This window comes from Coccinella septempunctata, chromosome 3 (assembly GCF_907165205.1).
Source record: "Coccinella septempunctata chromosome 3, icCocSept1.1, whole genome shotgun sequence".
In the NCBI taxonomy this organism is placed as follows: Eukaryota; Metazoa; Arthropoda; class Insecta; order Coleoptera; family Coccinellidae; genus Coccinella; species Coccinella septempunctata.
The window spans coordinates 24,076,650-24,192,240 of NC_058191.1; the positions used below are offsets into that span (position 1 = coordinate 24,076,650).

Genomic DNA, 115,591 nt, shown 5'->3' on the forward strand with positions numbered 1-115,591 from the left:
CTATAAGTCAGGGTATAGGTGTATTCCCTTCATCGTTGAAGAAGTTGAAAAAGGCTACTGTAGGCCAATTTCTCTACAGCACTCAGATAGTCCTTAGCAGAATAATGTAATATATCGAGAAATATTCATTCATTGCTATAATTCGTTGCCGGGAATGAATCTACAAAAAGACGAAAAAGAGAAAAAACAAAAAGAAAAAGGAAAAAAGAGAAAGAAAAAAAAAGGAGGTGCGAACAGACTTATAATTTTTCAGGGCTAATTGCGACTGTGTGCTCTCCTGTGACTGTAGAGACCCAACCGTGATCTACATACCTACATATCCTACCACACTCCGGGCATGGATAGTCACCAAGCAGATCTGGCCGCCGCTGTATCCTTCTCAAGTCTCCATTTTAACTGTGTACCAAAGACCTCCACTGTGACCTGTCTAACGCTAGTTATTCCCAGTTATGATTGGCATTAACTGATTCTAGGGATTGATGTAGTGTATCCTTAAACCGCTTATACTGGCCTCCTGGTTTCCGGGCTCCCTCAGTGAATTCGTCATATAGAGCTATTTTGTGGAGTCTTGTGTCTTGCATCCTCAGATATGGCCGCTCCATCTGAGTCGGCCCCTCGTTACTTGAGTCTCAATTGTTGTACAACTCGCGCGCTACAATACTTCTGCATTCGAAACTTTGTGGAACCATCTTATATGCATTATATGTCTTAGATGACGTTGTTGCGTTTGTTCAAGATGTTTAATATGTCGCCTGTAGGGCGTCCAGCTTTCGCTTCCGTAAAGAAGCGTTGGGAGGACCACTACCTTGTAAACAGCTGTCTTGGTCTTCAGAATGAGGTCGTGATTTTGGAACACTCTATCCTTTAGCCTCCAGAATGCCCGTGATGCCGAATTGATACGGTTTTGTATTTCCGTGTCAAGGTTAGCCTTAGTATTTATGAAGCTTCCCAATTATTTGAACTGCTCGACCTGTTCTAGAGTTTCATTCTCCAGGCTGATATCTGTTTGAAGGCTTTCTGGCGGACTTACTAGGATTTTGGTTTTGTCGATATTGAGTCTAAGGCCTAAAGCTTCGTATATAGTTTATATGTGTCCAACATTATCTGTAGATCCTCCGAGCTGCTAGCGATAAGTGAACAGTCGTCTGCATATTGAAGTTCAGTGATAAACTTGGTACTGGTTTTTGCTCTGAGGCGCTTCAGGTTAAACAGGCCTCCATCAAATCTGAATCTTATCCAAACACCTCTTACGGGCATACTCATGTCAGCAATTATCGATACAGCTATGGCGAAAATATTGAACAGTAAAGGCGCTAATACGCAGCCTTGTTTTATTCCAGAGTTGGTTGAAAAATGGTCGGTTGTATAACCATTATGCTGTATTCTAGCGGTGTCGTTGGTATGAAGGCTTTTACACACTGCTAAGAATTTTTCGGGTACACCAAGATGTGCCATGATTTTCCATAGCGCTCTCTGCCTTACTTAAATCGATGTAGGCTGTATAGATCCTTGGTTGTTGTTCACGGGTCTTCTCTTGCAGCTGTCATAGTGTGAAAATTAGGTCCACCGTACCTGGATTTGGTCGAAAGCCGCACTGGGATTCAGGTAACAGCTTTTCAAAGAGTGGAACCAGAAGATTAGCCATAATCTTCGAGATAATTTTACCGGACACACAAAGCAAAGATATGCCCCTGTAGTTGTTGCAATTCGACGTATCGCCTTTGTTCTTATAGAGGTTGATAACTAAAGCGTCTCTGAAGTCTTGTGGCACATCTCTCTGTTCCCAGATCTTGCGGAATAGTGTTAGGAGACTATTGACAATGTCTTCATCAAAGGCTTTGAATATCTCCGCTGGAATGCCGTCTAGACCAGGTGACTTATCATTTTTCAAATTTTTAATCACACTTATGATTTCCGACATTGAGATTTCGTCATCAAGCGATGTCATCGGACTATACGCGGGGAGCAGGTCTAAAATGGATAAATCCGAGTCGTTATTTTGATTCAAGACCTGTGAGTAATGCTCCTTCCACCTTTCGAGAATTTTTCTATCATCAGTTAGAATAGCTCCATTGGCATCTCTTATAGGAAAGTTAGCTTTTCTGCTTGGACCATAACCAGTTTTAATAGCTTCGTTTTATGTCAATAAAACATTTTTGGGCTGCAACATCGCCAGGCTTGTTAATTGCTCTTTTCATCGCTTTGTGTTTTGCCTCCAGAAGGGGTGCGATATGAGTTTCTTTGTCGGCGAACCAGTCTGGGGATTTTCGGGAGCGTTCTGTGTCCAGTATTTCTTTCGCTAAATTTGTGAGAGATGATTTGAAGCGAAGCCAATGACTCTCAATGTCGTCGTTATAATCCGGTGGTGCTAGGCTATCTTTGACGGCAGCTGTGAAGCTTTCCTTTGTAGAAGGGTTTTGTAGTTTGGAGATTGGAAGGCGCTCTCTTAGTAACTTTGGCTTGCGTTGGTATTTTGGGAGCATTGAGATCTTCATTCTCGAGATTACCAGCCTATGATCAGTCCAGCACTCCAGATCTGCTCTGGGTTTAGTGACCAACACCTCTTTGAGATCTTTTCTTCTCACGATCACATAGTCGAGAGTGTGCCAATGCCCTGAGCGCGGGTGGCGCCAGGTCCCCCTTGAATTGGGTCTCGTAATAAAGAAGGTGTTCGTTATACAAAGATCGTGTTCTGCACAAAGAGCCAGCAGACGTTCTCTGTTCGAATTAATGCTATCTGTGCCGTGTTTCCCTATTATTCCCGGCCATAGTTCTGAGTCTTGACATCTGCCCACTCTGGCGTTGTTGTCGCCAAGGAGGATTATTCGTTCCCGTTTTGGGATTTTACTTAATGTAGCAAGGAGTGTTTCGTAGAAAGTGTCCTTTGAGTTGTCAGAGGAGTTCAAAGTGGGTGCGTATACTGCAATGATGTTCACAAACGTGTTGTTTGCTGCAGGAAAGCGTAGGGTCATTAAACGTTCTGAGATGCCAACTGGATTTTCGGATAGTTTTGGCGAGAAATATAACAGATTGAACAATTCCCAGAACAGCATGGCATCAGATCTGGCCGTTATGAGTGTCTTAATAACGGGTTTTATGTTGCTTGATTGTTTTTTGACCTTTCAAGGGCCTTTGACAGTCGCTCTCTAAACTTAATCAATGAAAAAATATTATAACTTAGTTTTCAGGGTTATATTTCTGGATTGGTTGAGAGTTTTATCTCGAGAAAACATCAGCCAATGACAAAGTCGGGGATATTCTATCATCTGAGTTCACTTTGAAATTAGGAGTACCATGGGGATCCGTGATCCGTCCTAGGACCTCTGTTGTTCCTTCTTTTTATCAATGACCTCCCTGCAAGTCTGAAAGATGAAAGATTTTGTTCACATGTTTTCGATAATTTTGTACTGAAAGTATTCTTGTTTCAGTGGGTAAATGTAGTTGAAAATTGAATGATGAATTCAAAATCAACTTATCAGATGATGAGAAATGGGAGAAATAGACTGCATTTGGGAAATTTTAAATTAAACTTCCCGGGTTTCGGCACTAAAAATTGGTTCGCAAAGCGTTCGCGACAAATTTCTGATGGTTATTGTTGTGGTTATTGAGCAACTGAACAAGTTTCACTTTGCAATTACTTACCTCTGAAGAAGAAACCTAGGTGAATCTCCAATGGTCTGCTAACAGAAGGGGTTCCAGAGGTAAGGAAAACAGTGAATTAACCTTCCTTCTCTACAAATTCGTAGTTTACTTTCATAGTAATATATATGAAAGATGACAGCAGAAGGGTTTGTTTTCTGCCCGCACGGTGTCGACGGCAATCGGGAAAAAGAACGCCTGAAAAACTCGAGTTAGGACCAGTTAGCATTAGAACTTGTTCAATTTAATTATGACCCATGATATTATTGATCTCTAATACAGAAATCAAAGGGATTTATTTTAGGGTAGTCGGTTGTTTCTGCAACAATTCTTGATAAAAATTCCTGGTATCGTATGTGACCCTCCTTGTGGATATTGCTATTTTCTCATGGCTCACTATGATTGTTTTTTTTTGGACCTGATGTGTGCAGGTTGATTATGAAAGGAGGTGTGCCACAGGGTACAGTTTTGAGACCGCTACTGCTTTTGGTTCATGTTAAACGTCTTTCTCTGGACATGGAAACGGACATCTCATCTTTCGCTGATGATACCGAGGTTCTATTCACTAAGGCTACTTGGGAAGAGGTTGTGGAAAAAGCGGAACATACTTTGGACATGATAAATCTCTGGATTGTCTCAAACAATCGAAGGCGTCGAGTCTGTTACTTACCTGGAAAAGAAATTGATAGAAATCTAAACTGAAATATCCATTAAAAAAAAATTAAGGAAAATTAAGGTCTATGCTGTTCATCTTCAGCCTACTGAAGAAAGTTTTCCATATAAAAGAGCTGATAATGCTTCATCATTTATACTTGTAGAATCCTATATACAATACAGTATCGCCGGATGAGCAGGAGCATACAGATGTCACTTGAAACACCTAAATGTGATACAGAAGCATTTTCTGAAGATCATTAATGGTGAAGACCGCACCTACCCAACGGAACAACTGTTTCAGGAAAAACAGGCGATAACATGAACGCCATCTGCCAACGGAATATTCCTTTCTTAGGTCCTCGTTCTTACAAAATTCTGTGTAAACCTACCATAAAAATGAACGTGACGTTTTAAAAACGATATCATACTCCACCCTAAAAAAAAATCTTCTTTCGAAGGCTTTCTATTCGAAAATGTTTTGGTCCTACTAACAAAAGATACAACACTAATACTTTCTTTGATCAGAGATTGAGGATATAATCGAAATTTTTCTATCAGAACACTTTCTGTCTGAGTGAATTTAGATAAAACGTTATCCTCAAGTAGGCATATGATCTGGGATTACCAATCTATCTCATATAATCAAATAAATGGTTTTTACCATCTACTCATGTAGGTCTGATAGGCTTTAAGTAGGTAACTAATTGGCAGAGTTTTGACAATTGAAAAATCGGGTTTTCATGAAAAATGAGGTCAGTAACAGGAAATAAATACTTGAATATATTCATATCGAGAACAGGTATAGATTTCGGGTTCCAATTCAAAGAACAAATTAAATACTTGAGTATATCACACTCAAGTACCTATTCCTGTTACTGAAATCGAAACTTGAAATCTATACCTAAGTACCTACCCATTTCCTTTTCGAAACAATACTTTATTGCATACATAAAAATGAGGAACTGATTAAACATTTCTGCAACTTTCATCATTGATTTTCTCTTATAAAAATACGATTTCGAGATAAAACAACAAAATATCTAAATAAACGATATACCTACCCAGTTTGTTGACCATGGTCAATTATGATCAGGGCCGCACTGGAGTGTTAAAATTTTTTATAAATATTTGTTGTTATTTTCTGCAGAGGTGATAACTGATACTAATTGAGAACATTGTCGTTTGTGTGTTTGTGCTATTTTTGGTGAATAATCATTATGCTAATATTGAAAAAATTATTCTAGAAGTTTGTAATTCGAATTTTTCACTGTGTTGGTATTTCTATAACCACCCTCGTCAGTTTTGGGTGGCTGAAGGACATCAATGGTTCATAGCTTTTAAAATATGTATTCCCAATATTCAAATCCTTCACTGGAATAAAACGTAGGCCGCTGAAAATCGAGAAGGGGTGGAAAAATCGCTTCATTGGTATTTGTTGTAAGAGCGTATTTTCTTCAACACTATAATAGCTTCAATTGTGTAAGAGACGTTCAACTCAGTACACTGGGCAAATTTCTTACTTAAACAGCATGTGATGGAATGCACAAAGTTGCATCATTTCTGGTGGAATGTTCATATATCTAATGATCCAACTGTTGAAAGCCATATTCCTTCAACTTGAAATTAGTCCAGTTTCGTTAACAACATATAGGGGTCAACCTCAGAATGAGAACAGGAAACTCGTATACACCTTTATTTTGGCATTCTGAAAGTTGTCTCATGAGTCTCATAAAATCTCGTGCCTACGTTGGCGTCGTAAGTTATTCAAGGTCAAAGGTTAAAATAAATCGGTTTTTTCGATTATCTCGGTTTCTATGGCTCCAACTATGTTGACATTCATTATCAAAGTTGCAGAGCATGAAATTTGCGACAAAGTTTGTCTGAGACCTTTTCCAATACGGTCAACCGTTCAAGAGATAAAGGGCGGAGAGCGCTCAACCCTTAACAACACCCACTGTAATGCAAGGCAACCCTGGGTTTCTGTGACTATACCTTGGTCCTTGTATCAAGTATTATTGAGAATAAAAAATTTGTATCGTTTATAAGTTAATACGTTGCATTCAACAACATGTGACCCATAAAGGGTGGGCCATCCATAACGTTCCATCCCGAATTTTGAGCTTTCGGATGGAATAACGAAAAAACGCTCAGACAGGTCAAATTTTGTTGGAAGGGGGACAAATAAGCGTGTTCAAATAAGTTTAATATCACTACCCCTCTAGCCGCAACCCCTAACAACTCTCATTTTTGAATTGGGAAAAGTGGTCGAGCAGCACCTTGTTGGAAAGGCAATTCAATTACCTGCATGAGCGTATTATTTTTTTTTCCTCGATCGCTTAACTATTAAACAGGATGAAACAGTAGTGATATCGAATTCATTTTTTGACCCATCTGAGCGTTTTTTCCATCTCAAAGATCCAATTTCGGCGTGTGAAAGTTATTGATGGAATACTGAGTCAGTCAACAAAATTCGACCTGTCTGAGCGTTTTTTCGTTATTCCATCCGAAAGCTCAAAATTCGGGGTGGAAAGTTATGTATGGCCCACCTTGTATATAATAATATATGAATATACAGTGCGCTTCAAAATTATATGGAACAAATTCATTTTCTCAGAAGATTTGGCAACAAAATCCTGAAACAGGTCAAATTTTGTTTCACTTTTACCAAATTTTTATGCATATTTGAAGGATTTTTGTTGCACCCTTTGCCATCCCCAACAACCCTCTAAATTTTTTGAATAGGGAAAGTGGGTCATGTGGTACCTTTTTGGCAAGGTCTTTTATATCTTCTTTACAGGCGTGCAGAAATTTTTTTTTAAATTAGTTAGTTCAAAGAGGTTTTCAGTATGTACACTTTGTCATGGCTCATTTACTTTGAGACGATGGTACCCAATGAAATTTGTCACAGAATGAAAGTCGGCCATTACAGTTTTGTTCACGCACAACATTCAACCCCTACGAATCCTTCAATGGAGAAAAAAAATGGAGTGACATTGGAAATTTATTTCGGCATGGAAGTACCACCCACATTGTGCATTACAAGATAAGTTAAATTAAATGTTCAAAGTGACCACCATCGTTCTGGATGCAATAATCAAAGCGCTTGACACATTCTTCCTGTACCTTCTGGAGAAGGGGTTGAAAGTTGTGTCTTTAAGCTGTTTTTGCTTCATTCCACTTCGTAAGCTGTGATTTGTTGTTCATTTTGCAGTGGGAAGACATACAGCTATCAAACAAAATAGTTTCTGGTTCGGTATAATATTCCAATGCATCCAAAAGTTAATCTTAAAAAAGTTAGTTACATTTCACAAGTATTTAAGTTCCCAACTGTCTTCTACTGTTGTGTGTTGAATAATGAGTTATATGTATTATATATGTATACAACACGCTGAAATTGATATTTATCGTCTCCTATCAAATCTTCCTGCTGTAGACTTGGAATACAAAATACCAGTATCCAAAATAAACTAATACCTTTTTCTCCACTTTTTTCTGTTTCCTAGATTTATTCTGAGCCCTGAATGAAGAGCCCTGTGGATTCAGGCAATCTGGAGAAATTGGGTAACATCATCCCATGCAAGGATTTGGTCCATTTATTTCAAAGGAGATGATATCGGATATCGATAGGGTAATAATAGAGATAATTAGCTTTCAAAGCTTTTGTCAATGGCTGGTCAATAACCTCCCTTACCTGTCATTGATTAATTATTATTAACTAATTAGGTGATTCTAAATTTCAGCTTCTCAGAGCTACCCTTCATAAAATAGAAGCTTCACCTGTCGAAACACGGACATTCGAGAATTCCATGGTGATTAAGATGGTTCCATCAACCCTGAAAGACTCTATTGATGAAGTTACACTCATTGAAGTAGATGAAACGATTGAAACGACCGTTCACAATATACTATCCCAGGGATTGTGAATTTGGTCAGAATATTGTATATGAATAAATTGTATAGGTATATTCATATCTTGTTAATTATAATAAATATTAATTATTTCATTATTTGTGTTTTCATTTTATGATTATGATATTTTCATGCTTATAGAATTTGAAAAAGTTGATTAACTGTAAGAGAAACAAATTTGATGTTGTTGTTTCATTGTGAAGTCGCTTATGCTTTCACATTAATATAAGAAAGAAGGAACAAATTTTTCAATCTCAATTGGTGCTTTATTAAAATCCTTTCATTGTATTGCGAAAAGAGAAGACAAATTTCTTACCGCACATAAAACATATATCGGGTAGTGCATTATTGAACTCAATTTCAATTGTCACAAAGAAATTGATAACGAAGTGTAATCTTTAACAACAAAATGAATGGTCTGATTTTATTGAAAACATAAATCTAATAAGTCATCATTTTCTCAGGAAAAATGTATTTTTTCATAAAGAGAAAAGGCACAACAATTATGGGAACAAATCTTTCAATCTATTGGGAATTCAGCCCACCAATTCATTCAACGAGTTGTATTTCATGCTATTTCGACACTATAGACTGGTAGTTTTATTATTTCCCGCATTATTTCTGAATTCGATTATCATTAAAACGGAACCGAAGAAACTTCGAATTGAAGAAATTCAAATTCCGCCACAATTTCTCCATACCAACATGGCGGAAACTATGTGATACTTTTGTTACAAGGGAAATATAGAATATGCTCCCTCCCCCTTCTTTACCTCCATGGTCACATGGAAACATTTCATCTCACAAACAATTAGGAAGAATGCTTTCTATGGGCAAATTTCTTTTATTTCAGAGTTCAGGCAACACAAAACATTAGGAATTGAATTCCCGATGGCAGCATCAGCTGATGAAGTTGTTATTATTCGAAAAATTACCATATTGAATGTTTCATCTCCTGTCTCGAGGTTGTGCGTTGTGCCTCGAATGAATATTAGGCGGGACTGCTTGCAGGACGGACACCCCTGCATCCCCTGCTCTCAGACACTCTCAGGCACTCAGGCTGAGGACTGAAGAGTAGTCGAAAGCCAAGAGGCAGCTGACTAGGGAGGAGGCTCTTTTTGTCTAGCGTTGGAACCATGTACACCTCAGTTCTCAATTTTCTTCGAACTTCATCTGTTCATCTGAATTATTTCCATTCTTGTCATGATGATGGTTTGGCGAATCTGAAATTGATTCATTAAGAAATTATTGATATCCCAGTAGGTCTTGAAAGTCCAGACGCAGCTCAATATATGGACACAAAATATCTCCAATAATTTCTATAGTTTTAATCACAGAACTGATATATATAACTAAATATAACTCAAGAGTCTTTGCAGAGAAGAAATATTCAGATTCAGAGCAAATTGATCAGCATTCAGAATAGATACAATTTTGTTCCCAATTTATTCGATTAAATTAAGACATAAACAGCAGTACAAAATTCAAATTATGTTCGGTCAGTGCATAGATTCTCATATAATAGGCCTATAGATTACTGTTTATTCTCAATAACAACCTGAATTTCTCAACACACAATCTTAATATATGGACTATTACAAACTTGTAACGTTTTCTATTGGTAAAACTAGTGCTGTAGTGGATCACTGAACATCAAATATGGATCAGGATATCTTGAAATTATTGTTTTTAAAATATGCACTCAATGAGCACCCATTTTACTAATCTGAATATACTCATTTCGAGTGAGAGAGGCAAGAGGGGAAAATCAGCTTATTTGGAGGTTTGGGAAACCTCTGTTTCTTCGAAAACCGTCGCACATGTCCGCGAAAAATCCCAACGAAAGAAGAATAACCGGAGCATAAGCCATAAGCACCTACTACTGTTTACTCGGGAAATAAGAAAGAAAAGCTTCAGAAATTAGACATTTCGCATCACGGATGTAAATACATCCAGCTTCACGTAGAGCTTGTTGTCTTTTCTTATAGTTTGGAGAGGAGTTTTATAATTTCTTAGAACCTACCATTTCTCTATACGAAAACAACCTAGAAACGCCTAATGATAGCAAGGAAATCATTCTCCATATCCCGTAGCTCGATCCTTAACCCACATTTGGGAGCAAAATATCGAGATGAATTGTGAATTTTCAAAAATTCGAGATCACTTCGTAACCTTCCATCGAGTAGATACGGTCCATTTTCGCAAAACAATGACGTTACCTAAATTCACTTAGCAGCTGACTTGGATTCGTACTTTTATATTTCAGTTAGACCTAAAACTACAATAATATCATCTTTCTTATTTTCACTGCCCAAAGAGAAACTTATTTATCAATTTTTTCTAGGCTGGACCTGAAAACTGAAAAAAATTCGCTTACTCTGTCAGTATATGAACTAGTTGTTGCGGAGAATAAACGCACCAAATATCATATCATATCAAAATATATAGGGTGGTTCGAATATTATGACTATAATTGAAGATATCGACAAAATCAATAAAACACTCTGTATCTCGATTGTAAAGAGAGATAGACCCCTCAAATTTTTTTTCTGACTCACCTCCGTGTCATCTATATACCCTTAGCGTCCGTCCATTTAGCAATGAATCACCTTGTATATGTTTTCATAAATTTCCCGTCTGTTCCGATATTCCTGAACAGTACTGTCAGTATTTCAGAGACGATGCCTATTAGCCCAGTCGTACGAATTCTATTGTTATTCGATTGCGGGCCAGTAAAACCAGCAATATCGGAACAGGCCCTTCAGGTGACAAAATTGAGGTCGAAAGAATAGTGCACAAAATAATATAGCACGCCGAAATGCTGGGTTTAGAACTGTCAAGAAAAAATAGAACAGATCTTTGGACTTTCACTCCTTTCTATATATTATGTTGCTCATAACGTATATCAAAGAAAGAAGATTCGTCCCACCTCATATTGCAAATAATGTAGCCCTCATTTGTGCAAAATTTCGCTTTCTTACTATTGTGACAAAAATGACAGAATATATATACACTGCGCAAAAAAATTAACGAACATTCTGAAAATCTCAATTTTAATGAAAGTTAACTCTACATTGACTTTATAACTTTATGTTCTCTCGGGAAGGTTTTGAACGAAACAAGACACATTAAATGGAAGAAAAATTCAGGATTTCACCGAATCTTATGTGAAAGAAGAGAAATGAACAATTTTCAAAATAGTAAAATGCTGATAAGTGATTTAATACTTGGTATTTCCACCCCTTGCGTCAATTACAGCTCGGCAACGACGGTTCATACTCAAAATGAGTGATCTTAAAATGTTCTGATCTAATCCTTCCCAGATTTCTCCGAGTTGCATTCCTAAGTCATTAAGAGTAGCTGGATGATTTTCTGAACTTCTCAGCCTTCTACTGAGGTTGTCCCAAACCTGCTCAATCGAATTGAGATCTGGACTTCTTGCTGGCCATTCCATTCGAGAGACTTCAACCTCTTCAAGGTACTCCTGAACGATGCGCGCACGATGGGGTCTGGCATTATCGTCCATAAAAATTAAATTTTCACCAATATATGGAGCAAATGGCACTACATGCTCTTCAAGAATGTTCCTTATATACTTATCAGCATTCATAGCTCCATTATCAACGACCACTAGGTCTGTGCGAGCAGTCAAAGATATTCCACCCCATACCATAATCGATCCTCCCCCGAAACCAGAAGTATTCAGGAAATTGCACTGAGCATATCTTTCATGTGGACGTCTGTATACAAGGGAACCTCACAATGGTAGAGGCAGAATCTAGACTCATCTGTGAGGGAACTCTTTCCCAATCGGCCTCTTCCCAATGGATATGCTCTCTCGCAAAATCCGAACGCGCCCTTCGATGGGCTGGGGTAAGAGCTGGGCCTCTTGCCGCGACACGAGGCCTTAAATCATATTCTCTGAGGCGAATTCTTATTGTCTGAGTGCTAATTTGCACCTCATGAGTTTGCTCAAGCTGAATTTGAAGGAGCCGAGTGGTTGCAAACCGTTGTCTCAACGAAGAAACTCTCAAGTAACGTTCTTGAATGGCAGTTGTTACCCGTGGTCTACCCTGTCCTGTTCTTCGGACATTCATACCTGTCTCCCTGAATCGCTGCAACATTCTGGACACACTTGTATGGGAAACTCCAAACCTTTCTGCAAATCTTGTGTATGTCCACCCTTCTTCTCGCAAAACTACCGCTTGGGCACATTCCTCTTGGGTCAAATTGCGTGTTTCGCGTTGCATAGCGATCGAGTGTAGAAAATCAAACGGAAGAAAAACTATTGATCACTAGAATTGATCGAGTACAACTGATTTTTGAATGGAGCCAATACATTCAAAATCTGATAATATCTTCTTTTTTTATTCCTGCTGGGAAAAAACATCTGTATTGAAGAAAACCGTTGAAAGTGGATAACATATGCATGCATAACTCTGATAAAAATAATTATCATTGAAAACACCTTCAGTTGTAGAATAAATTCCATAATGTGCGTTAATATTTTTGCGCAGTGTAATTTCATCCAAATATTCGTTGAATTTTCCATAGCACTTGATATTATTTTAAAACTATATTGTAGCAATTTGAAAACTTAGAAATGTTGATTTCTTGGCTTCTTTTTGGATGACATACATATAAGGGTTTATCACATGGCAGTCGATAGATAATAATTATTTAACACGTTCCATGAGAATTTCTCAGAAATTTCTTCTCAGCCAACACATTTCGTAATGAATTCATGCATGAATTGCATAATTTATGTTATTGCAATAAGATATGGCAGTTTGAAATACGTATTAGGCCAATATTGAATTATTTTGGACGACGCTTCTAGTTTTCTTTGGGAGGACAAGGTTTTCACTATGAAAATAATGAAACTTGGTTGTCAGCAAGTTTTGTTTGTAACCGTACTTAATTATTTTCACCATCATTCTACGGTAAATATGACTTTTCAACTTCCCTTATTGGTGTAAAACTATCAAACTATCGCACAAATAGAATGCATTAAAATAATTTATAGGAAAGAATCTGTTCTGTACAGAGTGGTTGATGATTATTTCCTTGTGGTTTACTCGAGGGGTAACTGCGTTCACGCCGAGTACCAGAACAGCCGGTGCAGAGCCGGTGGTACTGACGTCAAAGAAGGCCCATGTAGGATGTAGCGAGATCAGGCACCACCACAGATTACAGAGTAGGGCACCACTTCGTACTGTTAACTCAGCTTCAGGTGGGATTTTCAACAATGATTTGATGCCAGTACACAGAGACAGGTTGTCTCTGCCAGTACATGTTATAAATGATCGTTTAAATGCAGATTTCTATAAAAATTTTTGAAGCACAACCTGTTTGACTTCATCGATGACTCAGAGCTTAACATTGTTGGAAATATGTGGTTGATACCACATATATCCATCGTGCTGATGCACGATGGTGCACCTCCACATAGAGGGAGACAAGTAGTCAGTTGGCTGAATGAACAATATACCATGAACCAGTACAATGGCCATATCGTTCGCCTGATCTAAATCCCTTAGATTTTTATTTTTGGGGACATATGAAGCAGCTTGTTTATCCTGTTAAAATCAAATCTCATCAACAAATACTTGATAGAATTCAAGATGCAGCAAAGCAAATACGACCCAAATCTGATCCGCCTAGTAACGGCATCTTTAGTTCGTCGATGTGAAGCTTGCATTCAAGCCGAAGGTGGACACCACAGAACACCTACTTCTACTCTGTAATCTGTGCAGAACACTAATATAAGAGTGCACGAAGTGAACGTGGTTCAAAACCAGTGCAACTATGGAGGGTAGAGAGACCTCTCTACCCTCCATAAGTGCAACACGATGACATTTCATTGGCCGCCATTTCGGTAGGTTCGAAGAAACATATTGGCGGGAAATTTGAATTCGCAGGTATATTTTACTAGGTTATATTGTTTTCGATTTAAATGTTTTTGTTATGGGGATAAGTAAAACTGCAAGATTTACCGAAAGTACTTAATTTATTGAATTTCATTCACATCATGAATAGAAAAGAATTATAACAATGATAATGACTGAAATATATACAGGAAAATGATTCAGGTTCCAAGGAATTTTCAGAATGGAATTTTTTAGGGTAGATATCAAATAATTGTTTAAGTACATGATAAATATTCCGAGAAGACAAGTATAAGTCTACTACGAGACTTTCACATTTTGGGCAGAGTTACGAAAAAACCTACCAACCCCAATGAAACTAATTCAGATAAACAAAAAGAATAATCTTCACAATTTCAAACCGAGTCATAAAGAAACTTAAGTTGAATTATTACAAGTATAATAAAATAAAAAATTTATTAGGTGGATTTCTTCTGATTGAATTGAATGTTTTTTCAAAATGGGACGTGGCTTGTCGATGGTTGTTTTGATTAGCAGTTGAGTATTGCTTATTTCCACGTATTCTGAAACCACCTCTAGTTTATTCCTACAATGTACTTCTCATATTGATGGCTGCTAAGTTTTTGTATAAGCTCGACTTTCATTTGCTTCGAAGAAGAACAACTCCACATAAAATATAATAAATAGGAGTGACTATTGCGACACTTGATTCTTGACTCTACTAAGATTAAATTAATTAGTGAAAGCCAATGATCACAACAAATACAAACAGAATAGAGTCAAATTTCAAAAGTTATATCGGCACAATTTTTATATACTCTATATACATAAGATATACATATTTACATTGAAAAATAATAGGTTTCGAATGGAACATACTGAACCATATCACTTTTTTTATCACAAAATCGTTACTTCAGTGGACACTTTGAACAATTTTTATAGTCTCAAAATTTTAATTTATTATTATGATTTGAGCATGAAAATATGATTTTCAAATGCTTACATCTTCTGAACAAAAACGAATCGTATATATGTTCATAGGGAAAAAATGTTCAGAATAAGCACAGCTACCATCTGTCAAGGTTTGTCATAGAGCTTGTAAAACACCCTGTATAAGCGCTGAACTGGAAAAATATTACAATTTGACGGATTTTTGTAAAATCGGAGGTGAGCACTGAGTATTGATTGGTTCATATCTCAACTTCGGGGGACTAGTTTAGGAGAGGATTTTTTAGTTCTTATGAAAATTATGAATATTCGACAAAAATACGCCGAATTGTAATATTCTTCCAGTTCACCGGTAGAAAAACTAAACCCAATCGCTTATTCGATATTCGGTTTAATCGAATCATATGAATATTTTCTCGTGTAATGTGCTGTTTTCGAGTAATTTATTGATGCTCAAAATTAAAAAACTATCTCTGATATTTGTAAAATTTGGTACTTTGGCTGAATGAGTGAATGCAACTTTGTACAAAAGATCCACAAATGTGGTGTGTCACAGATTCAGTTAGTTATTCCGAAGGTAATTTTGTTTTTTCAGTGGTCACACAGCTCATTATGAAAACTTGAAATAGCTATATCTTTTTATCAGGGCCGAATCGGTAAAAATGGTGTGGGAAGAAAGTGTTTCTTTTGATCCCAAGAATATATTGTTAAAATATTTTTACGAGACTCACCCTGTATATAAGTCTGTGATCTACACGTTGACGTCTGTCATTACTGACAGTAGGTTTTGTAACCTCACTCTTTATATACCAAAATTCCAAAATTTTAAATTAAATTCAAATATATTTGTGTTCAATACTAAGTATTTCAGCTCTGCCCCAGCTAAAGACAGAAAAATGGATTCAGAATCAGCAATCAATACGGCTGATTTACTCCTTCGTCAAGTTGCAGAAGTTAAAATATCGTAACAGCACACATTTCTTTGAATTTCCGAAATAGAATTTTATTGCAAATTTTTTTCAGATCTGGTGCACCCGTAAAAAAATTCCCTGTTGTCAAGGAAGAGTTGCAGTTCTTACATTTAGATGAAATATCTCAAGAAAAGGTGTTGGATACATTGAAATATGTTTATGGCCAAGTGAGTACTAGTATGGTGAACATATTGTGCAACAATGAAATTAAAACTTTCATTCTCAGGATTTCAAGTTGAAAGATATATCAGCATATCAAGATGTAAACTCTAATCTAGGAAAAAAGTTTTGGGTTGGTCAAGGGACTCTTGTGGTAAAGGGTGGCTGCGATTTTTCCAAAACTGTTGATACTGCTGTTCATGAGACAGACCGACTCAAACAGTTTGCCCTTTTCAGACTAGAAAGGTAAAATTTATAATTGTTTTTGGGTAAGATTCAATAATTGCTGTTTTCAGTTATGGGTTTCATAAAAATCATTGTATAGAAGCATTAGACTACTGCTCAGGAAATATAGAAGACTGTTTATACCTATTATACTGCAAGTATTTAAACTTACCATACCCTTTTTCCCATCATAGTTCAGATTGTACTGATGAGGAACTGCAAGAGCAGAGAACAGATGAAAAGAGTTCTTTAGAATCAATATATGAAAACTCCTTCAGAGAAAAAGTGAAAAATAGTGTATGGATCCTAGAATTAAAATTAGATTATTTGGTAAACCTCTTTCAAAAAAATAAGGAAAAATTGCCAAAGAAAATTTTGCAACAGAAAGTAAAAAAAAAAGAAAAGTGCAAATTTCTCATCAGGGGCCAATGCAAATTTGGAGATAAGTGCAGATTTTCACATGAAGTGGAAGAAGATAAAAAAGATGTGGAAGTAAATAATATTTTTGAATTAGAAGTGAGATTTCCTCCCAATAGTAAATATCCATTTGAGCCCCCTTTAATTTTTATTAGGAAAAATGATATTCTTCCCCCTTTAGTGAACCTTAAAATATGTAGCAGATTATTTGAAGAAGCTAATTCTTATGCAAAAGATGGCATTCCTTCTGTGTATTCCATCACGGAACTCCTGCAAAACTCAGAAGAAATTACAGAACATCTTAAGAAAGATTGCAGTTTCTTGAATCCAAAAGTTAAACTGTTTGAGGAGATAAAAGCAGTGAAAACATTCAATCAAAAAAGCTCACATTATCGGAAAGGTCTGACAAATAAAGATAACAAAAGAAACTACAGTAAAGATGAAACATTGCTTGAAAATAAGAATATAGTGGAGAGGTTCCAAACAAAGGTAGATACAGAAGAATATAAAGTAATGTTGTCTTCCAGAAGAAAATTACCTGTTTGGAATTATATGAATGACATTTTGAATACCTTAGAAAGTTCTCAGGTAAGTGAGTATTCCAGTGACTTAAATGGTAATTTATATATAATCACTTGATGGTTTATCTCTCCGTTTATCTGTCTGGGTTTTTCAGCAAAGAGTTTAAATCCACCATTTTTTATATTTTTTCAAATTAAAAAATTGCTAGAACTTTGCTGAGTGAATAAATTGCAAATATATATATATATATATATATATATATATATATATTGTTACGAGACCGTTTCCCACAAGAAGTACGGAATTGCATCGAAACCCGAAACCCAGGATTCCTGGAAGACGACACAAGGCGTGACCACCGATTGTGACTCTTTTCCGTTTTCATAATTCGAATAATAAATAGTCAGTTGATGTCTAGCGTTAGATAGATTCACTTGCTTGTTCCTTGTACAAATAAAAACGATATCCTTTCTATCGAGTTGTCCTTTAATTATAATTGGCAACCCTAAAAAGAAATAAGTTCTTTTTAAAAATAGACATTTGGATACGTTATTCATAACTGGCGCTGCGAACAGGATATCGCAACGGGGTTTTAGTGAAAAGAAAAAAACTAAAATCAGTTTCCATAAGTGAATACGGACTCGTCCGGCCAGGCTGTTCGAAGAGTGTTCGAGGAACTCCCGGTGACTATCAAGTCTTTGTGCGGTATCACCAAGAAACTACATCGAACCAGCAGAGAATCAATTCTACCCACTTCATCCAGAAGGAAGACCATCAACTCGATCCACTTCGATTAAGAAGAAGGAACTACACACTCTAGGATGCATATCTTGGTGATGTAAGTCCATCAATCTCTTTCCTTAAACCCAGAATCCCAAAGTTCAAATGACAGATACCGATTCTTCAAGCGTACTAGAAGTTATCGCTGAAGATTCAGAATTATTAGAATTAGGAACAAACTTTTTGAATAACCAATCAGAATTAGAAACAAATTTTTCCAACAATCAATCAATTAGAAATAGAAGATTCCAACCATATCCTTCAAGAAGAAATTTTGAAAACCTCGAAATGAATAACCAAACTTCTTCTAACCCACCTGTAGTTGACGCAATGTCAAGACAAGATATACAATTGCTTTTGAACTCAATACCTGAATTTTCTCCAAGTCAAAATTTATCAATATTTATCAATGAAATAGACAACCTTTTTATACATCTCCAAGGAAGGTTAACTCCAGACCTTACTTACGCCTTGAATTTCACAATAAGATCAAAAATTAAAGGAGAAGCGAGAGATTTCATTTCTTTTCAAAATGCTACGGATTGGATCACTATCAGACGATCATTATTGCAAAGATACGGAGATCAACGAAATGAAGACCTATTGATTTCTGCATTAACACAATCCGTTCAGAAAAAGAACGAAAATTATTTCGACTTTTACAGTAGAATTTCAAAGAACTTGAATGACCTTTTACAATACCTAACACTCAATACACAAGATCCAAATTATTTGCTTTACAAAAAACAAGATGTAGAAAAATTAGCCCTCAAAACTTTCCAAATTGGACTCTTAGAACCATATCGGTCATATTTAAGCAATTTCGAATCTAAAACTCTTGAAGAATGTATAAACAGATGCAAATTTTACGATAATAGAAAGCAAGAGTGGGAATATTGTGAATTCTTAAGAAAAACTCAGGATAATGATAAAAAACCAATTTATCGACAACAAAACAGTAGTTCAAATAGAGAGAATTTATTTGTTACTCAAAAACCTACTTTCAGTCAGCAAAATTATAATAATACCCCTACTTTCAGTCAGCAAAATTATAATAATACTCCTGCACGAATTCCTAATGAAAAAGGTTTTCCATACCCCATTAATCAACCGATCACTAATAATCCAAAATTTCCAACAAATCGACAAGTTTTCGGGACAAAACCAGGATCAAGTTTTCATAAGATTCAACCAAAGTCTACGCCCATGTCTATTAGCACAAGAAATACTTTCAAACAACCGGTAACACCCATGTCTATCTCCACCAGAAGAACGGGAATTCAACAGAAACCCAATTTCATCTCAGAAGAACTATTTAATGTTCAATCGGAGAATTGTAATTCAGACGAAAATATGACAGAATATTTCCCGGAAAATGCGGAAAATGAATTCGTTAACCCTCAAGAAGAGTTTGAAGAAAATTACGAAGATGAAAATTTTCAGTCATGTGCCCTAGAAACAAACAATACTTAGACTTGAATTGTGTTAAGATTAAGTCAAAATTGCCCTATATTTACCTTCCAGAAGTAAATTTAAGAATTCTTATTGATTCAGGTGCAACAAATTCAGTAATTAATAAAAAACCAGCTTATGAAAAATTTTTCAATTTCCTCTTCAAAGAACCATTCAGTGTTTCTGGCTTAGGAAATACTATTGAATCAGATGACAATTTACATATCCCCATTTTATACGAATTAGGGATCTATGAAAACATTCACTTACATGTAGTTGATTGGCATAAAAAATTCGACGCATTATTAGGAACTTCCGATTTACAAAGACTAGGAGCGAAAATCGATTATCAAACACACACTTTAGAAATTAACGGCTTAAAAATCCCTTTCAATCTCGAATATTCCAATTCCAAAATTAAACCTAGAAAATTCACTGCGAAAAATCATGTCAAAATACCAGTTACTATCGAAAATGGCGATGTTATTATACCAGAACTGAACTTCAAGGAATTTTCAACCCCAGAATGTATTGCCCACGCGAAAGACGGATTATGTTGTATACCAATCCCTCAACCAATAAAAAGTACCGAAATAAATTTCTCAGAAAGAATACCTGTTCAATCTTTATTCGAAGCGGAAATATCAGAACCACCCGCGGAAAATCGAAATTTTAAATTTTCCAAACATATTAGAACTGAACACATGAATTCGGAAGAAAAGAGAGAAATTCTAAAACTTTGCAGTAAATTCAGAAATATTTTTTATAATGAAAATTGTGATCTTTCATTCAGTAACACAGTCAAACACAAAATCAGAACAAAAGATGAAGAACCAGTTTACGTGAAGTCCTTCAGACACCCTCATAGTATGAAGGGAATTATCCAAGAACAGATACAAAAATTGCTCGATGATAAAATTATACGACCATCAATTTCACCCTATAGTGCCCCCGTATGGATCGTCAATAAGAAAACAGACGCATCCGGCAAAAAAAAAAGTATCGAATGGTAATCGACTATCGTCGTTTGAATGAAAAAACGGTAGAAGACAAGTATCCCCTACCCCGAATTGAAGAGATCTTAGACAATTTAGGAAAAAGTTGTTATTTTTCAACATTGGACATGGCCAAAGCATTCCACCAAATCGAAATGGACCCAGATTCCATAGAAAAAACGGCCTTCACAGTAAACAACGGACACTATGAATACGTTCGTATGCCCTACGGCTTGAAAAACGGACCAAGTACTTTTCAAAGAGTCATGGATGATGTATTCAAAAAGTATCTCCACATATTTTGTTTTGTGTACATGGACGATATTGTAATATTTTCCAAATCTTTACAAGAACACATCTATCATTTGAAATTAATTTTCCAAAAACTAAAAGAATTCAATCTCAAAATCGAACTAAATAAATGCGAATTTTTAAGTAAAAATGTTGAATTTTTGGGACATGTAATAACTCCCGACGGAATAGCACCCAATCCTTCCAAATTGAAAGCGATCGAAAACTACCCAATACCTCGGAATACGAAAGAAATAAAATCATTCTTAGGATTGATAGGTTACTATCGCCGATTCATCAAAAATTTTGCTCATATCGTTTCACCAATGACAAAGTGCTTGAAAAAAGGCGCAAAGGTAAAACCTGAAGATCCAGATTATGTATCATCATTTCAGTTGTGTAAAGAACTATTAACAAATGCCCCAATTCTAACTTATCCAGATTTCGAAAAACCTTTCAAATTGACAACAGACGCATCAAACGTTGCTTTAGGAAGTGTTTTATCCCAGTCTAATCGCCCAGTAGCATATTACTCTAGAACATTGAATTCAGCCGAAAGAAATTATTCGACAATCGAGAAAGAATTATTAGCAATATTGGATTCCACAAAACATTTCCGGCCCTATCTTTTCGGTCAACATTTTACTGTAGAAACGGATCATAACCCACTTGTCTGGCTCTATAAAATAAAAGAACCAAATTCAAGACTAATTAGATGGAAACTAAAATTAGAAGAATTCGATTTCGATATCGTGCATACGAAAGGCAAAGAAAACAAAGTAGCAGACGCACTTTCAAGAGTTGAAATCAATAATCGGGAAAACGATAATCTTTCTTTACTTTCCGATGACGATTTGAACGTCGAAATCTCTTCAGTATTAGCGAATGTAAACGAAATACCTGTTCTAGCAGATGAAGAAGTAGAAAACATTTTAAATTCAGAAAATAATCAAAATATCCTCAACAATTCCGAAAATCGAAACGAAGATAACGATTCCGGTAATACTATTCATTCAACCCAAGACGACAACGGGAAAGCAATACCCATTACAGATTCCCCAGTCAATATTTACCCAAATAGAATAATTCTTAATATCGGAGAACAGTACAATTTAAAATACACGAAACCTTTTGGAAAAAATACGTATAATGTTACTATCAAACTGAATTGTATAGAAAATGATTTGACTACACTTTTCAAAGAAGTTTTCAGACCCACTGAAACCTACGGAATTTTTTTCAGAGATAAAAATTTAAGACTTCCTTTTATTCGATTTTGTAAAGAATCTTTCAACTACTCAGTTAAACTCTACATAAGTAATCTTTATTTATTAGATGTAGAACGAGAAGAAAATCAAAACGAAATAATCTCAGAATATCATGACAAAAATCATAACGGAATATCAGAAACTTTTAATCAACTATCTAAGAAGTATTATTGGCCTAAAATGAAAAATAAAATTACTTCGCTCATAAATAAATGTGAGCTCTGCCTTCGTTCAAAATACGAGAGACAACCTTATAAACTAAAATTTTCAGGACCACTTCTGGCAAAACGACCTTTTGAAGTTATACACATAGACACATTCTCATTCCAAAACTCAAAATTTCTAACGATTATTGACTTATTTTCCAAATATGCCCAGTCTTACGTAGTAAAGGATGGCACTGCCCTTACTATTCTGAATAAACTACGTCACTACTTTTCACATCATAACATACCTCAGAAAATCGTATGTGATGAAGGAAAAGAATTCCATAATAAAACCTTCATAGAATTTTGCAAATTGAATAAAATTGATTTACATTTCACAACAGTAAATAATCCAAGTTCTAATTCCCCAATTGAGAGATTTCACTCTACGATCTTGGAAAAATTAAGAATTTTAAAATTGAAGAACCCTAACGAAAACCCTTCAAATTTAATGATCTCAGCTACACTTATTTATAATCAATCAATTCATTCAGCCACCGGCTACTCACCATTCTATTTACTTTATGGTCCTTATGACAAACTGCCTGAATTCGACCTCAATACGACGGTTTACGAACAATACAACGAAAAAAGAAAACAAGAAATTCTACCATTTTTCGATCAAGTTTACGAGAAAAATAAGGAAAAATCTCAAAAGAAATTAGATAAATTGAATGAAAACCGAAATGACCCTCCAAACTTGAAACAAAAAGAAGTTTTTGTAGAAAGAGGAAGACCTAGAAAAACTGATCCTCCTTTCGAAAAAATCATTGTTGAACAACAGGAACAAAATAAAATCAGCGGTTTAACCGAAAAATCTCGAGAAACTACCGCAAATATCAATAAAGTCAAGAAATTAAGGAAAAACGTTTTCTCTTTTCAGAATTCCAATAATGCTGATGCAGACCCAAACCAACCAGGCCCTTCAGGTCACCAAAATAATCAATAACGGATACTTCGAAGAAAACTTGCGGAATGCAAAAATTTTAGATCACTATCACAAATTTCTTTTCTTGATTGACATCTCTTATTTAAGAAACAGTTACAAACAGCTAAGAAACAGTTTTTACAAATTACATGAGCATGATACCTTAAGTACATCCACTCATGAAATATGTCTTGAATTTCAAACAAATCTCAATCAAGTTGAACAAATTTTGAATAAATTTAGTGGCAACTACAAAGTTAAGAGAGGTTTGGTGAATTTCATTGGAAAAGGTATAAAATTTATCACTGGAAATTTAGACGATGATGACTTGAATACCATAAATGAAAATTTAGAACGACTTCATCAAAATACAAATAATGAAATTGAAAGAATTGATAAATTAACATCATTTGCCAATCACTTGTCTAAAAGATATTCAGAAGATGTGGCTTTGTTAAATGAAAATATTTTGAAGACTCAGTCATTATTTGACAAAATAAAATCTAATGAAGAATTCACGATTAGGACACAAAATCTTATATTTCAATCGAAAATATTACTCAACTATCTACTTATGATAGAAAGAACAATAAGTTTTGCAATATTTGAAATACCGAACCTTGAACTCTTCAAAGTTGAAGAACTCCATTCTATTGAACAATATCTTGAGAAAATTTATAAACCACAAGAGCTTTCATCAATTAATAATGCTCATCTTTACAAATTATTAGAATTTTCAAAAATATCTGTCATAGGAACAGACAAATCCTTAACATTCCTATTAAAAATCCCTATTCTTAAACAATTCATTGCAAATTACTCCCAAGTGTACCCAGTACCCAATCATCAAGATATTGCGATAATACCACCAAAGAAGTATTTGATTAAGATCAAAAATGAGGAATATTGGACCGACGAAGCCTGCCGATCAATAAGCAACTCCTTAGTACTCTGTCTTCAAGCACCAACAAAAGAAGCCTGTACCCTGACAAAGCCTCAACTGTGCCAAACTTCTTTGTCAATAAACAACTTCAAGATTACCCACGTACTGAAAAACAAACAATTGTTGACCATCTTCAAGAAAACCCAAGAAGTAATAGAAGATTGTCATGGAATCATAATGAAGAAATCCATTCAAGGAGCCAATTTGCTCAGTTCCGACTGCAAAATCATAATTGAAAATTCTATATTCGACAACACAGTACCAATTTACAATATCACATTCAGAAACATTTCAAAAATTACATTGAAATTCAACCACAAAATCGAATTCCATTTGAAACATTTGAGAGAGCCAACCTCCATTATTCAAGAAGCTGAGAAACTCCGAGATGAACCCATGTATCTACATCCGGTCATTCACATGACACATTATGCCCTAAGTGGAATATTACTTTGTCTCATGGTTCTAGGAATAATTGCTATCTTGTTAAACAAAACGAGAATTCAAGAGCTCCTGTTCAGTCCCAGGAAAATCATCCACCTAGAGATGAGCAACGTTCAAGGCCTTGGTACTGATAACGAGGACGTTCCAGTCTAAGGGGGGAAGTGTTACGAGACCGTTTCCCACAAGAAGTACGGAATTGCATCGAAACCCGAAACCCAGGATTCCTGGAAGACGACACAAGGCGTGACCACCGATTGTGACTCTTTTCCGTTTTCATAATTCGAATAATAAATAGTCAGTTGATGTCTAGCGTTAGATAGATTCACTTGCTTGTTCCTTGTACAAATAAAAACGATATCCTTTCTATCGAGTTGTCCTTTAATTATAATTGGCAACCCTAAAAAGAAATAAGTTCTTTTTAAAAATAGACATTTGGATACGTTATTCATAACTATATATATATATATATATATATATAAAGTAAATAAAACTGAAACAAATATAATTGAAATTTTATGTTCATATTTCTAAGTTCAGATTGACTAGGAATTCTTTAATTTTTTGCCACTGTAGAAAAAAGTTTAGTACAAACATTTCATAAATCTTTGGAACCCTATTTTTATATACACATGGTATTTCAGAAAACCTGTGTGTGATTAAACTTCCTTATTTCAGATAGTTACCTTATTTTTTGTTCTGAAATTCTTTCTGTTTTATTTGACATACCTTTAAACTAGGTTCGATTTTTATAAGAACATGAGAAATAGAAAAATGCATTTTTTATAGAACAAATAAGTACCTACTATGATGCTAAATAAATCTGAGGACTACCAAAGGCTTAAAAATACAATAAAATTACAACCAAAAATATAAAAATACAACACCTATTATATCTGAACTCAATACCTATTTGAAAGAATAATTGAGTATCAATATGTCGGTAACCATTTTATAAACTTGACGTAATTGTAAGTGGTCTAAATATCCTTCATTTTGCTTGGTACATTTTCTATGAATTAACTTTTGTCTTTCTATTGCTGCCAAAAGTAAGACTCACTTTGTTCAGTAATGCTTTTATTTTTTTCTTCACACTCTGCAGTGAATAAATTTGGTTTCAATTATTTTGATGATGTCTTTTTGAGCATCAAACGAAGTATATCATATTTCTGAAACACCCTGTATATATGGAAAAAGTTGAATGGGTGCATCAATCACCCTGTACATTGATGAATGATTGTCAGTTTTCATTTCATGGGAGAATAAGCAAAATTGTTGAGTAACAAAATAGTTAAACCTTGTTTTCACATTTTGAAAAACAATTTTGTTAATTGCAAGCACGAATTTGGATTAACTACATTAAACATACTTTGAAATGAGATTGCATGGAACATTACATTGAGGAAGATCTAGTATTAACTATTTACAACATTCTGTCCTAAACAATGATGAGGCGTCCTTGTCCCTATCTGAGTAACTTTTTCATGCTTATCTGGGGTTGTCTTGTATATTCCCCTCAGTTTTATTTTGCTACCTTTTTCGTTCTTTGTTATTGTTATTATTATTTCCTTTGCACCTTTGCACTGAATGAAGTCAATGAAATTGGCATAAATCTTCCCCTCTCCTTCAATGTCAACTGTAGTCATTATTTCAATATGGCCTTCTATCTTTCGATTGTAGAGTTGCTTCCTTTGGTAACTATTTCTTTTTCTTCTTCTGCTTATATTTTTCGAACTCATTCTTGGTTTTTTTAATATTCCGCTGGTTTCTTCATATCTTCGTTTGCTGCACATTCATTGTCAGGGTTACTTATGCTTACACATTCATAACATCCTTTTAGTAAGGAAATGACTCAATATTGCATTTTATGTTTTCCGGTTTAAGAAGATACATATTCCATGTCAATGTTATGAAGAATTGTAATTGAGTTGTTTCATATAGATTTCAATTAATTCAAGGTAACCATCATAAGTGGGGAAACAGGTTGTGGAAAAAGCACCCAAATACCGCAGTATATTCTTGATGATTGGATCATCAAATTTAGTTCAGAATCTAAAAGGAATATAAATATAATTTGTACACAACCTAGGCGGATATCCGCAATAGGAGTAGCAGAGAGAGTGGCACAAGAGAGGTTGGAAAAAGTAGGTAATACTGTTGGTTATCAGATTAGATTGGAGAGCAAAACATCAGCAAGTACTAGGCTGATGTTTTGTACTACAGGTATTTTACTTAGGAGGCTGGAGAGTGATCCTCTAATGCCAGAAGTTACCCATATAGTTGTAGATGAAGTACATGAAAGGAGTGAGGAAAGGTAAGACTTCTTAAAACAACAAAAACAATATCAAATGTTTCGTCATTTATTGCGAAAGTTTAAAATTATTTTTTGTTGCAGTGATTTTCTTTTGATGATTCTTAGAGACATGCTTTCTCTGAGGCCAGATTTGAAAATCATCTTGATGAGTGCTACACTCAATGCAGATTTATTTGCTTCTTATTTTGGAAGTGTTCCTATAATCAAAGTGCCTGGTAGAACTTTTCCTGTTGAACAGTTCTTCTTAGAAGATATTTTTGAAAGCATCCATTATGTTCTTGAAGAAGGATCAGAATATTCCAGGAAAATATCGAAAGACGATGACTATTTGGAGAGTCAATTGGAATCCGCAGAGGTTATGTTTACATCAGAAAAACCACGAAATGCCTTGAAAGATGAAAATTTGACTTTCAGACAGATCTGTACAAGATATCAGGGTGAGTTTCTACAAAATTTTGCTTGGTCTGTAAGTATCAATCTGTTCATGAGTCGAATTGTATGTGTATGACATTGGTAAGTCAGATTCGGGTTCCCCTTGTTCCCCAAACACCCAGTATGTATTGAATTATTCCTACCTTTCACTGAATAGGTTTCAAAATATTCCACCTTTTTATCTGAATAATAGTGAATTTTTATCATATGATACAGTCAACGAATCAAAAATGATACTATCATTGTCACCACTGAGTCACTGTAGTATCACCCAATTTCAAGCAATCTGCCACCCACATGTGACTGCAATATCTAGTTCTTTTTGAAATTATGGAAAGAGAATTAGACTTTTTCAATATATTAATTGTTCATTCTTTGCAGGATATTCCAAACTGGCATGTAAAAATCTTTTTTTGATGGACCCTGAAAAAATTAACAATGACCTCATTGAATATTTACTCAGTTGGATTGTATCAGGAGATCATGACTTCCCAAAAACAGGAACTATACTTGTTTTTCTACCAGGAATAGCAGAAATAACAAGCCTTCATGACCAGCTGAAAGATAATCCAGATTTTGGTTCAAGAACCAAGAAGTTCTTGCTGTTGCCACTACATTCATCCCTGACTAGCGAAGAGCAGGCAGCTATATTCATGTAAGTTATTTATTCTTCTTCTTTCAATACTCTAAATAGGCACACACCTGTACAATCAGGACCAAGGTGGGTTGACGAATATCCATAACTGAAACACTACAAATGAACTGAAGTATCGGAAATATAGAGTGAAGTTGAAAAAACATTTATTTTTGTGATCTTGATTTTCATTTCAGAGAATTTATCAATTTCTTTTTCACGGTCTGATTATTCAACTTTCGTTTGGTTTCTTTCACGGCTGTTGAAAGCGGTTTGAACAAATAGAGCATTTTCCGAATCCTCTAGATCAGCTGATTCTCCCCTCCCCCCCTGACCACATCGACTTAATGTGTACAAAATTTGTATACGAGTGAATCAACAATGCTAGATCAGTCGATGACTCTCAGAAATTTTGGGCTAGGAGAATAATTCAAACTTTGGCGGAATCCACTCTGCTTAGCGTATGAGCTAAAATTATTTTTGACTGTATAGGATGATCAGAATATGGTGAAACACAATACCAACAGGCCTTTCCCAATGAGAATACCCAATTAAACTGCTCCACATGAGTTAGGGATATTGACTTAAATTGCAAAAAAATATAGTTAAAATAAAATTTTTGTGATGAAAATTCTTATTAATATGATTTGCAAATTAATTTTAGCCTGTAGGTCTGCAGCGTATACAGGGTGGTTAAGAAAAATCGAGTAAAATAACGAAATTTTATTCCCAGAAAATTCAAGCATTTTAGGACTATCAATACAATGTATGGCCTCCACGGGCATCAATAACAGCTTGACATTTTCTTTGCATACTACACACGAGGTTGTTGAACATTTCTTGAGGAATTTGGTTCCATAAACGGGGCAGAAGCTCTCTCAGATCATTTAAGGATTCTGCGGTAGGTTGATGATTATCTAATCTTCTTTGGAGCATATCCCATGCATGTTCTATGCAATTCAAATCTGGTGAGTGCGGAGGTATTGGTAAATGTGGAATACCAAGCTCCTCACTTGCATTCTCAACTATGGCTGCACGGTGCGGTCTAGCGTTATCGTCTGGAAATTGAAAATAGCAGCGTGAAAATTTGGCTCCCCACAGTGTAAGGCGGTCATATTCCCAGGACAAATGTGTAGATCTGTGCGCCCGTTGAAACATATCCGGCCCATACCATAACACTACCCTCTCGGAATGGATGGACTTCTTGGACATAGCGACGATTACGGGGTATGCGTGGGATTGTCCATACCCTTATTCCTCGAGAATCTGAAAATCGTCCATATCTGGATTCATCAGTGAAAAGGACACTACGCCATTGATCGTTTCAATTGATATGTTGCCTTGCCCATTCCAGCCTTTGACGCTTATGGTCACGTGTTAACTCCTCTTAATGGACGTCTAGAACCTAGATTCACCTCTCTCAAACGTCGTCTGATGGTTTCGATGGAAACTTGGACCCCATCTGCATTTGGAAGAGTTTTCCGTAGCATTCTACACGTAGATGTAGGGTTTCTTCTCGCCGAAACGGTGATGAAACGATCATGAGCAGGTGTTGCTTTTCGTCTCCCTGAACGTATTCCAAAGTAGAGATGTCACACATTGGCTGACTTGGAGCCTTTCCGCTACAACAACCTGAGTTAGACCATCCTGTAGCATTCCGATAGCCCTATTAGCCTGAGCGTTTGTTAATTTACGTCTTGGCATTTTCAGAAAACTCGTTTCAAATCGAAACCGTTGATAAACTGACTTCATCTTAAGATAAAAACATTCATGAAGCATATGCTAAGAACCAAACTTCAGAAAAAAGGCGACCAGATTAACGAAATGTCTCATACTGATTTTTATTGGATCGATTCAAGTTGTTATTGTGTTTTAAATGGTTTTATAGCGATTTTCTCGAAAATTACATACTTTTAAAAACGATTGAATACGATATCCCTTACTCTTGTGGAGCAGTTTATTATATAATATTGTACATGAATTTCTGATTTCAAAATATACCACTTCTCATAATTTATTTGTTAGCCTATTCAAGTAGGCCACTTTTGGCCTACTTTTGTGATGTGGTTAACACTTTTACTACACAATATCTGAACACCAAATAATAACATGCCGTTTCTACAGTTTCTCATCTTTCACTTCATTTCGAGAATCGTTTAGTCTGTCTGAAAAGTCATTTCTTCAAATGATCAATAGTCCACATTTCTTGGTGCACTCTATACAATCCAACTATACTTTATTTCGCACTCACTCAAATGTTACAAATTTCAGAAAACCAAAATATGGCGTAAGGAAGATCGTACTTTCCACAAACCTCGCAGAGACGTCAATTACCATAGACGACTGTGTTTTTGTTATTGATTCGGGCAAGATGAAAGAGAAACATTTCGATCCCAACAGGAACATGGAAAGTTTAGAGACTACTTGGGTTACTAGGGCAAACGCCCTTCAAAGGAAAGGTAGGGCCGGGAGAGTTATGCCAGGAGTTTGTTTTCACCTATACACTGGCCATAGATACAGCCATCATTTCCTTGGACAGCCAATACCGGAGATACACAGGGTTCCACTGGAACAGCTCATTTTGAATATCAAACTATTACAGGTGTTCGAGGAGAAGGATGTTAAACAAGTCCTGGGTATGTTTAGATTTTTCATTCCATATTCTACATCTACATCATCAAACATTACTTATGTTATCTCTTTTAACTTCGATGTAAGTAGAAACGACAGTGGTTTTCTTGGCATTGTTTTATATTATCATTTATTCTTCAACAATATAAATACAGAACCATTCACCAAGCTACTTTTGTTCAGATTAACAAGCTTACTCTCTAATTTTTTGTATGTTTAGCTGATTTTCCAAATTGGATTTGTTGTTTCACTGTAATGTTTTTGGCGATGACTTATTAACTTCCAAATTTTATAAAATATTCTTTTTTTGGTTTTTAGCGTCGAAATGTGATATTTTAAAATCTTTGTTAAAGTTGTTCTAGGCATTCCACAAATGATTTAATTGAAAATGTGAATACTTCATACCCTCACCCCATTCATTCAGATTATTCTTGTACCTGTCGAGAGTTTCGGAAATGCGTAATGTAAAAAAAAACGCTAGTTTACATAGGCCCGTAAACGGCGTAAACCTCACGCTGAGGTTAACGTTTAAAACTGACGAATGCGCATGCGTATATATACATTATGGTGTATGCTGTAGCACAATATAAAATTTGACACAATATATGGTTAACCTAAAGTTATGTAGTGACCAGTGGTTAAATCAAAAATTCTGTTTCACAAAGTGTGGTTTATCGTTTGACCTAAAGTTAACTTGTGGTTGACTTAACCCCGAAAATTTCATGAGTTAACTATGAGTTGCCTGGACATAGAAGTTTCGTGGCGTAGCTTTTCTGCATGGATAACATATGAGTTCTGTCAGAGACAAGTCAGCATTTCTTCGGGAATACTGGTTAGGAAGCGTTTCACATTTATTGGGTGTTTATTAGTTATTATTTACGATTATCGTGGTCGATTATGATGAATACTCAAAGTAGTGATGAGGAAACAGTGAGGCCCAGAAGATTTGGAGCTAGGAGGAATTATTTTGAGTAATATGTCGACCTGGATTTCTTCTGTAGATTCAGAAACACAGTGGAAAGGAAGGCAGTTGGAAGCGAAGAATCTCAGCTCCTTCAATGAGAATATTAAAAGTATAGATGCAGTGATGATGATTAAGTCCACAGTTTTCTTAAATAACATATCTTGTAGGACAACCTCCTTCATGAGGAGAAGAAGAAGCAATGAATTCATATCAAAATGTTGCTGTGCCCCCTATAGGGGATGAAGAATTATTGTTAAATAATAGAACTAGAAGAACTAGACTGAATCTTATGAATAGTTATTATGCAAATATGTTGAATTAGAGTGGTGAAATTTGAATTTTTGAAATAGATCGAAGCATTTCAATTCAAACTCAAATAATCAATAAAAATAGGCTTTTGAAGAATTGTTGAGGAAAACACCTAGATAGATATAAATTATTTAAGGAACTTTAAGTTATAAATGCAATTTTGTTTGAATTTTTCAATAAAGTAATAATTTCTATTGGTCCAGCACAGTTGCACTGTTTTTTCTTATTTCGCACAAGAAAAAACGAACGCTTCAGCTTCACTTAAATCAAAATCCAAACGAAAAATAACCTTTAGGCAATTATGAAACTCATAGCAGCACAGAACATCAAACATTCGTACGGTGCTCATACGTTTTATTCGTTTTCTGTCATACTCATAACAATTTCTATATTTTTAAGTTCTTGTTTCACAGAAATACGAAATGTCAGTAATAAATAACCCAAAAGTAGATCTATCGTACACGAAAAACATTACCAACCTTCAGAAAAAAATATTAACCGATGGTCAAAAAACCATCACACGCTTTTTTGTTGTGAAACAAGCATTTTTTTAAACCTTGGGTTAACTCAAAGGTAGTGGTTAATAAACCACCACTGGTTACCAATGATTGTGAAACTGGGCCTTAATATTGTTGATTCCTTTATTTTTTAGGTTCCTTCATTGAGCCGCCATCTGAAGAAAGTATAGATTCCTCGATTTCGAGATTACAGAGTGTTGGAGCTCTAGATAAAAAAATCGAATTGACCGCTCTAGGGCAGCATCTGGCAAGTTTGCCGGTTGATGTCAGAATTGGTAAACTTTTGCTATTCGGAGCGATCTTCTCCTGCATAGACGCTGCACTTACCATGGCGGCCTGTTTGAGCTTCAAGAGTCCGTTTTTGAATCCTTTTGGAAAACGGGACCAAGCGAATGCGAAAAAAATGAATTTTGCTAGTGGCTTCAGCGACCAGATCACGGTGTACACGGCATATAAGGTAGGTCTTTAACTTTCCTCTTATTCGTGATATTCACCAATGAAACCTTGATATAACGATAAAAGTAATGATAGAATCTATTCAACGGAAAACTTTAATTTGGAATATGCAATTTCAAAAAAAGACTCCAAATCCGTTCATTCACGGTTCCACTATCTCTGGCATATAAATTTTTGGAGAATACTAAAATTTTAATAAAATACAATAGTGCCCGCAAAGTTTTATTCTTGTTTCAGAAGTAGTGCTTTCATCACGTCATGTGGTACTCTGCAAAAAAAATACAAGCAAAATGAGTGTACTATTTTCGGGATATTCAATTCTGAAGTTATTATTTTATTTTTCAGAAGTGGCTGCAAGTGTACAAGAAAAGCACAGCAGGAGGGAGAAACTATGCAAATGAGAATTTTCTATCTTTCAGAACATTAATATCGATAGCGGATATAAAGTACCAGTTCCTAGAATTGCTAGTAGATATCGGATTTATCAGCGTTGATTTGAATAAGAGAAGGAAAATGGGCGAAGATATAATTGCTCAAGTTACAGGACAAGAAGTGAGTTTCTTTGTTTTTTGCTTCATATGGCAAATAAATGAACTTGCATATAACCGTAAGTTTTGTGAGTGCCCTAATAATTCCTCCTTACTTATTATTTCAGTTCAATAGGCATTGCGAGAATTACAGACTACTTTCATCAGTTATCTGCGCTGCGCTTTATCCAAACGTTGTGAAAGTGTTAACTCCTCCAAAATCTTACATAATGAGTGCTGCTGGAGCAATACCAAAAGAAGTACAGGCCAAAGATCTCCAATTTGCAACTGTCCAAGAAAAGGTCAGTACATTTCATTTTTTTAGTAACTTTTATAATTTGTGTTGGATTTTTATTTACGTTAATGAAAACAAGAATTTATTTGAGTTTTCCAGTAAATTCACCGATAAACTGATTTCGATCACGCGAACTGGTTCTGCAGCTTACTATGAATTATTTATTTATTCATTGTATGGCATAATAACACATGTATATACGGATTACAGAAATTCAAGTCCAAAAGTTCGGTTTTCTAAACCTTATTTGGTCAGTTCTGATCAGGCTGCAGGGTCGAAACGAAAGTATTAGCTGAGTAGAACCGTATTCCGGTCCTACGAATTTTGTTTGGATTCTATCGCGACCGGCAAAACGCAGCAGTTAAGTGAAATAGAAGGCTTGTTCGTAGAGTGGTTCACATCGGTACAGAGCAAGAGCAAATGGATTTTCGCTACCCCAAAATTGAATTGCGCTTGCTCTGTACAGTTCACAACCGTTGCAAACCACTCTACGAACAAACCTATAGTCATTTGAGAAACTCCTAAATCAGCTGATTTTTCCCTCTTCCATTCGGCGTTTACAAAAGCGTGAGTGCAGGTAAACTGTTAACCTTCATCCACTTGAAGATGCTATTGTGATAGCGAAACACGTGTCCAGGTTTAACAACTCGTGTTAGTGAAAATCATATAGTTCTCTTTTGAATTCACATATCATTTGACGTTGAATTAATCATTCTTCAGGTTTTCATGCATCCTAGTTCTATCAACTATAAGCTTGGCAATTTCCCAAGCCCTTATCTGGTGTACCAAGAAAAGGTGCGGACAAGCAAGGTGTTCTTTAGAGATTGTTCCGTTATCCCACTAATGTCATTGGTTTTGTTCACTGGATTCGATTTGGACATCAGAATTCATAACGGTTCGACATTCATTTCCTTGGAAAATGGCTGGATACTCTTACAAGTTGAGGAACATCAGGTAATTGTTTCAGAGAGTTATCTTCTGTACTGAAAGTTTCATATGTTTTCATTCACAGGTTGCGGAGATGGTGAAGCTGATAAGATTAGAGCTCTTTGATATCCTTGAAGAGAAAATAAGGGATCCCCTGCTTAATTTGCAGCATAATGAAAGAAGCAACAGAATAATTTCAACTATTCTCCATTTGATTTCAGCATGACTTGTTGACTTAATTTATTTTAACAGAGTTTTTTTGTGTACAATATGAATCGGTTTTATGCAAAATATATTCATATGTTTCTACATAGAACTTATTTTTTCACCCAAGTATACTATATTTTTATATTCAAAAAGATCAGTTTGTGTGGCCGCACAACGGATATACTTTTGTAACGCCGCATATGGTTCTACATATCTTGGTCATTGTGTATATCTACAGGTTCGGCAAAAATTGTCTAGAGGTAGCAAATCAATGGGTGGAACAAAGATGTATGAACCAAACCAGGCGCGAAATAAGGAGAACAAATATTTCTCCTCCTCCCCCGCCATTTTCCTACCATTTCCCTTCCCTCCATTAGACATTCGAGCGCCAGCTGCTCACTCTCATTTCAATTGGACTCGGCTTAGAAATTAAGTGGGGGAAATTGCTCTAGAATTCTTTCTTTGTTTAACTGATCCGATTTGTCTTTAAGTTTCCTCTCGCTTCCTTTACTGGGATATTTCCTATCCCTAGATTACCCTCTACCAGACCTGTATATAAGTACCCACACACCAGATACACATTTGTGTCACCAGGCAATTTGGAGCGGAACAGCGAGCGAGTCGCATAAATACAAAATCAAACAAGTGAAAAATACAATAGCCACAAAGTGAATCGGTACTGTTGTTTCAGTGTATTTTAATTCGATCTCATTTAAACTGATGCACCGCGTTTCTTACTTTCTGAAGTCTAAGAACTTTGAGGATGATATCTTGAAAGTTATATATTGGCGATTCTGGTGTAATGATTTATTATGAATACTCACTTCTTCAAATATGCTCAGTAGATTTTCATCAAAATCATTCTGACCATAAAAAACTGAAAAATATATATTTCCTATTAATTAAAGTTACTTGACCTTGAAATCTAACTCCAAGGTCAGATTGAATGTCTTCATTTGATGTCCACTGAAGACTAGAAATTTTCATTTGAATCATTTTTCAAGTTCAGAATGTATTTTGTTGTCCTTTTCATAAATAAACCGAAAAAATTTAAATGGTACTGGTACTCATTACCACCTTTACCCCCCTACCCCTCGTATGACTGGACAACCTGTGGAAGAAATAGAGATGTTCATTCATTCATTGCTGTATCCTGTTACCGAGAATAAATCTAGAAAAAAAACAAAAAAAAAAAACGGTGCAAACAGACTTTTAATTTCTTAGGGCTAATTGCGACTGTGTGCCGTCCTGTGACTGAAGAGACCCAACCGTGACTTACAGATCCTTCCACATACCGGGCATGCTCACCAACCAGATCTGGCCGCCGCTGTATCCTTCTCGAGTCTCCATTATAACTGTGTAGGTACCAAAGAGCTCCACTGTGACCTGTCTAACGCTAGTTGTTCCCAGTTATGATTGGCATTTACTGATTTCATGCATTGATGTAGTATATCCTTAAACCTCTGGCTCCTGGTTTCCGGACTCCTTCTGTGAATTCGCCATACAGAGCTATTTTGGGGAGTCTTGTGTCTTGCATCCTCAGAATGTGGCCGCTCCATCGGAGTCGGGGTCCTTTAGCTTCCAGAATGCCCTTGATGCCGAATTGATACGGTTATGTATTTCCGTGTCTACGTTAGACCTAGTATTTACGAAGCTTCCCAAGTATTTGAACTGCTCGACCTGTTCCAGAGTTTCATTCTCCAGGCTGATATGTGTTTGAAGGCTTTCTGGCGGACTTACTAGGATTTTGGTTTTGTCGATATTGAGTCTAAGGCCTAAAGCTTCGTATATATGTTTATAGGTGACAAAATTATCTGTAGATCCTCTGAGCTGCTATAGCGATAAGTACGCAGTCGTCTGCATATTGAAGTTCCGTGATGAATTTTGTGCGGGTTTTTGCTTTGAGGCACATCAGGTTAAATAGGACTCCATCAAATCTGAATCTTATTCCAACACCTCTTACAGGCATACTCATGTCAGCAATTATCGAGACAGCTATGGCGAAAATATTGAACAGTAAAGGCGCTAACACGCAGCCTTGATTTATTCCAGAGTTGGTTAAGAAATGGTCGGTTGTAGAGCCATTATTCTGTATTGTAGAGGTGTAGTTGGTATGGAGCGTTCTGTGTCCAGTATTTCTTTCGCTGTATTTGTAAGAGATGATTTGAAGCGAAGTCAATGACACTCAATGTCGTCGTTATAATTGTTTTATAAGGTGTTGAGTTATCTTTGCGACGGCAGCTGGGAATCCTTCTTTTGTAGAAGGGTTTTATAGTTTGGAGATTTGAAGGCGCTCTCTTAGTAACTTTGGCTTGCGTTGGTATTTTGGGAGCATTGAGATCTTCATTCTCGAGATTACCAGCCTATGATCAGTCCAGCATTCCAGATCAGCTCTGGGTTTAGTGACCAACAACTCTTTGAGATCTTTTCGTCTCACGATTACATAGTCGAGAGTATGCCAATGCCCTGAGCGTGGGTGGCGCCAGGTCCCTCTTGAATTGGGTCTCGTAATAAATTAATAGGTGTTCGTTATACACAGACTGTGTTCTGCACAAAGAGCCAGCAGACGTTCTCCGTTCCAATTGATGCTGTTTGTGCCGTGTTTCCCTATTATTCCTGGCCACAGTTCTGAGTCTTGACATCTACCCAAATAAAACCGAGGTTTCGTGTTTCCTTTGGATAATCTTCAAAAATATAGAAAATTGAGTGTAGTTTTTGGAACATAACTTCAATCCTAAATATCTAGGAGTTAAGCTAGTTTCCTCGCTGAATTTCAAAGCACATTTGGAAAATTTGCGTCTGAAGTTAAAAACTAGGAATAATATCCTTAATAAACTATTTGGTACTTCATGGGATGCTGCTGTAGCTACTCTTCGAACGAAACCCTAGGTTTGATTTTTTTCGGCTGCTAAATATTGTTGCTCCGTTTGGTTTAATAGTGGTCATGTGCAAAAAAATGATGCACAGCTGAATCTTTCCATGAGAACCATAACTGGAACTATTAGATCTTCACCTATTCAATGGTTTCCAGTTCTTTCAAACATTGTACCGCCTCATATCCGTAGACAGACTGCGGTTATGAATTCCTGCAATAAATTCCAATCCTATCCCGACTCGTTTCCAATTCTATCCTACATTCCAGAAAATACGTTTCCAAGTGGCGTAAACTTTAATTTTTCTTAATTCGAATGAAATGGACAAATAAGACCTGTGGCAGTCTGAATGGAATATGTGCACTATTTTCAACAAAGAATTAGTTACTGATCCCTCGAATAGAGTTCCTGATTTTGATCTTCCCAGGAAAATATGGTGTATTCTGAATCGTATAAGAACAGGTCACGGATTTGCTAGTATGCTTTTCAGGTGAAATTCGGTTGAAAGCCGATGGTTTTAGGGCTATACATGCAGTTTCCGAATCTTTTTTGAATTGGGTTGTCAATTTTATTATTTTACCTCTTTCTGCTTTTGTTTTCTCTCTATTTCAGATAAAAGATTCTGGCATCTTGGGTAAGACTTTCTGTATTTTCCTTTTCGTTGAAAAAAGGATAAATTTTTGCAGTGCGAGATGCCCTTCAATATGAAATATTTCAGCTTATTTCGTGAACTATTTCATTTCTTACAATCCACTACACTCACGGGGAGGAAGGTTTTTTTTACTGAGGTTTTTCCCTAAGCTCTTGTATGTCTAATCCAGAAAGAACTCCTCATATATTTCAATATTTCGAAAAGAGAATTTCCAGCAATTTCGTGTACAAGCTGTGTAAACACCGTTACATCAGGAAATATTTGTTCGGTTGGAATTAAGATTGCATGCAAAAGTCGGAATATTTAACGAAATTAAAATTTATTGTATTACCTAATACAAATTAACGACACATACAAACATATGACACAATAAAATACTAAAATTTCAATATACATCAACTTATACAATAAATGAATTAACCAAGTTGGAGGTTTCTTCAAATATAATCCATTTGTGGATTACGTTGTTCGTTGATTGCTTCAATCTGTATTTGACTTGTGGAATATAAAAATAATTGAACTCTATCTCCATATTGGTTGAGTCAATGTCAAATTTCTCTGGAGGGATCCCTCAATCCTCCTCGACATTTCAGCAACAAGCTGTGCATCTTACTAAGCCCACTTCGTCACAGTTCATACATTTCAGAGCCACGAATTCTGCAGTAAAATGGTTTCGATGGACGGATTTCTTGCTTCCATTACAGACCGTGCACGGTAATAGGCGGAATCCGCCGCACACTTTGCAAGGGTTGCAGGCGTCCATGCTCTGAAAAAATTCATGAAATTATTTACAGGAAAAAACAATTCTGTTATTGATGAGAATTGCATTTTATTTGCAAAATAATTCTTTTCACTATCACTAGGCATCTGTATAGTTTAAGCTGTTTATTAATTTTTCTGCATTTTTTTGCTCATTTCATGAACCGTTCTTATGTTTTTTTTTGTGTGTAAACTTTATACATGTGTAATTATGTACCCGCCGAAATGATTGTCACTCGTTCGGTTTCTACATGTTTGAAGAAAACTCAACCAAATAGACAAGAGTAACAAGGTCTGTCCTTGGTCACTCGGGAATAAAAGGAAATGAAGAGGCCAACACAAAAGCCAGAAAAGTAAAGGAGCCGTCCTTTCATTGGGCTTCCTGTAGTATAGGAAATTGTAGGTACCTACAATATAGCGTTTAAAGAGAAGGAAATTTCCATAATGTCAAGAAAGTCTTATACCATGCCAACATAGCCTTTGGGATGCTTCGAATATAAATGCAAGTGGCCAATTCATTCATCGTTAGCTAAAATATGAGGGCTCTAATCAAAAATTGAGAATTTTCGCACATCGGGTAATGTAGAAAAGTTAATTTTTGAAAGTGTAATTTTAACTATGAAAGTGTATATATTTTTTCATTTGTTAGTATTATTTAAAGACAAGTCAACCAATGGTATGACTGAAGGAAAAAAGACAGGACTTGGACTTTAAGGTAATAGTTTTTCCACTTATTTTTACATGGCGCAATTTCCCTAAATACAGTGAGAAGACGTCTCCATGAAGCCAATCTCACATAGAGACTCTTGTTCTTCTAATTTGCGAACACAAGCGTCAAGGTTAAGAGTGGACAAATGAGCGGCACACAGGCTAGATTAATATCGATACGTACTCTTTACTGACTAGTCCAGATATGACCCTTTCTCTGATTGTTGTTGGAAAAACCGTAGCTAAGTGCATAAAGGCATTACAGCTTTACATGGACAGATTGATAACCTGGTTTTACAAATGGAGGCTACATCCCAACCCTGAAAAATCTAAATTCATAATCTTCAACCACAAGATCAGACCAAGTTCTCCTCTAGTTCAGATAGACAGTAGAAATATAACTCCATCTCCGTCAATAAAGTACCTTGGCATACAAATCGACTGTAAACTAAATATGAAGCTTCAATCAAACCTCTCCAAGAAAAAAACAATTGCGAGAGCGAAACATTTCAAATGTCTCACCTACAAGAACGAAGGAATAAGCATTGAAAATGCCACAAAAATATACAAAACAGTTTGCAGACCAATTCTGGAGTACGGGCATACATTATATGCAAATGCCACAAATTCGGTATTAAAAAATCTAGAGGTAGGGGAGAGAACATCTCTGAGAACAATAACACGAATGAGACACCCCCTCAATAAATTACACAATCCATCCAATGAACTACTTTACAGAAAGACCAAAATACAGCCAATAATAGAAAGACTGAAAATTTTAAATGGCAGATTTTTCAATCGGGTCAAAGAACTGGAGGATATATATGGCATGTTCCACAGAGATACAGCGAGCAACCCACTCAGAAACTTTCCAGACCAAACAATCATGGACAGTCTCACGTCCATGGCTATGTAGATCAATAAAAAATTAACCCAATTTAATATATAATAGACTAACCTTTTTTTTTTTTTGCTACATCGATGTATCTAAATGTACAAGGCTGAAGGACTTTGGTCGATGGCCTTTGACTGTGGTCAATAAATGACAGTTATTATTATTATTATTACTTCAAATCTCTTTTCAAGTATCCATTCGAATTTTTTTTATCTCATATACCGAGTGATATTTTTCAACTAGGTGCTGTACAGTGATTGCAATACCATCGCAGCTACGCTGTACTGTGATTGTATGTCGAATGCAGTTTGTACTGTGTATATAGATCAAAGATTATAAAAATCTCTATAATCTTTGGTATAGATGTTTTATTACGGATATATTGGTTTCAGAGATATAGGGGGATTTATGAACTCTCAAATCTTCGTTAATATGGCGAATTTTTCGACGATATTTCACAGGACTGTTACTATATACCTATACCCTAAATCACTAACGGCTGTTTTCAATAAACCTATCTATCCATTGTTTCAGTTACTGCGGATAGAAAAACCATCTGATTTCGTTTCTATGATCTATCTGTAGATATATTATATTTTAGAATAATTACCAATCGTCAGTAAGTGAAACGATGGATAGATGGGTTTATTGAGAACGGCTGTGAGCCGTTGTTCCTCACGTCACCAGTCACCCTGTATAGACCGCTCTTTTTCTTCCTCTGGGTAATATTAGGATACGCATATCACCAGACCAGTTATAAATTTCAACAATCCCTCATGATTCTTCCCAATCCTTCTGTAGTTTTTGGTGATATAATATTCTCCTTCTCCGGGGGTTGAATCATAACACGTCTTCAATATTTTTATTTTAAACTTATATGAAATTTACCTTGAATGGCTTCAGAATCCTCCTGAGTTCCCCAGATTCATTCAACTTCTCTATAGTTTCGGCATCCTGAAAGGAGAGCGAAGATTAAATTACTTCAAGAACATAAATTAGTTTCACATCGTTCAATTCATGATGTAGTTGGTCTTTTGATCTGTCTTTCAACTGCTCAAAAAAAAAACGAAATCTTCATAATGTTCTACCTTTGAGTATTCAATTCAATGGTAGGTAATCAATAATTACAGAAAAAAATGATTTTATGTCGAATGAGCCAATGAACGACTGGAACGATTTTAGTGCGTGGTCACTAGTCATGACAAATAACAAGCTAGCTCTGAGATACCGCCAGAAAAAAATAATTCATTGTATGAAAAATATTATTCAACACGAGAAGAACCCAAAAATGTATTATTTCAATTCAATTTCTATCGAATATGGTGGTTTTACATAATGAAAAAACATGAATTTCATGTGATACAATTTTACTATTTCGTGAAATTCTGAAAACATTGTTATACCGTACAATCAAAACATTCAGGAAATGAACGCATCATCCCGTGGAAATGTTTAAAATATTTTCTCACATTTCAAATGAAATGATTCCATTCAAATATCAATAATTCATTACAAATATATTTTCACAGAGATCAGACAGTAAAAAAGATTCGAGAGTTATATTTTCTGAATATTTAGATTGTACGGTTAAATAATGTTGTCAGTAATTCTGAAAATAATAAAATTCTATTTTTTCAATTAAGTTCTGTGCCACAGATTGATGTGGCTGATACTTGATGAAAATCCATATAATTTAACTCAAAACAGATTATATAATTTTCACAAAAATTAGTTTTTAAAACAAACACGTGTTTCGCTATCACAATAGCATATTTACCTTCACACACCTGAAGATGCTATTGTGATAGCGAAACACGTGAAACAAGTTTCGAGGCTCAGTGTTGTATGTGTATGAAGAGCAAAAGTCGCCATGTTGAGCCCTCTGGCGCTTATTAGTATGCCTGTCTTTTCTTTATCTCTCCTGATTTTTAGAGTCCTACCCATGGGCGCCCGCAGGGGGGGCCATGGCCCCCCCCTGAGATTCTGATCGCCTTATTGTTTTTCAGCACAACACCTTCAATATTATCCTTTGTTTTGTGAAATTCATTGGTCAGCTAGATATAAATCTTTGCGAGTTTTCGCTGAACACTTTGAAACTATATTCAAAAAGAAATTTCAATGGATTCTTCAACAACAAAAAGAGCTGCTCAGTTATGGGCTGCAATAAACTATTACACTTTTGTGGTTTGTTTAACGGTAGCAAGTAAATATTCAAATATATTGGAACCAATAGCAAATACACTACAAGGTGTTTTTATCAATTTTGTAGATGTTCAACGTCACATAAATTTAATTATAGATATATATATGGAAAACATCGTTCCGATGATGAATGCTTCACAGAAATGTTTTCCAAAACATCATCTATTGCTCAGAGTCTCAATATAGAGATTGGAAAACCACGAATTCGCGGTAAACAAATATACAGATCTAATTATGAAGCATCTTCAGCTGAAGATTACTTCAAAAAATCTATATTCATCCAATATTTAGATCATCTGATTTCAGCCCTTGAAACGAGATTGTCAAAAGAACATGAAATGCTTTTTTCTTTGTTCAATATTTTGCCCAAGAATTCAAAATTATTAGATATTGAATCTTTCGCATCTAAGGTCGGCCATATGTATAACATTGAAGATTTTATGGAGCTCGATGCAGCCGTTCGGTCTTGACGATCTTTTAATTTGATTCCATCTTTTTGGAAATTTTTCGATAGTCACCGTTAGATTAATTTTTCTCTCAATAAATCCAAGCGTAGATGGAAATGCGATACATATTCTGAAAGAGCAACTCCTCTAGTTAAAAATCTGAAGATTTTATGGAGCTCCTTGCAGCCGCTCGGTCTTGACAATCATTTAATTGATTCCATCTTTTCGGAAATTTTTCGATAGTCACCGTTAGAATAATTTTTCTTTCAATGAAACCAGCCATAGATGGAAATGTGATACATATTCTGAAAGAGCCACTCCTTTAGTTGAAAATCTGAAGATTTTATGGAGCTCGATGCAGCCGTTCCATCTTTTTGGAAATTTTTCGATAGTAACCGTTAGAGAAATTTTTCTTTCAATAAAACTAACCGCGGGCGCCCATGGTTCTACCGCAGCGTTTCCTACAGAAAAATACATCTGTCGGTGGTCAATGACTAACGTCAACATAAGGAAAAACCCGTACATCCTATTAGCATCAGACAAAAAGTAGAAGTAACTATAGTACTTTTATTTATTGTGCAATGAGTCATAACAGGCAGCAAGAATCTGATCAAAGCGATCAATATCTAGGTACTGTTTTTATCTCTATAATAATTTACTTGTAAGCCAGTAGATTCGCTTTTTTAGAAAAAGCTACCTTGTTGGGCAGATCCACCAAATCAATCTGACAAAACTTTAAAAAATTGTCGATAGAATTAGGTGATTGATACGTGTGTATAAATAAAATTGACGTTGGGGAAATACATTATTTTGATAAAATTAGTTAAAATTATAATATAAAACAAAACAATATATCCGCCAAAAATCAAGGTAGGTATATCAGATTTCTACGCTCAGAGTGTTCATTTGTATATGCCAAACAATTGTTATATTACCCTCCTTGTTTCGTTTCTCGTTGACTCTTTGAAACGTCGTCTTTATCTGATGTGATCAATTGAAAAAATGGTAATAACGATGAAATCTTATTACATATTAGGTATTTATGAAAAAAAAAATTGTTTCGGTATCCAAAAAGTTGTCTTGTGAATGGCCTTTATCCAATGACGTCAACCTCCCAAGAATAAGCTGCAAAGGACGTCCTTCCTTCTTGTCAGACACGATTAATTCTACGGTCTTCAAGTAGGGTCAAAGTTCGTTTTGGGTATGATTCACCCACCATAGTTTCGGGGAAGGAAATATTGTTCTAGTTTTAATGAGTAGCTGGGTTCTCAAAAATTGTTCCGAATTACAATTGATGGTTTCTGAAATAAATGTGACGAAACTGAATTTCAAATGACCCATTTCTGAAATCAAATTGAGTAATCTGAAATATTACATATGATGTTTTCGTAATAAACTTGACTAATCTGATATAAAAATAATGTTTTCTGAATTACAACTGGAAATGGTTTAGTGTCCATAGAAAAAGCTCAATAAAAGAAAAGTGTTGCCATTTCATAAAAATCGTAGCAAACCTTGGAAATTTAACAGTTAATTCTCGTAAACATTCAGAAAATTATTCATATGCTTTTCCTGCAACTTTTAAAAATCTTGACGGAAATGGAATTCTTCAAAAAGAGTATGTTCTATCGAAATCTTCCTTATATCAAATATCCACTACTATACATTAAATATCTGAATGTATCATTGATCATGCTATATTTTGGATCTATTTCTTCAACCCGCCGGAAATACGTATAACATTCACATGAGAGTGAGGAAGCACCGAAAATGTTCATTTAATGAATTAAAGACTGAATTCGAGCATTTTCCATTCTATACAGCGACAATTTTTTATCTGAATTCACGCACAAGCTTTCACTCTGACCAATTTTGTATTCTGAATCATTTTCTAGGTTTTTCAGGTTAGTCATCCGTTTCGATGCAACAAAAGATCCTTATTGACCATTGGAGGCACCTGCTGTAATTTCTAACATACCTCTGTCTGTAGCAGACGTCGAAGAACGCGCCATTCCAGAATGTGGGTTATCGGTGTTCTACTAACCGATGATCCATGTCTCGGCGCTTTCTAAAGCATTCTATCACGGCCAAATTCTCTTTAACATACGAAATGATTATTTTTGAAAGATCGAAAGAACATCTTTTCCATTCTTTAGGTTTTCAAGTTTTTTCTAGTTTCTTAACCTGGACTATTTTGTTTATATGTTTTTCGGCTCAATAGGTGATAATCTGGAGTTTATGCATTCAGAAGTAATTGTGCAATGTTAAACTATAAAGAAGAGAAACAAGAGAAACAGAAGCATTTTCGAATTTCATTACGTGTATCATTTCACGATATATACGGTCATTGTTTGGTAACAAACGAGCAAAATTTTCTATAAAGTTTGCGATAAATTTTTTTTATGTGTAATACTTCTTTTCTTTAGAATATAACAATTATATAATCATTTCAAGTTTTCGAGAAGATTCTTTTGCCCCTTTCAGGTCAACTTATTTTCCTTCATTATTTCCGAAAATTACAAAAGACGTTTAGTTGGAATATAATGCCTTAGCACCATCAATTTATTTGGTTATACAGGATGGGTCTTCGACTCGTACAAATATTTCAACAGTATATTCTTGAGTTCAAAAGAAACACTTTTTTCCCATACCATTTTTTCTGATTCGGCCCTGATAAAAAGATATAGACATTTTAAGTTTTCATAATGAGCTGTAGGGGAGAGTTCCTTTGAATTGGACAGCCCATGAACCGGAAGCTACAGTTTTCTACTACACTCGATAGTAATTTAGCATCCTTTACGTGAATCCCATTTTCGCAACATCGATCGAGATCTCTTGGAAAATGGCTGACCCTGTGGCTCGCGCCTTGTTGCGAAAATGGGATTTACGTAAAGGATGCTAAATTACTATCGAGTGTAGTAGAAGACTGTAGCTGTCCAATTCAAAGGAACTCTCCCCCACCACCCCTGGAAAAACAAAATTACCTTCAGAATAACGAATAACTAGCTGAATCTGTGACACAACACATCTGTGGATCTTTAAACAGAAATGTATTCAACCGAAAAGTACCAATTTTCCGAATATCACAGATATTTTTTATTTTTGATCATCAAATTACTCGAAAACGGGGCATTATACGAGAAAATATGAAGAATACTTTTATTTTACAAAAGGTTCAAATATTCATCAGATAGCGTCCAACTTAGTTTCAAGAGTTGTTTTCTTTAAATTTTTGGTATTTTTATGATACGTAATGGTCATAATGAGTAACCTGGAAGACGTGAATGATATCTTGTGTTCGAAAAAGATTCCCCAAATAAATGAAAAACTATGTTCCGAAACGAATTTTTAATTAGAGAATACCGTTTGTGTGATAAAACTAAAAATAACATTTTTATAGTTTTTCACTCGGCGAGTCGTAAAAAGTAGTAAGAGAAAAAAGTGTTTCTTTGACCTCAATAATCTTCTGTTATACAGGGTGGGCCATCCATAACTTTCCACCCCGAATTTTGAGCTTTGGGATGGAATAACGAAAAAACGCTCATACAGGTCAAATTTTGTTGAAAGGGGGACAAATAAGGGTGTTCAAATGAGTTTGATATCACTACCCTTCTAGCCGCAACCCCTAACAGCTCTCATTTTTGAATAGGGAAAAGGGGTGTAGCAGCACCTTGTTGGAAAGGCAATTCAATTTCCTGCATGAGTGTATTTGTTTTTTCATCGCTGTATTATTATACAGAGTGACTCAGTATTTTGCATCTTTGAGATGGAAAAAACACTCGGATGGGTCAAAAAATGAAATCGATATCACTACCCCTCTAGCCGCTACCCTTACAGTAAATATTTCAATTTAAACGAAAGCGAACGATTTACGACCTATTATTTCTATTCCAAAATAATTGCTTCATGTGGTAGCGGCGAGAGGGGTAGAGATATCGAATTCATTTTTCGACCCGTCCGAGCGTTTTTTCCATCTCAAAGATCCAAATCCGGCGTGTTAAAGTTATTGATGGAATACTGAGTCACTCTGTATAATCATAAAACGATGAAAAAAAAAATACACCGCAGGAAATTGAATTGCCTTTCCAACAAGGTGCTGCTCGACACCTTTTCCCTATTCAAAAATGAGAGCTGTTAGGGGTTGCTGGTAGAGGGGTAATGATATGAAACTCATTTGAACGCCCTTATTTGTGTCCCCCTTTCAACAAAATTCGACCTGTCTGAGCGTTTTTTCGTTATTCCATCCCAAAGCTCAAAATTCGGGGTGGAAAATTATGGATGGCCCACCCTGTATGAGTCAAAGACTCTCACTATATAGGCAGATTTGTGACGGTACAAATAAGCTACCTAAAATATTACTTCCAACTTAATATACTGTAACGTGGTTACTCGGAGAAACCTAATCTCGAGCGCCAGCTATTCTTTTCAATAGGAAGAATAGCAAACCTACCAGAGTAGCTGCTAGCCGGAGACAGAGCTCGCTGTTATCTAGGGTGGTAGCGACAACGAAGAAGTCAAAATAGAATTATGTGAAAGTTTATTCACACCTTCGGAAACTAATTATATGTACAAGGGAGATATGTGTAGGTATGAAATATGAGTGATTCTATAAGCGAACATACATTCGGGAAATTCTATCCGGTCACGAACACTTTATGAAGTTTATACCGGGTGCAGTGAAAAATTAAAGGTTCAATAAAAATGCGCCAACCAGAACTGACGGAACGAATACTAAGGACTTGCTATACGGTATCGGGATGTAATTGTATTTCTCCGGGAATGAAACACAACCAGGGCGGATCTATTCGAGACTTCTATTCTCTACCCCAAGGGCTATAACGCGCCATGACTGACAGAAAAGAAGAGATTTCGGATTCAACACTTATGACGCGGAACGCGGACAGGGGGGTTGACGGGACTTTCCCTTCAGTACCCCAAGGGCTTGCGCACCATGACTGATAGCGAAGGGAAAAGTCAGACTCGCGAAACAGGGTAAAGAACGATAAAATACAACAGAAAGCGATACAGTACAGCAGTGTCAAAGTTAAAGAAGTAACGGTGTAGGTCTAACAAAGAAACTGAACGGTACAGACGGGGACCTACCTCCTTTGTTTCAGGCACTCGCGGAAACTCAAAGGAAAGAAAAGAAACTAAAAAATTAATTCTTAAACGCACTGATGCAACACAAAAATTCTTCTTAAACGGCGAAATTCAGAAAATACGGAAAACTAGCGGAAGTAAAAGAACAGAATCTAAAGCAGAAGTCACCACGTTAAAACTGAAATCTAAGAGCGAAAAATCGAAAGTCGAAGTACTGAAGTAACCGAGCAAAAGTTAAAAGGTAAGTGCCCGTCGCGGGGGAAAATTTGCTTTTATAGGCAAATCCCCTCTCACGGTAAAAATCTGAAAATTCCAGAATGCGACAAGAATGAAAAACGTCGTCAGCTCCGGTTTATCGCATATCAACATCAGAAAAACGTCGAAATCTTCAACGGCATGTAAGAAAAACAACGTGAAACACAGATAAACGGTTTTTTACATTTACTCTGCCTATCGGAATGAACGTACGGAATATTCGAGAATTAAAATATTTTCAAAGACGGAAATGTAAAACGAAAGAAATGCACTAAAATGAATTCCAATTTTCCTCAGAAGACTGGGATTCATTACAATACCTATTCACGAAACGTCGGCATTAGTTGGAAGTAGTTTTTTGACCATCCACATTCCTACTATCCTGTGAACAACAGGAATGTGATCTCACAAGGAAATGAAGTATCAGACACTTTCTTTGTTAAATATAATAACAAATTATTAATCATATTTTGTTTGATTATTATTGACTGCTATTTGTTCAATCAAATTATATTCATTATTAAAATTCCCACGTTGATCAATCTATGGATCATACTGTGAAAAGCAGCCATTTTTTGTTTTAAAAGGATGGTTCGATGTTGCATGAATGGTTATGTCTGAATGAGTTAGTTTGTGGTAAATACTGAAATTATGTAAATTGATGTTCTTCGAAATTATGGCATCGGGAAAATGTATGGTCCCATTATTTTCTTTTCTGATTGTTAATTTCATTGGTGGATGAATTTTGTTGCAGTTGTCTGTCTGCACCCTTAAAACAACATAATATAATCCCCGTATCGATACCAATAAATAAATAAATAATTTACTTATCATATATGTTTATATAACTTTAGTATTATTTATCATCACTGAAACGTCTATGATTTCTACAGTTTCTATTGGAGGAACATTCGAAAATACATGCAAAATTTATTTCCAGATATTCCTCCAATGGAAAATGTAGAAACCATAGACATTTTATCGATGAAAAATAATACTTATCCTATAAGGAAATGCGATATTTCAAATCACCTGGAATTTTGTATTGAACAAAACTATTTCCATTAATCATTACATGCTCCAGGCGCCGATAATAATACAATATCATCTAACCTTTGTTCCGATATTTCATCGAAGGTCTTCAGAATAGTAGAGGCCGGCTCCTTCGCCATTTGGCTACTCAAAGAATCATTTAATTGATGTGGCCGATACTTGATGAAAATCCATAATTGAACTGAATAGAATTATATGATTTTCACTGACATGACAATGTTTTCTGACAAGGAATCATCTCTCAAATTTTCCCGAAATCATTAATTTACACCCTGTATCTGTATATCACAGCCTTAATTAATTTTGCGTTGTCATACAGTAAATATTTTACTCACCCCAATGTGTTGTCCATCAACAAAAACTTGCGGGATCAAAATGTCATCACACCTCATTCGTTCCCTTATTTCCTGCTGGCATTCACTACTCATGAAAACGTCTCTCTCCTCGAACTTGATCAGTAGTGTACGCAAAATCTGCTTCACTTTCATGCAAGCTTGATAGGTGTCTCTTATTATGCCCATGGTTGTCGTATACACAACAACTTTACCCGCTTCTTTTTCCTTGTAATTCTGAAACAAATCAAGTAGATATTATAACTCTCTGTTTGTCCAATATAGACAAATTATAATGACTAGTCTTTTTATAATGGCGTAGAGATGAAACAATTAGAGTAGGTTATATGATATAGTTTTGAACTGCTAATTAAAAATAAATGTATGGGTGTAGAAGTGTAAACATTTAATGAATGCAGTTTCTATTAGTTTCGGGCCGAAACAATCACTAACCGTTATTTGAATATTTTTGAATATTCGTATGAACTAGTGAGCTTAGGCGTTCACGAACCATCGCAAGAAATCAGATATTCAATATTTAATTCTTGAACAAGGGTTACAGCCAATTATCTCGTTGTGAGCTGTTCGAAAGGATCTGATGGTACGAGATCCGTTATAAGAAATATCTTATAACCTCATCTGTTATTCAATGATCTTATCGAAAATATACTAAGTATGTAGATACTTAATACCTACATTGATAAATCGCAAATATGTTGCCTAGCAAAATCGCGTAACGGAGATGTTACATAAAAACATTTGGAATAAAATTTTTTGGATCGAAATCATGCATTAGCTCAGAGAATTAACCCTAAGAACTAAAAAATCAAGATTGCCTATAGAGTTGCCTACTACCACCTCCACCCAACACTGTAGTTGCTGGTTTAAAACTTCGAACAGGTACAAAAATGTCCTTAATTTACAACCACAACAGTTATTTGATCGAATAAAATACGAACCATTTGAAATAAGCCCGAAATTATATGGTTTGAATATATCGATTAAAATTCGATCTGGGAGGACTCTGCATCTTCTGAAACGATTAAGGGTTTTCACTCCCAGTCTCTGAAACAAAATCAATTAACAATTCGAAATAATTGATTTTCTCCTGCGTAAATTCAATAAAAAAGTTTTCAAATAATTTTGAAACGAGCGTATTCCGAAAGACATATATACAATAATAGATATTTAAATGTTTATTCCAATCACCATGTGAGTGTCAAAAGAGGAATTATTAAATCCCTTTATGATAGAACTCATTGGATTTCGTTTATAAAAGAAATTACAACTAATGGAATTGACTTCAAAAATTTCTTAGAGATAGTCAATATCCGGCAGATTTTATATAGAGAAAACAATATTAAATTTGGAAAGAAAAATGTCTAACCAAAATCATAATGGTGATCAGGAAAAACCACGAAACCGTCAAGAACAACCAAATTTATTGAACGTTATTCCATATGTTAATGGCCTTTCAGAAAAGAAGAGAAGAATCGGTTCCAAATTCAACATAAGAACTGTTTTTAAAACACAAAATGATTTAAGATTTATACTAACAAAAACTAAACCACACAAAAATAAAAAAATTGTATTTACAACATTCCCTGTATTTGTGGTAAAACTTACACAGGTGAAACGTCTATACCTCTAGAATTAAGAAAAATAATAACATAAAAAACATTTAAAATAGAGAAATTATAATAGATTACAGATTGCAGATCATGTGTGTTCTAATACAGGAGACCACATGATGGATTGGAATAACACTAAAATTTCAATGACAGAACCGAATCATTATAAAGGAAAAATCAAAGAGTCCACGTGTTTTTTTTTGTTGGATCAAAATAATAATTTAGCCAATTGTTTTGTAGGAATAGATCGTATTTGGATTGATTCACTGAGGAAAGAACTGACATCCGTTAATTTAAAAATTAAATGAATCAACGTCTCCTTGTATTGACAAAGTAATGTCAATTGAATCAATTTGCCAGGAGTCAATCAGATAGAAAAATTTTTTGCCTGACAATGAACGAAAAATGGAACTTTAAAATGTAGTTTCTCGATTGAATTGAAAAATTACAATTCAGAAGATTTTTTGAGAATTAGTCTAATAAAAGAGTCTAATATAGACTCCGCAACACTACGAAGTTATTATTTTAAAGTCCCATTTTTCGTTCATTATCAGGCAACAATTTTTTCTGATTTTCTTCTGACAGATTAGTACAAGAAGCAGGGGAAATTGATTGTTTCAATTTTTAATTCATTTTGATTCAGAATGAAGTGGGATCGGTGAAGTTCAAGCTTCAACAAACGATGCCATGAACAGTTTTGGGAAGTTTCTTGATACCTAGATTCTTCTAATTAGTAACACTTGGCCCATTTCGAAATAAAGCTTAAGAATCAACTATTCTGATGTTATGTTCCACAAGAAACCAACCTGTTCTCAATAATTAGTGTTAGATGCAAATTGGATGTTTGGTTGTTTATGCCAGCGACCTTGATGAATTAACGTTTTTATGAAATGGAAGTATACGCTTGCCATATGACCGGCACAAATGGGAGCAATAATCTGGGTCAGATGGGCCTCACAAATACAGGTTCTCTGAACATTAAATAATAGAAATGTCGTTGCAAAATATAGGTATGTAATTAATTTCATGGAATCTATAGTGTTCATACGAAGCAACTTTATTGTTTTTGAGACGAGCAATGCAAAATTCCTCCAATCATTATAAATGTAAAACTCATCGAAACTTTCGAATCAATTTCCGATAAAACACCGTAAATTTCATTAACGATACTCTGCAGATTATCTGTGTAATAAGCTACCTCATTCTGCGAGGAACATGAAGAAAGCATTCCGTTCTTATGTCAAGGAATATCTCATTGATGGCAAAATTTTTATGGTGACGAATGTCACAATGTGAACCGAAAGATGTCAGTATGAATAAATAATGAGGCTCTCGCACTCCTCTCCAATGGACCATTGACTTAGCAGAGTTAAGTCAAATTACTTTTGGGCGCTATTGACCAATACACGAGCGCTATAATCCATCACATGGGTGTTTTTATTACTAAATTGGAAATATAAGTATCTTACGAGAGTATAGCAGTTGTCATCAATGGGCGTTATTCCATTATCATAGGAGTTGGGGAACCGAAGAGGGAAATTGGGGATTTACTCGATCGTGTCAGATTAATATAAGGGGACATACCTTGGACCTTGTAGTGTACCTCTAAGAAAAATTAGACCTGTATATAGGGGGAATAGTCTAGAACAGCCTGTCAGAATAGTAAAAAAAAAACTATCATTGATCATACTCGAGCGTGTCAGATTAGGATATATGTGGTTAATCACATGTTGAAAAGTATTTATTCTCTTAATCTGACAATTTAAGCGTGTCGAAAATGTGTGGGAGGGCGCCAAAGTTGCAAAAAAAACGTCACGTGTACATTCTCGAGTGCAGTGGCGTTTTTTCTTATTTTGAAACTAATGATTCAAGAATAACGGAAAAAATATAATCTGACAGTTTTAGCAAGCCGAAACAATAAAAATTGGCCATAAAGGTCACAAAAATCAGTTTTTTTGAATTATCTCCTTCCCAGGGCTTCAAATCTTTTTCGCATTCATTATGAAAGTTGTAAAGCATAACATTTTCTACAAATTTTGTCCCAAGCAATTTTTTCTACGTTCAAACGTTTTTGAGATATATGGCGATTAATGCGAGGTGTTTAGCGATACATGCTGAAGCGAAAATTCACTCGTTGGAAAATAGTACATTCTAATAGGTTCAGTCACAGACAACATTAAAATTTTCGTGACTTATTTCGAAATTGTCATCACATAAATACCTGGTCATTTTGACAATTGGATGTATATAGATTAGACTGGGATTCTACATTAACCTTGACCTTTCGCATGTGTGGCTAAGCTTCTTGCCCTTATCGCCCTCTAACTCGAGAACGGTTAAGAGTATGTAAAATTGCTTCAGACAAGTTGTGTACAATTTTATTATCTACAACTTTCATAATGAATACAAAAACGATTATAGGTACAGGCAGGAAAATATTCAAAAGAAAATGAATTTTTATCATCTTCAAAGTGTCAGATTAAGAAAACCCCCCCTGATTAGTGTCAGATTAATGGGTCAACACGTTTACAACACCGAGATTAACCATTTGTATAAAAATCTGACACGCTCGAGTATGTACAAGTTTTTTTTACATTTTCAAAGGACCGCTGTGACCTTGCGTCACATCCAAATTGTCAGTCCCTTGAAAAGTAGCTTCCTTTGGGTTTAATTTACATATCCTCAAAAAATCTGACACGCTCTGGAAATTTTTTTTTTTACCATTTTCAACTCTTCCGTACAGTCACTCCCACCGCGCAAACTGTCAGATGAATTCATTATCAGAGACACGTAGGGCATATACAGTATCTTAATCTGACACGCTCGAGTATGTACAGGGTGGGCAAATTTCGATGTTTTAGCACTACAGCTTTTAAACCAGTGGAGATAGACATAATCTGATACCCCATTCTCGGTCTCTTTTTCTGAGCAACTAACAAGAGTAGTAGTCATTTTTGTCCACCTTCTTTTGTTTTCGAGTTATAAGCGAAAATTGGAAAAATGGCGATTTCGAAATAAATTTATATCTCCGCTAATACTGATGATAGAGCTCTGGAATTGAAACATTATACAGGCACTTTTTTGAGTAGAATCTAGTGGCGTGCTTGCCTTTTTAGCAGGATTTTTAATTACGAAGCTATGACCCAAAGTTATGTTTTTTTAAATGGGAACACCAGATTTCTGTGCGATTTTCTGAAAGCTTAATTCTTACTGATTTCAAAAATATATAACATCATATAATTTGTATCAATATAAACAATAGAAAATTGTCAAAAACCTTTTTTTCTCAATATTTCTATGGTTTTAACTTTTGACGAGAACAGAAAAATAGAGCTTCCTATAACAAGATCAGTCTCCTTCCTGCAATGTCATTCTTTCTATACTTTTTACCAATTTTCACAAAATTTGAGTCTTGGAGAAATTGAGTAAGAAGCATAGAAATGAAAGGACTAATAGAAGGAGACTGTGGTAATGATAAGATGCTACATTTTTATATTCTCATCGAAAGTTGAAATCATAGAAATATTGAGAAAAAAGGTTTTTGACCATTTTTTATTATTTATATTAATACAAACCATATGACGTTATATATTTTTGAAATCAGTAAAAATTGAGCATTCAAAAAATTGCACAAAAATCTAGTGTTCCCATTTAAAAAAACATAACTTTGGGTCATAGCTCCGTAATTAAACATCCTGCTGAAAAAGCAAGCACGCCACTGGATTCTACTGAAAAAAGTGCCTGTAAAATGTTTAAATTTCAGAGCTCTATCATCAGTATTAGCGGAGATATAAATTTATTTCGAAATCGCCATTTTTTCAATTTTCGCTTATAACTCGAAAACAAAAGAAGGTGGCCAAAAATGACTACTACACTTATTAGTTTCTCAGAAAAAGAGACCGAGAATGGGGTATCAGATTTTGTCTATCTCCACTGGTTTAAAAGCTGTAGTGCTAAAACATAGAAATTTGCCCACCCTGTACACCTGACGATTTTTTTTACATCTTTGAGACCCTGCAGACGGTTTCCCCACCGCTGAAAGTGCATACATCGTAGAACCTTTTTTTCTTTCTACCATCTAATCTTCAAAATCCACCAAGACTACACGACGCCCGAGTAAATCCCGATTTAGCATCGTCGGCTCCCCAACTACAGGGCACGATTGCCCTTAATAGTTTAATAACGCCCAATGTGAGTTTTGATTAACATCATATTTTTATGCACATAAGTTATGTTGGTTTTCCATTATAGTTATTTATGTACCAAGGACGAAAAACTGTCTATTACAGTCGAGCCTGCAAGGAGGCGAGACAATATAGACAGTTTTTTGCCGAGGTGCATATTACATTTTTTCGTCGATCTCACATACCTTTATGAAAGTAAGAAGTTACCCGTTTTATGGCCTCGTCTAGGTATCCGTAATTTCCAATTCCCTGAGCTCTGGTGAAGTGTTAATGTTATTCATATCGCTATCACTATTCATTCTTGATTATACTAAACACTAACATTCAGACGTACCTAATTCACTGGTAAAATCTAACCGATTTCGTAAAGAATTAATTTGACAACATCAAATAACAGTTATTGTCACAGGCACTTATGTTTTCATCAAATTCTGTATTAAAAAAATTGATTCAATCGCCCCGGGATCTAATATATTACTCAGTGACAAAATCCGGACGAAAAGTAAATCAGTACGAAAAGTGATCAGGACGAGAAGTGCTCGCCTTCAAAAATAGTCGACTTTTCGTTCGGAAATTAATACGTAAAATGTAATTTTTTTCGTCAGGTCGACGAAAAAGATGTTTATGTTTGGACTATAAAACTTTTGTCGATCATAGTTAGATAACGAAAGTTTCTGGTTAATTCATACTTTCTGGGAAGTTTTGAATTTTTTATGTTAATTGTTGATTTTTTACATTCCCTATAACTTCAACTGTTCAACAACGACTTACGAAAACTTAACACCTCGATTTTCCGACTTTACAATGAAAATGTGGAAAATCGCTTGGGCCCGTCAATTTCTGATTCAAGGGAGAACAACTTTTCCGCTTTTTTCATCCCCTTAACTTCAACCCCCTCACGGGGTTAAGCACAACAGTACAACACCTTAATATTGAAAGGGATGATGGGGTGTTGATATAGGGGAGACTAGGGAGCATTGATACATGGGGAGGCTTGATACAGGCTTATATCCGCGATCTGTAGCCGTTTTCAAAAGTATTATACTAGTGAACACTATTCTTTGGCAGAGGGCAATGCGTGACGTTAATATGTAAGGCTAACAGTAGTTTGTTTGTGAAATATTCAACAAAGAGTGTTTCGAGGTGAGAAATTGTAAGTTTTTACTCAAGTTACCTAAGGGTTTTATGATCATGCATTAATTCTTCGGCATAAACAAAGATTTCACTGGGAAATATGCATAAAACTACTCAATTTACAGTTCTATTCGCTTTTCAAAATATATGGGTATAAGATGAAAACATAAATCACTTTAAAAATTGCTTTCAGGGAGGTTTGAGACATTTGTCGTGGGGAGGCCTGATACATGTATAATCTTCAAAACATATTCCGTAGCTAGTTGGATAGGCCTACATGAAGGCGTCTTCACCATCCAACATATCAAAGGGATTTTTAAAAACCGTACAATCCCCATATATTTAACGAGGCCGACTTTTCTTGTGTGGAAGTGACTAACTGTCAATTTCCTGATTTTTCTACACCTATAGGACCAAAGCAAGCCAGTATCATTGCTGACCTACCTACTGAGCTGAATAATCCTCTCGATTACTCTCCCAGTACATCGTATCAATCCTCCCATATGTGGGGAGGCTTGAGACAGTTTGCATGTTTTTGTGTTCAACGTTCTGTACAGAATAAGATGTTTATGTTTTGCGTCTTCTATATTTATTTTGTTGAACGATTAATTGAAGAATTATATAATATAAGAAAAGTCCTGCTTCTTCATATAATTCAGTTTCCAGAATAAAAATTCCAAAAAACGTATCAACCCTCCCCAGTCTCCCCTAACTAATTTTGAAGATCGAGTTCTGACCCTGAAACGTCACTTCAAAATATCCATCGATAATGAAATAACCGCGGAAATAGTGAACAAAGCAATGTGGAATTTATCTCGGGAATATTATTCGTATCCGACACATTTCAAAGATTTTTAGTAGTCGCGTTGTTTTTTCCTCCAAAGAAGTATTAATTTTTTGTCCAAAAAGTATTAATTTTCTGCCCAAAAACGTAGACGGACCATGTTTTTGATTTACCTTAATCCATCGTGAATTTTCAATAACAAGTGTGCCAAAGCGATTGTAAATTTGTAGTAGAATAAAAATGGCGTATTCCATAGAAGAAAGGTTGAATATGATAAAATTATTTTTTAGAAATGACGAAGCGAGGGACGTGACTGTCGTAGATCATGTAGCAATGAATCCGACCTTTAGTACTAGGAAATTGTGCGATGTATCTGGTGTTTCACGCACGACAATCATGAGAATCCTCAAACAACATGAATTCCATCCTTATAAGATACGATTGGTTCGGGAACTGAATGAGGATGATCCCCATAGCAGACTCCAGTTGTGTGAAGTGGTCAGTGAAATGATTAACGTTAATCAGAACAACAGAACTGCATGTTCGTTATCTGTTTTTCAGACGAATTTTACATTAACAGCATTGTAAACCGGCATAACTGTCGATATTGGTCAGATAAAAATCTAAGATTATTTCGTGACATGCGTACTCAGCTTCCCCAAAAATTCAATGTTTAGGCCTTTTTTCTATACCCGGTAATCTCACTGGCCAAAATTTAGATCTATTGGAGATGAAAATTTTCCTGACGTCTTGACCGGAAGAAGGGGACATATTGAGTGGCCGCCCATATCACCTGATTTGGCTCCACAGGACTTTCTTCTATAGGGTCACCTAGAATCCAAGATTTACGCTACCCAGCCTGAGTTACAGGATGATTTGCGTACTCGGATCATTAATGAATGCCGACAAATTACACCGGAAATCTTGAGGAATGTACGTGAACGTTTTCAGCAAAACTTATATTACCGCATGGAAGTGAATGGTGCCCATTTCCAGCATTTAATATTTTTCACTTCGCTTCAAAATCCTCATCGATAACGAAAGGTGTTTATATAAACTATCACAAAGGTTAGTATTCTTCCACTATTTTACCTGTCGTTTCGTTATCGATAGAAATTTTGAAGCGAAATTTCAGGATCAGATAGAACTCGATAAGATCTTCAACATGAGGTATGGCAACACCCCTCATCCCTATTCAATAACAAGGAGTTGTGCTCACCCCCGTTAGGGGTTGCATTTACGGGGATGCTAAGAGCGGAAAAGTTCTTTCCACGTTGGACCACGCTGTATAAACTCTAATAATGTATTTTTTGTGTCTAGCACTCTATTTAGCAAACGGGCGGTAATAAACTTAGTTTTTAGTTTTATTAGTGGTTAAAAAGATCTATTTTGGGCGTTAATTGCTTGGAGTACCTACCTTATAGTTTTCATAAAATTGATACGAAGAACAGCTGATTTTTCCATGTAGAAAGCCAGACTATAAATAATCAAAATTATGTCAAGCAAAATAGTTTACGCAATATGTCATTCACTAATTATAGCTAAGTTCAGATGAGTACTATCGATCATAATAATTGATAGATTTCACTCTTACTTTCGATCAACAGTGTGGAATCTTCTTACTTGGGGCGTAGTATCACCTTGAACTTTACAAACAACGAAAATCGTGACACGCTTTTGCAATCTGGGATTTGAGAATCGATCGCTGTGGAATTAGATAAAGCTATACATACACCGCCACTTTTGAGTGTCAATAGTAATAAATAATAAGGACGCGAACCTTTTTGAATCGTTGCAGATTATCATTCATTCTCGTCACTCAAATAATTATTCGTGAAGATACAACACAAAAATGACACTATTATTGTTAAAAGAGTATCAATAAATCAGAGAGATCTTGTAAATGAGATGAAGTAATAATAAAAATCATAAAAAATATTCAATATATTTATAAAACGTAGGATAATGAGGAAACAGTTTGAAACAGATAGAAGAAATTTAACGGACAAACCCTCTGAGAAGAAATATGATGTTTCACCAAGTGTTGTTCATCTGTGCACTTTTTCGCCGTACTGATGAGGGCCAAAAGCCCGAAACACGTGTCTACGGTTAATATTCCTCAGAGGGTTATGTCCGTTAAATTTTCATTGGTCCACACTCACTTCTACGTTAACAGAAAACAGACAGATATTGGCCTGACGATCATTTCTCATTTTCTATAAAATAGTCAATTTCATGCATGCTGATGGTATCATTGAACTCAATAGAAAGATTTTTGACTTCAATGGCTGATATTGCTCAGTCCATTTCTCTATATCTATTAACGTAGCGCATATTCAATTCAAGGAGATACTTGACGGAAGAAAAAGAAAAATATTTAATTCTGTGGATCTTTTAAACAGAATAAGCAACATCCAAAGTACCCTATTTATCGAATTTCACATATATAGGAGAAAATATGAAGAAAACATATTTATTTTCCAAAATAATCAAATATTTGGTGAGCGTCCAACTTAGCATTTCAATATCGTCATGTTATATCAACGAAGTTTCATTCAACTGTTGAACTAGGAAAAAACAATAAAAGACGAAACAATTATTTTTATTCAGAACAATGGCCTAAAAGAAATCAGATGGGACCTAATATAACAATGAATGATGTAAACGCATACACGAATTTATTCTTCTGTGGATATTGATTTCTATATAAGTATAGAAAAATAAAGAAGAGTGTAAGAGATGCAAGTGTTCAAAGAAACTCAATATGTACTATAAATAAATAGCAGTGCACCGCGACCTAAAGGTATTTTATGCCTTACAATAAAAAATTTAAAAAAAAATGGATCGACCGAAATAGTCAATTTCTATGACGATCATATGAAAAATGACTGCTTATTGAATGAACAGAAAAGCCGAAGATATCATAGAACTGAATTTCTCATACAAAAGACAATAGAAATTAAAGAATAGGCAATTTGTGACAGGGATACAGGATGTGGAAATAAAATACCTATATCGAATAGGATGAATAAGAGCTCTATACCAACAGATTTTTGACGTCTTTGACGACAAATATCTTTGAGCTGAAAATCAAAAATTGATTTGTCTGATGTTTGTGAAACAAAATATTGTACTTAAAATAGTCCTACCTACTGAAGAATCCCATTTAATTTAACAATAAAATGAAAAATTTTCCAACTCGCTTGAATTTTATATCGGTCATATCAACGGTGAATAATTGTCCAATTGATTTCGATTTGTTAGCTTATATAAGGTCCTTTCGTTTGCATAAAAAGTGTAGCTATTTTCTACACTCGATTTGATTTACACCAGTGTAGAGAAAGTGTAATTTATCTACACTTAGACAAAAGGAGATGTAGATAAACTACACCTCCACTACACTGGTGTGAATTCAATCAGCAAACGAATACTAAAATCGAGTGTAGAAAAGTGCTACACTTTTTATGCAAACGAACGGACCTATTATTAGCAAAATAAAACAAAAACTTCGAAGAGGTTTGCTTTTGTGAATTTCAATCGGTTAAATTTTTTTTATCGTTCTGAAAATACAATATTAACACTTTTTTACTTTATTTGTGAATACTTTGTATGGAATTTATCCTGTATATGTTCCTTTCACTAATAAATAAATAAATAAATGTGACAGGGTCAAATACATGCGAACTTCTCATATCCTCTCGAATATTTGCCATTGCCATTCCGAAAGAGAGAGCGTTCATTATTTGTGGGAACCTCCTTATACATACAAACATTCAGTATTCATGTCTAATTCGTGTAATTAGGAAAATACATTCAAAGGCTCCAAGAATACAATATATCATATTTTATTTAGAAAGGTAGGTATTTCGAGTCAACTGAGATCCATTCTCACAGTCTCATCAATAATTAAATTGTTAATTGGGGCGAACACTGATTTCGGCACTAGCATCCTAGAAGTTTCAACCTGATTGTATTGAATTTATGGGTATGTAAAATGATTTAAATTTTCAGAGAAAACGGGGAAAAATTATCCTGTCAAGATATCTAACATGTACAAACGGATATCATTTTGGTACAAAACTAGTACACATATTTCAGCCTATTTCGAAAACCGAAACCTCATTATTTCGAAAAATGTCTCTAGCCCCCCCAATTTGAAACCCTCCTAAGACCCCTTAATCTTAATCTTAATCAAAAAAGAACATTTTTGTCGATTACCTATGCAAGAAATTATTAACTACATTATTCTCTTCTCTTCAGTTGAGAAACTTCTGAGAAAAATTCTATTCTATTCAGCTATCCCCAATGTTGGAGGAATGAAAAATTTTCGATCGTGTTTTCAAAATTGGAATCGAATGCATTGATTTCAAAATTAAAGGAATATGATGAAGCAAATTGAAAATCGGCTTTGAACATGATTTCAGGAAAAAGATACAACTGCACGAATCAAGATGGGAATCTAGATAGTATGAAAATACTTATGCAAAAGTAGCAGTTTTTTTCATAAATTATATTTCATAGCATGAATATTATGTCATAATTGGTCATTTCGTTATGTGCAATATTTCTTTTTTCACCACAACTATGAACGTGTGTAATCCATATTTTACTGATTGAATTTCCAGATATTATGTCGATATATATATTGCAAAGAACTAGTCTAGTACTTTCAATTATTGCGTTACTTTACCAGATGACTTAGTTTATAGCACGAACAGGTTGTAATAAAATTCGCCTCTGTGATGTATTCTGTTTATTTTTCGAAATAAACTTATTATTATTATTATTATTATATTGAAACCTACGTATTCGATGGAGGTCTATCAAGTTAGCCTGGAAGTTCTGGCATTTCGAAGAGAAAATTTTTTCAATGAAAATGCTAGCGAAATGCTGGCGAATGCTGAAGAAAAAACTGAAAAATCTTATATAGATTTGGAAAAATTGAAGTCTAAATTTTCCGGGCCAACTTATGTGCGGCCCGGAAAACTCAGCATTTTTCATCGATATTTCGAAAATAGTAAATGCTAGCGAATCGCTGGCGAATGCTGAAGAAAAAACTGAAAATTCTTCTATAGATTTGGAAAAATTGAAGTTCAAATTTTCCGGGCAACTTATGTGCAGCCCAGAAAACTCAGCATTTTTCATCGATATTTCGGAAATAGTAAATGCTAGCGAAATGCTGGCGAATGCCGAAGAAAAAACTGAAAAATCTCATATAGATTTGTAAGAATTGGAAATTGAATTTTCCGGTCCAACTTATGTGTAGCCCAGGAAAGCCAGCATTTTTCATCGATATTTTGAAAAAATGCAATGCTAGCGAAGTTCTGTCAAGTGCTGAAGAGAAAACTGAAAAATCTCATATAGGTTTGGAAAAATTGATAATTGAATTTTCTTGGCCCCTTATGTCAAACATGTAGAAGTCAGCAATTTTCATTGATTTCTAGCTATGTGCGGGTGAATGACCAGTACCACTAGAAAAATGGGTGATTAAATTTGCCAGGGCACTTCTTTCAAAAAAAACCATTTTGATGAACAGCTTTATTGTTTCAACGCAGTAAGACAATCCGTCCTTTAGTTATTAGTTGGCCGTGACTAAACAAAATGATACATTTTTCCGCTATTGATGTTGTTTCTGTTGACTCCAAAATAAGACATTTTAAGTCATCATATAGCATATGCTGGAGTTCTAACAGAGGTTAGTGTAACGGGGTACCATAACATTGGGCGTATGATACAGGAGCTTAGGGAACAACCACCGTGAAAAATCCTTTCTCCACATGAATAGTGTAGTGATGACAGATTTGTTCACAAAATAAGCTTTCAATAGTGAAGGGTTTCTTATCCATTGACATAATAATTTCTTTTTTCTTCGACTGTCGCAAAATACCTTCATTGTATATCCAATGATGATTTCTAAATATAGTATACTCCATTCACATTTATTTTAGCACTTGGTTGGCCATGAAATAATTTTCTCAGGTTTTTGTAACTAGAACGGAGTAAGGTTGGCACTCATGAAATGTGGTTAATGTCATAACGCCGTTGCCACAACTAATATCAATTTTTATTACGAAAATGCCGAAAGTGATTTAAAAAAGAGAGAAGACAGGGTTTCAGGAAGTGCTATATAGAATTCAGGTCCGCTCATTCAAATAGTTATCAATGCGATATTCTAAAATCCACAATACGTCAGACGGTAGCGAACATATTCAATGTGAGAAAATTTATATGATGTTTCATCTGAATCTAAACGACTTATATTTCAGCTGAATATTTCCACAATCAGAAAGATTGTGAATGAAGAAGATGACAAAGAATTTCCTTCTATTGGGAGACCCAATGAGCATTCGAGAATTTTATGTTTGAGTGAATTAAGGGGTTACATGGGTTTCGTGGGTTCAAAAAATCAATTTTTTTTTGGCTCATTACTTTGTACAACATCTCAAGAATATTGTCCTAAATAAAAAATAGTTATTTTCCTATCAAGTGCGGAAAGTGATACTTGCCCGCACGAAACTCCAGTTGCCCGAACGATGCGAAGCAGAGTTCGGGTATGCAGTAAGCAGTAATCACTTTCCGCACTTGGCAAATTTAATCACCCATTTTTCTAGTGGTACTGGTCATTCGCCCGCACATAGCTAGAAATCAATGAAAATTGCTGACTTTTACATGTTTGACATAAGGGGCCAAGAAAATTCAATTATCAATTTTTCCAAACCTATATGAGATTTTTCAGTTTTCTCTTCAGCACTTGACAGAATTTCGCTAGCATTGCATTTTTTCAAAATATCGATGAAAAATGCTGGCTTTCCTGGGCTACACATAAGTTGGACCGGAAAATTCAATTTCCAATTCTTACAAATCTATATGAGATTTTTCAGTTTTTTCTTCGGCATTCGCCAGTATTTCGCTAGCATTTACTATTTCCGAAATATCGATGAAAAATGCTGAGTTTTCTGGGCTGCACATAAGTTGCCTGGAAAATTTAAACTTCAATTTTTCCAAATCTATAGAAGAATTTTCAGTTTTTTCTTCAGCATTCGCCAGCGATTCGCTAGCATTTACTATTTTCGAAATATCGATGAAAAATGCTGAGTTTTCCGGGCCGCACATAAGTTGGCCCGGAAAATTTAGACTTCAATTTTTCCAAATCTATATAAGATTTTTCAGTTTTTTCTTCAGCATTCGCCAGCATTTCGCTAGCATTTACTATTTTCGAAATATCGATGAAAAATGCTGGGTTTTCCGGGCTGCACATAAGTTGGCCCGGAAAATTCAATTTCCAATTTTTCCAAATCTATATGAGATTTTTCAGTTTTTTCTTCAGCATTCGCCAGCACTTTGCTAGCATTTTCATTGAAAAAATTTTCTCTTCGAAATGCCAGAACTTCCGGGCTAACTTGATACACCTATTCGATGGACCTCTACTGGTTTTGCGAAGCTTCCAGTGAGCGGAACAAAATGAAAGGATATACAGGCTGTTCAAATCGAAATAAGTTGAGTTATCTTGATATCACCATATGAAAAAAATATCAGGAACGTGACTGAATTCTGTATCTGCAAATACCCGTTTTTCTACTTTTTGATATGCAAATATGCATACTCCACATAAGCTGAGATACAGGCATAGTCTAAAAAAATTCTCAGAATTACATTACGGGGCATAAATTATGGTGAATTTATTTTCGATATTTTCGGTTTCTTTAAAATTTAGGAAGGTTCTCGAAAACCGCATATTGATGCGGTTTTTCTCGAAAACCGCATATTGTTTCGGATTCGAATAAATGATAAACAAAATTGATGCATATATACATAATTTGTTGGGGTCTAATTGAACTAGCCGACGATCATCACTCAAAGTAACAACAGAATAACAGAAAGACCATTCCATTGAGAAATATCATTGCTGACCATGGTTTCGGTCTGATTTGACTTCATTAGGGAAACACAACTTCCACCTCGACGACAATGGAAAAATTGATGACACCCCTGATCTATGCAAGTAGTGATCTACATTGGCGGTAAAAGAGACAAATAATGCACATCAGATGGTTCCACAGACTTTCAAATGCAGAAGTCTTGCAGCGCGCGAGTTGTATAACAATTGAGACTCAGGTAACGAGGGCCTCTCTCAGATAAAGCGGCCACATTCTGAGGATGCAATAAACAAGCTCTGTATGACGAATTCACAGAGGGAGCTCGGAAACCAGGAGGCCAGTATAAGCGGTTTAAGGATATACTGCATCAGTCCCTAAAATCAGTTAATGCCAATCATAACTGGGAACAACTAGCGTTAGACAGATTATAGTGGAGGTTTTTGGTCCACAATTATAATAGAGACTTGAGGAGAATACAGCGGCGGCCAGATCTGGTGGGTGAGTATGCATGCCAGGAGTGTGGAAGGATCTGTAGGTCATTGTTGGGTCTCTTCAGTCACAGGAGGGCACACAATCGCAAGTAGCCCTAAGAAATTATAAGTTTTGTAGTATTCACGTCCATGTTTGACTGTCACACATCGGACTGTTTATTAATTTATTCTTGACTTCCCATGGCCAATTTTAAGATATTAGCTTTATCAGTTGTATGATGAGCCTTGAGAAAGGAACAAAATAGTTCCGAAACGTTGGCGAATTCATAAGTGATTGTTTTTCGTTTTTCAACCTGTCCAAATTCCTGCGATATTTTACTTATTATAAGTTTTGTTTTTGAGTCTTTTTGTTGATTTATTCTCGATAACAGGAGACAGCAATGAATGAATGAGATAGAAAATGAGGTTCGACTCAATTCACATTTCTAACTTTCAGAGTTAAGATTAAGGCAAATATCCATTTGCACCAAACTCAGTTTGCAAAAAACGAATACTGTGGTCATCGAACAATCCACATTGAGCAAGGAAACGTCCACCAATATACTAAAATATTACAAAAATGTTTCAAAATTGGTTGAATTTTTTACACCCCATGTTTCAGAGGGGTTGCATATATGACCCCATGTTTTGGAACAAAAAATCAACCCCTTCATTTTCTACATCTGTAATAAACACCCTGTATTCGAACTGGTAATTTCTAGCTCTTTTGAGGCATAACAAAAAAATAATATTTTTTATGAATATGTAAGCAACATATTGCTTTATGAGAAGAGCTCTTCAAAAAACAATTCAAGTTATTGTTACTATTTTCTGATCTACTTTGTAGGAACTGTTTGATGTGTATCAGGATTCATAGTTGGCACTGTCGAATTCGAAATCCAAAATCAGGTGGAATATATTTCATGTCACCCTTTGCTTCAATTGGCATGAATAAATTTTTTAATCTGCGTTTTTGCAATACCTGATATTCCTATAATGTTCATTCACAAATATGTAGGTTTCTATAAGTTTCGACAAAACTGCAATGAGGAATACCAATTAAAAAACTTTAAATAACGAAATATCTACTTCCTTGAGAGCCAATTCAGCCAATGGAGATCGGATTTCGATCAAATTGTACACTTGTACTCGTACATCAGCAAGCAGTAGGTACAAATGGAAAATATCTGTAAAACGTTTTCATGCCAACTTGCCCGTAAAAATTATGCATCATTATTGTGTCAATGAGGAATACCTGATGCTATGGATATAACGATAAGTTTTTTCAATCTACCTCTACAATTTTTGACCCAATGCTGTTTAAATATGAGTAGAAAATCATCATTTGCAACCAACCCTCGTTACTAATTATATGTGAAAAACTCTTTCCATCGTTTCGTATTATAAACCTTTGGAAATCACACTACTTCAGTGATGAATCTATAACGAAGATAAGAACTTTTGGTTTCATAGTGCATCTAATACTACTTATACTACGCTACAAAGAAATAATACCTATTGTATAGTTTTTATGTGAAATAGTCAACTTCCCTGATTGTATCCAAACCAAACGATCTCATCCGACTTTGTCATAAAATGCTGTTTTATAGATAAACTATTCGAATGATAAGATATTCTTTTCAATTATGCACATATCATTACGTTAAATCAACTTTGCTCTTCAAAACTGTATCCTTTTCCTTAATTTTATAATGAGGCATATTATGTTTATCAGAATTCTCCTGAGGCTAAAATAACAAACTTCTAGATCTCTTGCAACACCGTATCTTTTTTTATTTTCGTCATCCACAACATTCCTCTGTTTCCTGATCGTTTTGTTAAGAAAGGAACCAAAATTTCTTATTGATGGGGTCCCCTAATGTTTTAGGTCGGTCATCAAGAAATCTACCAACGAAAAATCTAACTTTTTCATCAACAACTCGATTACACTCGCCATGAATAAGAATAAGATTCAAGTAACCGTCATAAGTGAAATCAGGCATCTTGTCGGAACTTTCATGAACAGTGGACTCAAATGAGACTGAATAAAACTGAATTTCACAGATGCGAATTCCCGATGTTTTTCCCACAATTAATTATTCGATAAGATCAATAATTATAATAAGATGCTTTATTTTAGATAATTGTTATTTGTTAAATATCTCGAAAATGGTCAATTTCAGACATATGATTGATGGGAAATTTCTTATGGGTTCTTAGTAATAAGTGCAATCATAATTCGATGAAAAAATATTGATTTCTATTTGAAATAAGGCTCCAATAATATCTGTAGTTCCTGAAAAGTTAATCTTTCTAACTTTAAAGAGCAAAGTGCTATGACCACTCTCATGCTTATTTCCAACAGGGAAAATTTGTCAAACAGACAAATATCTCTGGGATGCTCCGGACATTGATCGACATGATCGAAATTACATTAAAATTCGATGGGGAATTCATAAATGTGATAATGTATCGGGTATGTTATTTCAAGATACCAAGTTAATACACTGCGCAAAAAAATTAACGCACATTATGGAAATCTCAAATTTATTCTACAACTGAAGGTGTTCTCAATGATAATTATTTTTATCAGAATTATGCATGCATATGTTATCCACTTTCAACGGTTTTCTTCAATACAGATTTTTTTTCCCAGCAGGAATAAAAAAAGATGATATTATCAGATTTTGAATGTATTGGCTCCTTTCTAAAATCAGTTGTTCTCGAGCAATTCTAGTGATCAATAGTTTTTCTTTCGTTTGATTTTCTACACTCGATCGCTATGCAACGCGAAACACGCAAGAGGAATGTGCCCAAGCGGTAGTTTTGCGAGAAGAAGGGTGGACATACACAAGAATTGCAGAAAGGTTTGGAGTTTCCCATACAAGTGTGTCCAGAATGTTGCAGCGATTCAGGGAGACAGGTATGAATGTCCGAAGACCAGGACATGGTAGACCACGAGTAACAACTGCCATTCAAGAACGTTACTTGAGAGTTTCTTCGTTGAGACAACGGTTTGCAACCGCTCGCCTCCTGCAAATTCAGCTTGAGCAACCTCATGAGGTGCAAATAGCACTCAGACAATAAGAAATCGCCTCAGAGAATATGATTTAAGGCCTCGTGTCGCGGCAAGAGGCCCAGCTCTTACCTCAGCCCATCGAAGGGCGCGTTTGGATTTTGCGAGAGAGCATATCCATTGGAAAGAGGCCGATTGGGAAAGATTTCTTCTCATAGATGAGTCTAGATTCTGTCTCTACCATTGTGATCGACGTTCCCTTGTATACAGACGTCCACATGAAAGATATGCTCAGTGCATTTTCCTGAATACTACTGGTTTCGAGGAAGGATCGATTATGGTATGGGGTGGAATATCTTTGACTGCTCGCACAGACCTAGTGGTCGTTGATAATGGAGCTATGAATGCTGATAAGTATATAAGGAACATTCTTGAAGAGCATGTAGTGCCATTTGCCCCATACATTGGTGAAAATTTCATTTTTATGGACGATAATGCCAGACCCCATCTTGCGCGCATCGTTCAGGAGTACCTTGAAGAGGTTGAAGTCTCTCGAATGGAATGGCCAGCAAGAAGTCCAGATCTCAATCCGATTGAGCAGGTTTGGGTCAACCTCAATAGAAGGCTGAGAAGTTCAGAAAATCATCCAGCTACTATTAATGACTTAGGAATCCAATTCGGAGAAATCTGGGAAGGATTAGATCAGAACATTTTAAGATAACTCATTTTGAGTATGAACCGTCGTTGCCGAGCTGTAATTAACGCAAGGGGTGGAAATACCAAGTATTAAATCACTTATCAGCATTTCAGTATTTTGAAAATTGCTCATTTTCCTTCTTTCACATAAGATTCGGTGAAATCCTGAATTTTTCTTCCATTTAATGTGTTTTGTTTCGTTCAAAACCTTCCCGGGAGAACATAAAAAATAAGTTATAAAATCAATGTAGAGTTAACTTTCATTAAAATTGAGATTTTCCGAATGTGCGTTAATTTTTTTGCGCAGTGTAGTTTCTTCCGGTATAAACAGAAGTAACAGAAACTCTTTCAGATATTCTCGTCATCCCCGATAGCACACTGAAAATGAATTTTATGAAAATATTTTTCGTAGTTCTCCGTATAACTTTGTGTGAGGTTAGGAAAGAATGACTCTGTATATATCAAAAAATCGGAAAAATAGAAGTTCAGGGGCTACATCCTGTAATTCCGACCTTTTTAGACAAATAAGTCCGACACTTTTTTGGATATCTCTTCTTAGCTCTCGCGTATTCCTTGTTTTACGTTCAGCATTTCGATTAGTTCAGTGGTCTTAATTCGTTGAAAGTACAGAACGATAACCGCATAGCCGATTATAAAAACGTTATATGGTCATAATGATCTTCTCTGGACTTCTCGCTTTTTGAACATCACAAATGTTGTACTTTCTATCCATTTGTGATCTCCTAATGAGGAGTAAGATGTGGTTTTATCTAATTTTTACTAGAAATTTTATCTCGGATGATGTTTAATGTGATAAATCTTCGATTCTTCACAATGAGAAATTGATAAAGCATGTTATTAAACCATTAATGAATTCGTATTCATACGTATACGTTCATTTTACCTCCAAAATTTTCATAGAGAAAAAAGGATAACGATTACCAATTAATTGACTATCGTAAACAAATTTATAATAATGATGTCAATGATATCTCAATACAGATAAAAATTTCTTCTTCACGGAGAAGGGAGTTAGAAAGCGATACTTACTACCCCCAAGTCTCGTTGAAAGCCGAATCAGCATAAAAATCATAAGGTCCTTTCGTTTGCAAAAAAGTGTAGCACTTTTCTACACTCGATTGGATTTACACCAGTGCAGAGGAAGTGTAATTTATCTACACATAGTCAAAAGAATATGTAGATAAACTACACCTCCTCTACACTGGTGTAAATTCAATCAGCAAACGAATACTAAAAATCGAGTGTAGAAAAGTGCTACACTTTTTATGCAAATGAAAGGACCTATAATGACTAATCATATCCTGCACTGCTCAAAAATTTTCAGTATTCGTATACATACCATGAGATGAGGTATGTTTGCGTATTGCAGACACGTACCTACACAAAATATGGTCCTCATGACTCAATGACTCAATCTGAAAAATTATAAGAAACTCATTTTTGCAAAGAATTGTGTGCTACCAATTTCGGATTGATTATCACGAGTTCAGAAGCCGTCCAACTTGAACAATCAGTATTTTGGTCGAAAAAAGGTTTAACACAACAAGAAGTTTCTTACCGTCACCAGGAGTAGTTAGTAGAGCTTGCAATCGCTATTGTACTACTGGATGTGACGCATATACTCATGGGAATGGCAGAGCAGGAGCTTCAACCGCTATACAAGATCGGCTGACACGGTATACTGCACGACAAAATCTCTTCTTCACAGCATACCGAATGATACTCATTCCAATGAGCTAAAGGTAGGATAGTTTCTGGTAAAGAAATAGGTTGCTTGACTTCTTTTTGAGGTCAAGAAGGTAGCAGGTACCCACGATTAAATATATAGCAGATTTCGTCTCATGGAAGGCTGTTGGTGTGGCGAAAGCGGAGTCAACATAAAATGAACTTTTCATAGACCAAACAACTCTTTCGAATGGTGGATTAGCGTGCGTTTGCAGAGGCATGTCAATTTTACGATTATGATTACAAGGATAGTATTCACTCTTTTCAGAAATAAAAAAAATACAGGCTTCTATACGAAATGAGGAAGTTTTTGATGAAAACGGCATGTTTTTCTGAATATCCCGTTCATGTCTACTTGAAAGTTTATTACTTCTGCATAACTAGTAACGAAAACATGATAATATTTTAGATTTTCTCGGCAGTCCGCTATCCGGATAGCACACTAAGAATGGATTTCATGATAATGAGTAGTTCTCCGTATTATTTTGGAGGAACTTAAGAAAAAATGGACAATGGTCCCGTTTAAATCAAAAAAGCAAAGTTAATTGGTAAATAAATTAAATTTTATATTCACATAGAGAATCTTACCAAGAAAATTTCCACAACGCCATGTACTATATGGCATTCTCATTTAAGGAGATGCACCCGAATCGGAAACTGTTTTCATGAAAGAGAAGAGAGCAATCAGAACCGTCGCAGGAATTATCAACAGCATCTCCCGCAGAAACTGCTACAGAAAGGTTAACATTGTGACTTTCTACTGCCAATTCATTTATGCTTGTCTCCTTCATGTTCATGAAAATAAGCATAAATACATCGGAAGTGGTGAATTCCATCAGTATGGCGCAAGTTATAGATAAGATCTGTGTATGCCATACCATAGAATACAAGGAACCCAGAAAGTTACTAATTACTTAGCGATTAAACTAGGTGCCCAGATCTCCGAGATCCCCTTCTTTCAAAAAAAAAAAGGGTGGGGCGAAAAAAATAGATTTTTTCCATCCTAAATTCGAAAGAAAGGTACCTGTAGTTCTTTCGTAGCGATACGGACATGAATGAACGGGTACGATCTGACGTCCCAGTTAATAGATCTTTTTTCAATCTTGAAATCCGTCATCTTTCCGATGATAAAAAACGAATGTCCATATCTATATGATTCCCATCGATGTAAAACAGCCCTCTTTGTGAGTGGTGTAAATTTTTTCTGATCATCGATCGTCACATAGGCGACACTTATGCTTAGCACACAGATGAACTTACGCTTCGCACATAGATGACACTTGTGCTTCGTCCCACAGATGATACTTGTGATTCAACGGATGTTCGATAATTTTGCTTTACTCGGAGTCCTGTGTGCTCATCTAAAGCGTTTTACCACCCCTTTTTTACCTTATTCTTTTAGTATTATATACTGATGATGATTATATAATCATCTTCAGGAGGAAATAAAACGGTTGAACGGTTGCAAAAAACGCCTGACAAGTGACAACTGAATGTTATGACCCGGTTGACGAACTTATGTCAGATGACTTCATGAAATAAAAATCTATACCTATACTCCATTCACTTTTATTTTAGCACTCGGTTGGCCATGGAAATTTGACACATTTCACTCTGTATAGTACTAAAATGTGGGGTTATGACGCTTGTCGAAACATTTTTGGGTTTTAAATCAACGTTATGTTGCCCGTTCTACGTAAAAGTTTCTGTTATTACGTATTTTATCACAATGTCGAATCTCTTCGGAAATTATGTGACGAACATAATTGAAGTTTATACAAACTGATTGAAGGCATACCAAATCCAGTTATTTGCATGGAAAATACAAGAGATCAGTACAATATCATAATATGTACTAGCTTGTGGAGAGTTAATGTTCATTATCTTCTTTGGCTAAAGTTTGAATGCGTTACATCAGTTGTACATTTCAAAAATATTAACCCGAAGATGAAATGCATATGTTGCAGTGGTTGGGAATGGGTATCTCCCGAAGGAATTAACAGATAATTACAAGAATGTTGAATTCTTCAACAAAAATCATCTTGCATCAATATAAGTAATAGGAATTGAAGGAAGTTTCAAGTCAAGATGGACTTCACTTTTGAACAAAAATTTCACAAGCATTAACAATTAATAGGACAAGTGGCTCGTATTTGTGGCTGTTCATCTTAATACATTGATATAATAATAATAATTAGGTATTTATTGGTACCTTAAGACATTTACAATGTATAGGACAAGTCAAATGAAAAAAAGAAAAATCAATTTTCGGAAACTTATTCTACGATGACATTCATCGAAAATCCTGTAGTAAACTTTTCGCATTAATTCACTCAAACATAAAATTCTCAAATGCCACCACCTTTTTGGGTCTCCCAATAGAAGGAAATTCTTTATCATCCTCTTCATTCGCAATCTTTCTGATTGTGGAAATATTCAGCTGAAATATAAGTCGTTTAGATTCAGATGAAACATTATATAAATTCTTTTACATTGAATATGTTCGCTACCGTCTGACGTATTGTGGATTTCAGAATATCAGGGTATAACTATCTACTATTTGAATGAGCGGACCTGAATTCTAAATAGCACTTTCTGAAACCCTGTCTCTTTTTTCAATCACTTTCGGCATTTTCGTAATAAGAATTGATATTAGTTGTGGCAACGGCGTTATGACATCAACGACATTTCATGAGTGCCAACCTTACTCCGTTCTAGTTACAAAACTTGAGAAAATTATTTCATGGCCAACCGACTGTTAAAATAAATGTGGATGGAGAATAATTAGTTGATTTTGTTACTTTCTGTTTTATATTTTATTACATGGCTACTTTTGTCACCATTTGATTGTAATAATTTCCAGAATAAATTTGATTCGAACTAACGTATTTTGTTATTCTCAAATAAAATCCAACATTCTGAATTTATCTAGAAAGGCATACTTGGGCATACTTCAAGGGTAAAATCATCAAATTAAAACTTGACCTATGTTCATTAGCTTCGCTCACATACCTACATAACTGAAAACACAAACTGTGGAAATAACAATACCTAAAAAAATCATCCTGGATACGTTCCTGATCCGAAAACTTTTGGAATGTATGTCCTACTTTCCACAAACCACGTCAGATGTTGAATAATGAAAGGTGTATGGAAGAATTGTTTTTGTTTCGAAGGAAGTTCTTCAAGATACGCATCAACGAGCTATCTAACAATCTAACCGCCTAAACCCCTTCTTTCCTTTGCATCCAGCTACGTGAAACACCAAATCATCTAAATCTGAACAGAGACGATTTACCGATTGATTTCATTCAATTTCTTCCGCTCTCTACTCCTTTTGTTTTCAGTTTCTTTCGTCGATTTCCAATATCCATTCAACTGTTCGAAAAAGTGTTGGAGAATAATTATAACTCGGTTTCATTTACCGTGAAGCTCAATAATCAGTAAAATACGCAGGAATGTTCAACTTATTCAATAAATGATAATAAAAATTAATTTCTCTATTATTAATAGATTTCTGTCAAGTAAAGGACAACTAACACTACAAACTACACAATTTCTAGTTGTAATAATCAGAATCAGAAATAATCGATTGAAATTCAGAAAACATCAATTGTATTTCAAATAAGTTCATTTCAGAAAACATCAGATGTAATTCAGATTAGTCAATTTAATTTCAGAAATGGTTATTTGTAATTCAGATTAATCATTTTTATTTCAGAAACCGTCAATTGTATTTCATAAAATATCAATTGTAATTAACAAAGAAATCCATTGAATTTATGAACTTTTATCTTGAATAAATAAAAACTCAACTATATTGTATGTATATGCATGCAACAATTTAAACGCCTACAGGCATGTCGTCCATAGAAATAGCAGCTGCATGGAAGAAAACTGAATCTCTTGGAGGCACACAGTTAGGAATTTGGTGATTTGTTTTCACATAGCATTTAATCTTCGGCCATATGAATTATGATTTCGATCGGATTCAGCATTGGATAGTAAAGGCCCAGTAGCAGCAGAAATATTGCTCCACTAGGGTTGATGATTATTTGCATAGAGCATTGTCACAAACGATGACTAAATGTGCTTACTGTTTCCCCATATCTTGCCACTGCTGAAGTAAAGACCTAACCCATTAATTTGCCGAATCCGTTGTAAATGGTCCTTTTCATCGTTTCATCGTTGATCTTTTTTTCTACAGGGTTGCATAAAAAAGTTAAAGGGAGAGGAGGGGCATGTATAATCAATCATCCTGTACTGACCTATCAAATAAATCCTGTAAAGTGTAGACAAGTAACACAGTGTATATCTTGAATAGGATATGTCATTGGTAGAGTACACATTACACATGAATAACTTAAGAATTATTTTATGTACAGTTGATATCATAAAATACGTATTATGTGAGATATTCATCCAGGGCCGTAGCGAAGAGCTTTTCCGAGGGGGGGGGGAATTCGAATTTTGGCGCCCCTCTTTAAAAAAAATTCACAGGATATCGAAAAAAACAAGGATATGGAAAAGGTGTATTATGATATGTAATACAAATATGTACCTACAGTTTTTTAAAGAGTTAATTATAAATGAACATGAGTATAAATGAAAATACCTCACAAATATTTCAAGTAACAAGTGTGATAATAAATCTGTGATTAATTAAACTAATCAACGAAACAAGAAAATATTCTCATGAATATTGCTATTCAGATACCACTTTAATTCTTCGTTCTTTTAATAGGCTCCAAGAAGTCACTATTGACTCAAGAGAAAGAGTTGCTGCGATTTTTTTTTCGCATTTCAGTAGAAGCAAATCGTTCAGACGCTGATCAGACATTGTTGTTCTGAGAACATTTTTTACTAACCTAAGTTGACTAAACGTTCTCTCGTTAGTACTGGTACCATAACCAGCGGTTACGACAAATCTTAAAATGTAATCGGCGAGTTTTAACATTTTATATTTCGTTGCCAATACACCAGCTACTTCAGTTAATGATTTACATGATTCGCAATCAGAAAATAAAATCATGAGTTCGGTAAGTAATGCTTGTGGGTCTGGCCTATCTAGCTTTGGCGGAATCATATTGATCAATGCTTCTACGTACTCCAGGTTCAAATTTTGTGATTTCAGCGGAAAATGGAAAACTTTAAATATTGGATCTAACGTTTCTATTACTGATATCACGTTCAATGATAAATTATTAATGAGCGTGTCTAATACTTGTTTGAACTCTTTTCTATAACATGTATATAAACCTAAAATTGTCTCATTTTCATTTCTGCTATAGAATTTTTGGGGTCCTAATCGACGCCGATGAAATTTTTTAAAGTCTTCTTCAACATTGATGTCGAATTTTTCAGCAAACTGCTTTGCGCTGGCGATCAAATCATCGATAGATGAGCTATTTTCATTCATTGTTTTCAAAATTTGAATGTGTAATTCTAATATATTATTGCAATCGATCACATTTATTTCGGGAGTCTCGATAGATTCAATTAAATTTTTTAGTTTGAACATCACATTTTTCATGAAATAAAGGGTTACAATGAAGTCAAAATTCAAAATTTTCTTCCTCAATCCTGAACTTTTTGTTCTAGAGGTGCTGTCAAAGTCAGTATTTTCGGCAATTTCTTGGAGGAGTTGAACTATCTCTTCGTAGGAAATATTGACGGCCTTTATGCTTTGGGCTCTAGCAACCCAGCGTGTTCTAGACAAATTTCTGAGTTTCAAAGAGTTTTCAATTTTATGTTATGTTGATTTTATTCATGTATCCGTCACATTTGCGGCTTTTTCCGTCTCAATTTTCCTTTTCTGCGCCCTTTTTCTGAATTCCGCTCCAGACGGTTTGAGCTTTTTTTGGCAGGGATCCATAATACGATTAAATGCTTCTAAATGGTTAAACTCATGTGTTCACACCGCTGACCGCTCTGACAACGAGACTTTACAATGCCGCCACTGTAGTTCCCATGAATCGACTAGATGGCGGGGCACGCAGTTTGTTATGATTTCGCGCCTGCGCGGTCTATTTGGCGCCCTTTCGAATGTGCTCCGGGGGGGGACGCTCCCACCCCTATAGCGACGGCCCTGTATTCATCTGACATAACCTTGAATAATATTCGTAATCTTTCGTACTTTCTAAATTACAAATGACGGTTTCTGAATTACAAATAATTAATTCTGATTTACAATTGATGGTCTCTGAAATTAACCCTTTCAGTCACAAATTTTTGTTGTGTCATTGAAAAAATATTGGACCTGTGGAATCTTCCCTACAATTTTAATTAGAACTTTTCATATGTTCATTTCACCCCCAAAACGCCCCTATCGGGAGTTATGGCATTATCCCAAATGAGGACATTGTGATCAGAAGGTTGTCGAGTAAGATATTAATATGTATGTCCTCAAATGAGGACGCGGTGACCGAAAGGGTTAAATTGACTAATCTGAAATACATTTGATGTTTTCTGAAATAGAAGTGACTAAACTGAATTTCAATTGATCATTTCTGAATTACAACTGGAAATAGTGTAGTGAATGTTCAACTACTCAGTAGATACATTAGGAGAAGGAGTTGATGTAACTTTGTGCCAAAAATGGATGAACCCTTTGTTTGTGGGGATGATTTGGTTTTTTTTTATAATCTTTTATTTTATATGAAGGAAATAGTTAAACTCACTGAATTTTCACTTCTTTCACGTATTTTGAGATCGGTCACAAATATTTTTTTCAGTGTTCTTATTTCTTCTGAACAGTACCATTCTCTGAGATTGAAATAATGAAATAACAAGCCACATATTTTATCCATCTGTTGAATTTAATCTGAACTACATTTCCTCCAAAAAAATATGAACACATCGAGAGTAAAGTGCATTTGCTTATGAGTATTCTGCTATACAGTCTGTTATCGTGATCCGTTTGCAAAAAGAACTGATGAGGTTAGCTGAAGAAGATTTTTTTAATACTCTTGTTGATTATTGTCAAAGAATACGAAGCCATCAAGAAGCAGCTACACTGTTTGGTAATTTGAGCCGGTAGAGCGTGCCTTTATATTGATTTGTTTATATTCAAACATGCCATTTTTACGATAACGGGATAATTTTCTATAAATCTGCGACTAAAAAACTGCATTGAAAATACAAGGTATCCCATTTAAAAATAACGACTCTCTTCTGTAGGGTGTGTTGATTCGTAAAAATATTTTAACAGTAGATCGCAGTAGATTCTGGAGCTTGAGGTGAAATAAACACTTTTTTCTCCATTTTTTTCCGATTCGCCCTGATAAATAGATAAAGCCATTTTGAGTTTACATAATAAGCTGTACCACACCTGGAAAAAAAAATTACCTGCAGAATAACTAGCTAAATCTGGGACACTAGTGACACTACACATCTGTGAATCTTTTAAATAGAATTGTATTCAGCCAAAGTACCAAATTTTTCAAATTTCACAGATACTTTTCAATTTTTGAACATAAAATTACCCAAAAACAGCGCATTATACGAGAAAATATGAAAAATACTTTTATTTTCAAAACGTTCAAATATTCATTATACAGGGTGGTCCAGATCGTAACCAAGAAATTTAAACCACGTATTCTATAATACATCAAAAATAAGCCCTAGTTTGTTATATGAATATATGTCGAGAAATGTTTCCTCTCCGAGATACGGGGTGTTAAAATTATAAAGAAAAAAATGTTTTTTATTAATAACTTCCACACTGCTTGAAATATTTTTATGAAATTTGAGACATATGTTTCGCATAATATCATTTCTTTTCTATTCTACCAGTGGCGTCCGTAACTTTCAACATCCCGTATCTCGGAGAGGAAACATTTCTCGACATATGTTTATATGACAAACTAGGGCTTATTTTTGATGTAGAATACGTGGTTAAAATTTCTTGGTTACGATCTGGACCACCCTGTATAGCGTCCAACCTAGTTTCAAGAGTTGGGTTCTTTGAATTTTTAGTATTTAAATGGTACGTAATGGTTATAATGAGAAAACTCGAAGACGTGGGTGATATCTTGTGTTCGAAAAAGAATCATCAAATAAATGAAAAGCTTTATTCGAAAATTCATTCCATTCGATAAAACCGTTTGTTAGGTAGAATAAAAATTAAATTTTTTTATGGTTTTTCAACAGCCTGTATCCTTTAAACCGAGTCTTTCTTTTGACCTCAAGAATCTACTGATGTTAAAATATTTGTACGAGTCAAAGACTGGAAGACTCACCCTGTATATCCCTGAAATGTATATTAATGTCTTCGATCTCGAACATAATCCAAGATAATATAACGAAATATTTGAAAAAGCTCTATAACTCAAAAGCTAATCAAGATATCTATGACCTTCTAGAATATAAATATTTCGAAAAGAGAGATTGGGGTTTCCTGAAGATTTTTTTCTAAGTTTTATAGTTCTCGAGATGCTCTTAGTGAGCAGTGGGAAATCCTGTACAAGCTTCAGTGGACACCCTACAGAATGGGCAAGTTTCCTTAAACTCCAAAATCGAATTTAAGATTATTTATGGAAACCCTTTTCCATTAGTTATCCAACACCTGAAAGATTCGCTTCAAAATTTAGAAATTTCAGAAATACACCCTTCGAAACTTAGTAAACATTCGAATATGTGAAAGCTTGTGACGTAGAATGCCTTTACTAAAATCTAGTAATTTTTGTTGATTCGACAACAGTGGCACCGATCAAGAAGATATCCACAGATTGCATAAAATTGTTTCTGTAATCCGTGTCATACCTTCTTGAAACCGATGACATTTTCTGTCATTGTTTGTTTTTTTTGTCAAATGTGATCACAAAACTTGATATTTATTACGTCTATGTTGATCAGAAAACTTTCATGACCATTATTGACCCGATGGGCGTTGCCGGATTGTGAAAATGACGTAGAATGTTCATAAGAGAGCACTTCTGAAATCAGAATTTTCGAAAGTGAATACAGACAAAATGCAATATGTTAAAATTCGAAAAAAATATATTTCGATATATTTGAGGTATAAAGATTTTAATAACATATATTTTGAAATTTAGGAAAATACCCCATTATTTTCTCACGCGTTGGAAGCGCAGGCTCGGCTAGTTAGTAGAAAGAAATAGCAAAATATGTCAAACCTCCTAACATACAGAGCGAAAAACCAAAAGGAATACGACTGCATTAAGCATAATTAGCTCCAAAATCACTGTAACCTTAATGCCATCTCACTATGCAGAAACCGTTAAGAATGACCCACAAATGTCTACTCGGAATTATTTGTATTTATAGCCTCTATGATAGCGTAGTCGGAAGGAATTATTATATTTTTTTTCGGAATGAAAATTATCGAACCATGTTTTTGTGTAACTGTGTCATCGAGCTTCATTAATAATATATTCAAAGAGGACAGGTGATTCTGTCCATATTCGATTTATGTTAAAGAGGCGGAAAACTCTGTAAGGAATTTGATACGGAATATAGATACAGAGTGTCCCTATACTCACTGAGAGCATCTCGAGAGCTAAAAAAGTTAAGAGATAAAGTGTTGTGTTGTTGAACTCCCTTTTTCTATAATAAGATAGAAGAAAGCAGATCATTAATATCTTGATTCAATAACGAATTATTAGAAAATTACTGTTAAATATATTTAAAAGCATCTTAGTATCTTAGTTTTTGTTTGAGATATGTATTTCGGAATCATCGAAACATTTTCTTCAGTAATCTAATGCTACTTTCATCTGGTCAGAGAAATAATAAGTTTATGTCAAAGAACTTTCCATAAAAGTTGGTGTTCTTTAAATGGGACACCTAATATTTCTCAGAAGGCTCTTCACGCCCCGATTCTCAAATGTCAATGTGCATGCGACATCACTAAATTGTTGAAAGAAAGCTGTAACCGGTTGAGTCATTGGTCAATTTTGCAGTCTCGAATGGGACATGAATCCAATAGAAGTTTGAGGTTGAGAGTGTTGAGACAAAGATTCAAATTACCGGTTTTTCGAAAATATCATTTGTTTCGAAGTTCGTTTTGAAGTAATTGAGTTTTCCGGTTTCATTCTTGGAATGAACTTATATGTGAACAATTCACATCTATGTGGACCTATCCTCTAATTCATCTAGTGTCTGAATACAATCAACTTATCTTCATATCATCATAAACATGGTGGCCCATTTCAAGATCCACTGAAATGACTATATTTGACGCATATTTGAAGAAGCGACTATATTCATGAAAAGACGGAGAAGTAAGAAAAAATTGAAAATAATTGTTTGTATTAAAATGAATTAATACGTAGCACATTTCGCCTAATTGAATGTTTTCCCATGACTAGCATTTCACAGTACTTTATCCTCTGTGTCATTGCGGTGTCAACTGCGGCTGAAAAAATCAGAAAACAAACTATTTTTTCATTTTGAATATCTTCATACAGAAAACAAAAACAAATGATTCTATGAGAAATAACTTTGAACTGAAAAGTCGGTATCGTGATACAATTTGAAATCTGCATGACGCTAAAAGGTTGAAAAATTTTTCGTTTCAATCACTCAAAGATACGCAAGTAAAAATACAAATAAAATTCTTCATTATATTGGTTGTTATGTCAGCGAAAACACGATTTATGAAATGAATATACATGGTGTATGTCAATCAATTAAATCATCACATAATCATACAGGGTGATTGATTGGGAGATGTGCATACAGTAAGGGATAGAAGACCCCAAGGTACCTCTAAATAACCTATATTTAATGGGTCTATCTTTCTTTATTACTAGGATACAGGGTAGCAGATAATTCATGAACAAATAAATTGTCTTCCCAAATAGTACTTTTCCATATTCATTCCATGAAATCATCAATCCATTCAATTTTCATTGAAATATGAGAAGACAAATCATTATTATAACAGCAACTGATTCCTAAACACCCTGTATATGCGTAAGAAAATCATCATAGCATGAGTAAACTGCACAACATTGGAAAAATAATGCAAACTAAGAATCTTGTTCATTCCGAAGAAATCATAACTTTATTGTATACAAAAATAACTTTGGAACAAATCTACATTACAAAAGTTAAAGATAAAGAAAATCAAAAAATTGGATTTTCTTTATCCGCTTCCAATTATTTTTTCAGATAGTGTAAGAATAATTATACAACAGAGCAGTTTGTACGGATTGATTAGACTGATTATAGTTTGGTAAATTTATACACTTTAGATTCATAATTGAAAGCATTTTGGTATGTCGAACATAAAGTGTATTATTTAATACATTTAAAAATACGTATGCAATGCTTTATTTTACTATTATCATTAAGAATACAAAATACATCAGAAGAGTTGAGAGATGATCATACTCTTCATAAACTTTTTAGGGTTTTCACTCCAAATCTCTGAAACAAAATCAATTAAAAATGAAATCAACGATTTGCTCCTTCGTAAATTCTTGCACTAATTTGTCAGGAGCAAATTAACTAGAAAAAATTGTTAATTTGCTCCTGACAAATTAGTGCAAGAATTTACGCATGAGCAAATCGTTGATTTCATTTTTAATTGATTTTGTTTCAGAGATTGGGAGTGAAGACCCTAAAAAGTTTATGAAGAGATGCAGAATCCTCCCAGAATAAATTTCAATCGATACCAGATGATCATACTCTTCTTCTAGCTAAAAAAAATTTGGCGCAATGTAATGATCACTTTACGCATCCAAGAAAAAGAAATCACGTCTAGGAGAAGACGGTTAATTATTGAAAAATCACCAAAATTTTCGAAAATTCACCGATTTTCATGTAAATTTAATATAATGGCCGTTTTAACCTCTACTTCAAAAGTGAGCCTATTTCAATGTGTGTTTTTCATTTTTTAGGGGTGTAACCGACACGTATAATGAGAAACCTAAGGATTGAAGCATGAAGCATTTAATAGATTGAAAACGTATTGAAATATCGCCATTGAAATTTATTTGATGCTATAGGTATCCTTCATGATACGATAGAACATCTAAACCCTTAGAAATCCACTGTTGGAATTCCTATGTCGCAAAAGTTAAACTCTAATTGTCCTTCAAGAACCAAAGGAGTTGCCATCCTTAGCTCACTCTTAGTAGAAGTGGTGAAGTCATCTTATTATGAGATTTAAGGAGTTGTAAGGATATTGTATTTTATTGTGTTTCTTGTCGATCCTATAAACACATGATTTTTTTATTGTCACACGGTAGGTACAAGTATACATACATACCTACAATACATTCATTGAAGTAAATCACTGAAAAACTTATTCGACTTTTAATACCAAAATCGGTAAAAATGAAGATAATATCAACGAGAAAATGAGCATATAAGAAGAAGTGTTTCTCATAGTAGATAACGCTTGGATACTAGTCATCGATGAGACGAATGTGAAACCAATGCAAGGTGTAAAAATGGACGCATATACGCCGTCTACGTTACCGTCCTACCTCAGTGTGCGGATATAAAAACCGCACGGTGAAAATTCTGGAAATAACGAACATTTATGATTTATCCGAAGGTAAGAGCCGTATAAATGTAACAATGGCACATAAACCAATGGCCACTTCCAAAATCCTATATGATATCATAACCTAACTCAAAAACGAACGTGATAAGAAAGCAATTCAATGAAAATCGTCTAACGGCCTTGATACTCGGAGAACGGTCTCATCCCAAACGGTATCAAAACAGTTTGCATCGTATACAATCGCAATCAGAGGTGAACGACTCTAAATGCGGACTAACCACTTGCCAGACTCGAAAAAATAAGAATTGCACCGTGTCGCATCAGGCAGGTAACGTAACGTCATATGAATTCGCAAGATTGTTTGCATGAGCATCAGCTTTAAACCGAGGATTACTGTTGGCAGATGCCAGCTATGTTGATGTTACTTCGTGATGCTATTTGAGTATAGTATCAAAGATATGTAATATCTTTGAGTAGGATCAATAATGCTGATAGAATGGGTTTCGAGGTTCTTTTGAGGAGAATGAATATTCATTGGTGAAAGTATATCGATGCTCAATGTCATGGTATCGTCGAAATGTTAAAAAAAGTCCATAAATATTCCTTAAATCCCTATCTTCTGCGAATTTTATGACATGGATCACTTTTTTCAATTCTATTATTGCTTTATTGACTGCATTCAAAACCTGATGATGAACAGACAGCATTTAAAAGAAATAATTTATTCGATAGACTGATTGACGTACTGTCTGCCAAAAATTGCGGGAAAGCTACAGGCAATACTCAGTTGAAAATTTGTACTTAGCAGTTATTATCCTTTCGAGAGACTATGGAAAATCGAAAATATGTTGGTATAATGGCCTATACAGTAAGATTTTGGAGTTTAAGTTGGTATTGCGAATACTAGGATGTATTGATATCTAGTAAGACTAGACCAGTTCCATGCTTAAAAAAATGGATGTAACCTTAATTACTGATAATTTAACCACAGCTAGTTTTTGTAGTGGAGACGGGGTGGATTCAAAAACAAACCTTTCTTTGAGATGTATTAACATAAAACAAATGGGCGCCAACGTATTTGAAATAACTTGGGTGTATAACGGTTGAACAAAATACGTAAATTCCAACCTTAGAAATTGGTTGTTGACTGTTGAGTGAGGTTGAAAATGTCTGAATTTCTCCCGGATCGTGATCACGAACGGTTCACAAGTAATTTACAAGATTTAAGTGTACATAAAAACTATGGGGAAAGCAAAATGATGTGACGTCTGTTGAAAAAAACTTGCGGTTGTCTCCAAGGTTCTCCAAACCAAATCCTCTAGGGTTTCAGGCCGATCAACACAAAATGGCGTCGGTGTCCGGCAAATAATGGCCTCCTCCAAATCGTCCCTTTCCACGATCAAGGAAAATGCAAAGTAGATAGCCCAAGAAAACCCTAAAAAACCCAAATAACAATTGGAATACCTATTTTTCATCAATTTTATTGAAGACAATTCGGTTTATTCTCACCTCTGTAAGAGGGTTCTATCTCCCAAGTCCACGTGAAACCGGAATTCTGAATTTGATATATCCCCAAATTGGGCTCGGATGATCTATCTCTTCCAAAAAATACCATAAACCAGATCTCCTATCCGGAAATTTCGAATAATCCCCTTGCAGGTACCCAGAATTTCAAATTCCAGTCTTCTTCCGAAAAATTCCGTCAAAATCCAGCACCTGATTTCACACCTCTCAAATCTCTTTCTCGAATCTTCGTCCTTTTTCTGTTTTTCTTCCTCAACCTCACTTTCCACTATCCCCAATTATGCCAACATTAGATCCCGATACAAAAATTAACATTGTTCTCGAAATATGAAGAATATTTTCCACATCTGTGACCGCCGAAAACACGTTACATTGTTGGCTACCTTGATACCGTCGATACACAGTTGAAGACAACAAAAATAAACAAACAATATAACCTCATTCCCAATTAATTATTAGTTAAAATAAAACCGTTACATTTCCCCCCTCTGCTTCAATATGATTAACCGCTCACGGTTAATCAGGTATCTGGTAACTCTTCAAGTCCTTCGAATGCCACACTCCTTGACTTTCGCCTGCATCATTCTTCAACACATAAGTCCATGGTGAAATTTTCTGAGATATCGTGTAGGGGCCAATATATTTCGGGGCTAGCTTTTTATTAAAATATTTAGTGGCGTCCGATAAAGCGTAATTTCTTCTCCAAACCTTATCGCCAACAGAATACTCCTCGTCTCTCCTTCTCAAATTATAACGAAGTGCACTCTTCTGCCCAGCGACCTCTAACCTCTTCTTAACGTCGGCAAATAGTTGCTTAAAAGCTTCATTTCTGGGAACTCCCGCTGAAGATTCATCTTCCCCCTCCTGAGTTAACAAATTCTTCTCATAATCATTTCCGGACAACGACATGTTTCTCCCAAAATTAACAAAATACGGTGACAACTTAGTGGTCTCCTGGCGGGCCGTCCTTAGGGCACAGGCAATTTTGTGAATCTCTGAATCCCATTTCCTATGGTTATCCTTAACATACATCGCTAACATGGTCTTGATCGTTTGGTTCTGTCTTTCTGTCGGGTTTGCTCGTGGATGATAGTTAGCATTATATTTAATTTTACATTGATAGCGATCTACAAATTTTCGGAAATCTGAGCTTCTGTACTGAGGACCATTATCACACAACAATAATCTCGGTACTCCAAAAATCAAAAAGACTTCTTCCTCTATTCTCCTTATAATGACTGCAGAAGTGGCTTTTCGCAACGCAAAAATCAATGAAAACTTGCTCAGATAATCGGATACCACAAGAATGTAAGTGTTTCCTTTCGTTGACCTCGGTAGTGGACCCATCAAATCAGTCGATATAACTTCCCATGGTCTTGATGGTTTGGAGTGAGATACTATCTGATCCCGAACGCCCTTAGGGTCATGTTTATACGCAGCACATACTGTACATTTTCTCACATAATTAGCTACATCTTGACGCATTTTCGGCCAGTAATATTTTTCCGTTAGTCGGGAATACGTTTTATATACCCCCATGTGTCCAGCTAACGGAGAGTCATGGGCTGACCTAATGAGTTCTGATCTTCGTTCCTTCGGAATGACTAATTTCCAGAAATCTTCCTTTACTAGCAGATCAGGATAGTCTTGTTTCACATATTTATATAATCTGCCATCCTGTATGCGCCAGCTAAGAAACTTCAGCGGTACTCTCTCCACTTTCATCACCATCCTGTTATACCATTTGTCTTCCACCTTATGTTCAGAGCCTCCTCCAGTCTTTACTTCATCCAACACAGGCATGGTCCTAGACAGCATGTCTGGAAGAGCCATTTCACGTCCACTTCGATGCTGAACTTTGAAATCGTACATCTGCAGTTTAATGGACCAACGACCCAAACGACCAGTTGGATCTTTCAAATTCAGTAGCCATTTCAAACAATGATGGTCAGTTACCACTGTAAAGGGAACACCTTCGATATAAGGTCGAAGCTTCTGTATGGCCCATACCACAGCAAGCATTTCTCTTTCCGATGTCGTGTATAACCTTTCTTGTTTGGATAGTGATCGACTTAGATAACAAATAACCTTGTCTCCCTGGTCATGAGGTTGATATAGTACAGCTCCAATCCCATATCCAGAAGCATCCGTGGCGATCAAGAACTCTTTAGTGTAATCAGGACAGCTCAAAATCGGCGCTCTTACCAGCAGTTCTTTTACCTTTTTAAAAGCGATGTCACACTCCGAATTCCATTCAAACTTCTTATTTTTCTTTGTCAATGCTGTAATTGGAGTCATTATAGTAGAGAAGTCCTGGATGAATCGACGATACCACGAGAAGCTGCCAACGATTCTTCTGACTTCTTTCACCGATGTTGGAGGTTTCAACTCTAGCATAACCCTCACCTTATCAGGGTCTACTCTCAGTCCTTGTTGGTCGATCACATATCCCAAATACTTCATTTCTGGACGACAGAATTGGCACTTGTCCCAACTGATAGTCACGCCTGCGCTCTTGAGCCTTCTAAGGACTTCCTCTAAAACTCTAAGGTGTTCCTCAAACGTTTGAGTCACAATCACGATATCGTCCAAATAAACAAACACAAAGGGTGCCAAATCTGCCAGGACCGTATCGATGAATCTCTGCCATGTCGCTGCAGCGTTGTGCAGACCAAACGGCATTCTCTTAAACTGAAATAGTCCCTTGTGGCAAATAAATGCAGTAAGGGGCTTCGACGATTTTTCCATAGGAATCTGCCAATACGCACTCTTCACATCAACAGTGGATAAATACTTCGCATCTCTGAGTTTGTCCAGTGTTTCTGAAACCAGAGGAAGAGGATAGCTGTCGCGTTCGGTTTTACTATTCAAAATCCTAAAGTCGACACAGAATCGGTATTTATCAGTGTTCTTCTTCTTGACCAGGACAACTGGGGAAGCCCAGGGGCTATTTGACGGCTCAATCACATCTTGCTCCAACATTACATTAACTTCGTCTTCAATCACCTTCTGTAGTACAGGAGAAACTCGATAACTTCTTTGTCTTATAGGTTGTGATGTGGTCTCAATTTTATGCTCAACCATGTTCGTACAACCTATCCCATCTCCCATAGTTTGTCGATGCTCGTGTACCAGCTCTTCTAGTCGTTTCCTCTGCTCGTCATTCAAACTGTCATGCAAATTATTCAGTTCCATGCTACATAAATCATTAGGGTTTTCTGCAAAATGCCATTCATTATGTTTCAAATCAGGGATGATACCCATAACAACCCAGAAATCATATCCCAAGATCAACGTATGAGGAATATCGGGCACAACAAGCATTTCAACAATCTTTACTCTGTCTCTCAGTTTAACTGGTACCTCAACAGTTCCTATGCTCTTTGCTCTCTGACCATTTGCCACTCTGCAATCCGTTGTGAATTCTGTATTAAGCTTTAACTGTAACTTTTTTAAAATCTCCCAACCTTTTCTTCCAACAAAAGTCCTTGATGCACCTGAGTCTAGTAGTCCCAACATTTCATAACCCAGTATATCCACCTTCAAATATGGCCTCTCATCCCCAACGGCGTGGTCCAAGATAAAGTCTAAAACAGGTTTGTAGCCGGACGAAATATTTGATCCCTCTCTAGTCCGACTTTCTAGAAGGGTCGTCGTCCGTTTCCCGAGGAACAGGTAGGACAATTCCGTTTAGTGACACCAACCTTCTTACATCCATAACAGTAAATCTTTCTCTTTTCAGCGCATCCAATAGCCTTATGTCCCGCCTTATTGCAGTTGAAACAAATAATCTCCTTCTGCCTCACTGAATCAGTAGTTCCACCTATCTCAGTGCTTGCTCCTGAAATATCCATTTCTGAAAGCTGTTCCTCTAATTTAACATAGGCAAGGTCTGGCTCTAAAGAACAATTTCTTCGGGATGACGGACCAGGATCAGCAGGGGACATTCTATATTCTATCCGTTTACACAACATTTTCAACTGAGCAATGTTATCAATTTCGAGAGCTCCCAATTGATTCCTGTAAAATGGAGAGATATTTCTCATCAGAATTGCTAGTTTAGCCTCTTCGGAAATTGGACAATGTAATCTTTGAAAATATCTTGACATTATAGCCATGTAGGTCCCTATCGATTCGTCCGGGCCCTGTGTTCTTCGTTTTATTTCCTCCAAGAGATGCTCGGAATAGAAGGGTGGTTGATACTCCTCCTTAAATTTATTTACTAACTCGTCCCAAGTCTGGACCTCTGCTCGACAATCCTGATAAAACTCGTATGCTCTCCCCTCGAAAAGATCAATTCCAGATTCCAACAATATCTCCTTTGTGACGTTTCTTGCTCGCCTCAGCTCTTCCACTCGTTCAAAAAATGCTGTAACTGACATTTTCTTCTTATCTCCAGCAAATTTGATTCCCCATTTGTGAGGTAGTATGGGCTTTATGTTACTAGGTCCAACTGTATTGGAGGTATTTGGTGTACTTGTGCCAATCGGCATCTGAGCAGCAGCACCAGCAAAAGGATCAGGCAAGGCCGCAGCCTGTATACTTCCTTGAAGAACGCATAAATTTGGGGGAATAGGTTCGATTTTTCCTTCAGCCTGGGTAGCCTTCGTGTTCAACTTGTTAATCATAGATAAAGTTTGGGCCACCAAAAGCCCTCGTTGCTTGAATTCATCAGCCTTGGAGCAGGCCATGTTATCTAGACGTCCTAAAACATGATTAAGTTTCGTCTGTAATTTCACGAATGTAGAGCTCTTCGAATTGTCTGAGAAATCCTCTATCACTTGGACGAGATCATCCAATTTCTGTGCAACTGCAACCATATCCTCCTGTACTGTGAAAGGGTAAGGGGGATAATGTAAACTTTCTCCAGACTTTTCCATTTGGCGTGCTAGGGCTAGGTGACTTCTCATTTCTTCTACGGTTCCAGGTGCAATTCCTCTCCATGCTAGTTCATAAGTCAATTCTTCCTTATCAAGGCGATTTATTTCAATTTTTCGCGACATATTTGGTATCTTATCACAACAGTGTTCGAGAACAATCAGCTTCAACAATACTCAGAAAATACTCCAAAAAAAGATTACAGAATCAATGGATCGGATGAAAACCCCTTCGACAAATGTAGGCCCCACGTTGGGCGCCAAAAATGTAACCTTAATTACTGATAATTTAACCACAGCTAGTTTTTGTAGTGGAGACGGGGTGGATTCAAAAACAAACCTTTCTTTGAGATGTATTAACATGAAACAAATGGGCGCCAACGTATTTGAAATAACTTGGGTGTATAACGGTTGAACAAAATACGTAAATTCCAACCTTAGAAATTGGTTGTTGACTGTTGAGTGAGGTTGAAAATGTCTGAATTTCTCCCGGATCGTGATCACGAACGGTTCACAAGTAATTTACAAGATTTAAGTGTACATAAAAACTATGGGGAAAGCAAAATGATGTGACGTCTGTTGAAAAAAACTTGCGGTTGTCTCCAAGGTTCTCCAAACCAAATCCTCTAGGGTTTCAGGCCGATCAACACAAAATGGCGTCGGTGTCCGGCAAATAATGGCCTCCTCCAAATCGTCCCTTTCCACGATCAAGGAAAATGCAAAGTAGATAGCCCAAGAAAACCCTAAAAAACCCAAATAACAATTGGAATACCTATTTTTCATCAATTTTATTGAAGACAATTCGGTTTATTCTCACCTCTGTAAGAGGGTTCTATCTCCCAAGTCCACGTGAAACCGGAATTCTGAATTTGATATATCCCCAAATTGGGCTCGGATGATCTATCTCTTCCAAAAAATACCATAAACCAGATCTCCTATCCGGAAATTTCGAATAATCCCCTTGCAGGTACCCAGAATTTCAAATTCCAGTCTTCTTCCGAAAAATTCCGTCAAAATCCAGCACCTGATTTCACACCTCTCAAATCTCTTTCTCGAATCTTCGTCCTTTTTCTGTTTTTCTTCCTCAACCTCACTTTCCACTATCCCCAATTATGCCAACATTAGATCCCGATACAAAAATTAACATTGTTCTCGAAATATGAAGAATATTTTCCACATCTGTGACCGCCGAAAACACGTTACATTGTTGGCTACCTTGATACCGTCGATACACAGTTGAAGACAACAAAAATAAACAAACAATATAACCTCATTCCCAATTAATTATTAGTTAAAATAAAACCGTTACATGGAGTTTGAAGTCAAAAAAGTAAACCAGAGTTACGCAATAAATTAAAAGAAAGATGATGTCCACCGAAATTGTGGAAATCGAGAAATTGGAGAATCGAGCCATCATCAAATACCTGTATTTAAAAGGATTAAGAGGTAAGCACATTTACGAAGATATGCTCAATTACCCTTGGTGATCAATGTCTGTCGTATGCAACCGTGCAAAATTGGACTTCAAGCTTCAAAAGAGGTAAATTTTCCATTGAAGATGATGACCGATTGGGAAGGCCAATTTCTGTGTCAGTCCCTGAAAATATCGATGCAGTTCATGGCATGATTTTATCAGACCCTCGAATTGGGCTAAAATGGATATCTGAAGCACTGAATATTTCATAGGAACGCGTTCATCATATAGTTCACGTCAATTTGAACATGAGAAAAATTGCTGCAAAGTGGATCTCCAAATGTTTGAATGTTCACCGAAAGGGTAGAAGCATCGCGTTCGATCTGTGCTCGATTTGAAAACTATGTAGAATTCTTAAACCGAATTGTTACTATGGATGAGACTTGGGTACATTTCTACGATCCAGAAACAAAGCAACAATCGATGGAATGGCAACACTCTGGTTCTCCAAGACCTAAGAAATTTCGTGTCCAAAAATCTGCTGGAAAAGTTCTTGCTTCAATTTTTTGGGATTGCCATGGAGTAATCATAATTGAGTTTTTGGATAAGGGTAGAACAATAATCGGAGACTACTATTCGACATCACTGACCACTCTACGAAAAGAAATTAAAGAGAAAAGACACGGAAAGCTATTCAAAGGTGTTTTGTTTTTGCCGGACAACGTCCCTGCACACAAATCTCATGTTACCATGCAAAAAATTCGTGATTTAGAGTTTGAATTACTAGAACACCCCCTCTATTCACTAGATTTTGCTCCATCCGACTATCATTTCTTTCCTCATAAATTTTCTTCCAACGAGGAGGTAATGAAAGCTGTGGAGGTCTGGTTTGCAGAACAAGAAAAAACATTTTTTTTGAAAGGTCTAGAGACGTTGCAGGTTCTCTGTAATAAATGTATCCAATTAAGTGGAGAATATGTGGAGTAATAAAATATTTTGACATTGAAATTTTGTTTGATTCTATAGTAGACTAAGAATTTTTCAAGATATCCTCGTAATACCTATAGACCTAATAAAGAAGATAAAGATAGGTATTGTTATCATTTATGATTAAATCGAACATCTTTGATGTCAATAATTCTTGAAGCCAATATACGAATGTTTTTCTTGAAAAATCTTTATTTCATAACTTAGGATCTTAATTAGGCAACAGGTTAATCTGGTTCATACCAACATACTTGTTTCAGTAAGTGATATGCTTCCTGTTCTAATCGCTTCAAGAGTTATTGACATCGAAGCATGCCTTGAAAGTCCAGAGGCAGCTTTATTTCTGGTTTTTGAAGAATATTGAAAACTTCTGTAGTTTCATCATAAAAATAAGATACTCGATAGAATATAAAAATATAACATAGAAAAATATTTGACCGAAGATATACGGAAATTCAGAACTAATTCATAAACATTCAATTCAATTCAATTTGCACGATTAAACCAAGTACATGAACAAACAGAACAAAATTCTAAATATCTTTGGTGATTGCAGACTCAGTATAATAGGCGAGATAATGGGTCTATGACTCGCTGTTATTCCCAATACTGACCTCAATTTCGCCATTCAAAATCGTTCCGAATGTACTGATGTTACCACCATATCTTAAATTTTCCCTAGCTGCCTGAGATGTCAATGATTCCATAAGCGAGTATATGCTTTCTGATTAATTCACCGCAAAATCCAGGACTTTCTGATATTTTTACAAAATATTGATGCAACAAGAAATTTAAATCTCGAGAAATTCACAGTGTCCATTAGGATAATGAATTGAAAAGCTGATGTGCGTGGTTCATCATGAATTGGTCCTTATGTTCCACAATTTTTATTGGACGACTAGACCTTCAAAATGGTATCATTTCATTCAAGGATAAAAAGGAAAATGTTAAATCCCGATCAACCTTCATCTTTCAAATCTATCAAATTTGAGCAACCAGACTGATAAAATCGGGCAAAAATGCAGACTATATGAATCAGAATTAGCTTTTATCATTTCATCTCTTTAGCTTATTATGTTTGACCTGAAAATATAACAATTCAAAAAATCCTCAGACCAGTCGTCTATTAAAGATTGTGAGACATAAGGACCATATTTCTCCACCTCCATTAGGATAATGTTTCTTACTCACACTAAATTCGTATTACTCTTCCCTGGTTTCATAAAGCTTGATCGGGGAATCAACGACAATTTGTTTTCAATCGATAATTCAGTCATGATCATTCAGAATACTTAAACTCGTATTTAAACGTCTATTCAATTATTCTCAATTGCTATTTCTTCAATATATTCTGAAATGAAAAGTTTTAATTGATTTCGTTTTAGAAATCGAGTGACAGTCAAATGGTTGATCGGACAATCAAGGTTTTATCAGAGACAAACTTGTTTGTTTCTGGTTTTATGAATAGAATTCACACTTGCTCAAACATCCCTAACTCATCTTTTTTGATAAAATATTTTATAGTGTGTGCTGTAATAATATCGATGTTTTCCAAGTGATCCATACAAATCAGGATAAAGAATGGTGTTTCCTGTATAATAATACATATATAACAAATAATTATGTGGAAATATAAATAGGTAACTCACCTTTGTGTTGGAGTTGATCTGGAGGAAAGTAGCAATACCTGCACGCACCCTATTTTTAACACCCCGCACTGTACCCTTAGCACTCCTTATTGTAGAAGCTCCATCACCCATCAAGTCTTTATAACCGGCGAATGTCTCATCCTCTTCAACATTCTTAGAGGGCACTATCGCATCACTTGGATCGTTTTCATTCAAATGAAAATCGTAATACTTATCTGTCTCATACTGTTTTTTACTACTTATAATTTCTTCGCACTTTTGTTTATCCTCCTCTTTCCTTTCCACGTAGGACTTTTCTTCTATAAGCACTGGTTTTGGTTCTGTTTGATGGTCGGATATTTTAGCGTTTCGTATATCCTGCAAAAGGGTTTGAGGAAGGAAGTTTGATGAGCTCCGTTTGGTTGCTGGTATGTGATTTATGATAAGAGGTACTTTTCTATTGGGGTAGGCTTCGTAGCTGACATTACTTTCGTTATCATCACTGTCTATCTCGGTACCACTACTGTTCAAGCTTGACAATCCCTTAGTTTTTTCACCGATTATGGTGACAGATATTCCTGTAGTCTTCTTGGAACTTATTGGGGGCGGTGTACCGTCTAAATCACTGCAAGTACCCGAGTCAAGGGTATCACTTGGAGAAATCTGCCCACTCGACATAACCTCACCATGAAACTGGTCGTAAAAAAAGTATCCATTGGTTTCTGTCGAAGAATCCACCATCGTCTTGTTGTGTACCATTTCACCATCCGTATTGACACTTATCTTGATACAGGGCGACACGACACACGTCACGCTGGTCGAACTGGTCGTACCATTGGCGTAGGACTCTTGAGAGGGATTTATTTGTATCTTGACCACGTGCGTATTCGACTTGGTCTCTTGTTGGACGTCGAGAGTATTCAAGAACCTGTGGTTGCGATTGTAGTCGTCTTGAATGATGCAGTTTGTAAGTACCGTTGTACTGGTTGCTGGAGGGGACTTTCGCGCTTTGGGTGGCAAAGGTGGAGGTCTCATGCTTGGATCTTCCATGGTTGCGATTCTGAAAAAGTTCGTGTGGGTCAGTTGATTGAATATTCAAGAAAAACTTGTTGGGTCGGATGGAATTTATTTATGAACTGTCATCTGGTGGAGATTGTTCGTTATTCAATTCTCGAAAACCTATTTCAATGAAGATAGCTTCATAAAGATCATATTGTACTTCGTTATGATCCTTTATCATTGTAGCTGGTATCATTGTGAAGAAACCATATATGGAATCCTTTCTTTCAACAAATCCGATAAGAATTACCAAGATAGAGTGACTCAAATTTTCAACTCTCTCCAAAAACCAATAGGTTTAGCAGTGAATGCTGATAATCGCCCAAATTCAGTGTGGTTATACACTGCACAAAAAAATTTACGCACATTCTGAAAATCTCAATTTTAATGAAAGTTAACTCTACATTGACTTTATAACTTATTTTTTATGTTCTCTCGGGAAGGTTTGGAACGAAACAATGGAAGAAAAATTCAGGATTTCATCGAATCTTATGTGAAAGAAGAGAAATGAACAATTTTCAAAATACTGAAATGCTGATAAGTGATTTAATACTTGGTATTTCCACCCCTTGCGTTAATTACAGCTCGACAACGACGGTTCATACTCAAAATGAGTGATCTTAAAATGTTCTGATCTAATCCTTCCCAGATTTCTCCGAGTTGGATTCCTAAGTCATTAAGAGTAGCTGGATGATTTTCTGAACTTCTCAGCCTTCTATTGAGGTTGTCCCAAACCTGCTCAATCGGATTGAGATCTGGACTTCTTGCTGGCCATTCCATTCGAGAGACTTCAACCTCTTCAAGGTACTCCTGAACGATGCGCGCAAGATGGGGTCTGGCATTATCGTCCATAAAAATGAAATTTTCACCAATGTATGGGGCAAATGGCACTACATGCTCTTCAAGAATGTTCCTTATATACTTATCAGCATTCATAGCTCCATTTTCAACGACCACTAGGTCTGTGCGAGCAGTCAAAGATATTCCACCCCATACCATAATCGATCCTCCCCCGAAACCAGTAGTATTCAGGAAATTGCACTGAGCATATCTTTCATGTGGACGTCTGTATACAAGGGAACGTCGATCACAATGGTAGAGGCAGAATCTAGACTCATCTGTGAAGAGAACTCTTTCCCAATCGGCCTCTTCCCAATGGATATGCTGTCTCGAAAAATCCAAACGCGCCCTTCGATGGGCTGTGGTAAGAGCTGGGCCTCTTGCCGCGACACGAGGCCTTAAATCATATTCTCTGAGGCGATTTCTTATTGTCTGAGTGCTAATTTGCACCTCATGAGTTTGCTCAAGCTGAATTTGAAGGAGGTGAGCGGTTGCAAACCGTTGTCTCAACGAAGAAACTCTCAAGTTCTTGAATGGCAGTTGTTACCCGTGGTCTATACCCTGTCCTGGTCTTCGGACATTCATACCTGTCTCCCTGAATCGCTGCAACATTCTCGACACACTTGTATGGGAAACTCCAAACCTTTCTGCAATTCTTGTGTATCTCCACCCTTCTTCTCGCAAAACTACCGCTTGGGCACATTCCTCTTGGGTCAAATTGCGTGTTTCGCGTTGCATAGCGATCGACTGTAGAAAATCAAACGAAAGAAAAACTATTGATCACTAGAATTGATCGAGAACAACTGATTTTAGAATGGAGCCAATACGTTCAAAATCTGATAAGAGTGATAAGATCATTTTTTTATCCCTGCTGGGAAAAAACATCTGTATTGAAGAAAACCGTTGAAAGTGGATAACACATGCATGCATGATTGTGATAAAAATAATTATCATTGAGAACACCTTCAGTTGTAGAATAAATTCGAGATTTCAATAATGTGCGTTAATTTTTTTGCGCAGTGTATTACTGAATTTTTAATCTATACAGGCTGTTTACAAATGTGGATCTTTTTTGACAGAATCTAGTAACTCTGGAGAATTAATCATTCCACATAAAATCGCCTACAAAATATTCAAGATGGCGCACTTTCTTGAGAACAGGTGAATAATGCGTTCAGTCATTGGATATAACGGTTTATTAAACTGAATCGACACACAATCGTAAACACAACCTCTACACGTGTCGTTTTTTAAAAACTCTTTTTTGTGAAAATCAAATATGTAATCTGTTTTCAGTTCAATTCTGGATTTTCAGTAACTATCGGACACATCGATTCAATATTATATTTGAATTGTTAATTGACCATCATCAATAATATCTCCACGAAAATCCCTTCTCAGGCACCTTATGTTCAGCGTTACCACATTTAGTAGATTTCTTTTTTGGAAGATTTTCGACAATTCAGCGCAGAATTCAGTAGTCAATTTTTTGCGGTAGATTTTCAGTAGATTTTGTGCCTGCCTTAAATTCACAACGAATTACGGATGGGATCTGTTTTAATATTCATGAAATTTCGATCGAATGCTATTAACCCCTCGGTGATATCACCGTCTAAAGTTATATGAAAACTGAAATAAAAAAATTTCTATATTCCCGTTGAATCCGAAACCAAAGTTTTATCAAATCTGAATGATAATCACAAAAAAGTTATATTATAGGCTTTTAGCATTTATGATTATCGGGATTATCATTACTATTGGTTACTACACCATTTAACATTAGATTCTTGAGGTAAAAAAATCACTTTTTTCCTTTACAATTTTTTTCGAATCGGCTCGGTTTGAAATATACAGGTTGTTGAAAAACCATAAGAAATTTATTTGTAGTTTTATCTCACAAACGTTTTTATCGAATGAAATGAATTGCGGAATATAGTTTTCCGTTCATTCAATTAATCTTTTTCGGAAACAAGATATCACGCTCGTCTTCCAGTTTTGTCATTATGACCATTACGTACCATTAAAATACCAAAAATTCAAAGATTCTAAATCTTGAAGCTACGTCGAACGCTATCTAATGAAAATTTTAACGTTTTGTAAAATAAAAGTATTCTTCATGCTTTCTCGTATAATGCGCCGTTTTCGAGTATGTTATTTGATGTTCAAAAATTAAAAAGTAGGTATGTATAAAATTTGAAAAATGGGATACTTTGGCTGAATACCTACAACTCTATTTAAAAGATCTATAGATGTGTAATGTCACAGAATCATCTAGTTATTCTGAAGATGATTTTGTTTATCCAGGGGTGGCAGAGCTCATTATGCAAATTTAAAATGGCTATATATCTTTTCATCAGAACCAAATCGGAAAACATGGTAAAGGAAAAAAATGTTTCTTTTGATCTCAAGAATCTACTGTAAAAATATTTATTCCTACATTCAATTTCATAAAATGAGTCAGTTGGTAACTGGAATAAGGATTTCCCACAAGAAATGTCGTTAATGTCAAAACGAAGTTGCCACAACCATTTATCTAACAACTTCTATTTTTATGTTGCAAAAATACCGAAAGTACTGGACAAAAGGCAAAAAAAAGAGGAAATGCTATTTTGAAATGAAATCTGCGCATTCTAATAGTAACCTCGATATTTCGAAACCGACAGACAGTATATCGAACATATACCGTTAATATTATCTTTCATCTGAATGAATCGGCTTATATTTCAGCTACAATCATAAAAATATTGAGTGAAGAAGATGACAAGTAATTTTCACCCAAGAAAACAGTGGCACTTGAGGATTTTGTTTCAAGAAAAGGCTGCGAAAAAACTATAATTTGCTAAACATATACATATATTCATATGTATGAGGGGTTAGTGTAACGTGGTACCATAAAATTCGGCATATGATACAAGAGCTTATGGAAAAACCATAAGTAAAATAACTCTCTCTCCCCGTGATGAGTGTACTGATTACATATTTGTTTACAGAATGAGTTTTTAATACTGAGGCTTCTTTTACATTGATATAAAAATTGCGATTTTATTTATTAATTAAACGAAGTAAATTAACATTGTGAGATATACGAAATTACTGAGACCTCAATCCTCAATGTAGAAATGGACAACATAGCGCTGATTTAAAACCCAAAAATGTATTGACAGAATGGGATGTTTCAAATTTCCAAGGCCAACCCATTGCTTTTATGTAAATGCATAAAATATCATTCAATTTATCAAAAATTATTTTTAGAACCTCACTCGAATTAAGTGAATGTAATTAATTCAAAGTTTTTTTTTGAAGCCAATCGATCAATTATAAGGTTATTCTCTATCGCAAGTCAAATCAATTCTGCACTAAAATATCATCCAACAACGCAAACAAGAACTACATGAATTGATCACTTGCTGCTTAATTTAAACTGCTTGATTCTGATAGTTGTTCAGGTATAATGCAAATTTTGACCTTGCTTTTTACTTGAATCGAACAAACGTTATATGTATGAACGGTAATTTTGCGTCCAGAAGAAATGTACAGTCCAATCAATATTGATATCACGGACAGTGCGAATAGTTAGAATGGAAAGAAAGTAGGTAACTTATCGGAGAGTTTCAATCAAAAATGGAAAGTCTGCAACTGATCGATTGTATTCTTATTTCAGCTGAATATAAATCAGAAAAAAAAGCAATATGGCTGATTGTCTCACGTAGATGGATTAAAAATTGAAATAAGTCACCCATGACTATTTAACCTTAAATCTAGGAGCAAATTAAAAAAACTACGAATATTTCATATTCTAATACTGTCGAAATCACTTCTTGATACTTTTCTCGTCATGGTGTATAAAGGTGAGAGCTTAACATTGAAGCAGTACAAATTATATTAAGTGACGAAATTCTGATTTTCAGGAATCGACAATGATTCGTGAAAAATTTATGTCCGTAACTCAAAATCTACCTCTATCCATCATTCATAGAATTTCATTCAAGTAAATTTGAAACAGATTGTCGAGTTCTCCTCTGAAATATTACATTTTGCATTTGGGTATAAGAGAATGCGGCGCATTTTATTATTTCAAATTTGTCCCCCAATAAAACTCAACTTCTGGCTGCAGCATAATATACAGGGTGTTTTCAAAGGTGAGGCTTTCTTTTTGACACAAGGTAGAACTCATCAAAATAAGTCGTTTAACCAAAAATTGTCTATATAGAATATCCTCGAGAATATCCAAGATGGCTGAGATACAACCCCAAGAAGTTCGACAAAATTTCATTGAATTTCAAGTACGGGAGTATGGAAGTTGACTCCAACATATCAAAAACGAAACAAAACATAAACATATGGCTGTTCAATAAATGGTTCAGTACCAAGTTCATCAGATTAGATGCATCAAGTCATTTTGGAGAGAATAATAATTGTTGTATCGTGCAATTTAGGGTGAAAAAAAATGTAGAAAATCGAGGATGTTTCTTGAAAGTGCTTATGTTAGTTATGTTGAAAAAGTGCTATGTTTCCCCATTTCATCCCATTTTTACACGATGCTGGAATGTTCGAACAAGAAGATTGTAATGCCCATTGTGACAAAATTCGTGAATAATTTAGACGAATTATATTGGTGAGATTTTGAAGTATTATTCTATTTTTTACACTTGTGTAGTCTCTTCTGTTAATTGGTATCGAAATGAGCCATTTCATAAAATCGTGTGAGTTACTAAAAAATTATGAGAACAATGCAGCAATCCTAAGTTTCCATTTTCATTGCCACGTAAATATCGGACGAGCCAATATCCTAAACGAAACCACATGATCGAATCAGGAGATAAGTTTTTCCCACTGCTTTGCGATAATTCAGCTAACAAACGGTCTAGGGTCGTATAAGGATCTATTTCAGAAATTTTGAATTTTTTTTTCAACTTTGTCATTTTGAAAGTTTTGTATAAGTGATTTTTTGTGAAACGCTTCATTTTGACCAGTTCTACTTTCTGTTGAAAAAAAGTCTCACCTCCTGTATTTTTCCCTTCTTCCCAACGTTCCATATACATACATTCACTTTCCTATAACGGCCAGTTTAATATTCAGATTTCAAGGACCTTTAAGCTTAAAGTTTTTTTACTGTTATTTTAGTAGGACTAAAGGAAGCTTTAAAATTAAGGGGAGTGTCTGCCTGTGCCACTTGTCGAACTTTCAAACCTTGCAATCGATACCTAATACAATGAAAAAACTCTCAAATTTATAGTTTCTTACGTCATGCCAGATAGTCTTTACCAAAATATGAGTCAAAGGTGGTCTGTGTTTTTTGTTTTGGACATATGGGCAAATTTTTAATACTACAGTGTTGCCAACATTTGAAAATTGTTGTTTTTCTCAATATTCGATAATGTATAATATCTCCTAGTCTTAATTTAAGAGTTACTTATCAATTTATGTTGAAAAAAATGTAACTTGATTCTTATTAGTGGATATTTATATAGAAAGCGTTGCTATATAGCAACAATAATTATCTTCATAATCTAGAGTTGACATTTCTAGCTTTGACACATTTTTTTTATGTTGCTGTGGATACGATTTTACTCATTCATAACTGAATTATACCAATATTCTAGATTCACCGAAGTAAATTCCTTGTAACTCTTAAGCTACGACCAGGAGAACCATGATATGCTCCATCATCAAATAGCTGTTAGGAATCTTTATGCGAAAATGTATTAATATATAGGGAGTTCCATTTAAAGAAATTGAGAAAAACTACAAAATTTCAAATGTTGGCAACACTGATTACTTGCTGATAAATTTCAAAGTTTTAAAGTATTAATGAGAAGAAGACTAAATTAAAAATTTTTCGACACCACGTAGGCCTTTGAAGTTGGACACTTTTTGACAGATAAATGCTTATAAGTCAAAAACAAAAAATCGTAGACCCTCTTTGACTTATGTTTTTGAAAATGTCTTTTCAAGTACTATGCAAATATCTAATAACATAGAGGATGTTCCATTTAACAAAAGGTAACTTTTTGTTACCACCCTGTCTGTAATTGATTTTTTTTATTTTTTTTATCAAAAAAGTAATAAAGTTCGAAAGAACATGAACAACTTTTATGTGAAACTATTTTTCGTAGCTATGTATTACAATTTCTCAGATCCAAGGGGATATGGAATTTTAAACGGGCCACCCTGTACCTTGTGAAATATTTTTTGGAAAATTGTGAAATTCAGAGAATAATAAATAATATCAAATTTTTTCGGGGTGACGAAGAGTTTGAAGTCTTTTCAATTCATAAATTTTTTAGTGAATTTGAAGTAACTGACATGCTTGGATGTTATTCATGGTCCTATAAAAAATACTGAAGAGGTCATAATCTAAAACAGATTTCAGTAAAATTAAGCATCGACTATTTCGGTACCATATGCATGGGCAGGAACCTGGAGCCGAGAGTCTTATTGGATAATTCAAGATAAAAACTTCTTCCGAAGCTCATATGTTTTGATCAACAGAAACTCTGAATGGATATGAACCAATATTGGTCCTTTTGAGAGGAAACGAACCAAATGCATAACATTACCTTCAGAAATCCTTTTCCATAATCAACACAAACTGGTTTCCAATAGCAACAGGCAAATCTATTAAATTAAATCACAAACGACATCTGCGAGCCACGGAAATCGGACAGATCACCGAATATGAAGAACACAGAGATCCTCGCGTCGAAACGAAACACCGATCGGAGACTGGCTGCCGAACAGGTCGAGTAACAGAATTCAGACGTGGAAAAGTAGAAATCGGAGTTGGCTGGCGGTCGTACGGCAGGAATACCTGAAGTACCTGTTGATCTATTAATTAGCGGTCAGTCGGTTCTTGTTCGGTAACACCGTTAAGGAGACTCCGAAGGTTACCGGCCAGGACTAGAATGTTCGAAGGCGAGCCCAGGCTGTACACTTGTCCGATTCGACGGTGCAGAGGAAATTATTATTCCCAGACTATGGACACGATGATAATTTCCGATAGGAATTTTCATGAATATTTGTGGATCGGTTTGAAAGTGAATTATTTCACGGATAGTTAGACAGACTCTGCAACTTTTACGTAATTGATGAAATTATGGCATAGAGGTGTAGAAAAGTATACGATAACTCAATTGTTATGATTATTAGGCAACGGTCTATCATCTGTGCATTGATGGCGAACTTGGTATTCGAAAAATGAATCAATGTTTCCTTCACAGCATAATCAGCAAATCGTCATCCTCCTGAGAACAGTGGAAAATATCTCGATAATAATCGTTCATAATCTTCCAAGGTAGATACCCTTTCTGTTAACAAATAAACTAAGCATAGCCTCTATAAATTTGGAGAATGCAACAGACGGGCTTTCATTTACGCACTTGGACACTCAGGCAGGCTTCAGAGCTAACGAAATATAGGATGCACTTGCCGAAGAATGCACTAACGCGGTTCAGATTGTTTCATCCAGAACCAGTTATAGTCCAGTAAATGAAGGTTATTGCCTCGTAATTCTTTGAACATGAATATATTTCGTTAAAAATTACAAAGGTGAAAGGTATATCATCAGAAGCAAAAGTGACACAGAACACAAGAGTGCTTTTAATTTACCACCCTTCCCGGTGGTTAGATCTGGGAAAAATACATGGTTTCCTTCAATTGCAATAGAAATTGAAAAATACTTCCTCGCATGTATTTGTAAAACGAAATACCAAAAATTTTCGCATTACATCATTCATTCATCATCATCATCATCATTGCTTTATCCGTTACCGAGTATAAATCTACAAAAAGACTCAAAAACAAAACTGTCGGTGCGATCAAACTTATAATTTCTTAGGGCTACTTGCGACTGTGTGCCCTTCTGTGACTAGAAAGACCCGACCGTGACCTACAGATCCTTCCACACTCCAGGCATGGATAGTCACCAACAAGATCTGGCTGCCGCTGCATTCTTCTCGAGTCTCCATTATAACTGTGGACCAAAGACCTCTACTGTGATCTATCTAACGCTTGTTATTCCCAGTTATGATTGGCACCAACTGATTTTAGGGATTGATGCAGTATATCCTTAAACCGCTTATACTGGCCTCCTGGTTTCCGAGCTCTCTCAGTGAATTCGCCAGACAAACCTATTTTGGGGTGTTTTGTGTCTTGCATCCTCAGAATGTGGCCGCTCCATCTGAGTCCCTCGTTACTTGAGTCTCAATTGTTATACAACTCGCGCGCTGCAGGTCTTCTGCATTTGAAACTTTATGGAACCATCTGATGTCTTAGATGACGTTGTTGCGTTTGTTCAAGATGTTTAATGTGTCGCCTCTAGGGCGTTCAGCTTTCGCTTCCGTAAAGAAGCGTTGGGAGGACCACTGCTTTGTAGGCAGCTGTCTTGGTCTTCGGATTGAGGTCGTGATTTTTAAACACTCTGCCCTTTAGCTTCCAGAATGCCCGTAATGCCGAATTGATACGGTTGTGTATTTCCGTGTCCAGGTTAGCCTTAGTATTTATGGAGTTTCCCAAGTACATATTTGAACTGCTCGACCTGTTCTAGAGTTTCATCCTCCAGGCTGATATCTGTTTGATGGCTATCTGGCGGACTTACCAGGATTTTGGTTTTATCAATATGGTGTCTAAGGCCTAAAGCTTCGTATATATGTTTATAGATGTCCAACATTATCTGTATATCCTCTGGGCTAGCGATAAGTGCGCAGTCGTTTGCAAATTGAAGTTCCGTTATAAACTTGGTACGGGTTTTTGCTCTGAGGCGCTTCAGATTGAATAGGCCTCCATCAAATCTGAATCTTATTCCAACACCTCTTACAGACACACTCATGTTAGCAGTTATCGAGATAGCTATGCCGAAAATATTGAACAGTAAAGGCGCTAACACGCAACCTTGTTTTATTCCAGAGTTAGTTAAGAAATGGTCGGTTGTGGAGCCATTATGCTGTATTCTAGCGGTGTTGTTGGTATGAAAGCTTTTACACACTGCTAAGAATTTTTCGGGTACTCCAAGGCGTCCCATGATTTTCCATAGCGCTATCCGATTCACCGAGTCGAAAGCCCTACTTGAATCGATATAGGCTGTATAGATCCTTGATTGTAGTTCACGATCCTCCTCTTGCAGCTGTCGCTGTGTGAGAATTAGGTCTACAGTATCTCGATTGAGTCGAAAGCCACACTGGGATTCAGGTAATAGCTTTTCTAAGAGTGGAACCGAACCATTAACCATAATCTTCGAGAGAATTTTAATGGCTACACTAGACCGCATTACATACATTGAACTAAAGAACTTTCTTTAGTTCAATGATTACATAGCAGAGGTATATTGTAAAAAGATATCAAATGTTCTTTGTTTGTTACCTAAATATAGTATTCAGAGCTCAAATATATAACAGTTATATAGCAACTATGCTCCTATGTCCACCTCTAACAAGGAACATAATAATTTCCCCTGTTTGAAGAGAACATGAATAGTTCAAATATGGATCATGCAAATATTTGTTCCATAGGAGATCTATTATGTAATACTTTTATATGATATAAAAAAAGATTCATTCTAGAGGGCACTTCAACAATAATATGAAAAATTATGGAAATTAATATAATCTTTGGCTATAATATTGAAAACGAATCTTGTGTTTTTATCAGTGCTGGTGCTGGGGAAATTTTCTAGTAAAATATATGTACAAGTCAAAGACTCATCCTGTTTACTGAAGGTTGAAACAAAACAAGAGGAAATGGCGACGGACGATATCAAACTTAGCAACTATACTTATACATTTTTCTAGATTTTTCACAGGATATAGGAACTAAAAAGTTTAGTTTTTGGACCATCCACGTTTCCTATATCCTGTGAAAAATCTAGAATTATGATCTCAGGAAATGAAATACCAGACACTTATACATTTTCTTACTTAATACGTGAAAAAATTTTTTTTCGATGGCTTTTCTTGATGGCTCGCGCACGAGGAACGAGGAATCATTTTCCTCACGACCTAGTTACTGCCTCTAAACTAAAACATCCATCAGAAAACAATTTATCGATAAATTCCTCGCAATTCTGTAAAAAATTGTCCGAATAAAGCAAATGGTCGAAAGCCAACGTCCGTTTTCACGAGAGAAAAGAGATACCATATGTTCATCATGATTTCATGTCCATTTAAAAGTCATTAAAGTACGCTCAATAAGAATCTTATGCATTCGTTAAATTGAGAATACAGTAAACCGTAGATACAACACGAACGTACGGTGAACCAGATAATCTGAGTAGGTACATACAGATCGTCATTTGCAGAATAGAGGTAATTATTACAAGCCTCTACTAGTACGGAAACCCGTTTCAAATCTATGGTTAATAAAGAATATTTTCCTGGACCGAGTCAATGAATCACTAAAATAATGAATGACTCCCTATACCAATTTGGTGTTCGATAAAGTTTGAATTAAAGGCATATTATCTATATACCGTAGAACCGAAGGAAAAGGCAATTCGTGAAGGTGGATCTACCCAAAAAGTTGAACTATGGGCTTACTAGTACAAACTGGTGAAACCCAAATACCCGGAGCATTAATCAAGATATCGTATCTAACAGAAAAAACATTCACAGTAGTAAAAGTAAAGAAACACACTTTTCCGAAAATAAAAACACTGTTTCTGGAGTTCCGCATTCGGACCAATCCTTTTTAATGTCTTTTGACATGACATCCCAGTATATTCGAACAAAACAATGCAATTTTTGCTATGAGCACAGTGATAAACTCCCACTCATTTGTCGCACAAGTATCGAACTCGTTGTTGGGAAACCATTTGTTAAAAATCCAGAAATTTAAAAGTAAACAGAAAGCTAACTTTAAACTAAAATAAATTAGAACAAATCATTATCAGTGAAAATTCACAAACAACAATATAGCAACCAAAGTGAAAGTAGGAGAATATTCAATATCCCCTAAACGATACCAGACGTTGAGTCTGCTGTTAGTCTACTGTCAATATACAGGGTGTTTCATTGGAAACTGAACATGCGGTAACCTGAGCTAGAGCTACTCTAGTCCAAAAAATTCATATTAGATAGGTCTAATCAATTCCATATCCGAGATACAGGGTGCTTCATATGTATTCACCTAAAATTTGAATTTCTTATAACTTTTGAACCAACCAGTATAGTCGGTTGATATTTAAAATATATGATTCACCTACACAGGTCTTAGAACGATTTGTAACCGAAATAAGCAAAGAAATCATTTCTCACTTCGCTTTCCCTGTAGTTTCCTTTGAGCAAAATGACGTGTGGACAATGAAATCAACTGAATCTCATTGAAAATTTTCTGCTCTTTTCAAATATCTCCATCAAATCGAAAAATTTTGATACACAGGGTGTTGAATCCAAGCTTGGAAGATGTCCCATATTTTTTCAATTACGGACCTGGAATTTTTTGGAAATTTAAATGTGAATCTATCGACCAGTGCAAGTGAATCATATATTTCAACTATCAACCGACACAATATATACTGGTTGGTTCAAAAGTTATGAGAAATTGAAATTTTAGGTGAATACATGAAGCACCCTGTATCTTGGTTATAGAATTGATTAGACCTATCTAATATGTTGTTTTTTTTTTGACTCGCCTGGGGTAGCTCTAGCTGAGGTTACTGTATGTTCATTTACCAATGAAACGCCCTGTATAGACTCAATTTTCAACAACACACATCCACTTCCAATTGCATGTACTAACAGTGTAAGCATTTATGCAAGAACTGTTTAAACCTTAGAACATAGATACATGGAATGGAAAATAAACGTTCCGAAGACAGGAGTGTAATAGTTGCTTAGTGTCGCCAATCACAATTGAGACAGTTGACTCGGACATCATTGTCACATCAATTTTCAGTAGGTACGACTAGATAGGAAGTATCTGAATTTTTCAATATAACGCCACTGTCTTAGTATTTCGCTAGACAGAGAAATATCGAATGTCTGTACTTCAAAATCTGGATAAATTGTCTTGGGAGTGGAATAAGTTCGAATGAGAGACGTTAAGTCATTCCTTCAAGCGACGTTTCGCAACTTTATTGTTGCTTCTTCAAAGCTCTACAAAGAAACATACAGATAAACATACACAAAAACAATGAAGAATATAACATCACAATACCTCGGAAGCGGAAAACGTCCGTCAATCCTTCATTCAAACTATGTGAAAATGGAAATTTCATTGGTAAACAATCACACAAGTCAACGCACTGCTATATGTCTGTGTATTTTATCATCGTATGACATATAGCAGTGCGTTGACTTGTGTGATTGTTTACCAATGAAATTTCCATTTTCACATAGTTTGAATGAAGGATTGACGGACGTTTTCCGCTTCCGAGGTATTGTGATGTTATATTCTTCATTGTTTTTGTGTATGTTTATCTGTATGTTTCTTTGTAGAGCTTTGAAGAAGCAACATTCAAACTATGTGAAAATGGTAATTTCATTGGTAAACAATCACACAAGTCAACGCACTGCTATATGTCTGTGTATTTTATCATCGTATGACATATAGCAGTGCGTTGACTTGTGTGATTGTTTACCAATGAAATTTCCATTTTCACATAGTTTGAATGAAGGATTGACGGACGTTTTCCGCTTCCGAGGTATTGTGATGTTATATTCTTCATTGTTTTTGTGTATGTTTATCTGTATGTTTCTTTGTAGAGCTTTGAAGAAGCAACATTCAAACTATGTGAAAATGGAAATTTCATTGGTAAACAATCACACAAGTCAACGCACTGCTATATGTCATACGATGATAAAATACACAGACATATAGCAGTGCGTTGACTTGTGTGATTGTTTACCAATGAAATTACCATTTTCACATAGTTTGAATGTTGCTTCTTCAAAGCTCTACAAAGAAACATACAGATAAACATACACAAAAACAATGAAGAATATAACATCACAATACCTCGGAAGCGGAAAACGTCCGTCAATCCTTCATTCAAACTATGTGAAAATGGAAATTTCATTGGTAAACAATCACACAAGTCAACGCACTGCTATATGTCATACGATGATAAAATACACAGACATATAGCAGTGCGTTGACTTGTGTGATTGTTTACCAATGAAATTTCCATTTTCACATAGTTTGAATGAAGGATTGACGGACGTTTTCCGCTTCCGAGGTATTGTGATGTTATATTCTTCATTGTTTTTGTGTATGTTTATCTGTATGTTTCTTTGTAGAGCTTTGAAGAAGCAACAATAAAGTTGCGAAACGTCGCTTGAAGGAATGACTTAACGTCTCTCATTCGAACTTATTCCACTCCCAAGACAATTTATCCAGATTACTGAAAATAAGGAATACGACACTGTTAGATTTAATAGAAGAGAAATGGGGTACTTCAAAATATTCATTCGCAGCACTTCAGTGCAAGACATTCATGTCCATTCCATGTATCTATGTTCTAATGTTTAAACAGCCTATCCATTATGGGAGAACCCACCTAATTCTATACCTATAATTTGATCCTCGAAGTTATATCTGAATCATCTAGTGGGTTTTGTCCAAATATATTACACAGAATTATTACATGTATAATATGTTTGGTTTCATCTGGATTCCGCGAGAACTAATGCGCATGACGTGCCTCCTCTAAGCCTCTTGTGCGCAAAATTTCCCGACTCATGCGCCAACGGGAGCTGGATCTAGGTCTTCACTTTTGTGTACTTCTATAGAATATACAAATTCTGTATATTTATAGTTCTATGGGGAAACCTTGCCAATGTAAACTCTCTTGTTTATACATAATTTTCTACATAAATATTTCATCTTGTCTCCTTTGGTTATTCAAGATGATTCTTCAAATGGTTCGAATCTACATATACGTTGTAAAATTCTAATATTTATATTACCCTTTTTGAATTGAGTTTCGTACATGCAAAGGGGTGTACAAGTGAGAAATTTCGAAAAAATTAACTGATTGCATATTATGAAACAGAAAATAATAAATAATTTTGAGGCAAAGAGATACAAGTAATATTCCGTTAGGTGCGCCATCTATCGAGAAGAAATTTCTTGTTAAAAAGAAATTTTCTGAATTTATTAGAATTACAAAACTTTGATTCTTTGATTGGCCTTTACTCGAAAACGAGGAAAAGTATATCGGAGCAAAGGTCTTGGATTTTCACCAAACAGTACTCGAGTTTGCACCAAGCGTCACATTTTCTTCTATTTTTAGAGACCAAGGTAGTTCTTTATCTATTTTCAAAATTAACAATCCTAAAGATCTGTGAAAACAAAATACAGGTTATTCTTTTTTTTTTGATAGGTAGTCGATTCCAAGGGTGAATAAATATTTTGAAAAATTGAAGAAACTTTCAGAAGTTTCTTTCAATTTTTCAAAATATTGTCATTGTCAGCAATGCGAGCCACCTCCCGTACCATAGACAAGGACATTGGATCACACACTCTCCTTTGTTTATTCAACAAGAATAAAACTAGTTGCTTAAAATATTATTTGAGATTGTATGATTAGATGAATTCACATGATGCTAAGTTGCAAGGGGTTCACATATGAAATTCACACAAGAAATGGCTTGATTGAGTGGATTTGCAATTGAGCAGGAAGACTGATGATATATTATGTTATTCATTAATGAAATAAAAACTGATTTCGATGAGAAATGATAAAATATCTTCCCAATCCCATGTTTTCCCATTTCATTCTATATATCTTAAGAATATTGAAATACATAATTTGAATTGATGATGAGCATCATGAAGTATATTGCAGTCTTTCAGTTCTTTGTCACGGAAAAAAATGTGTAAGATTGAAACAATTCAGGTAACCTGATTAATTCGAAAATATGACCAAAATAATCATAAATGTGATGATTTTTTCAATACCTTTTTGATGTACCTACCTACAGATTATAAATGTAAAATATAGCCAGATTTTTCGTTTTTTAGCGAAGTATCAGCCAACAGTAGAGGGCACTACAAAGTTTTTTATGCTGCATGGGTGGATTTGTTTGGTCAAACCTCGTGAGGTTTTTACCACATTGCGTTTTTATGGATATATCGTCATTTTATGAAATCACCTTTTTTAAAAATTCTAGCTACAACCTTGACGTTTTTCGGCGTTGTTGGATTTTTCACCAGTGCTATGAAGCACCATGCTTAGTCTATTCGTAACTGGCGCCGGATATTTTTTAGTTTTTTTTGCCAAATAGGGTATGAACATAGGGATGCGAAGAATTTAAGTGCATAAGGGGTCAAGGTACAGGGTGTGGCGTAATGAATGGATTGTGATATGTACCTGAAGGTAGAGGACGTTGGGGCGGTTCGGAAAAATATGTTTTATGTCTAGAAAAAGTTGCTCGGTTTTCAAGATATTCGACATTTTCGAAAATTAAAAAAAAAATAACACCCTTTGCCATTCTTTCAGGTGGCAAGACTACAAATGAGGGAATTATTGCAATTTGTTTTAGTATTCCTGGATAAATGCGCTATCAAATGTAATTAATGATTTTTGGGCCGCATGCAAACTTTTTTTCAAACAAAAATCTAACTCGAAAACATACCTGTTTCACGGAGATTATGAAATGGTACGACTAACTCACTCTATTTCCAGCATTAATTTCCAATTACAATGGATCAACGCCTAGTTTAATGTAGGTAAAGCTTTTTTATAATTTTCAGCGAGCAGAATGAAGGTGTAGACTGTGTACAGCATCTAGTAGTGCTCCTGATGGCAACTTTAAACACCTTTTGAAGAACTTAATTCAATGAAACGATGTTTCAAACTTGTTATTTTCTCTCGTTTTCTTTCATTATTAAACCCCATATATAGTTATGGAATTAATATTTTTAAGTGAATTTCAAGTAATGAAATGAATTTTAGCACTTGCGTAAAAGAAAAAAAGCTTTAAATAAATTTCTATTACATTGAGTCCAGACCTTTTTTCCAATTTACAAAAATGCTGAAATTTACTTTATTACTTGAAATTTACTCAAAAATATTGATTTCACAACTGTGGGGTTTACCTAATACTGAAAGAAAACAACAATTTCAAAATATCGCTTTGATAAAGTTTAACAGAAGATGTTTAAAGTGGCCACCATGAGCTCTAATACATGTTCTACAACTTCTTATGTATGATTGCTTTATTCAGCTTGCATATCAACAATTTTAAAATAAGTATCGTTTCATTAAATCAAATTTCACACAAGATGTTCACAGTGGCCACCTTGAGCAAGCATGCACTACACCTTCTGATGAATGATTCCTTTATTCTGCTTGTATTTCTCATTTGAGTTGCTAAACATTTTAAGAACTAGGTTTATATTAAACTGAGACCTCAACTGTTTGTAATAGGAATTTATTCTGTATTAAATGCTAGAAAAACAGGGAGTTATACAATTTCGGAATATAGATGAAACAGACATGTTTTTTCTTATTTTGGCACTCAGGTAACCATTTTTTTTTCACTCCACGTAGGGTTAATCTTATGAAAAAAATAAGCGAAACAAGAAATCTGAGTTACATCTTTCTTTAAAGAAAAAACTATGCATGCGCCCCAAAAATCATAAATTACATTCGATAGCGCATCTATTCAGGATACTATCCAAAAAAAGGAATTGAAAAAATTCCTTCATTTGGAGTTGCAAAGGGAGTAATTTTCTTGAATTCTCTTACTTAACATAAAACATATTTTTCTGAAGCGCCATAACTTCCCCTACCCGCAGGTACCAAAGTTATGTATGATACAGGAAATTATTAAACTCATATTAAGTAAAATTTTATACATTTTTGTTATTTTGTTTAGAAGTTTCAAAGGAGTGCGCTTTTTTTCATAGGGGGTAATACCAAGCCTCATCTTCTATTCAGCATTGAGCATATCATGCAGAGTCAGAGAATCATTCAAGTTGGACAAGGACCAACACCTTACTGAAAATACTTGTTTCATTAGTTTGTTGAAAAATTGTATGTTTTTATCTACGCTATGTCTTAAATGTTTAATGACTAAAATAAGAATCCCCCATTTTTAGTAGCACTTTTAAACACCTTTCTTCTGTTTTTCTTATTTACGTGTAGAACCTTTATTAAATTGTTTTTTTTTTCGAAGCTCTTTTCTTGTAGATTGATGGAGAAGAAATGATTGACGAGTCCCTAGAAGCTATTTATTTTCGTTTCAAATCGTACTATAACAAATTTTCCAAAAATTTCCATTGGCCCCTAAATAAGTGTCAAAATCACACAAGTGTTTGGATACGAATTATAGAAGGTGGTGACAAATTAGATGCTCACCACTACTATCTTCCAAACTATAGCGACTGTTCCGACTAAAATATTTTGCCTTTGTAAGTCCTCCAATATGACGTCCCTCAAATCCTAATATCTTCTTTTGTTCTAGATTTATAATGGAAAATCAGAGATATATCATATTCTAAAATTGCCTTTATCTTCTGTCTTTTTGACAATGTGTTTATCACTCGCAGAATACCTCAAAGAGGAGTAACATCCCCAATACTATGAAGTTTAGTAGTGGATGAACTACTTCACAGGCTAACAAAGCTTGGCTTCGAATGCATAGGCAATGCTGATGACATAATACCCTCCCATGAATGGTCGACACTTCGACATTGGTAGGAGAGCTTAAGTATAGGTACTGTGATGGTTCTTGAGGCTATGCCGGCTGAACATAGTTCTGGTACGGTCTCCCATGTCGATAATGTCCAAGTTGAGGGGTGAAAACTAAGATTGTTTCCCAACCAGTGATGGAGCTGCCTAAGGCTGAATAGCACAGGGTTGAGGACGATTTCCAAGGGAAAGTTATCCTTCGTCATTCATATAAACTACTGGAGGAGCTCACGGTAATGAATCGTGGAAGAAACCAAAGGAAGACCCTTCAGCCAATAGAGTGTCCTCCATAAAAGACGGAACAGCACTGGCATGGAAAAAAATGGGAGGAAGACTCGTGCAGACTTGGCAGGTAAAGTGACTGGAGATTCTTCTTCTTCTTCCTCAGCCATTCTTCATCCACTCGTGGACGTAGGCCTCCTTCAAATGACTCCATTCCGATCTGTCCTGTGCCACCCGATGGCATCCATTTCCCGCCCGAGCCTTAATGTCATCCAACCATCTTCGTTACGGTCTACCGACACTGCGTTTTGTCTGTCTTGGTCGCCATTGTGTTAGCTTATTTATTATTATTATTATTAAACAAAAAATTGGAGCTGAGGCAAGGCCTTTAGGTAGCTCTAAATGACATTCTATAAAAAATAAAGTTGACAGCACACTTCCAACAATATCACAAAAACAATCGATTGACAGAAATCATATATCACACTACACATCTCAAGTCCTCCGGACCTCCACGAAGTAGTCATAAGAGTTCTTGAAAACGTTCACTGAGGAAGCACCAACGATCTCCGAAGGCAAACGGTTCCAGGCATCGAACACTCGATTAGACAAGAAAGACTGACTAGGGGTTGTCCTAAAATTCTCCTTCTGCAACTTGAAGCAATGGCCTCTCAGGTTGCCAGTATTGAGAGGGAACAGAGAGGACATATCGGTTCCAAACTTGCCATGCAGAGATCTGTAGGTCACAATCAGGTCTCCCCTCTCCCTTCGATCCTTAAAAGTAGTCAAGCCAAATATCTTGAGACGTTCGTCATAACTGGGGCGATTTAGGCTATATGGAAGACGAGTAAAAGATCTTTGAAGCCTCTCCAGCTTGTCCATATCACCCTTGAGGTTTGGAAACCATACTGGTCCCGCAAATTCCAAAATAGGCCTTACATAGGATTTATAGATTTTGCAGCAAACGTCGGGGCTACAACCATGGAAGGCCTTTGAAATCATGTAAGCCACCCTCCTCGTCTTGTGTGCTATCTTCTGGACGTGCATCGACCAAGAGAGATCGTCCGAGACCGTCAGACCCAAGTCATCGTGGTGTTTAGTTGCAGGCAGGACTCTTCCGCTCAACATGTAAGGTTTTCTGGGGTTCTTTTTTCCAATATGTAGCACAGTACACTTATTTAAGTTGAGCGGAAGCAGCCAATCCTCACACCATTTGGAGACAACATCCAGATCGCTCTGTAAAGTTGAAGAATTTTCTGTTCTA

General features: G+C 35.5%; 3 protein-coding genes across 3 annotated transcripts; 1 reads left to right on the forward strand and 2 right to left on the reverse strand.

Annotated features, from left to right (window-relative positions):
- Positions 1 to 15,811: 15,811 nt before the first annotated feature.
- LOC123309272 (putative ATP-dependent RNA helicase DHX57) lies at positions 15,812 to 34,958 on the forward strand. The gene is made up of 13 exons (XM_044892296.1): positions 15,812 to 16,008; positions 16,068 to 16,182; positions 16,242 to 16,420; positions 16,471 to 17,404; positions 26,601 to 26,956; positions 27,038 to 27,393; positions 27,770 to 28,043; positions 30,294 to 30,658; positions 32,579 to 32,901; positions 33,246 to 33,452; positions 33,556 to 33,729; positions 34,443 to 34,676; positions 34,735 to 34,958. The coding sequence occupies exons 1-13, from the start codon at positions 15,941 to 15,943 to the stop codon at positions 34,873 to 34,875; spliced, it is 3,726 nt and encodes a 1,241-aa protein (XP_044748231.1). The 5' UTR covers positions 15,812 to 15,940; the 3' UTR covers positions 34,876 to 34,958.
- A 3,725-nt stretch (positions 34,959 to 38,683) lies between these two features.
- Positions 38,684 to 103,291, reverse strand: LOC123309044 (glutaredoxin domain-containing cysteine-rich protein CG31559-like). Its single transcript, XM_044891888.1, has 5 exons — positions 103,037 to 103,291; positions 94,599 to 95,637; positions 50,135 to 50,368; positions 41,632 to 41,697; positions 38,684 to 39,147 (listed from the first exon to the last, which is right to left on the reverse strand). Exons 2-5 carry the CDS (start codon positions 95,625 to 95,627, stop codon positions 38,971 to 38,973), a joined length of 1,506 nt encoding a protein of 501 aa, XP_044747823.1. The 5' UTR covers positions 95,628 to 95,637; positions 103,037 to 103,291; the 3' UTR covers positions 38,684 to 38,970.
- On the reverse strand, positions 85,212 to 86,181 carry LOC123309045. Its single transcript, XM_044891889.1, has 2 exons — positions 85,657 to 86,181; positions 85,212 to 85,582 (listed from the first exon to the last, which is right to left on the reverse strand). The coding sequence occupies exons 1-2, from the start codon at positions 85,760 to 85,762 to the stop codon at positions 85,371 to 85,373; spliced, it is 318 nt and encodes a 105-aa protein (XP_044747824.1). The 5' UTR covers positions 85,763 to 86,181; the 3' UTR covers positions 85,212 to 85,370.
- Positions 103,292 to 115,591: the final 12,300 nt, after the last annotated feature.

Coding starts and splice junctions, on each gene's coding strand:
- LOC123309272 (XM_044892296.1), top strand. CDS start 15,941: ATGGATTCAGAATCAGCAATCAATACGGCTGATTTACTCCTTCGTCAA. Junction 16,421..16,470: donor GCCCTTTTCAGACTAGAAAG/GTAAAATTTATA, acceptor TGCTGTTTTCAG/TTATGGGTTTCATAAAAATC. Junction 17,405..26,600: donor ATACCTTAGAAAGTTCTCAG/GTAAGTGAGTAT, acceptor AATTAATTCAAG/GTAACCATCATAAGTGGGGA.
- LOC123309045 (XM_044891889.1), bottom strand. CDS start 85,762: ATGGTATTTTTTGGAAGAGATAGATCATCCGAGCCCAATTTGGGGATA. Junction 85,583..85,656: donor GATAGAACCCTCTTACAGAG/GTGAGAATAAAC, acceptor TGGGTTTTTTAG/GGTTTTCTTGGGCTATCTAC.
- LOC123309044 (XM_044891888.1), bottom strand. CDS start 95,627: ATGGAAGATCCAAGCATGAGACCTCCACCTTTGCCACCCAAAGCGCGA. Junction 50,369..94,598: donor AGATCAACTCCAACACAAAG/GTGAGTTACCTA, acceptor GATTTGTTTCAG/AATTACAAGGAAAAAGAAGC. Junction 41,698..50,134: donor TTGATGGACAACACATTGGG/GTGAGTAAAATA, acceptor CTCTCCTTTCAG/GATGCCGAAACTATAGAGAA.